This window comes from Physella acuta, unplaced genomic scaffold, assembly GCF_028476545.2.
Source record: "Physella acuta isolate Inbredline_101_S28 unplaced genomic scaffold, ASM2847654v3 ptg000008l, whole genome shotgun sequence".
In the NCBI taxonomy this organism is placed as follows: domain Eukaryota; kingdom Metazoa; phylum Mollusca; class Gastropoda; family Physidae; genus Physella; species Physella acuta.
The window spans coordinates 1,102,654-1,224,549 of record NW_026731528.1 but is presented as its reverse complement, the minus strand read 5'-3'; the positions used below and the strand labels follow the sequence as shown (position 1 = coordinate 1,224,549).

The following is a 121,896-nucleotide window of genomic DNA, read 5'->3' as shown; positions in this document are numbered from 1 at the left end:
GTAATCCTTGCTATACATTACCTGGAATAAAATAACTTCACATTATCTTCCCCTGGTTGCGACAAGCTTTGGTATGCAACCTGTAGATGAGTTCTCGCAGTCTGCGATACATCGCGGTGTCTAACGAGAACCAACTAGACCGCTGTGTGAGTTCTGTCGTTGCTTAGTTACTGTTCGAGGTCATTACGTATGTTGTACAACAGGTAAAAAAAAAACCCCGTTACCTGACTTTTGTATGACCCATCATTGAGTTAATCCATTTGTTTCCTACAAATAGGAGTGATAATTATTATTATTAGCTACGCGAATCCTTTCAACGTTTTGTCATTACGTTTTGTCTTTTGGTTGCCACGCTCAGAAACCTTTTCATAATGGTATTTTGGGTCTATCTCACATCCTCACTACCAGTGTTTCTTTCAGGCGTCTTCACGGCACTGCCCCCCCTCCCCCCCCCCCCCCCCCCCCCCCCCCCGCTGAGCACATCCACCACCCCATTGGGTGGAATGGTAAAATATGCAATTTAATTAAAATTTATATCCTACTTTAACTAGGTATTCAAAATGAAATTTTTATAATGAAATTAAATAAAATTTAACACTTCCACCTGATAGAGACTGTTTTCATCAGAACAGAAACACCAAATTTATTGATGTATGTCCATTTTTTAAAAAGTTATGAATTTTTTAAAACTAAAAAAATGCGTTCGCTTTTTGAACAGTAAAGGGTCTATTTGAGACCCCTACTAACTTCTACAATAACTAAGTTAGAACTCTCAAATTTCTTGCACACACAGCCAGTAATACAAATAGCAAACCCAATTTTTTTCAAGGTAGTCAGACAGATATAAATAGAAAATTTATTCACATAAAAATGAGCCAAAGCACAATTTTACCGAAGTACGAAAAGGGAGACAAAAAGTTAATTTACAGTCATTTTTAAAAAATCATATAAAATAAACTAATTAAGCCACATTAATAATATAAATGTTCTAAGAAAGGAAATTCAAACCATGTTAATATAAAATAAGCAGGTAAAGAATTAATAAAGAAAGTAATTAGCGAGACCAGATTCAGCAAGGTCAGTTTATAAAAATTAGAAATTTCATCCTTTTTCAAAAAATTATAAAAAAATATTTAAGTAAGGTATCTTAATAAATTTTACACCAACTTAAAGCACATGATGTTCTTAATATATAATAAACACAGAGACATAAAATAATCATTCTGCAAAACAATACAAGGCATCCTTCCTTAACGCCCAAAATCAAGAATTTTCAATACCTAACATCTTGCAAAAAGTGTTCTTACTTTTAAGAAAGTAATATAAATTGTGTAGGAAACATGTCAGCATTACTTTGTTATAAAAAACTAAATAACTATACTACTACTTTACTTATATACTATAATAAGAAGAAATTCCATGCATTTTAAAAACTGACGAAGTAAGATAACTAATTAAACTGAAATTCTTTTTAAATTACCCTAATAGAGTTGTGATGTTCATCTAGTTTTGTTACTCTGGTTCCTAATCATGGCTTGTTTAGCATAAATTTACTTGTTACTAGTATATTTATTTCTTCTAGATAGTTATTGATCAAAGTCAACTTCTGGAAATGTCTAGGTCCTAACTTATACAATTATCAGAAATCTTAGAGCAGGTTCAAAAAGACAGGTCAATATCCTGATTGGGAAAATTCTCTATGAGGTTGGGTAGCATTGTAATTAATAGTCAATATCCTGGTTGAGTTTGTCTTCTTCAGGGTTACAGATCAAATTATGGAATCTAGTAAGGGATCCTTCCATTGGTCCAGAGTATAGAAAATGTCTGTGAATAAAAACAATTAATTAGCATTTCAAATATACTGACTTATATAGCAGGCCTGTATATCTTTATACCAACTTAGATATCAATCATGTAACATTACATCATTATAAATAATAAGCAAAGTGCATACAATACTAACATTTGACATATGGTTTCCTTCAAAAGTATTCAGGAGTCCTGTTGTTGCTTTCACAACAATACAAAATTTTTGGTAGGCCAATGAGTTTCCCCTTTCTTTTATGCTAATATCTTGCTCTGTAAATAGAATAATAATAATATTAAAAGTAAGGCTGCTCAATGCTTTTTAGATATTAAATGTAAGCACTATAGATAGTTCTACTACTAGATCTAAATATTAACATGAAAGCAATAGTGAATCTAACTAATCTAAGTAGATCTAGACTAAATCTAGAAACAACTTTGGACTAAACTATTATGGAAGGGGGGCTACATTTTGTTTTAAGTCGTCTTTACAATAAATCTAGAGATAAAAAATGTAAAAGATCGTAATATTCTAAAATTTAATGTAACTACTGCACATATATAGAATAGTTAACTATTAAACTAGGAAAGACAAAAAAAAACAATGCTACAATAAATTGAAAGTATGCTGTTAACCGCTGCGGTAATATAATAGTTGAACCCAACACTACGAGAAAGTAAAAAAAAAACATGGCGGACAATCGGCTTGAAATATCGACAAAATATTGATAGTTTAATCGGCCGATGTTATTAAGTAACATAATTTACTAAAACAAATTAAATTCTATCATCCTTTTAAACATCTTTTTGATTTAATTGTGCATTCCTATTTTATTTCAGTGACCATAAATTAATTACAACTGACTTTTAAAAAAGGCTAGATAATTTTTTGGAAAAATTTTTTTTAAGCGTGGAGCAATTACCGATAAGCGGACACTAATATTCAAATGTATTAAAGCAGCAGTTAATCATAAATAAATAGAATATAGCTAGTAATATAATGTGCATTCAACTTACCTGCACGTGTTTTTAAATCCACTGTAATCAACGAATAAACACAAAATCTTGCTCTGAACCGAGGTCGGGTGTTCCGGAATTCAACAAAATCTTGACTCAAGCCGGCGAAATTTAGATGCGGGTCGTCGCGATTTGTATACATTGGTTTCATTTACTGCGGTCCGACCCCATACACGGAGTGTTCATTAAATCGTAACAGTTTTATGGCAAATTGGATGCCCTTTCGGAATATACAACTTTGGCGGCTGTAAAATTATTTTTTCATTGAAAAAAATCATTTTAAAATTTTAAATTGAACATTTTTAGCATTTAATTATATTATACAGCTGGTAAAGTTATACCATCTTACAGAGCTACCATTCTTCTTTCTAAATCAGTGGTTTCTAATTGCGTATGTGTTATGGGGTCGGACCGCCGCGCGATGCCGCAACGCGACCAAAAATTTTTAAAACCGGCTAAAATTTTTCGGCTCATTTAGAATACCTACTTTAACCATTCTTATAATTGTCTCTCTCCTCTTGGAAGTTTCAAATGCCCCCCCCCCCCCCCTCCGGAGCAAAATGTCCGAAAGAAATCCTGCTCACGGCGACTTCTATACTCCACATTAGACGAATCATGGATGAAAGGAAGAGCTGAACTATTGTTGGTCACCAACGGTTATTTAGACTCAGGCAAGCGTGTCTGCGCTCTCTTTTAATAAGCACCCACCACAAATAAATTTAAGCGATTCCAGAATACAGCTACAAAAATAAAATGACGGTACATGTACACAGTGGCGTAGCGAGGTCGGGTGTCACCCGGTGCGGCACTTAATGATGTCACCCCCCCCCCCCCTAGGCGTAGCGACCCTTCCCTTCAAACTTTCGATTTGCGCCTCTTGAAAGACTATTTAACACTCGAATTAATCACTTAATTAAGTGGAATTATCATTTTTCTCTATATATTTTGCTATTTTTTGCCTTGGTGTCACCCCCCCCCCCCTTAATGGTGTCACCCGATGAAGTGCAGATAGTGAAACATCATCCGACAACATTACTTTATTTACACAGTAATCCCCCTTTCCCTACCGCATATCTATGTTGTGATTACTATTTGCTAGCTGTATAAACCAGGTCAGAACTTTGGTTGTTCAAGTTCAAGGTCACATACCGCCATTTAGTCATGCATGGTTGAGCAATGTTTTAGTCTCTAGGACTTGCGTGTTGTAAAGAGTCAGACGATGTTGATACAAGTGCATTTTGAATTTTACAGCTGTTTACAAGTCAAATTTAAACTTACTGATCAGTCGGAAATGTACAATAATATTGTTGTCAATGTTAAGATACATGCATACACATTCACACCAACAGGTATATATATATTATATATATATATATATATATATATATATATATATATATATATATATATATATATATATATATATATATATATATATATATATATATATATATATATACATATACATCGTCTGACTTTTTTACAACACGTAAGTCCTACTAAAACGTTGCTCAACCATGCATGACTAAATGGCGATACGTGACCTTGACCTACCAAAGTTCTGACCTGGTTATACAGCTGGCAACTATATGTATATGTATATATATACATATATATATATATATTCACACGCGCATATACACGGGTACCCACATACACACGTGTAACAGAACATTAACATTACACGTGTAAATACGAAACGTGTATTGCTGTGGGTAGGGCCCAGTGTAATGTTGTGGGTAAGAGCTCGGTGTAATGTTGATTCAACAGACCAGAAACTGTACCCCCAATTCACTGTGTTACAGTCAACTAAAACCTGTTTAACTTTGGTGTTTGCTAAATATAGAAGTTTTACTGTTTGTACCTTTTGTTATCTAAACGTACCTGTTGTTACCTGTATGTTGTGCTGTTCTTACCTGTATGTTGTGCTGTTGTGACATGTATGTACTTGTTGTGACCTGTATGTTGTACCTATTGTGACCTGTATGTTGTGCTGTTGTTACCTGTATGTTGTGCTGTTGTGACCTGCATGTTGTACCTATTGTGACCTGTATGTTGTGCTGTTGTTACCTGTATGTTGTGCTGTTGTTACCTGCATGTTGTGCTGTTGTGACCTGTATGTTGTGCTGTTGTTACCTGCATGTTGTGCTGTTGTGACCTGTATGTTGTTCTGTTGTGACCTGTATGTTGTGCTGTTGTTACCTGTATGTTGTGCTGTTGTTACCTGTATGTTGTGGTGTTGTTGTCTGTATGTTGTGGTGTTGTTACCTGCATGTTTCACTTCTTGTGACCTGCATGTTGCACCTGTTGTGACTTGCATGTTTCGCTGTTATACCTGTACGTTAGTCTCTTGTTACCTGTATGCTGTGGCTATTGTTACCTATATGTCGTGACTATTGTTACCCGTAACGTCTCATCTCCTACTCATCTAGTCATCGTTCACCTATTTGGATGAGCATCAAGCAATTATGTATAAAAGAACGTGCGTGCTCACGTTGGCATTTTTAGCAGGGTATGTGTTGCAGTCTAAGTGAGTTTTGAATTGATGTATAGGTCGAAGTTGTTTATTGATACATTTAATGTGCAGTACTCCTTCGTTGGCGGTAGGTCGATGTAACAGTACTCATGTTCAAGCTAGATTTTTGTGTTGGCCTAAAACCCATTCGTTAAGTTAGTACGGGCGGGTGTTGTCAATACCATCTGGGCAAATATAGGTTGCGAGGCTAAATCTCCTTGCTGTGATTTTTATCTGCCAAAATTTTTGAATGAAATGTGTATAACTTTTCTTTAAAATTGTGATTGATTGGAGTTGTGTGACAGACAGACAGACAGACAGACAGACAGACAGACAGACAGACAGACAGACAGAGAGACAGACAGACAGAGAGACAGACAGACAGAGAGACAGACAGACAGACAGACACTAACATCAAAACGCCGCCATTCACAATTCTTTTCTCAACTCTTGTGATCTCTCTAGCCGAGGTAAATTTAATGTTAAAAAGAATATACTTGCTAATGGTTTATAATATGAACCATTTATTGTATGTATTGAATTATGTGTCATTTTAGACCAGACAGAAAAGTAGAGTTAATATACTTATCTCAACATATGTAGGGGTTGTATGGTCAGCTCTATCTTCTTAGTAACCCCAAACACGAGCGGACTGAGGAGCCCACCTCTGACTGGAGCCCGGGCCCTGGGCTACTTGTAACATATTCGACCAGTTTGTTGTGAATGGACTAATGTGTATTGAATGAGTTATGTTGTGAATGGACTTAAGTGTATTGAATGAGTTTGAGAGTATGTGTGTAGTTGAATGAAGTTAGTAAAGTTGTAGATGGTTTGAGAGTATGTGTGTAGTGGTATTAATAGAAGATTACGTATGCGTAAAAAAGGAAATAAAGATGTGACGTAAGGGAGAATGTTTTTGGTTGTTAGGAAGATAGTTAGAAGTTAGTCTTGTTCTTGTCGTCGTAATGTGAGGTTGTGTTAGGAAGTCTTCGTTCTGTGTCTGCTGTTGATGTAGCTGTATGGATTAATGTAATAAAATTATAGAAATGGATCAAGCCATCTTGTCTCATCTATATTTGATCTATACCTCGTTCGTCACGTTCGGCGTCGACCCTTGTGTACCGAAACTCACTTCGCAACACAGTTGTTAGGGTTAGGTTTTTACCAGCATGTTGATTGAATTGTTTCCCTTTGTATTTTATACACCACACAAAGGACTCTGATATACAACATTTGTAGATATCCGAGGGGCTCAGCCCGGTGGTAATATGCGACTGAGGGCCACGATATCAACACGTTCAAAGGGCAAACTGCACGATGGATATTCTCCTGAGCCATTGGCGTCGGGTGACACGCAGCGTTCGTACCCACACATGAATTCTATGGCGCCTACATTCGTTTTAAAGAACATCCTACACGAGAGTTATGGTGGACAGCAGTTCATGACTAAACCAGCGACCCTGCAGTTGTGTAACCGTGGCTATCATGAGTGTTATTACCTGCATGATATTGCTGTTGTTACTTTTATGTTGTAGCTATGTTTATTATATTTTGAGGCTATTGTACCCGCATGCTGTAGCTTTAGTTTCCTGCATAGTGTAGCTGCTGCTACCTATATACTGTGTCTGTTGCTACCTGTATTCTGCTGTTACCTGTATGTTGTACCCGTGTTTTCTGTGTCTCTCGGTACATAGGGATACATTAGATCCCACTTATTTAAATAATGATATCGAACGCAAACCCAAAATTCCTTACTGTAATTTATAACGTCTTAAAATTCCGAGTGAAAACTATAATTTAAGATATTGTTTATGTGTTAATGATTGGCCTTTTAATTTTTCCAGTCATTTAAAAACAGCATTGTTTTATTATGAAGCAAAACTTCAAAATCTCATGGGAAATACTGGAATTAATACAGTCTTACAATACATGTAATGAGAAATGCTATGCTCGACTTAATAAAGATTTTCAATAAACGTCATAAGAAATGCTACACTCGACGTAATACAGACTTACAATAAAAGTAATGAGAACACCTACACTCGATTTAATACAGACTTACAATAAATGTAATGAGAAATGCTACACTCAACTTAATACAGACTTACAATAAACGTAATGAGAACACCTACACTCGATTTAATACAGACTTACAATAAATGTAATGAGAACACCTACACTCGATTTAATACAGACTTACAATAAATGTAATGAGAAATGCTACACTCAACTTAATACAGACTTACAATAAACGTAATGAGAACACCTACACTCGATTTAATACAGACTTACAATAAATGTAATGAGAACACCTACACTCGATTTAATACAGACTTACAATAAACGTAATGAGAAATGCTACACTCAACTTAATACAGACTTACAATAAACGTAATGAGAACACCTACACTCGACTTACAATAAACTTCCAAGAATGTACGTTGGTAAGGGGCGGGGAGGCTGATCTACTATCCCAAATGTCAAGTGGCCAGGTATCGCAGCAGGTATTTCTAATCTGCCCTAGTCCTGGTCCTTGATATCTGCTCTTTCCTGTGGCCCAAGAGTTATCTCCAGCCGGTTGCGTACCTTTGTTTGAACTCTCCGCCTCGTTACGCACACTGGGAGATAAGTACATGCAGCATAGGCCTTTGGTCGTATCTCCTAACATGTGTAAGACAATGGCTCTCTCTATTCCATCCCATTAACATTCTACGCAAAGTTGTAAAAAATTAGTTCTTATTTCAATGTTTATATTCCACTTAGGGATCGTGCTATTGTATCATTAACATAAAAAAGATTAACATTTTTGAACAACAACACAACCCCTTATAAATTTATATAACATTTCATTAGACCACAACCCCCTATTATATAAAAATAATTTACATACCAAGCCACTATACGATTTAAATATATCACAATTGTGTTTTATAATAAACTTTGGGAATCACATCATTGTAGAACTCTCCTAAAGTGTGTCTAAAATAAAATAAAAATGTATAGCAACAGTGGCGTAGCGAGGGGGGGGGGGGTGCGGACCGCACCGGGTGACACCCGACCTCGCTACGCCACGGTATAGCAGTTGTCTAGGTACTCAATTAACCATACATAATTGATAGCAGAAATGTATCATTAATGAGAATAACTAATTTTATATTACATTACGGGCGGGGATATGTGTTAAATTCGTGTCTGCTTGTGCCGCAGTAATGAAATCTTTTTAAAAAGAGGCGTCTGGTTACTGGTAGTTAACCAAACACAATCATGACTTGCTGATTTCAACACCAACCCTATTCCTAATACAACCTTTAACTCGAGTCCTACTAAACCCCTAACCGTAATTTCTGACCCTAACCCTAAAACTGATATTGATATACTACTTGCAACATAACCTGCTTTTGTGGAAGAGTTCTTTGTCGAACACAGGTAATATCTATGCTTCACGTAGAGCTACATTGCCCAATCATACATAACACAATACGACAAAATAATAAACAACACTAACCTCTGTTTGTAAAACAATTTGCATTATTCTTTAAGTCAATGAATTCTTTTTGAAAAGTTGCCAGATTTAATTTTTTAGCCAACATTACAACCAAATGTAATTTCTTAGCCTTTCTATTTACGACCAATATAAAACCTCGTATTTTTTAAACTCCACTAATTTCAAGTAAAATTATATCACAATAAAACAGGATTTTTTTCCCTACACATTGATACCAATTTTGTGTCTCTAGCTTAATTAGGAGCTAAGATATGGCCTTTTAAAAATTTGTGGGCGTGGCTAAAACAGCTTAGACCTTCGTCATTCAAGTCAATGTTACATAAGCAAAAAAGTTGGCACCGATGGTTTTTTCATTGCATCATCACGGATTCGCATTTTTCGAAAAATTAAAAAATTATAATTTTATTGCATCATCCGGGATTCGCATTTTTTTAAAAACTAAAAAATTACAATCAAGCTTAAAGTCTAAGTTATACTGGACTGGATGTGATTTGAATGAGTAATTTAATGCCATTCATATATTATTATTGACTTATTACTCCGTGTAAAAAAAATAATGTAGATCTAGGTTTAAAATAAACTAGATCTAGTTATTGTAAATCGATTTATTAATATTTAATACTGTTACTACTATTATTATATAATAGAAATGCATAAGCACATATTACTGCACAAGTTCTTTAATCTAATTGTAATGAACGATATTACTTGGGTAGATGAAGTAGAGTAGACCTACATACACACACTACATGATAAATGGAAGTTGCCTTTACGTTACTTTCTCAGCCCCCCTTCTCCCCCCCCCCCCCCCCCCCCACTTACTTGATATTCAGTGTCTATATCAGGAGGCCATAATAAAATTATAGAACAAAATAAAAGAAAACAGCTGTCAAAGTGTGTACCAGTGTTTATTACTACTAAACTATGCAATGTAAATTATTAGAATGTGAGAAACACAGTATTAAAATACAGTAATCAGATTACCACATGAATTTTAATTTTGTCTAATAAAATAGAAACATTTAGGAGAATGGCAAAGTAAAAAAAACAGATTTTTTTGCAATAATTTAAAAATATGTTTATCAGAGCAAAGAAATAAACTACATAGTGACAACCTAAATTTAGCCCTTGTATAATCTACGACCTTCACAGTACTGTAAAACAGTTACATAATCATAATTAGTGTGAAGAAACAAATCTACAGTACAAGAAATCAGCCTCGTCTCATTACGATCCCTCTTAAGAAGAAAAGTAGTATAGTATTAATTATCCAGGAATAAACATTAAAATATTGGTTTAAAGTATAATTACTAGTAAATCTAACCATTCATTGAATGTATGCTGGAAAAAAAATAGGTGTCGAAAAATTTCTTGGACCACTTTAGTCTCTTTAGTGTTAAAACAATTTTCTAAAGTATCAATTATAATTAATCTTTAGATACAATTAGCACATCTGAGGAAAAAATATATATTTTAAAAAGCGTTAGTACTTGTGTGATAAATTAGTTTGGACCAACATTTTTGAAGCACATTAACTACTGATTCTAGGATTATCTAGCTGATGTCAATTACCCTGAAAAATTAGTTAAGTAATTAATTAAAATGTAATTTTTTTTACACTATGAAAACTAAACTTAATTATAAACGTTAGTATTAGTTTTCAAAATAAATTTACAATTCAGAGCAATCATTTTTTCAGTAACAATTTACTAAAACACTAATGTTTAAAAAATAAAGTTCATTTGTATACTAAAAATGAAAGAAGTACTCTGAAATTCTGATAAGCTATTATTCAGAAAGAAAAACAAGATTCCTACAAAGTCAACAACCAGTGATTCTGCCAGATAACTGAAATCCTCAGAATTATCCTCATCCTCTGCCCAGTAGCTTATGGTGTAAAGAGCTGACTTTTGTTTTGTTTCTGGCACCCTTTTGATAGTCCTTCCACTGTATTGCGACACACCCTGATCACCTAGCTTCCACTTATGAGTCAGCTGGACACCAATCAGATTTCCCGTCAGATACCTCTCCAGCTGTCGCACCAAGAAAGGCTCAGTAGAAGTCAACTGTCAACGCTTCCATGACTTTAAGAAACAGAGTAGATCTACATTTGATTGCCACATTGCATTCTTGTAAATGATCTTTATCAAAGGACCAGAAATTAACTTCCCAATCAGCCTGAGTGCTTGCGGTGCTGCACGAGAACCCCAGGCTTCTTGAGATCTGCAAGCAGTTGAATGTAGACTTAAGTTATGTCCCAGCAGCCACATCATTCTCTTTAAGATGAGCCTTGAATAAAGCTGGATCTCTATGGAAACTGTACCTGAAAAGAGAAGGGCAAATGGAATTAGAATTTAGGAGACCATTTCACAAAATATATACCTAGCACAACATATTGCAAAGTATATAAAATAAATATAAAAATTTGAAATAAATTCAGTCTCCATACTTACTAAATGTACTTCCACCTGAGACATTTGTTGAACATAGAAAGGGCTGTACACAAGTTCCACCAACCTATTCCACTCACAAGCCTCTGTTCTCCTCAGCCGCTTTATCTCAGCCACCAAGTTTATGATTGCATTAGCGATCCCCTTTACACCAAGTTGTAGGCACACAAGTCTAGAATTAAATTAATATTAAATTTAATAAAATTATCAAGTACTAAAATTGTCCTTAATAAAGAGATCTAAGGGCATAGGGCTTTATAAAATTATATTATTGTATAGGACTAGTTATAGATATATACAATACATAGGCCTATATTAATTTAAATATATTTATAGGCCTACTTGATGGAGAATTATACCTGAACTAATCTAAATCTATTCTTAACCATTTAACAATGTTTCACTATGTGACTATTTTTACAAGATCTAGATCTAGACTAGTGCTTGTATGAAATAGAATAGTTTCGGCAAAAATAAAAAATAATAAAAACATTACTGTAACTGAAAACGTGTAAAAATATAGCTAAAAAATTAATGTAGAGTCCTAATCAAACATAATGATTAAATGATTGTGTTCATCTAAATGTACTGAATTAAAATAAATAGGCTAATTACTGTAATGGTATAGGCCTAGGACAGGACTAGTTAATACTTAATGCAGAATTAGATAAACACTTAGGCCAATACCTAATTAATTTAACTTATCTAGATCTAGATTCTAGATCTAGAATCTATATCTAAATGAACTAGCACCTATTTCTTACTAGAATCTCAGTGTTGGCCCTATTAGATTCAATTAGATCTAGAATTAAACTAGAGTCCAGAACTAGCTAGGCCTAAAGCTAGATTCAGTAGATTATTTTCTACTAGATCTATCTAGTAGTATATAGTCTGATCTAGATCTAGTTTTAGTTACTATAGATCAATAGAGCTAGATCTAGTAATCTGGATTTGTTTTTCTAAATCCAAAATCTATTAGGCTATCTCTTAATATCATCTAGATCTAGATCTAGGCCTATTTACTGAGTCTAGATCTAGTTCTAGATCTAGAAATCTAGATCAAAATTTAAGTCTACTTGTGTAAAAATCTAAAAATTAAATTAATGTAGAGTCTAGACCTAATTGTCCTAAGTAATCAACCGTAATAACTTAGTAAATGTAGGCTACTTAATCTAAATTATTAATATTTGGCCTAGTAATAGTAATATATCATAGATATCGGAGAGCCGTTATCAAGTAATGCGATATTTTAATAATGTAAGAATCACAGAAAATTTGGCGCGAAATTAAGGCTCTCTCGCGGACAGTCTTCCTAGGCTTGCGGACCATTGAAATCGTAATTTTAAAATATAGGTTAATTTTACAAGACCCAATTATTATTCTCATCAACATTTAGGCATCTCTTTCTAAATATTAAGTACTTTATTATTTATAGACACTTACCTTATATTTCAGCACATTGCTCCTCTGTAAGATAATAAACGAGATCCAAAAATTAAAATAGGCTTGGAATCTAAATCCTCTTGAGGTTAAAACACAGATGCGCACGGCGACATGCGTAGATCAGGTGTGCTGTGGTAGAGCCTTAAGCGACACGGCCTTAATTAGCAATGGTCAACCGGAAACAAGGAATTTAGGTTCAAGGTACAGCCATGATTACCATGGCAACAAAGGTCACGGCGCAAGCTGCGCAACTCGCTATTACTAATAGTAATATATCATAGATATCGGAGAGCCGTTATCAAGTAATGCGATATTTTAATAATGTAAGAATCACAGAAAATTTGGCGCGAAATTAAGGCTCTCTCGCGGACAGTCTTCCTAGGCTTGCGGACCATTGAAATCGTAATTTTAAAATATAGGTTAATTTTACAAGACCCAATTATTATTCTCATCAACATTTAGGCATCTCTTTCTAAATATTAAGTACTTTATTATTTATAGACACTTACCTTATATTTCAGCACATTGCTCCTCTGTAAGATAATAAACGAGATCCAAAAATTAAAATAGGCTTGGAATCTAAATCCTCTTGAGGTTAAAACAAAGATGCGCACGGCGACATGCGTAGATCAGGTGTGCTGTGGTAGAGCCTTAAGCGACACGGCCTTAATTAGCAATGGTCAACCGGAAACAAGGAATTTAGGTTCAAGGTACAGCCATGATTACCATGGCAACAAAGGTCACGGCGCAAGCTGCGCAACTCGCTATTACTAATAGTAATATATCATAGATATCGGAGAGCCGTTATCAAGTAATGCGATATTTTAATAATGTAAGAATCACAGAAAATTTGGCGCGAAATTAAGGCTCTCTCGCGGACAGTCTTCCTAGGCTTGCGGACCATTGAAATCGTAATTTTAAAATATAGGTTAATTTTACAAGACCCAATTATTATTCTCATCAACATTTAGGCATCTCTTTCTAAATATTAAGTACTTTATTATTTATAGACACTTACCTTATATTTCAGCACATTGCTCCTCTGTAAGATAATAAACGAGATCCAAAAATTAAAATAGGCTTGGAATCTAAATCCTCTTGAGGTTAAAACAAAGATGCGCACGGCGACATGCGTAGATCAGGTGTGCTGTGGTAGAGCCTTAAGCGACACGGCCTTAATTAGCAATGGTCAACCGGAAACAAGGAATTTAGGTTCAAGGTACAGCCATGATTACCATGGCAACAAAGGTCACGGCGCAAGCTGCGCAACTCGCTTTCCAGATTTGTTATGAATGCAACTTGTGAGGTAAATAGCATTCTTGTGACTTCTGATAATGATGGGAAGAAATATGTTTATACCAGCACTGATGTATGAATGGGCGGGTAAGTAATGTTGACCTTGTCTCGTCTATCGCCACACCCACCCAGTTTTTTTTTTAAGTCGTTGAAAAAGTTTGATCATATCAAACTATTTAATTATACCAAAACAATTTACGTAGATTTTTTTTTTTTTTTTTTTTTTTTTAAATTTTAACTTAACACATACAATTACATTTCTTAGATATGTACTTTTCAATTTACAGTAGTAAAAACGAAATGAAAAAGGTAATCTAGCTTTTGTAAATGGCAAACTTGCAATAATTTAACATTATAATGATAGGGGAATCATGCACTGGTTTTTAGGGATTTAATTTTTAAATGTAAAAATTGAATATCGTGATTTAATGCAAACAATATTGGTTGCTAAACCGAAAAGTCTCGAGTTCGAAACAGTTGCTCTTAACAATTGCCGGTGTCCTTATTAATGTCCGTTTGTCCTTATTAAACTGCCCAATTGTCCTTTTTAATGTCCAGTAGTTCTAGTCCACTTATTTGTATCAATAATCGGTGTTCTTATCAATGTCCAACTATCCTACTGAATGCCCAACTGTCCTATTCAATGTCCATTTGACCTTATTAGACTGTCCAACTATCCTACTGAATGCCCAACTGTCCTGTTCAATGTCCATTTGACCTTATTTGACTCCCCAACTGTCCTATTCAATGTCCAGTTGACCTTATAAAACCAATCCATGAGAAAATTTCTTCCAACACAGGTGGAGCCCATCAAAAAAAGCATGACGTCAGATTTTGACTTCCGCCCGCGCATGCGCTCCACCTACACTGTTGCAGTGGGCGGGAAATTGTGTCACAAATTTACAGGGTGAGAAGACATATCTGACATCAGGACAGTTCTTTTTTTAGCAAGTCGAAGTATTTTTAGGAGCGCTGTGGGAGCGAGAGATGGGGGTGGGGGGTGGGGGGGGGGGTGGGAAGGGGTGTTGGGTGTGTGGGGGGGGGGGGGGGGGGAGAGCGAGAGAAAGGGAGGGGGAGGTAAGGAGATGTGGGTTCTACCGTCTTTCCCCGAATATCTATTGTATGAGTGTTTTCTAGGTTTGGTATTTTTGTGCGTTGAGATAAAACTGCACTAATTAGAGGATGCCATTTCTATCTCGAGATCACGAACTGTACCAAAGGCGTAGTGAGGGCGGGGCGGGGGGTGCGGACCGCACCGGACGACACTATTTAGCGGGTGGGGTGACACCAAGGCAAAAAAAAAATGATTAATCAATTGTTTTTAAGAGCAACAAATCCCGACAATGACGTAAACTTGCAAACTAACTATAGAGAAAACAATGTTACATCAAGCTTTATTAATAACCGACTATAGATAAACATCGTTACTATTATCCGTGCAAAGTTTAGACCTATCAAGGGGGGTGGGGGAGGGGATGGACACTAAGGTTCACCTCTAGGTGCCGCGCCGGGTGACACCCGACCTAGCATCGCCACTGAACTGTGCAAATTACACTTGATTACATTTTGTTTACAAAGTGATAGATTCTAATGCATATATATATATATATATATATATATATATATATATATATATATATATATATATATATATATATATATATATATATATATATATATATACACACACATACACCTAGAACAAGACAATTCTAATGCCTTCTTTCGCTGTTTTTAAACGAGATTAATTAACCAATATGTTAGAAATTCCCCCATGGTAAAAATATTTGTGGCCATACATCTTACCAACAATTTATTCACAAAGTGTTTAAAGTAAAAATGTTAAGGAAAACAAAACTTTAAAGCCTTGTGAACATTTTTCGAGTTCGAACAATTTGGTTCTGGGATAGCGATGCAGATCTATATAGGCTAATGTGATGTCGGTAAACTATTTAAATAATTCGCCGAAGAAAATTTCTGGGACTGTAGTCACGGTTTAACCCCCGCCCCACCTTGTAAAGCAATAAATCAGACAGCGGGGATGTTCTGATAACTAATATCCCAGTCCAGTTATCTCAGAGCACGTCGTTAGTGGAACGACGCCACCCCTCATTTGCTGATAATGAATGGCTCATCGCTGGACGGTCCGCTATGCTACACAGGATAAAAATAGTTTTCTGGCGCGGTTTTTTGTAATTCCTAATTACATTGACCGTGTTTTGTATTAGGGACCCGACCACTGTAGCTTACATTAATTATAAAACACGGGGTTCTTTTTACATTTACACTTTTAAAAAATATTAAAATATTTAAAATTAAAATATAAAAAAAAAACTTAAAAAAATAATAATTAATATCACAACAACACTGGGACTATAGTCGTATTACCATTCGAATAGTAACTTTGCCTGCCTGAGCTTTACACAAAACCGCCGTAGATTTGATACCACACACCCTTGCTACATGTTAATATACAGCATCGGACATGAGCAAGTCCTAGTTTGGGCTAGTTTGTTTAATTGAAATTACGTCACCGTATGGAGACGAAAAAAAACAAGTTGTCTCAAGCTTATTTCCAATTCTTGTTTCAAATATCGTTTATTTACCTAAAATAGTAACAAACAAAAATACAGCGAAAAACACATCCAGCCCACATTTTGAGACCACAGAGTCTGCGGGCCCACATTTTGAGACCACAGAGTTTGACCCACCCGACTTTAAAATGGTAGACGTATGACAATGCCAGACATATTTAGACGTTTAAATTTGTGAAGGCTATTTTAAAACTTTCTATCTGCAAATGTGTGGACTGATATCCACTTTGCTATAAAATTATTTTTTTTTTTACGTTTATATGAACAAAACACAACAATGTGAACATGGGCGAAATAAAACTTCACCCTGCTCAAGCGAGACTAGGATCTTTTAAATGTGACGAATTGTTGCACTTACACCGTGACACAAACATCCGGTGTATTGTGAGACCGGTCGTCACATTCCTACCACGACGATCATGCCCGTCTATTGTAATGTCACACCCCCTCCCCCCCTCCACAAAAGTGACGTAAACCTTTGTTTAGCATTGTGTCTTCTGCTTCTATGAAATGGCACAGTGACAGTGCATGAATTCCTCGAATAGTCACCACGCGAACAATTGTTTTAACAATAGACCTCTGCCTTCGCTTTTGCGGACTATCAAATAATTGATAATGTACTTCCGTTTTCTACTGCCTGATACGAAGCAAGGGATTGTGCATATAGTATAGATAAAACACATTTTTTACATTTTTTCCTACTCTACCCCAACTAAAACACACACCTCATAATAATATAAAATACCAGAACTCCCCCCCCCCCGAACGAAATAGAATTTATAGAGAAAATACATACTTTTACTGGTTTTTGCCCCCCCCCCCCCCCCCCATCTCCCAATCGCCTGGAGAATAAAAGTTTTACAGAAAATCAGATCGATAATTTTCAATAGAAACTTGATGCCTTGTATTGCGTTAAAAAAAAAAAGAACGAATATTTAACCCATTTCTTTTTTCAACTTATTTATGTATTTCGGTTGCTCGTACAACATTTAAAAATAATAAATTTTAAACTTTGCTATCGACTAAAAAATCTTTCTGTTAAATTTAGAAAGAAATATTTGAATTTTAAATAGACAGAACTTGAATGAAGCAATCTATATACTACTAAAAGTCAAGTTTGTTTACATGTTTGAATATTTATTTGTTTGCCTGATCGAAAATTGTGATATGTTCGACTCTATCTGGAAAGCTGTAAAATGGTATGCAGGTAGAGAATAATTTTTTAATGCAGACAGACTGTTGATCACAAATTTATTTAAAGACGTTAATTAATTAATTGATTTATTCATATGCAGATTAACCCATTTTTTTAAAAAATATTTGAAAAGCCACTAGACTCGGCGGGACCGTGACGTCACAGGTTTTTGTTTACTCTTTAGTACAATAAAATGGCGGCGTCTATCGAAGAAAATTGTGTTCCCATTCACAAGTTTAACGCGTTCTAAATCTAATTTTCTGTCGGTCATAACTTTAACAATACGTCCGTTTTCTGTATTTATTACGTTCCAACACTTATATCAATGTTCAACTGTCTTTTTCATTTAGTTTTACAATAAATTTCTCTAGATCTAAAGATCAGCTATCGAAGGAAATTTATGAATCTAGCCTAGATCTAGATCTAGATCTAGCCTAGATGTAGGTCACTAGGTTTCTATGTAAATTCTAGATCTAGACTTAATGTAAATTCTACATCTAGAATCTATTTCAGGCCTTAATTATTTTATATAAATCTTTGTTTGGCTTATTTAAGATAAAATTTAATTTGAAAGTTAGTACTACTAGACTTATTTTTAGATCTAGATCTAGAATCTATACGCCGTAAATCAAGTTGCATAAGGAGATACATAGTATAGTATAAAAATTCACTTGTGACGTCACGAGTAAATAGCTAAAATGGTAGCGTAGTCAGCTCTCACGCAGGAGGCACGGGTTCTAGACCAATATGTCAATGAAATTTTTTTTTTCAATTTTTTTTTTTAGATGTGAATGATAACGTTGCCTATCTGAACTTGGCAAGATACAGGGCAGGTGAAGTAGAGTTCATCTGTTTCTTTGTCCTAAGCATATGAAAGGATAGTGTGGTCAGATACATGCTCGGCTGGAATTGTTTTTTAAACGATAAAAACATGTTGTCTGAGACTTGGCAGGACACTGGGCAGGTGAAGTAGAGTTGAGTAGGTCACCTGTGACGTCAGTTTATGAAGGGATAGTCCGAAATCGGTGTTTTCGGTGTTTTTAAAAGATAAAAAACATATATTTGAATGTGTGGTCTGTTTTTTGTGACGATAAGTGACACTGCAGTAGCGTACCGAGGAGGGGGGGGAACGGTAGGGGAGGGGAGGCGGGGGGGTGGGGAGGGGAGGGGAGGGGAGGCGGGGGGTGGGGAGGGGAGGGGAGGCGGGGGGTGGGGGGGGGGGAAGGGGAGGCGGGGGGTGGGGAGGGGGAAGGGGGGGGCATATGTTGGGGCGCCAAAATGGTTTGGAAAAATAAATTGATAGGTTGAGGGGGGTTCAAATCGAAAGTTTGAGTGGGGGGGGGTGCACATCAAAAGTTTGAGGGGGGGGGTTCAAATCGAAAACTTTGTCCCCGGGCGCCGGGAAGGGTCGCTATGCCTCTGAGTGACAGACGTGATGTTTTTTGATGGATGACCCCCGAAACCCACAGTTATCCAACGGATGACGGGTATTCTAGTTCATTTTAAATGCTTACCTCCAGTTTTCGGTCTAAATGAGAGATAACAAATGTTTTATAAGCATCACGGATAACTTAATGGTTGAAAGATCGGAGTGAAGAAATATATTCACAATAATTTAAGCAGAGATGTTATGTTAAATAAATGGCCGTGTTTTAGATAAATTATGTGGAACTGTTAAGCTATATATAGACGAGATAAATACATTATGTAGAGATAGTAAGCTAAATAAGGAGCCGAAGTGTGAAATCTTTTGTAAAAGAAAATCAAAGAAACATAGATGACATTATTGTAAAACTTGTTTGAAATTCGCTGCTATTTTATAATTTTTGAATAAGACAAGGTGTTCTTTCAGTGTCTGCTAGAAGTTGACTTTCAGAAATTTTTCTCCGGGAGGGGGGGGGGGGGCACTTGATATTTTCGGGGAAGGCGGTCTAAATTTTCCGGAGGGGGGTGGGAGACACTCGTAAGAAACTCTGCTAGTGAGACCATCGCTATGTCAAATGGTGAAACCTTCTAAGTAAAACATTGAAAATTTTCTGAGTTAAATAATGAGACTATCCCAATCCCATTCAAACATGAGACCATTTGAGTCCAATAGTGAGACCATGTGAGTCCAATGGTGAGACCATTTAAGACAGTGATACCATCTAAGACAGCGAGACCATCGTTGAGTCAATAATACCATCTGAGTCACATAGTGAGACCTGTCACTAATAGTGAGATCGTCTTGTGTGACAAATAGAGAATTACCTCCATGATTATACACGTCCGACCTGTATGTAATCCCCCCCCCCCCACCCCACACACACCTGTCTGCAGGAGTGAGACTAAATTATGAAAATACATTTGCACTCGTTCCCTTGTAGTTAGCCGCTCACGTAGCCCCGGGCATCGCTCACATAACGGACGATTTACTGAGCCCCGTAATCTCGCAGGCAGGGGTGGGGGTGGGCTGAATTCGATCCCCGGCCTCCAGAAGTTATCAGCTTCTCCCCCGGTACGGCAGAACCCCCTGACGTCACTTATCATTCTTCACGTGGTTCTCGGCAGAAAATGAACAGAATATATTTTGATTCGTTTCCCGGAGGTCGGTTCTACTTTTCACTTAAATTCAATATCATTTATGGTGTGGTGATTTAATATAAAAAAATATGTGAATTATGTTTACCGGACGCTATATAAAGAGAAAAAAGTTGAGTAGAACTACACTATGAGATGAAGACGGAATGTCCACTTCAAGAGAATTGTTTACACAATTTTAGGACGGGCGATTAAAAATAGGATGTCTAAATCATAATGAGGAATGTTCTATTCGTATTTCGTGTACTTTTGCCGCCTCTAATTTTTGTCAACATTTCTATGTCACGTCCATCAGGCCAACAGAGTGTTAGAGATTATTCTACTAATTTCACGTGGGACGCTATACCAATTAGTCAGACTTTGGATAGCAATACTTTACATTTTAATTCAGTTCATGGTACGAGCATTCCGAAAAGCAGAGAAAGTATTAGTAAATTAAACAAATTATTGAAACCTTTTGAGACAAATAATGACAAAGAGAAAGTAGAAAATCATCGTGAGTTAAAAACTAGAAGCAGAATCAGAAGATCGAATAATGAAACAAAACTGTGGATGGGATATAAACTACGCTCACCATCGGCAGTACCGCCGGAATATATGCTGCACCTGTATCAGCTTTTGGAGGGGACCAACTACCAACTTCTGCAGGATACAGTCGTCTTGAGCTTTGTCAACATTCACGATGGCGGTAAGTTTTCTCATCGATAAAGCAACTGTTTGGGTTGATTTTCAAAGTGTCAACTGGTTTGTATAAAAAGCCACGAATTATTTATAATTTAAAAAATACTCTTTACAACCTGACCGTCCTTAAAACAGGTGAAGTAGAGTTCACTTTTTTCTGTGACCTCTGTATTTGACGTGATAGTGCGGCCGCATTTAAATTTTATTTTTCATAACTTGAGTCAGGTACCCAATAAAGCTGGGTGGACTCAGAGACGCCCAACGGACAAGAGACGTTCAGGTTAGCAGTCGAATTATGTTGGGATAATAACAAATATTTTAAGGCAACTATTCTTACTTCTTAAAGTTTTTACTATCAACTGCTTAAAAATTCAGTAGCGCATGTAAATTTAAAGAACAACAACAACAAAAAAAAAAAAAAAAAAAACAACTGACAAACATTTTTGTATAGAACTTTCGCCGTTTAAACATAAAATAATCGTATAAACTTTTTATTTTCCAAAAACAACATTAATGAACGTCAAATATCACATAAAGCCACACTTCAAGTTTCTAAGAGAGAATAGAAAAACTGAAGAAAAAACCACGTGCGCAATACGGATGCGCATTTCAGCTCGGTGAAACTGTCAAGTTGTGTTGAATTCAGCAAGAGATATCTTTGTCCGCAGCCATAAATAAACTGGCCATTAACTTCAGATTTTGTGGAAAATTGGATGACACCACAACTGATATGTCGTCATTTTAGTTTTAGAAAAAAAAATTATCCCTCGCAAAAGATATCCCATGAGCTTAATTTTTTTCCCCATTTTTTAAGCAATAGTTTTTATTACTTCCTCATCCGGTCTTAAAAATATTTTTGAGAAGTTTCCTCAACATGCGAAAATTATTTTTAATTCAATTTCATCTGTGCTTTCTAAATAGCTAAACATTAAGTAGGCATGGTTATTTTTAATTCGTTAAGCTGAAACAGTGTGGGAGTTGGTCAAACTACGGTTTTTAGTTTTTCCAGTTTTTGCTCAGCGTCTAGCAAGTTTTTAAGGGTATCCTTAAAATTCTATTTACTAGCGCCTGTCGCTGTAAGACTCCCTTATCAAAACACATAATTCAGTATACTTAAGTCTATTCGGTAGCACCACAAAGTGAATTTAAATAAAAAAGGTATAGTTTGGACGTAGCATTCGGCTAAAGATTTCTCTAAAAGTTTGTGTAGTTGGTGGCAGCTTGCGTGGTATAGGACTGGACATAGGAGATGTTAGAGAAAATGCGAGACCTTGCGCCAACAATCACTGCTCCTAAAATTCTACCAGAATTCAACTAACTGATGCTGAATAACTCGCTCAATCACTTATTTATTTTTTGGAATTTTTTTTGAAGCAGGTCACAATGTCCATTGCGTGTGGGAGGGGAATTGTGTGATCACAGTTTTTAACTCAAATTAGAACCCTAAACTTTTGCAGATTAGTGTACCCCCAGAGCTTTTGAATATCTAATTTTCATTGTAAAATTGGTCATTAAAATGTGTAGATTACAGAAAAAAACTTTTTTTTTTAGTCATGAAGGATGTCTATTTCAAAACCGCAGCTGAGGAAAAATAGCCTAAATGAAGCATTAATTGTATTTGAACTTAAAAAGTTTCCCTTTCAAACCTGACGGTCTATGAGGCAAGTGAAGTAGAGTTCACTTGTTTCATTTGAACTTAAGAATCCACTAAATAATTTAATTTAAATATATATTTTTTCGCGGTTGTTATTGGCCCTTTTTACGCTTTATTAATATAGATTAGGTCTTGCTTATACTTTTTTTTTTGCTCTTGTGACTTCATTAAAACCCATTTTGTTTTTGTGATTTTATTTTGTAAGAAAAGTGTTTTGAGAACTTCCATTTATGCCCCCCCCCCTCTTTTCAGCGAATCCTAGGAATATTCTTTTACACTAGTTGTTCTTCTAACTACATCAGCACTCGGTCCGTTGCTCTTGCAACTAAATCACAACTCCGTTGTAATTTTTCAACTCCCCCCTACATCATGACGCAACCCGGGGTTCATGAAATAAAATATCGCGAGGTCCACACATTAAGCCGAGTGCACAATAAATTTGCGAGGCATCTAAAAGTAAAACACATTAGCTGTACATCATCAACGGGAGTAGGGTGTCATCTTATCGTCGGCTTGAGCTGTTTAGTGTGCAGGTGGCGCTGGCATACAATTTTAGCCAGCTCGCGGTATGTTGGGCGTATCGCTGAAGTTCAAACGTGCTGTCAAAATGGCTGTCACTGCTTGCGTCAAACGCTCAATATAGATTTGTATTTCAAGCTGCATTTTCAACAATTATGTAAAAAAAATCACTTTATTATGATTTTAGACAAACCGAACTTGTTAAGCGAGTTAATAATTAATGCTAATGGCAGTGCAGGTGTTGATGGAAATCTTGAAGATGAATCCGCTGGGGATTTAGCAAATTGTGGAGAGTTAAAGCACACATTTGCAGCAATGCGAGTAAACTCTTGCAGCCTAGTTATTTGTGGGCAGTTAATATTGTTGGCTATTACAAAAGAGCCGATGACGCTCTGCAACTGTCGAATCATAAATATTGCAACTTCATCAAAAGTTACATACAAAAAAACTTTTTAAATTTCGAAGTCAATAAAAATGTGCTTTTTAAAAATAAAAAATTAATTTAAAAAAAATACACAAAACACCTGCAAGTAAGTATTGTCTTTGAGTACTAACTTCGACGGGTGTTGGGTTGGTCGTAATTGATTAGTTTTAATCATTTGTAATCAAATTAATTGGCCAAAACTTACATTTTTACGTCATAGATTCCTTTGTTTGTTTTTTTGTGAAAAAGGTTTATTAAATTTGAAATTTCCTTATTTTTTCAGGTGAAGATTCTGTCCAAGAGGCACCATACAAACAGAGCCTCGTCTTCAACGTGTCCCTTGACGTTAGTGAGCAGGTCATCCAGTACGCCGAGCTACGTTTGTTTTTCGTTGTAAGGAACAATAACTCGAGCAAGGATCAGGTCACAGCACACGGCCACAATCAAGTCAGCATCTCGGAAGTTCTTGTCGAGGGCAGTCCCAGGGTACAACTAATAACAACGAAAAACATTAGTAACACAAACGCCACTTGGGAAAGTTTTAACATAACCTCAGCTGTTCAGGCGTGGCGTGTGTCTGGTCCCAGAGTTTTGGAAGTGACAATTGACAATGTTAATGCAAGTGACAATAACGTGGCAGAAGTCTTCCTTGAAAACGTTGACGGCAAAGAACCCTTGCTGGTTGTGTTTTCCAAGAAACACAGCAGACGAAAGTCTGCTCACCATTCACTAGAAAAAAGAGATGCGAGCAATGAACAGCGAGGACCTTTAGAAGAGGTTGTGTTTCTCCAGAATCCAAACGTCACAAGCGCCGCCACAAATGCGAGCCTCTACTTCCAAGGTCTGCTGAACGCTGTCGCCTCGATGCAAACATACGACGATGGACTTTCATCGCCGGAGGCCGCGGAAGATGATATCAGCGACAACGAAAATCAACTTTTCCACGATTTGGAAGAGTTTGACGACATGACCACCGATGAGTTCAGTATTTTAAATTTAACATTCCAAAACCAGGAGCTTCTAACAGAGCTCGCGTCTAGAAAAAAGAAACTCCAGAGTCTCCAGAATCTGGCGGATTCTTCGGGGTTCGGCTCAGACCCTTTGATGGCTGATGATGGCAGTGAACGTCCCAGTGACAATGTCAAGGCCAGACAATTTGTCAGTGGCGAGTCCTTCACCTCGAAATTACCAAGTTCAAACGATGACGCGGATGACGAGAATATCGATGAACTGAAAGTTCGAAATGTCAGAAGGGAGACAAAAAAGCGATATAGAAGACATCTGGACAGTTTATTTCAGGGTCTGGACGGGAGGGTCCATCCGCGCTACAGGAGGAGCAAGAAGAAGCGAAACTTTTGCAGACGAGAAGAAATGTTGGTTGATTTTCAAAGCATCAAGTACGACATGGTCATCATATACCCAATCTCCTACCAGGTGGGTCAAAATTTATTTTTAACTACTAGACTAGCCTAAGATTTATTGCCTAATATCATTCACCCAATATCTTTCCAAGTCGATCAGAAATATTTTTAACTACTAGAATAGCTGATTTATTTTCTTGCATCATTTACCCTATATCCTCTCAGGTGGGTCAGAACTATTTTTAACTGCTAGACTAGAAAAGATTTATGTTCTAACATGAACCCATTTTAAACCTCAGATTTATTTTTCGCAGTTATCTTAACGGAATCAGCGTAAAAATAATTTATTCTTAAAGAGGTATAATAAATTAAATCGTTATACACCAAATCGGAACCAGAATTAGCGCATTCCATTTATTATTTTACTATAGCTGTTAACCATTTAATTCATAGACCTATTTATTTATCACCAGCGGGTGTGACCTCGAGTTGTAGCCTTCAACACATCGCGAAAGAATGCAGCGAGCGGGGGTGGTGCTATCTTGTTCTCACGCCTATTAGAACATTATTTTTAAACACCCAACTATACGTTTGTTCGCTTCTTGAAAAAAAAGTAAAAAAAGGTTTTTTTTTTTTTTTTTAAAAAGCAGCACACGTATGATATCAACATAAATATTTTAGATACCCCTAACAGCGTTCGTGATTTTGAAATGTGTCTTCCCTCGTGGGTTGTCGAAGCCTCAATTGGCCAGAGAGTTCTGTTGACTAGCTATTACTTGTATTATCTTAATTTGAATCTTAAACGCCAAGCCGGCAACGGCTGATAAGTCGAGGAAAAAATATTTATGGACATCAAAATAACCATAAGCAATTCTAACCAGTGCAAATTCACCGGATAGGCATTCTTTGAAAAACCATTGAAAAGTGAGTGATGTTATTTAGTGCCATATATATATATATATATCAGTGGCGTAGCGAGGTCGGGTGTCACCCGGTGCGGCACTTAATGGTGTCACCCCCCCAGAGGCATAGAGACCCTTCCCAGGGACAAACTTTCAAATTTTCGATTTGCACCCCCCCCCCTCAAACTTTCGATTTGCACCCCCCCCCTCGAGTTTTCGATTTGCACCCCCCCCCCCCTCAAACTTTCGATTTGCACCCCCCCCTCGAGTTTTTCTCTATATATTTTGCTATTTTTTTGGCTTGGTGTCACCCCCCTAAATGGTGTCACCCGGTGCGGTCCGCACCCCCCGCCCCCCCCCTCGCTACGCCCCTGATATATATATATATATATATATATATATATATATATATATATATATATATATATATATATATATATATATATATATATATATATATATATATATATATATATATATAAGCTATAAATGTCGGTACAAGCATATATTATAGATTAAGGTGGGGGTTGTTCAGACAAACAGTAGTTTATAATTTTAAAACATGAGCAAGAAAAATATGTTCTGATCGAGTGTTCAGAAAGCTGGATTTTAGTGGTATCAATTTTGTTTGATCGTATGACATATTTTTGGTGGGGTGGGGGGGGGGCGAAACATATCGACCACAATTGAAAATAAAAATGTATGTCTATTAGAATGGTTGTTGTCTTAGGAAAAAAAAGCCTCACAATATCAGCCGGCATTCCCACCGTGTTCTTTGGGTTACTGAAGAATTAGCAGACGGCTCTGAAGTTAACTTCTGACATTATGTCATGTTACCATACACGGTAGAGTGGATGTAGTAACAAAGGTAGAGGGGTGGAGTGGCTTGTATCATATTCACAGTATACCTAGTGCAGAAGTTAGAATATCATAGCCTCGTTAACTATTTCCGAAGACACCAAATAATTTGAAATTGAAAGTTGGGCTTTTTTTTGTAACTCATTTTAGATCAATTTATAAGTTTACTTATAAACTTATCGTAATCAATATCTGGATATAAATCTAGATATTTAATTAGTCATTGCAATAACATTTAAATTTAATCGTTACAATGTACACTTTTCAAAAGTTAAATAGGCCTAACGTGTGATAGTGAACAATTAGCTGAGCTGATATTAACGGGGGGCGGGGGGGGGGGGGGTATATAAATTCCATTTCGTTCGGGGAGGGGGGTAGACTTTTTTCTGGGAGGGGGAGGAAGCCGGCCCCCCCCCCCCCCCGCCCCCGAAGAGATGCCTAGAAGAAACACTGGTTCGGACAACACTGAATGACACCTTTATGGGGGGGGGGGGGGGTTGACACCACAAGGTGCCGCACCGGGTGACACCCGACCGACCTAACGACGCCACTGCACCATGTATCGACTTCATACAGTACATTTAACCTCGAATTTAATAAATAAATAAACCGGGAGTGATCTCCCCTAAACTTTCTCTAATATTCTTATATAACTCGGAATATAGACATGATTTTTAATTACTTAAACTTTTAAAAATAGAATAGAATCTCGTAGAAAAAAGAATTGCGCACAAAGCGAACGCCAAAACAAAATGTGCATAATAGTGCGCAATATTATTAGTACTTTTTAAATTTACATGCGTTTTTTGAGAAATCGGAAATAGCGTAAATTAGTAATTCCGGTCAACGGAAATTACTCAAAATTTGATAGAAGGTAGAGAATTAGATCTTTTACTTACATGTTAAATTTCATTTATCTATCTGAAATAGTACTCAAGTTATAGGCTTTTGAAAAATTCAAAGTAGAAAAAGTACCACTTCCGGTTAAAAAGTGTTTTTTTCCAGAGCCTTCCCCCTTAAGAAGTTTTTCCCTTTTAAGCTCTACTGCATTTAAAAAGAATGTTATGCGAGTTTTAAAAAAAATCTATTCTGTTATCAAGTCTTAGAGTGTCTATGCCCAGCCTAGTTGAAAGATTAACCCGTCTAACAAATGGAGCTGTGACAGAAGCAGACGTGGAATTAAACGTTTCAGTGAATAACAAGACCCTACGCAGCTGTGGGGGAACGTATACGATACAACAATCTCAACTCTTGACCTTTCGCTAAGATAAAATGTTTGCTTCGAGCTTTTGTTTTCTGTAAGGCAATCTGTATGAAACGAACGAAACACAACGCATTATAAAGATTTAAAAAAAAAGGTGTAATTTAGCAGCTTAATTTATGGATATTTAAATTTCTGTTTAAAAATTGGAGTTTAGTGAAATTTGATCCTAGTTTTTATTCGAGAACTTATGGATTCTTCTCCAGATAAGCCCCGCCACTAATGCAAAGAGTGCACGCGCGAAAAGTTAAGCCCTGAGACTTTTTGCCAGCTCCAACATTAATGCACACAGCAACTTTAGGGGTTAGGGTTAAAGGTGACGAAATACAGACCTTTTCATGCAAATTATTGACATGTCCCAATTCCACTTACTTCAATAACATTAATATGTCATATCCCCCTTTTTATACTTATTTTAATGTGGCGGGTGTTAACTTTTTTTTGCGGGGTTTATCTTGACAAGATCTTACTGATGGCCTGAAGTATTTGGCACCCATGCCTCTACGACGAGGATAATTGCTTCTAATTTAATAAGAAAAAGGACAGGGGTGCAGGAAGAATTTTGTCAAGAGCGTTGTTTCAAACTTGAGTTTCGGAAAATTGGTTTAAACATATACAATCATCTATCAAGATACCCATAAAATAAATTAAAAAAAAAAAAGATATAAGGGCTAGGAAATGGTTCTGTAGATGTAAGAGTATATATATATATATATATATATATATATATATATATATATATATATATAGATATATAATCTAATGTATAAAGCTCAGTTCTGTATATAATGCATGTTTGTCGTTGGAATTGTATGAATTTAAGTGTTAGAAAATTATCGTGCGCATTTGTCTAAATTTATGAGCTAAAAAATTACTATTGAAAGTGTTGGGAAATAATTTTCATTTTTCAAATTATAGTAATAATTGTCGGCATGTTCATTAAACACAAGTTTTAAAAAAATATCATCTTTTACAAAAATTCTAATTATGTCTTTATTTAGTCCTATAGCACTTACTTCCCTTCGATAAATTAGGAAAACAAAATTACTTCCCTTTATAAAACCATTGCATTAGTCGAAAATAATTTACTTTTTAATTACTTTGTTTTGGTGTTGGGAAAAAAAAAATAATTACATAATTAGCGGGGATTGATCAAGTGCAAATGTTGTAGGTATTTTACGGATAAGCTTGGAGTATTAAAATTGTTCATCAAATTGAAACAGGCGCGTTCGTTTAAGTGAGTGCAAAAGACTATGAATAAGTTGGGGTACTATAGTCGTTCATTAAGCTAAAACAGGTGATTCCGCCCCGGGCGTTTATGTTCGCGTTAGTGTTTTCTTTGTGTTTAGGTGGGTTTGCGTTAGTGGTTGCGTTTTGATTTGGTTCGTTTTTGTTCTTTCTTTTTTCGTTTTTGTTTGTATTTTTTTGTTTGGGTTTGTATTTGTGTTTTTGGTTGGTTTTGCGTTTGGATTTGTTTTGTTTTCGTTTGCTTTTTCGTTGTTTTTTTTTTTTGTTGGTATTGGTGTTTGTGGTTGGGTTTGTTGTTAGGTTTTTGTTTTCGTTTGCTTTTTTGTTTGTTTTTTCTTTGTGTCTGTATTGGTGTTTGTGGTTGGGTTTGTTGTTAGGTTTTTGTTTTCGTTTGTATTTGTAATTATGTTAGCGTTATGTTTGCGTTTTCTTGTTTTGGTTGGTTGTGGTTTGGGTGGGCAATGCCGGGTTTATGATGATTACTAAACACACAGGTAATGGTCTTTAACAGAAAGGTTTTTCACAGAAGCCAGAGCAGGGCCTGGCCGGGACGGCTAGTATATATATATATATATATACTAGGCATACTGCCTAGCTTCGCTTAGGTTTTCAAAAAAGTTGAGAAATTGAATGATTAATTAATAGGTGATTGGCTGTTATGTTAAATGCTTAGGGCCTAAATTTATACAGTGGGGTACTTACTTAATATACATAAATTGATGGAATATTCGCAAACTTATTACTCGCAAGGTCATTAGAACTGAAAGGGCTTTCATAAAAATTATCAATCAAATATTATATTAAATTACTTTTGCAATTAATTTTACAATTTCAATACAATACAAAACTTAATTTATAACAAATTATCTATTTATAACAATGCTATACTTTATGATTTTTGTTTTTTCTTTAAAAAAGTATACAAAATATTTAAAAAATTGTAACATTAAAAAGTTACCTCCCCTGCTCATAGACCAAATGACCAAATCTCGTATAATAAGAATTTCACTCGCAGTCATTTTTAGCCCTCTTCGAGGGCTTTGATGCTGACCAACAGTTTTTCCATACGGCCCATTCATCTATAGAGGTGTATGCAAAAAATTAGCTAGATATACTGAGCTTAAGTACCCTAAAGTCTGCGTTGAAATGACCCTCTGTTTTTCCCATAAAATACAAAGATTATATAGGGAAATACAACTGGTCAGTTTTGACCGCTTTACGAAGTTTTCCCAGATATGCCGAGTTTTTTGTGACACCCCAAGGTGTTCTCCTACCACCTCACAAAATATCAAGGGGGGTCGTCGGAGGAAATTTTTTTTCGTAATAGAGCTCATATAAAGAGAATTTCACTCGCGGTCACTTTTTAGCCCTCGTCGAGGGCTTTGAGTGTAACCGACAGTTTTCCCTAAAGGTCAAGCCATTGACCTAGGAGCATGCAAAAAATTAGCCAGATATACTGAGCTTAAGTACCCTAAAGTCTGCGTTGAAATGACCCTCTGTTTTTCCCATAAAATACAAAGATTATATAGGGAAATACAACTGGTCAGTTTTGACCGCTTTCCGAAGTTTTCCCAGATATGCCGAGTTTTTTGTGACACCCCTAGGTGTTCTTCTACCACCTCACAAAATATCAAGGGGGGTCGTCGGAGGAAATTTTTTTTCGTAATAGAGCTCATATAAAGAGAATTTCACTCGCGGTCACTTTTTAGCCCTCGTCGAGGGCTTTGAGTGTAACCGACAGTTTTCCCTAAAGGACAATCCATTGACCTAGGAGCATGCAAAAAAATTAGTCAGATATACTGAGCTTAAGTACCCTAAAGTCTGCGTTGAAAAGACCCTCTGTTTTTCCCATAAAATACAAAGACTATAGGGAAATACAACTGGTCAGTTTTGACCGCTTTCCGAAGTTTTCCCAGATATGCCGAGTTTTTTGTGACACCCCAAGGTGTTCTCCTACCACCTCACAAAATTTCAAGGGGGGTCGTCGGAGGAATTTTTTTTTCGTAATAGAGCTCATATAAAGAGAATTTCACTCGCGGTCACATTTTAGCCCTTCTCGAGTGCTTTGAGTGTAACCGACAGTTTTCCCTAAAGGTCAAGCCATTTACCTATAAGCATGCCAAAACTGAGCCAGATGTAAAGAGGGTAAGTGCCATAAAATCCGTTTTGAAATGACCCTCTGTTTTCCCCATAAAATACAAAGATTATATAGGGAAATACGACTGGTCAGTTTTGACCCATTTCCCGATTTTTCCCGGACATGGCGAGTTTTTTGTGACACCCCAAGGCGTTCTCCTACCACCTCACAAAATATCAAGGGGGGTCGTCGGAGGAATTTTTTTTTCGTAATAGAGCTCATATAAAGAGAATTTCACTCGCGGTCACTTTTTAGCCCTCGTCGAGTGCTTTGAGTGTAACCGACAGTTTTCCCTAAAGGTCAAGCCATTTACCTATAAGCATGCCAAAACTGAGCCAGATGTAAAGAGGGTAAGTGCCATAAAATCCGTTTTGAAATGACCCTCTGTTTTCCCCATAAAATACAAAGATTATATAGGGAAATACGACTGGTCAGTTTTGACCCATTTCCCGATTTTTCCCGGACATGGCGAGTTTTTTGTGACACCCCAAGGCGTTCTCCTACCACCTCACAAAATATCAAGGGGGGTCGTCGGAGGAATTTTTTTTTCGTAATAGAGCTCATATAAAGAGAATTTCACTCGCGGTCACTTTTTAGCCCTCGTCGAGGGCTTTGAGTGTAACCGACAGATTTCCCTAAAGGTCAAGCCATTTACCTATAAGCATGCCAAAACTGAGCCAGATGTAAAGAGCGTAAGTGCCATAAAATCCGTTTTGAAATGACCCTCTGTTTTCCCCATAAAATACAAAGATTATATAGGGAAATACGACTGGTCAGTTTTGACCCATTTCCCGATTTTTCCCGGACATGGCGAGTTTTTTGTGACACCCCAAGGCGTTCTCCTACCACCTCACAAAATATCAAGGGGGGTCGTCGGAGGAATTTTTTTTTCGTAATAGAGCTCATATAAAGAGAATTTCACTCGCGGTCACTTTTTAGCCCTCGTCGAGGGCTTTGAGTATAACCGACAGATTTCCCTAAAGGTCAAGCCATTTACCTATAAGCATGCCAAAACTGAGCCAGATGTAAAGAGCGTAAGTGCCATAAAATCCGTTTTGAAATGACCCTCTGTTTTCCCCATAAAATACAAAGATTATATAGGGAAATACGACTGGTCAGTTTTGACCCATTTCCCGATTTTTCCCGGACATGGCGAGTTTTTTGTGACAACCCAAGGTGTTCTTCTACCACCTCACAAAATATCAAGGGGGGTCGTCGGAGGAATTTTTTTTTCGTAATAGAGCTCATATAATGAGAATTTCACTCGCGGTCACTTTTTAGCCCTCGTCGAGGGCTTTGAGTGTAACCGACAGTTTTCCCTAAAGGTCAAGCCATTGACCTAGGAGCATGCAAAAAATTAGCCAGATATACTGAGCTTAAGTATCCTAAAGTCTGCGTTGAAATGACCCTCTGTTTTTCCCATAAAATACAAAGATTATATAGGGAAATACAACTGGTCAGTTTTGACCCCTTTACGAAGTTTTCCCAGATATGCCGAGTTTTTTGTGACACCCCAAGGTGTTCTCCTACCACCTCACAAAATTTCAAGGGGGGTCGTCGGAGGAATTTTTTTTTCGTAATAGAGCTCATATAAAGAGAATTTCACTCGCGGTCACTTTTTAGCCCTCGTCGAGGGCTTTGAGTGTAACCGACAGTTTTCCCTAAAGGTCAAGCCATTGACCTAGGAGCATGCAAAAAATTAGCCAGATATACTGAGCTTAAGTACCCTAAAGTCTGCGTTGAAATGACCCTCTGTTTTTCCCATAAAATACAAAGATTATATAGGGAAATACAACTGGTCAGTTTTGACCCCTTTACGAAGTTTTCCCAGATATGCCGAGTTTTTTGTGACACCCCAATGTGTTCTCCTACCACCTCACAAAATTTCAAGGGGGGTCGTCGGAGGAATTTTTTTTTTCGTAATAGAGCTCATATAAAGAGAATTTCACTCGCGGTCACTTTTTAGCCCTCGTCGAGGGCTTTGAGTGTAACCGACAGTTTTCCCTAAAGGTCAAGCCATTGACCTAGGAGCATGCAAAAAATTAGCCAGATATACTGAGCTTAAGTACCCTAAAGTCTGCGTTGAAATGACCCTCTGTTTTTCCTATAAAATACAAAGATTATATAGGGAAATACAACTGGTCAGTTTTGACCCCTTTACGAAGTTTTCCCAGATATGCCGAGTTTTTTGTGACACCCCAAGGTGTTCTCCTACCACCTCACAAAATTTCAAGGGGGGTCGTCGGAGGAATTTTTTTTTCGTAATATAGCCCATATAAGGCGCCGGTCAGTCGAGGTCAGTTTTGACCCCCGCTCCGTAGACTTTTTGCCGAACCGTCACCGGCCCTCGTGTTCTATCCCCATAAGGCACCTTAGTGCCAAATTTGACGCGCCTGCGGCGCCGGGAAGTGCCCTATCGGGCACCCGACCACTTTGCTTTATATATATAGATATCTGACCGTAGCATTCAACGAATGATAGTGAAGTAGTGTATAAACACACTGGAGGAAGTAGTGCAGCTAATCTCGCGTGATCTAGCGCCGCCTACTCGCGTTTCATTCATTCATAGACTAGAGTAAGAGAGTATGCTGACTCTGTATCCCCTCCCCTACAACTTTGGCATGTTTGTAAATAACCTGTTGTGTTTTCACCTTCACATTGATTAAACTCTATTTTTATTTGTTTCTTGTTTTGCTTAAGTGCTCCTTAGAGAATGTAGATTAAATCAGGTTAGAAATGCTCAAAGCAAATATTACCGATAGCCTATACAAAATAGCAAGAAATGTCGATCTCTTTATTTTGTACGGTGTGGCAACCTCTCTCCCCGTTGGATCGTGTCAGTCTGCGAATAGTGAACACTGTTGCAGTAAACTCAAATCAATAATGAATGTTAGTTGATAAATCACCAATTTTACGCACACATTTCTTTTATGGTTTTTGACTGTCATTGTGACCCCCCCCCCCCCCTACCGAAGTCACTAAGGGATTTAACACACAGCAGATTTGGTCTTCAAGGAACATCTACAAAAAATTCCGCTAACGGATCTTTCCCCCTTTGTAGTGCGGCTTCATATAAAAACAGATAGATAGACCTTCAACGCATTCGTGCGGAACACTTGTTTATTTTGGGCTAACCCCCTAACTCCTTGTGTGTGTTAGTATTGTAATTTATATAAGCTAGCTCGGGGTGGGATTTACAATGTCATTCTCTAAATGTTAGTCAGTGATAAATACCTTATCAAATGAACTTTCAATTATGATGGTCTACTTCAGAATTTTAATTATCTCGAAGGGTCGTCCTTTTGCCTAAATAACGTCACCCTTAATCATAGTCACACTAATTAGCGTCACAATGTAGGTAGGGGTCAGGTTCGCACGGGGTGACACCAATTTGATAAACAGTAAAATTTACTGTCAAAACTACCCAGCTAAAATAGTAAAGTGTGAAATCAAAATTGTTGGAGACACCCTCAGTTACCGCACGGGTAACGCCCGACCTAGTCACGCCACTGTTCATACCCATAAATATATATGCTAAGATTTCTTACATTTTAATTATTCCAACCGCTTTCAGCTGTCCTATTTTTAAAAAAAAAATATTTCTCCCACACAAAAGTTTTTTCCTCTTGAGTCAGATCATCGACCTATTGTGTAGACATGCATGTTTCTAAATACTTAACGGAAAATGCACTGTATTATAAATTATAAAAATAGGCCTATTTTTTTTTATATTAAAATAAAAATTCTATCTTTTTTCATCCCGCAGGCATATGAATGCGTTGGGAGGTGTTTCTACCCCATCGGCCAGTACCTGACGCCGACCAAGCACGCCATCATCCAGACACTGATGCACACGACCAACCCCAAATTTGCGCGAGCCTGCTGCGTGCCCACCAAGCTGGAACCGATTTCTGTGCTGTATTCGAAAGGCGATGGGGTCATCGAATACGACTACACCTTTGAGGATATGGTGGTGGCCGAGTGTGGATGTCGTTAAGTTCTATGGAAAGACATTTACTTGTGGAGGGCTTTACTGTAGTGCACGACAGCTAAATACACTCTTATACCATTTTGTTATAGAATAAGAATGTGAAGAGCGTTGTTTCATTTAACTATGTTGTCTAGCAAAAAGGGTTCCCCATCTGAGAAGTTACACATCTTGTGCGAAAATTCAAACTGGTGATAAGTGAACTTGTTTAGAAATGTGACAGCTGTCAGCATACATTTCTAATTGAAAAAGGCAATAGAAACATGTCTATCTGCCGGTCTTTGATGTAAAATAGTTTCTAGCACTAGCAGGCTTCCTTTATATACAACAGGCATGTTTTCTTTGCGTTTATTATGATAGTTAATATTCAGTTGTAAATTAGCTTGTACATTTTACTACATCAATTGCTGTCCTGGTGTTTTGCAATCATAATCCCAAACCAAAATCTTTATGTTGAACCTTTTGTATGATTGTTGAGCAATGCTTGCTTTGAAATAAATTAGCTAAAAAAAAAAAAACTAGGACTAGTTCTATCTTAGTAAAAACCCAACCAGTGTGGAAGAGAAGTTTTTCAGTGGCACTAATTATTCAACCAAAGCTGTTGCAATGTGTTGAGATTAAAGGGCATAACTTATTTCATGAAATGTGTATTTATAACATGTATATGATAGAATGCTTGCAATAAAAACTGTACACACATTCTAGTTTTCCCTTTTAACATTGACTTTAGAAATAAAAAAAAAGAACAGCTCATGAAGGACAATACATACAGGTTTGTTTATTAGCCATTCAAACATACATAATACAGACATGACCAACTTAAGTCCAGAATAATATTTAAAAATAAAAACCCAGAACTAATGAATTCAACTATACTGGAATAAAATACCATCCAGATAGGAATCCCTCTAAATACTGGTAAGAAAAACTTAACTCCCCCTCAGGAACAAACAAAAACCCTGGGTCGTTCATTCTATGTGCACCTTGTATAAAACATGCCCATTATTCATCCTTGTCTTACGGCATAAACACATTCAAGATGATTGAGGCATGCAAACAGACGCTAATCAGATCTTTCCTGAGCTGCACAAATAATATCCTACATTCTATAAAAGATCTTTGCTTAGTTAATCAAATAAGGTTTCCTTGGCAGAAATTGCTTAGATAATCACACAAATTTGGGCGTAGGTCATTCTTTGATACTAAAAATTGCTAGTGTAACGTATAATGCATTATGCTTTTAAATAAAAATGATTATTAAAAATGGGAAAATGGTGCTTATCTCTGCCGGCAGAAAGATTACAAGTAAAAAATAATGTCCTCAAGTTGTCTTGTCAAGTCTCATGGAGAGAACATTCTTGCCAGCGTTAAGCTTCACACAACCTCCCTAACACCACTGTCACTTGTATACAGACCATTTAGGCTTCAAACTCCAATCCCAAGCCAACCTTAAAAAAATAAAGCAAGTGTTGGAAACATTAGATAATTGGATAGATGCACATTGGAAGTTTATGAGGTTAAACAAAATTTATTTACAATACTTAGAAGATAAGCCTACCTTATGGCCTCCTTGGTTAATATTTTTGCCATCTATCAAGGCAGATATAGTCATCTTCACTCCTGCAAGAAATTTGTTAGAATATTAATGTATCATGCTGAATGGTAAAGAATAAATTTGCAATGGCAAAATATATTACATACATCACAATAAGACATGAAAACATTTGAAACGAAACAGTAAAATAAAACTGAACAGAATATTTGAAAAGAAAATGAAAACAAGAAATTTAAAACAAACTAAAATTTACTTATTCCTCCATTGGCTAATTCTGAAAAAGTTAACCAAATTTGTACTATTACAGCTATGGTTAAATATATACGGCTTTAGATTGTTCAAAAAAGTTAAGCAGAACATATTGTAAGTGGCTGCAAACCCTTAATGCATCATTTTCAAGCTACGATGAACTTTATCTTAACATGACAGGAAATTATAAAACTCACCATCTCTCAAAGTCTGTGTGTAGCCAATGCCTACATGACTTGAGTTGTTCACTTTAGCCTACACATGTACAAATAGAATTAATGCATAACAAAACTGGAATGGTTATAAAAAAAAAAAGCAATGTACATTATTGTTTTATAAAATGTTAAGAATTAAAATAAGTAAATTAAGATTGAATAAAAAAAAAAACTTACACTAATAGATGCATCATTGTCCAGCTTGTATTTGCCTCCTACAGCAAATGTGGTGCTACCAGTACCAGCTGCCCATGATAAATTCACTGCAGCTTCCAGATTATCACTCACTTTTTGGTGCACAGAGCCAACAAATTCTTGACCATCATTACTATCAAATAAAAGCAAAAAGTATTAACATGTTTAAGAAAAGACGTGAATCTAGAATTTCTACATCTGCCTAAAAGAAAAGCAGACTAAGCTTCTACCAGGTGAAAATTACATAAACATTGCTAATCAATTCATCCAAACTGGACTATTTAAAAAGAATAACTGCAATTGTACAGTAATTGAAGTAAGAAGGCAAGACTTGCAAAATAAAATAATTGCTGTGGTTTTGCAAAACCATGTCTACATTAAATTGTTGAATGCAAAAAAAGACCAACAAAAACAAAACAAAAAACTTGTCAGTTCAATTAATACATATAAATTGAATAAATGACAGTCACTATTCCGCACATAACTAAGACTAGAAATCTATAAAAAAATTTAATATTTTACACTTGTATTTTTAAACTGTGATGAATTCTATTTCAAACTATGGTCATGTATGAAGAAATTATCCTTATAACTTAAAATTTATGACTACAAAATTAAAACCACTTCACTGAGGATACTAAATTAGCTGTAAAGACTGCAAATTACTAAAGAAAAAAAAAAAAAAAAAAAAAAAAACAAAACAAAAAACCACAACAAAATTACAAACTAAATACACTTCCTTACTTGCCATCCTTCCAGGAGTTGTTGCTGAAAGTTTAATCCATTTTAAAACTAAAATCTTATTTTCCCAAGAGATTGACTCATGAATATACACTGTTAATAATAAATTTAAATGAAGCATACAGCACTATTAACTTGGGCTCTTTTAGGACATTTTAAAATAATTTTAACATGTAACTAGGGTTCCATTTGTACTTACACATGTGTTGTGAATGCAAAGTCGCCACCATTAAATCCAAAACCAAAGTTGCTGCGAGTAAGCTTAGATTTTGAGGTGTCAAAAGACACCTGGTATCCAGCAAGCCAGCCTTCATACCTGATGAGAAAAAATACATCATAATAATGTAAACATAAAAAAATAACAAAAAAAAAAGTTAAGTAGTAAGAAAAGAAAAATAAACTTGCCCTAATACTGCAGCACCATGAATGGTTGGCCCAGCAAAATCCAAGTCCATATCACAGTTCAAGTGTACATAATCCATTTTGTAAGCTGTCTTGATTTTACCACTCTTCTTACTGTGGAGGATTTTAAAATGTACAAGCATTATAACCATTGATAAATTTATTATATAAATTTAAATGTTATATAAATTTAACAAGGAAAAATGTATACCCAGTCTGTGGAGCAAATGATGTATCAAATGTCAACTCTAATCCTTCAGCAATTTGATCTTCAATTTTGATTTCTGTATTCAGCACATTGTCTGTATTCCATTTCTCAGTAAAAGTGATACCTTAAGGTTAAAAAAAACAACCTATTTAACTTGCATTAAAAAGAAACAGGAGCAGAAACCATGTCTTTAACAATATGACTAAAGTATTTTTAACAGTATATGCTAAACTCTTACCATAGTCTGTCCATTTGTATTTTGTTTCAAGACTACCAGACACTTTACCAGTGTCTCTGTTTGAGCTCAAGGAAGCTTTAAACTCAACATTGCTTTGTGTTTTTGTCTTGGCATCCAATTTAAAAAAGCCCCAATCTGAAAGCATAAAAGTTCGATCATTTTATAAGCTAATCTAATCTGCTAATTAAGCAAGAGAAAATGAAAATTAGCCTATACAATGAAAAAAAAAAGATCATGTATTGTATCAAACCAATGAGTTATATATTACAGTACTCACTGAATCCTTTGCTAAAAACATCACGTGCTGCTTTTCCTAAATCAGAGTATGATGGGGGAGCCATTGTTTATTTTCAAAATACTGAACTGAAAATAAAATGCAATCTCTCAATATATAGCCTAACATAAGCAGTGTTAGCATGAAATAAGATTTAATTGCACGTACAGAGTAGTATGACTAGAAAAAAACTACCCATGCCCACCATATGATGAACCACCAATAAAAATGTGTGTATAGTAGAATAATAAAAGGGCAAATAAGAGAAATTATCACACATTAGGCCCCTAATAAACCCGTTTTTAAAAATAGAATTAGCTGATATAGATATACCTATAGACATCTACTTAAATTAGGGCTTAGAGATACTTTAAATCCAAGTTCTAACACTGGCTTTAAAATAGTTTAAAAGTTCAAGTCAATGAGTAGATCTAGAATCTACCTTGCATTCTAACTATACTCCTAATGACTAATGGAGTCGTAATGGACTATGCCAGCCTGATGAAAAACTACACAAAATTATAGGCCTAAGTAAAAAGTGTAATAGGGCCCCAGTCTTAGGTTTAGCCTAAGTAGATCTAATTAGTTACTTAGTATTGAGATGTAGATCTATTATTATATGAAGACAAAATAAGTATGCTTTTATTTTTAACTTTAAAAAAATGACCTCCACCAGTAAGGACATATTTTTCATCTTGTGCACAGGTATAAAAAAGCCTTGAATGTAAGGCCTACATTTAAAAACTGATTAAATAAACATTCTGCAAATATTTTAAAAAAATAAGCAGGGGGCGGGGGCAAAGAGATGACACCAATCTTGTGAAATCACATTGAGGTGCAATTTGTCGCACACTGAGTTATGCCACAAGTACTGGATCTTGCTTGAATAATGAACTGCCGGCTCATTTATTATCTTTGCTCTCTTAAAATATAAGATCGAAATAGCTAAATTTCAACTTAATACATAGATATAGTCCAATGTATATCTAGACCAGATTCTTCTAGCTTAGATCTATCCCAGATCTTTATAAGTTTGATCTCAAGAATCGCTTGCTTGAGTAAGCCGTGGTGGAAAAATACGTCATTTGACCATTTTTCTGGACTAACAAAACGCAAGAAATGATAAGCCGGTTAACGAGTTATATCGCACATGCATACAATAAACATAGAAAGGCACTATTAGGAAAATGAATATAAAATGCATAAAATAACAAAACCTATTACTTAGGTTGAATAACCTTCCTTTCAGGTTAAATAAAATAGTCAAAGTAACTTACATTGCGTGAGCTGCAGGGAGAACAAGGTCACCGATATAAAATGTCGGAACGAGAATTCCGAAAACGTGACGAGAGCTCAATAATTAGTATAAATTATTATTATTTCATAAACAATCATTTATTTCAATATACCAAATATTTGTATATAAACAACGATTGTGTTTTATAACTATCTATTAGAAAACGCAAGATTATTAAATAAAGTTAGTTACAGAAATGTGACGCGATATTTTGTTTAATCGACTTTTACGTGTGTATCTTTATTAATAAGATATCAAGATAAATACTGATGCTTATAAAATTGAGAATGAAAAATATAACAATTTTAATATTTATGTAAGTTCATTTTAGCTGCGAAATAAAAGATCTAGACTTATATTTCTAAATGAGTTCATCTAGATCTGTCATTTATTTTCAAACGTATCGATACTTAGAATCGGTTATAAATCATTTGCTTACAATAAATACCAGTAGAAAGTATAAAATTCACTACTGGAAACTTTAAGAAACACGACTGTAAATAAAGAGTAGCAGTAAGTCACAAAGTGTTACAATTTAAGAATCAAGTCTGCAGTTCAATGAATCTTTTCTGTTTGATAAAGAGCTAGATTAGATCTAGTTCATCTAGAGCTGTATTAAATTATAATTATATAGATCTACCTGTAGTTTAGGCCTAAAAAAAAGAATTTTTTTTTAGAGTAGTAGGCCTACGTAGGTAAAACTCCATGATTTTAGCGTAGATTCTATTTTAATTTTATTCTCTGCTTCTTGTTTACCTCCAGTTGAGCGTATTTTATTATAATAACCGAAACACACCAAAACATTAGGAAAACACGATTTATTTATTTGTATTGTAACAAATAAAAATGAATTAAAAAAAAACAACTAAGAGACTAACTTTGTTTAAGATTTTGATAATTTTAAAATAATTTAGATATCTACTTTTGTCAAAACTTGAACTTGAGAAAAATCCAAATTTAGAATAATGAATGATATGAATGTGCTATGTTCATGTGTCATAATTTTTATTAATTTTCATTGCAATGGGTGAAGTACGTAAATGTAACTCACAATTGCAAGGCGGTTAAGTTTGTATTGTTACAATTATCTCCCAGGCATGATACTTTACTATAAATAAACATTTATGAACTTACAATGACCCCAAAACTGAGGCCAACACAATTTCAAACAGCTATTGCCTGAGCTATGACGTATGCTGATAATTAAAGTCTAGTCAATGTGAACTCACGGTGAGCCCGCGACAGTGTAAGGATTTTTCTACCGCTGATGATCACACGATATTTAATTGGAACAGTTCTAATGCTTTTTAAATGTTTTTTTTTACCTTTTCTAATTAAAAATCACATTCATAAAAAATAAGTAGATCTAGTGTTTTCCTAACGTTTTTGTGTGTTTTGGTTGTGTTTATAATAAAATACGCTCAACTGGGTCGGCGTGGTCGAGTCGGTAGCGCTCATGGTTGCTAAACCGAAAAGTCTCGAGTTCGAACCCTCGGGCAGATGAGGCTTGTTAGCTGGGGACAGCCACTCTTCTAGTAGAGTTATTTAAAAAAAAATATCTTGAATAATTAAAATTATAGCCTATTATTTCATAGTATTTTTAAAATCTCTTTGTTAACATAACATGTTTATGTGATTTTGCAACAAGCAGACTTAATACATTTGGGATGGGGGTCGTCCATAAATGATGTCACACTTGTAGGGGGGAGGGGGTCCGTAATTTTGTGACGGTGTGTGACAAGGAGGAGGGGGGTTCAGACGTCACACTTTTGCATTATAAAAAAATTATGTTAGAAAATGAATTTCATAATGCACTTTAAAAATCATTGGCACCCTTAATTTAATTTATTGCTATTAAAAATGCTGTAGGATTGCTTTTTTGTGTGGTAAATCTGATCTAGATTCTACTACCCAATGAAATGTCCTAAAATTTATAATTTTCCTCTTTAAAAATTCCTGAAATTTTAACAACTTAGGTGCAACTTAGAAAAAATAAATTATTTCATCTCAACTGTTTTTGTTTAAACCCTAATTTAATTAAACATTAGGTATTAAAACAATTCCTCCATGAAATTTCCCTTCAACAGCTTTTATCTAAATTTAAGGTAGCTAAATTTTCTACAACTTTTGATCTTAATTATATGCTAATTTTATTGACCATTTGCAGCCATTTCAGAATGGAAAGTAAGATGGAGTCTGTTGATACCTGGACATGTGAAGATGTTGAGTTTTGGCTTGAAGAGAATGGACTAGATAAATATGCTGAGCTGCTTACAAAAACTCATAAAATTGATGGCCAGGTCCTTATGCATTTAACTGAAAAGGATTTAAGAGAGCCTCCATTACAGATGACAGTGCTAGGGGACATAAAGCGATTAGCATTGTTTATACAGGAGCTCCGCTCATTTTCATCACAGACTTCCCCCGGTGTGTCTAGAAAAAAGGGCTCGGCAAGTATTTTAGAAGGGAAAAGTAAGGAAAAGAAACAGAGTCCAACCAGCCCCCAGCGTCACAGAGTTACCCCAGTTCAGGATAGCACAGAGTCAGAAGATGTTGATAGTTCCAGCTACAGTGTTAGTCTGCAGAGAAAGCAGGCTAAAGATATTCCTCTGGAATTATGGAAAACGCTGCTTAGCTTTGTGTATGTTTTTGGAGTCTTCATGGTCACAGCTTTTGTTATGGTTGTTGTCCATGACCGGGTTCCGGAAATGGACAAGTATCCACCTTTGCCTGACCTGTTCTTAGATAATATGCCTTATGTCCCATGGGCTTTTGATGCTTGTGAGTTGGTAGGCTTAGTCTTGGGCACTATGTGGTTCATACTTCTTGTATTTCATAAGCACAGGTTTGTTATGTTTATTTTTTTACATTAAAAAATACATAAATTTAATAGTAATTATTATATATATATATATATATATATATATATATATATATATATATATATATATATATATATATATATATATTTCAATCTCTATCTCTCTTTAGATATACCTATAAGCATACAAATGTATTTATTTATAAATAGATTAATACTAAAGGAAGGTATTTTTTCTAATAGGTTTGTTTTAATGCGTCGCATGTTCTCCCTGACTGGTACAATATTTCTCCTGCGTTGTGTCTGTATGTTGATCACGTCTCTCTCAGTACCAGGCAAACACCTACAATGTAGTGGCAAGGTAAGGGATTTTGATATTTTAAATAGTTGCATTGCATCTTTTAGGACAGTGGTTCCCAACCTTTTTCGAGTGGCGACCCCCTTTTATAAAAAGTAAGTGACCCGCGACCCCCATAGAATTAAAAAGCCGAAATTAGTATGGAAATTAATAAGCACTAAAATAAGATTTTTCAAGTAGACTTTCATCATGAACTACTCTTGATAACTGTTTTAATAGCATGAGTAAAACTGCATACTATTCACTAAACCTTCGTGGTTAAGTTTTTAATTTAAAAAAAAATTTGTTAACGCCAACCTATGTCATTATAATTATCTTAATTTTGTTTTTAATCGAAGAATAGTGTTGAAAATATATTCTCGAAAAGTCAACCAATTTTACGTTTGTGTATGAATGGTGAATACTACACCAAAATTGTGTCTGCAGTTTTTCATCTTACACGGAATCATTCTGCAAATCAAAGAATTCATCTTGTAATTCATCGGTAATGTTGGCAACATCAAGGGAATAAGAGAATGGGTAATGCGTAAATGCAGATTCTTCTTTTTTCAGTTCAGAGAAATAGCGATGCAGTTCGTTTTCAAGAGATTCAAGGTGCCCAGAAATCACTTCTTTCAAAATTTTAATTATCTCACAATTAGACTCATCTACCACACCGCAGAGTTTCTCAAATTTACAATATTTCCAAGATTTGTTTTCTTTACCTGATTTTGCAGCTTTGATAAAAATGCCCCGAGATTATCATGGAAAGTTATAATATTCATTCATTTTCCCTGAAGCTTCAGGTTAAGCTTATCTTGATGTTCGAACATATCTGCTAGGTATGATACTCTCTCCAACCACTCTATGTCGTTTTAAGTATACCAAAAAGTCTTGTTTCCTTTGCACTCCGAAGAACAATTTGATTTCAGATTTCAATTCAAAAACACAATTTACAACATTTCGTTTGACAGCCAGCGTACTGTAGTGTAGAAGAGCAGAACCTCGTGATCTATATTAATGTTTTTGCACAGTTCTTTGAAGGCTCCAGATTTTATATAATTTACGACTTATACTAGCAATGGACTCTTGATGTCGATTGGTTAGGGCAGTGGTTAGGGAGCTAAATCTTTTCTGTTTTCTGAAAGCCCGATTTTGAGCTAAACATAGATGGCGCACCATCCGTACAAACCCCCACAGCCGTTCTAACCCATTTTAATCATCCAGTTTCAAAAAAGATATTTATTTTCTCCATGTTATCTTCACAAAAAAGCAACTCTTTTATCTTTGCTATCATCCGCATGAATAAAGACACAGACCAGCAACTGCGAACACGAACTCACGTCTGTTGATTTATCAACTTGAAAAGCAAACAATGGTGAAAGCTTAATTTCAATAAAAATGTGTTATTTACATACATTTACGTACATGCAGCGTTTGATGAGATTTTCTCCTATTGTTTTTTTTTTTTTTTGGTTTGCATTTTTTATCGCGACTTCATTTGATGCTTGCACTAATGCTGGTGAAAACTTCCTGTTCGATCAAGTCTCTGGCGTTTGCAACTAGCTTCTTACCGACGAAAGAACTCTATATATTTTTGGTGTGTTCCGAATGACTCGTCTCAAATGACGTTTTAGTTTTGAAGATTTCATAGATTCGTGACTGAGAACAACTTTGTACAATGCGCTTTGTTTCTTCTCTATTACATTTCCAGTGATGTTAATGAAGCCGAATTTTAAAAAATTCTTCTAAATATTTGTTTTGTTTCAAATTACTAAGGTTTAGTCTACCAGTTGGCGACCCCCGAGAAAGACCTTCGCGACCCCCAGGGGGGTCGCGACCCCCAGGTTGGGAACCCGTGTTTTAGGATACTTTTTAAAAAAATGATATATTTGTTACTGTGCAAAAGAATGAGAATTAATTTGAGTTTATCCATCTTTGTTCTAGAGGTATGGAGATATGTATACTAGACTTGAAAGAACATTTGAGATTTGGAAGGGGATGGGGATGTCCCTTCAAGGTGTGAGATCCTGTGGAGACTACATGTTCAGTGGACACACAACTGTTATTACCCTGCTCAATTTTTTCATCACTGAATGTGAGTACATAAATGAGTACATAAATGAGGAGTCCACTTTCAAAACCTGCTAAGTCGACTTTTTACAAAAATTGAGTTATCCTCCTTGGCTCTTTTATTAAGTAAAAACCCAGTTTTTTTAGTTTTGACAATCATGACCTACTAAGTTCGCTAATTTCGCTTGTTAAAAAACGATCCACTTGCAAAACCTCCTAAGCATTTGTTTTCAATTCCTACTAAATAACGAGCCAATGGCAGCAGTTTTTAGCTATAGGATAGAGCCAATCACAATTTAGATTGCTTATAGGCGACTTCCTTCCATGTACATCATTCAATCTTTCAAGATAGCTGAATGTAATGCGAGTTTCATTGTAATTTGTGAAAATGCCACTGAATCCACCATCAAAGCTTAAAAAAAAAAACATTCTAATTCAGAGGTAAGCCATCTTCTAAATTTTTAATGTTATTAATAATATACTCCTTACCACTGTGTAACTGTACTAGAACTAGATCTATTTTTACTTTCTCGTATATACGTAGTATAGAGAAAGTATTGTAATCGTGCAAAAAAAAAAAAAATCGAGATTTTTACAAATCTCGACGTTTTACACCTCACTGATACGGAAAAACATAATTTTGCAATCTTGTCCGTATGTCTGTGTGTGTGTGTGTCTGTCCGTGTGTGTGTCTGTCCGTGTGTAAACACGATAACTTGAGTACCGTTACTGCTAGGTTGATGAAATTTCATATATAAGTATTTTATCAAAATCGTAGATCCGTATCAACTTTTGAGCGATTTCCGATAACCGGAAGTGGTACTTTTCCTACTTTGAATTTTTTAAAAGCCTATAACTTGAGTACTATTTCAGATAGATAAATGAAATTTCACATGTAAGTAAAAGATCTAATTCTCTACCTTCTGTTAAATTTTGAGTAATTTCCGTTGACTGGAAGTAGTAATTTACGCTACTTCCGATTTCTCAAAAAACTAATGTAAATTTTAAAAGTACTAATAATATTGCGCACTATTATGCGCTTTTTTTATTTGCGTTCACTTGGTGTGCAATTAATTTGTCTACGAGATTTTATTCTATTTTAAAAACTTTAAGTATTTAAAATGGATTAAAAATCATGTCTATAGCCCGAGTTTCCATCCCCTGTTATTTTATATAAGAATATTCGAGAAAGTTTAGGGGAGATCACTCCCGGTTTATTTTATTTGTGTTACACTCTACACTGTACTGTAGTCACTACACTACTGATCCTATTGTTACAGCCTGTTTGTTAACAAAATTAAAATATACATTATACATTGTTATTCTACCTTCCCCAGACATTCACAAAAACCAGCTGTGAGAGCTGACTGCAGACATACCAGGAAGGCAGCCTTCAAGTGTGCAGAGCTCACAAGCAGGGACATGGCAACATGCAACTCATTGTTCTACAGCCACACCAAAAAAGCTGACCAGGACAATTTCATTGTGGCCTCAGCCAAAAAACCAAATAGAAAACAAGCAATGAAACATGTAAACGCCAACGGACAACATGTGTGACATCATTTTTTTGTCATGAAGGAGACAAAAACGAGGGTGTGAGTCTGTAAGGACTTTTTCTTTGCTGGTTATTGGACGCTCTCGTGTTGAAAACATTGCTAAAAACATAAAGCTACATGGAGGAGTGTCAAAGGAAAACGTAGTGATGGATCAAAAGTGCATTAAGTATGGCCCCAAAAGAACTGCTGTATGTACTTTTTTAAAAGGGCTTAAAGGCAGGGAAAGCCATTACGGCAGACTTAAGTCCAAAAAAATCTACTTGCCTTCTACAATCACTTCTATAAAGCAGCTATGGAAGATGTTTCTGACAGACACTACAGAAATCCAAGTCACCTATGAATTCTTCAGAAGGATTTTCAAAAGAGACTTTAGAATTGGTTTTGGTTCGCCCACAAAATATGCTCATTCTGTGAACAAGAGAGAAATCAGATAAAGGCAGAGTTGGATCCATAAAAAAAAAAAACAGACATTAATAACTGCCTTACATGTTCACAAGACGAGAGCAAATGCTTTTTATGATCTCCTTTATGAAAAAGAGGGACTAAAGGTACTCTGTTTTGACCATCAGCAAAATCAGGTGTTGCCTTAAGTCCCAGACCAGATAGCTTATTAGAGTAGGCAGTTATATTTTTATAATGTCACTGTAGTTGAAGTAAATGACTTGGGCACCCTGTAGCCAGATAATGTTTTTACTTATGTTTGGAGGGAGGATCAGTTTGCAAAAAATAGCTCATCCTGCTCCAGTGCTGTTTTTCATGCTCTTCAAAAGTCAAACATGAATGGCATTGACTGTGTTCGCCTCGTGTCCGATGCTTGTGGTGGGCAGAATTAAAATAGCGCCCTTATTCAGATGGCATCACACTGGCTAGTAACCCACGCTCCACCTGGGGTAAACACTATGGAGCTGTTGTTCCCAGTCAGAGGACATTCCTTCCTGCCATCTAACAGGGTTTTTGGAGTGTTGGGAAACAAAATTAGAAAGAAAGAAAGGATTTATTCCCCAGTGGAATACCTGGAGATCTACAGAGATCAAGGCACTGTGAGATTGGCAGAGGCGAACTGGGATATACTTGATTTCAAATCCCTATCTGATCAGACCCTGAAGAAACCTCTGTCAATAAAAATTCAGGAAAATAAGTGGTTTATAATTTTTAAAGGAAAAAATTGTGTCATGGCTCAGGCAGAACCAAACTACAGAAATTTTTTAAATAAACCAGTTGCTGTTAATAAAAGAGGAAAATCTTTTGCAGTAAACCCATCTTATGTTGTGCCAGGTGTCAAGGTAAATGCGGCCAAAATTACTGACATTAAAAAACTTAAGTCAGAACATGCTGGAGATGACTGGGAGACAAACCAAAAATTTCATTTCTTGAAATCTGTTGTTGCTGACGCCATTCAAGCTGCCGATGATGACAATGAGGAATGTGACTGTCTTTGCGAGGATGAAGCCTCCAATGTTGTTTAGACTTAATCAAACCCAGAAGGCTCCCCCCACCTTCAGTGCTATGTAACTTCTTATTTTCCCCAATAAAATTATCCCTGTGGATTTTATTCCCAGGGTGTAAACTGTACACTTTTTGTTGCCATAATTTAATTTTAACTGTATGTTTTGTGTTGTCTGTTACCATACATGTTTCCTGCTAGTTTTTTTAAATGATTCAATGACTGCTTTAAGTCTTATCAGTCATAATAATTTTACATTGTTGTTTAATTTGCCATAAACTAAGAAACTCTGATTGGCAGGCTAGACAGCAGAGAAATAAGTTTAGACTTGTTCTTAGAAATATGCAAATATTAGTGGTAAACACTTTACTATGAGGTGGGTAGACATGAATTACTGCCAAGGATTAAACTCTCTTTATTGTCTGTAAGAAATAAGCATTATAGCCACTCTTCTATAAACTTCTTCTTTAACCTGCTAAGTATTTAAACCACTCAAAACCTGCTAAGTACATGAAACGCTTTCAAAACCTGCTAAGTAAAAACTTTGTCCTTCATTATCAAAGGCTGAAATTTTCTTTAATTTTATGTTGTTTGTTCCAAATGACTTACTTAAAGGCATTTTTTTAGCATAGCTAAATCCCGAATCTGTAGCTAAACATTAAGTGATGATTTTAAAAAAGTGTATTTTTCTGAGAATCTTCAGCTACTTAGCAGGTTTTGCAAGTGGACTCCTCAAATTACAATATATAAATATTTTCTAATGTGAAGCACATTATTATGTTTTATATTCTACTAAAACTTACTGCAGTTTGTATTTATTTACGTAAATAATTGAATAAAAAAATGCTTAGAATTTGTACAAAAGTCACACAGAAACTATATATTTAAGTTTTTATAAACACATTTTAATAAAACAACATAATTTTTTAAATTTCTAAAGCACCTTGAGAGAGTATTCCTAGTGGATGTCGTCATACCAACGATTTATTTAGTCTCATATTGATTTGTTAGCCATTGATGATAGTTAATTTATCTAGAGTTAGGTTAAAGCTCTGATAAAACTGTGACACTTGCTATCCCATTTACATCAGTCAAATGCTGAAAAGATTTTTCTTGTTTGTTTTCCCAGATACACCAAGGAAGTTCTACTACATCCACATAGCCTCCTGGTGCCTTAACTTTTTTGGTATTTTCTTCCTGCTGGCAGCACATGAGCATTATTCAATCGATGTTTTCATGGCATTTTACCTGTCCTCTCGCCTCTTCATGTACTATCACACCCTGGCCAACAACAGGGCTCTCATGGCGCCGGATGCCAAGCGCACCAGGATTTGGTTCCCCCTTTTCTCATTCTTCGAGTCCAAGTGTGAGGGGCGCTTGTCAAACCAGTTTGAGCTGCCGTTCAAGTACATCATCCCCTGCTGGCATGTGGTTCAGACCTGGCTCCTGGCTGTTATTCCTTGTGCTAAAAATGGCGCTGCCAGTGGACTAGCTGGCTGCTCGGATAAACTTGCGTCGTACCTGTCCAAGAACCACCAAGAACCAGCTAGCAAGGTGGATTAATTGTAAGATTCTAACTCTTTCTGTGTTGAAAAATTTACTGAATGAATTTACTTCATTAAAGTTGAAGTGAGATATGGAAGTGTAAATCAGGAGTGGGATCATCTTGAGTGTTGGTTTATTCTCTTGTTGGAGTTGGCTGCAAAACATATGATCATTATATATATTTTTAACCAATATATATTAAATTGTTTCTGCATTGCTTAAAGAAGATAAAATTACCTGGGGTGCTTGAAGAATAAAAGTAAAAAAATTAAGTGGCGTATACAGCCACTGAAGAAATAGAAATCTGCCAGTTTTCTGTCACAGAGCATGATATCAAAGTATTAATGTCTAGTCAGCTCTGTTTGAAGAAGTATGTAAGGGCACACTGCTGTATGGTATTGTGTGGATATTAGACAATACTGACCAGTCTTCAAGGTTTCATGTCGAATTGCTTATTGTGAAATGACATGTATAGGTTGAATTTCAACATATCACTTTATAAAAAAAATTATCAATAAATATATATATTTTTTTTTACCTGAAAAGTATTACATTCTATAAATTCAGAAAGTTGTATTATTATATGCAAGATTTAACTATTTTCAAATAACATTTTGTTTCAGTTAAGCTAATACAGTATTGTAGTTTTATTTAAGCAAGAGTTGGGAATAATTGAGTAGTTTGCAAGCATTTGATATCTACAATGTAAAATCAGCTGAAATTTTAAAAATTATGTTATTTGACCAAAATAATTAGTCATTACATGCAGTTGTTATTTGCATAATTTTGTTAATAAATCTCCGATGCTTTCTTGCATAGATGGACTCTACCCTCAGGACTTTCCATAATCATGTACTGTTATTTTTCTATGCATATTTGTACTATTGACTTCTAGCTTATGCAGGTCAGGTCACTGAGCTGAATGCAAACATTCCCATCCTACCGATAAACATTTTTACCATGACATTTTATGTACTTGTTAAGTAAATCACATGACAATAGTGACAGATGTATCAGCACATCTTAAGCTTGTGTATTAAGCTCATATAATGTAAAGCTCATCATTAAGCTCTGGTTTGTGCAGCTTTATGTTTAGGGTATAAAATGCTCTGGTCAGATCATAGTGTGCCTTTAAGAAATTTTTTGTTACTGGAAGACTTTGTGGACACGCATAACCAAGACTATTTGACATGACAATCTGATTCTTTAGAACAAATGGGATACAATGGTTCAGTGACTATATTCTGTGCTATGTATGGCTGCTGATGACCATTGGTTTATATTGTGATATTTGGCCTGGTGTTTGATATATTTAAACCATCCCTGTGTCAAAACAGATATATTTATACATTATGAGAAAAATCCTTGACAAAAGTATGTCCATATTGCAATTGTTAGAGGTCACAGAAATTAATTAGCCAAGGTAAGAGTGACTACAGGTAAAGTAAACCATTTTTGTAGTACATTTTTGTTCAGGGTAAATTTTGAATGAATGAAGTTTTATTTTTACTATAGTAATTGCAGATTTGATAATTTAAAAATGTTTTGAATAATTTTTAACAAATCAAGTGAAATAAAAACATTTTATAAATCATTTTGTGCCTGAATGGAATTATCCTTATTTTTCAATTTCTTGTTGCTTTTGAATTTTTGGATCATTTTTATTCTTATCAGCCATATTGGGTAAGCAGCTTTTTAATTTTTAAAAGCATTTTTTGCTAGGTTATTTAGGTTTTATACATAACAGAAGTTAATTTTTCAAACTAGATGCATTCCAGTTCCTGCAGTTTTCTTATTTGCTTGTCATTTAGTTAATCTTTTTTTCTAAAGAACAAAAGCTTCTAATGTATTATTGTCTTTACTTGAATGAACCCTTCCGTGTAACAAGGGAACAATAAACATTTCTCTTAGTATTCTACTTTTGTTTTGAGACTGCCACTTGTAGCAGTATAAAAATAAAATTGAAGAAGGTGCTAGCTACTTCAAGCTAAAGATTGTCTCCTATATTCATTTATATACTTCATTATTAATTGTTAGCAATTTGGAAATTATATGGTATTTTTATAGGTGTAATTTTTTAAACCTTTTTTTCTGAATTTTACCATTTTTTAGCTGTTTTACACAAGAAAATATTTATCAACAATCAAGGATGATATAAATGTTCATTATTTTCAACTTTCTTCTCTTCCAAACCGAGTTTTCCAGTTAATTTTGTGATTTTGCTTAGCATTGATTTGCACTTGTTTCTTATGGTCATGTTTTCTAAAAATAACACTTAAGTGATCACATTTGTGATTGTTTGCACATTTTGACTCATGACTAACAGTATTTGATTCCTAAATTTTTTACCGAACATATTTACATCTAGTTTATATTCTCAAAACATATGACTGCCTATATTTTTCAAGTTTTTTTTTTTTAAATTTTCTTGAGGATATATAACAGATTTTACTGGCTTGTTACTGTTATAGCATATTGACATTACATTGAATGATAGCTTTTGTTAATTTTTGTGCAAATGACAATCAATGAGTTTGTTAAATGTTTGCACTTTTCATGTTTAAAAACCTATAAACTTTGAAGATAAATTGTTTTATTTGTTAGAAAAAAATTACTCATTTTGCATGAGTTCTATTGTACTTGCTGTGATAAACATGTTAAAACTATACATTCAATGCCAAAAGTCTAGACTTGATTTGGTATATTGCCTGTTGAAAGAACCCTGTGAATGAATTCACTGACTAAGTCACCTTCCACTGAAATAATAACTAAAGTCAGTACCCACCAGAACTCTAATTCAGTCAAAAGTCAGTCACTGTTTGTGCAACATTTTCTGCTAGATTGTATATGTAATTATTGATTTGTGTTTTTGTAACAATTGTATCAGGATTTGTACTAGCAACAGTTATGTTGGTTTGTGTGTCTGCAACAATTGTTTCCAGTTTGTTTGCTAATATTTGTAACATGTGACCATCTGTGTTCCTGCAAAATTTGTGCCATGTTTGTGTGTGTTTGCAACATTTGTGTGCCTGCAACTTTTGTGCCCTATTTGTGCATGAGTGTGTGCAACATTTGTAACCTGCTTGGGTGTGTATGCAATTATTTGTGCCCTGTTTGTGTGCCTACAACATTTGTGCCCAGTTTGTGTGCCTGCAATATTTGTGCCCTGTTTGTGTGCGTGCAACATTTGTGCCCAGTTTGTGTGCCTGCAACATTTGTGCCCAGTTTGTGTGCCTGCAATATTTGTGCCCTGTTTGTGTGCGTGCAACATTTGTGCCCAGTTTGTGTGCCTACAACATTTGTGCCCAGTTTGTGTGCCTGCAATATTTGTGCCCTGTTTGTGTGCGTGCAACATTTGTGCCCAGTTTGTGTGCCTGCAACATTTGTGCCCTGCTTGTATGTTTATGGAGTGTTTGTCTACTGAAATCATTCTACAATGTATCTTGCAATAATTTTATCACCAATTAATGAACTGTCTACAGATTTATTCATCACCTAGTCATGTACCGTACAGAGATACTTTCTATATTGTCAGAACATTCATGTACTGAACAGAGATTCTTTCTATATTGTCAGAACATTCATGTACCAAACAGAGATACTTTGTATATTGCCAGAAAGTTCATGTACCGAACAGAGATTCTTTCTATATTGCCAGAACTTTTGTCAGAAATATATTCAACGTTTTATTGAGAGATGGTCGTTTTATGGAGCAAGTTTTTCTTGGCGTCCTGGTTTTTCTGAAAAAATTGTGTTAGTTTTATTTTGCTCCATTAGCGCTGTATGCCAACAAATTCATGATTGTTTTAAGTCCAAGCAATGCAAATTTTCTGTAAATAAAGATAATTTAACAACAAAGTGTGTTTTCATTTAACTTCTTTGTTTTATGATAGGTTATTTAACAAGAGAGGCAGCACTTTTTATAATTAATAAAATTGACTTTTCTACATAATTGATCCATGACCATTTTCATGTTTAATGATAACGTGTATAAATTTAAAACTTATCCGGACTAGAGTAGTTGCAGCTTCGGTAGGAGATTATACTCATGTGACTGTAATGTTAGATGGGATATTTGACTTGTGTGGTTGTGATGTTAGATGGGATATTTGACTTGTGTGGTTGTGATGTTAGATGTGATATTTGACTTGTGTGGCTGTGATGTTAGATGGGATATTTGACTTGGGTGGTTGTGATGTTAGATGTGATATTTGACTTGTGTGGTTGTGATGTTAGATGTGATATTTGACTTGTGTGGCTGTGATGTTAGATGGGATATTTGACTTGTGTGGTTGTGATGTTAGATGTGATATTTGACTTGTGTGGTTGTGATGTTAGATGGGATATTTGACTTGTGTGGTTGATATTTTACTTGTGTGGTTGTGATGTTAGATGGGATATTTTACTTGTGTGGTTGTGATGTTAGATGGGATATTTGACTTGTGTGGTTGTGATGTTAGATGGGATATTTGACTTGTGTGGTTGTGATGTTAGATGGGATATTTGACTTGTGTGGTTGTGATGTTAGATGGGATATTTTACTTGGGTGGTTGTGATATAAGATATTTTTCTGTGATGATTTATTTTATTTGTTTATAAAAGAATGTTTCATTTTACTTACATTAAATTAAATGATAATGATAAACTAATCAGTACAGTGCCAAAAAGCCTACACTTAATCCATTTTTAAGAAGCCGCCTTCATATCACAGAAAGGTAACCGTTGGAGTTGTATGTCCGATTTATATTTGTAGAGTTACTTCCCATGAGTTTGTAAAATTATTCAAGGGTAAAAAAAAATCTTTCCCATACGGTCACACTTGCCAACTTTCCACTTATCATTTATCCATCATGTACGCTCTTGGCCAATATTTACATTAGCTATCATGATTCCAGCGGCGTAGCTGAGGGAAGGCGCATGACGCGGCCGCCTAGGGCGCCGACCCTAAGAGGGTTAAAACGTAGTTAAAAAAATTAAAACGCTCATCTTAAGTTGGAATATTGAATTATACACGGAGTGGCCTAGCGGACAGCTGACCTGTAGTCTCGAGTTCTAATCCGGGTTCGAGTCAGTAGACCGTCCCTGAGTCCACCCAGCTCTGTTGGATACCTAACTCATGTTAGGGAAAGTAAAAGCGGCCTGGCATAGTGCTGACCGCACTATCCCTTCATATGCCGAGGTCACAGAAACTGGTGAACTTTACTTCACTTGCCCCGTAAATCTTCAGGTTTGAAAGGGAACTTTACAAGCCCCTTAACACTAAGCATGTATTATAGCTACAGTAAACCCTATTCTAATTAAACATCTCTTTAAGCACTTAATTATTTTCAAGTTTTATCGGGATTATTTTTTTCCACTCAAATTTTTTTTTCCGGTACCCCTGTGGCTAAACTACTCATATCTTTTTACCCGTTTTAAAGAAGAAGAGTTTATTTTTTCGGGCCAAAAATGCGCTTCTGTCGGGAAAATTAACGATAAGAATTTTTTTCATGAGTTCTTATTCATAGAAAACGAAAGCACGCACATATCCCTGTGTGTATGGGTATTTAAGGACAGCGTGTACACCCTTTAATTACTCCCCCTGCACTAGCCCTAGAAAGGTCAGAATGAAAACAAAAGCAGATCAGGTGAGCGAACTAAGGTTCCTGGTGGCCGAGAATGAATTGAAAGAAAAAAAAAAAACATCAACGAACAAACAAATTGAGACATTTTTCTAGAGCACATGTTGTGCATAAAAAATCCTGCAGAACAAGGAAGGGGAGACAAATTCATTGTAATGCGATAAACGGCGGGGGTGGGTTGTTTTTCTTTGTAAATCGGGGACGATTTCTGCTGTGGGATTGAATCACTGCATTGTTTCATGGTGGCTAACTACAGCAGGCTATACGGATATGCCAAGTTTTGGCAAACTGTAGTAGGCTATACAGTGTTATGCCACATTGTAGCTGTAACATAATGTAAATATTTTAGTTAATGAAATGTGTGGAGAGGTATTACTGTGGGACCCTTTTTGAAACGAGGGGCTGTCATCTGACATGAGTTTAAAAGCTTGGACAGAGGGAGGGAAGAAGAGGGGGGGGGGGGTGTTACCATTTAACAACGAAGGAGAAGCGTGACAGAAAAAAAATCAGAAATTTTTGTGCAGAAGTTGCTCAAGAATATGTTTTAGCTTATACCCGTGTGTTACATACATCACTATAATTGGTGTCTCTCTAGGACATAGTGTTGGTCCTGATGGTGTAGGACAGGGGTCTCCAAACTACGGCCCGCGGGCCGGATACGACCCGCGAGTTCCTCTCATCCGGCCCTCGGAGATCTTTTTGTCCACCGAAAAAAAATGTTTGTTGTCGGTGGCTGAGTTAAAATGCCACCCCAATGAGATGCCTGGAAGAAACTCTGGCCCTGAACTTATATTTGATAGTTTATGCGGCCCTCGGGCTGAAAAGTTTGGAGATCCCTGGTGTAGGACATAGTGAAAATGTTACGTTGGTCCTGATAATGTAGGACACAGTGACAATGTTAATCCCAGAGCCGGCGTTAGGGGGTGGCAAACGGGGCGGTCGCCCCAGGCCCCGCGCTTGAAGGGGCCCCGCGCTTCAGCAACGCCATTGTTGCCTGAATTAGTCTTTGCTGAATTAAATTAAAAAAAAAAAACAACCAACTAAATGGCCGAAATTGTTGGATGTTAAAACTGAGGCCACTGCTGATGTTAGTGAGTTATCCTCTACATGGACTGGTACGGACCGTTATTCGATACGAAGACATTAGTGTCACACATCGCTGGCACGGTCGACTCGCTATTGTCCTGAGGTGACTGGCGATGGCGGTCGCGAATTAGCCCCCGACCTGACATGGAAGTAAAATCGGGAAAAACGTAAAAAGATACCCTATTGTTTGCGGACCGTTAAAGACATTTTTTTTAGTGAGCAGGCGGGGGTACCTGTAGTAAACAGTCAGTGACCTGATGATGGCTTGCAGAGGAGGAGGGGGGGGGGGGGGAGCGGATGGGGACATGCCCCGGAAATCCAGAGTATTTATCCCTAAAATCATAATTTATACACTGTATGGGCATCTTTTGTAAAACATCTTTTATGCATATTCAACACGATACGTTTGATAGGCATTCATACAGTAATTATGTTCATATTTATTTTAATTATTACCAGGTCATCTTTAAATACATTATACTTGTATTTATTTTTATATTTTTGAAGGGCATATATACAGTAATTATGTCCATTTTCATTTTGGTAAACTTTAACGGTATTCGTAAAGTGATTAAAGCACATGTTTATTTTAATTAACTGTAGGGACAGTGGCGTAGCGAGGTCGGGTGTCACCCGGTGCGGCACTTAATGGTGTCACCCCCCACCCCTTCCCGAGGCGTAGCGACCCTTCCCGGGAAAAAAATTTCAAATTTTCGATTTGCACCCCCCTCCTCAAACTTTTGATTTGCACACCCCTCAAGTTTTCGATTTGCACCCCCCCCCCCCCCCCCCACTCAAACTTTCGATTTGCACCCCCCTCAAGTTTTTCTCTATATATTTTGCTATTTTTGCCTTGGTGTCACCCCTCTAAAAGGTGTCACCCGGTGCGATCCGCAACCCACCCGCCCCCCCCCCCCCTCCCCCCTGTGTAGGGATATTCAGTATAATAGTTAAGGCCACAGTGATTCTTGTTTTAAAATAGTGTAGGCACACTAAACACATTATAAAGTCTATACTGTTTGATACATCGGGCCGAGACTGTTTTATGGTAAAGTTCTCATGATTTCTAAAACGTCTAAATTACCGGCAGTCCGAGCATGCCATCGCGAAACTCATAAATAACATGAAGCTGGCTGTCACATGGTTCACTTTCTAATTATAGACACGGACCTTCTCTTGTGAGAAAGTGGTCTTAACCTGTAATGTAATACGTGGACGCTCTATACACACGCACCTTCTCTTGAATGGCTGCGGTCAGAGATCCAGTAACGTAGTACCCGAACTGATTTTTTTTAGGGTTTGGCATCCCATAGATTTAAATGTACAGTTATCCTTCACGGGCTTCACCTCACCCCACCAACTGTCACCCCCCCCCCAGTGTTCCACCTTACTGAGCGTCCGTGATTACATTTGAGAGTCATTTCCTTTGGATATCTATAGCTGTAAACAGTGTTTTTCACGATTCGAGCTTATTCCGAAATCTATCAATGTTTTGCTATTTTACCCGGCATCCACACACTTTGAATGCCCCTGTTAACACTCGATACATTGAGAAAATATCAATACTATCACCTGCCACTGTGGACCGATTTAACGTTGCTTCAAAGTGCCCAAGGTATTAAGTCAGCCAAACAGTGCCTTCAGTACATTTGGAATATTCGGGATTCCTTTCCCAATACGGCGATCGCCTACAGAATCTTGCTAACAGTTCCATTCACGAAAGGCAAGAAAAGTAGATCTTCGTTTGTGAACGTACTGGTAAGATTTTCATAAATAAACATTAATGTAAAAAAATCAGGTTTGAAGCTGACGTTCATCGTCTCTTTAATGCGTGTATCAAATTTATATCTGTTTTATTTTTTACTTTTCAAACAAAAAGACTTAACAGAAACAAGCAACGTTCCAAAAGCACTTCTAAGTAAACAATTTATTTGTTAATCAGTGTCTTAATGTTAATAAGACATTGATAAACAGCTTAAAAATACCATATATATCGTTATAAATATTAATTCGCGTTGAGAAGAAAAAAAACGCCTCACTGTACATGTTTTATTTAATTATACACCAATGAAAAAAATATAAGGCCCCGCGCGGATGGTTGGCCATAGGCCCCGCGTACCCCTAACGCCGGCTCTGGTTAATCCCCCCCCCCCTCAGGGCCCACTATTTCTTTCGTCAAATACGTCACTTGCACTTGTATTGATTCAAGAAAAGACAATAATAGAAAGAGGAGGTAACGGGAGGAGGATTCTCCCCCTTCCCGAGAATTAGAAACATAATATTTTGTTGATACAAAAAATTTCCCGTAATTATGCTACATATGGCCTTTGTTTTTTCTTAGAACAAAAAGATTTAACGGCAAAGCTTTCTTCTTGGTTTATTTTCAGAGATTTCTATCTCCACAAATTTTTGATCGCCGAGGAGTGGAGAATTTAACTCGAGGTTCACTGTATACTAGGAAGATAAGGTTTAATGTTATACTGGCTTATGAAAGTGGGGTCTACTGTGTACATTAAAGATTAGTTTCAGTGTTATATTGGCCCATGATAGTGGGGTATATTGTTTACAGTATAAGTTAGTTTGTGTTATATTGGCCCATGATAGTGAGTTATATTGTGTACAGTATAAGTTAGTTTGTGTTATATTGGCCCATGTTAGTGAGCTATATTATGTAAAGTAAAAAAAATAGGTTTAGCTATACACTGGCCTAATGGAATGACTATCTATATATATATAATTCTCTTCTTGGAGACGATAGAAAACACCAAGCTGTAAGCGCGCTCCCTACCAACCCCACCCCTACATGGTCTGGTGAGCTGTGGTTCACGCTAAATATTTACAATCGTAGAGCCGGGTTTAGTGAAAGCTATTATGGGCAGATATTTTAGTTTGAAACGATTTTAAACTCAGGGGAGGTAACTAAGAGGAGTTTGCTTTCCCGGGGGGGGGGGGGGATTGGGGAAAGGAGGGGGGGGGGTTATCGTCCTACTGATAGTGTTTTAAAGCAAATATTTTCAGTGACAGCATTGGTGCTGTCGAATTCACAAATTATGAATTACTGAAAAGTAGAAAATAAAACAATTAAATAGCGGCGTATGATACGCCGCGGGTCGGCTTGTATAAACTAATGTTTATATTGTTGGTGACATTTATTTTCACTCCCTGTTGGAGTAAATAGCAACTTCACATTTATGAAGATAATTGTACATCCCAAAATAGAATAGTCTAGACTAAAAGTAAATGGATTGATTAACCATTAAAATTAAAACAGTTACGATGGTTAAACTAAAGCTATGCTACGATTGCTGAAAGTATAATTGTGTAAATAACTATAATGGATGTTACTAAATATAAATATTTGTGAGTCGGGCTAACGAAGTACTTTTAAAAGCGGTTAATCCTGTGATTTTAGCTTTATTATGTTATACTTTATGATAACTGCGATATTTTCTACGATACTTTCTACGATACTTGTCGAATATTGAATGGAATCAACCCTATACTTGACATCTCCCCCCCCCTCCTCCCAGCTTTTTTAGCTAGATGACCCGAACCATCATCTTAAGTCGAATATTGCCTTCATTACCTCGTTGTCAGTTACTTACGTCACTGACCTCCCCACCCCCACCCCTATACACCATAAAAATTAGACTAGTACGTGGGTAGTGGTGTGATTTGTACTTTGAGCCGAGCAACATAATGGAGCAAAAATTAGCTGTTTGTCTTGTATGTTAATCCACGTATGTCACCCAGTGGCGTGCAGACCTATGTAGATGCCCGGGGCAAACTCAACCGGAAGATGCCCCATAAATACTTTTATATATATATATATATATATATATATATATATATATATATATATATATATATATATATATATATATATATATATATATATATAAAGCTTAGTTACAAAAAAAAACAAATAAGTTGTGTTGGACGTTAATATACACAGAAAAGCATGTATTTAAAATATTGTACTTATCTTAATTGAGATGAACACGTTGACTACAGCCAGTTAAATCCAAATGGAATGAATGGTTGGGACTTGGGGGGGGGGGGGGGGGGGGGTTGGAAAGGGGGGAGACAATTGCGGGACGTGTCGTGGTGGGGGGGGGGGGGCTGTGATGCACTACAAAAGAGTCTCGTCCGGTTTTATATTACCACCTGGGACTGCAGGGACAAAAACGTTGTCCGTGTCTACAATTAGGGCGTCAGACACGCCTTTATTAATGGGATGTTTCTCTCTTGGCCTGTTTAGGAATTCCTATAGTGTAACTAATACAGGTGAGAGTGTGCATTGAACTAGAGATGTTTCAGATTTTTTTCTCTAAACCACTTGGTCAAAAATTCAATTATTTAAAGAGATGGGTGATGCTAGATACTCTCAAACTATCTTAACCTTGAATATAACAGAAGTGTACCTTGGTTGGCTAAAGCTGCCAGCCCTAAAAAAAAAAACACTTCTACATCGGACAGTGTTTAAAAATTCACTATGCTATGTCAGACCCTCCCTAGACTTGGACGCGTTTTCACAAATTTAACACCCAGGTAACGCCTGTCTAGTTCAGGTGGGGGGAGGGGGGGGGGGGAGGGAAGAATAATCCACTAGCGGCTTCCATAGCCTAAAAACCCACACCGCATCCCCACATTTCATTACATCAATATGGGCTCAATAACTCTATAGATAGCTCTACTATTAACTGAAATAAAACTGGCTCTGTATGTGCCCCAAATTACTTTAAAGAAAGCTCTACTCAGAGTTAAAACACTTTAACTTTAACACTACTTAAAGCATGCTCCTCCTATTTGTAAAAATCAATATGGGCGCAATTATTCTGAATGATATCATTACAATGTATCGAAAACAAAATGTTGATTCGTATTCTTAAGTATGCTTATATAATGAATGAAAATAAATATATATTAATGACTGCCAGTGGCGTAGCTACCATAAATCTAGAGTAAGCAAAGCATAGGGGCCCAAGGTAAATAGGGGTCATTTTCCTTCTTTTAAAAAGTTTAAACTTTTACATTGGAATTTTGATATTTATTTTATATAAATAATTTAAAAAAAAATGAAATCAAGTTTTTTTTTCTACTGTAGAAATAATTTAATTTCAAAAAGGCCCCAAGTCCTTTCTTAGTGTACAGGCAGTGGCATTCAGTGTGGGGGAGGGCGGGCGACTAACATTAACATTGTTAATTTTTGCATAGGGGCCCGAAAATCCTAGTTACACCACTGAAGGCTGCCCATACAATTTAACAAAAAATAGTTATTACACTACAAATGGCCATATATTTCACCAAAGATGCCCCAAAAATTTATAATAATAATATGGGCATAATTACCATTTGGATGCCCTTAAAATGGATCATAATGAAGAAGTACATTTTTAAAAAAAGCTTAAGATATGCCCCCAATGTTAACAACGATGATTGGTGTAACTACTGTTGCATGTCCTTCGAGTGTAATACATGAATATAAGCTTAATTACTTTCAAGATGCCCCTACAATATATAAAAACAAGATGGGCATACTTACTGTATGGATGCCTTTAAAATGTATTATAAAGTGAAGTGGGCATATTACTAAATGCTCATAAAATATATTATAATGAATATACGAATAATTACTTTAAAGATGCCCCTACAGTGTATAAAAATAAATATGATTTAATTACTCGACGGATGTCCTTGAAAATGAGTATAACGAATACGCGCATATTACTTTAAAGATGCGCTATTACAGTGCATGGGAATAATTTGGTCACAAGTACTCTAAACGATGCCCCTACACTATAGTAAATAAATATCACACGCATTTATTAAGGGAATATCATTGACTTCCATAGGACTACCCTTCACTGATGCCCGCTTTTTCTATATAAGTTTTGGTATACGGACAGTGTAATGTTAAAACGAGTGACAGACGATTGAGTGTTACAATTTTTTTGAGCGAGATCGCAAAACATATGGAAAGTTACGATGACACCATGACACGACATATCGCCACAATTTTTAAATTACCAAAAAAAAAAAAAAAAAAAAAAAAAAAAGGCTAAAATTTTTTTTTTCCACCTCCACTGGATGCCCCCCACTGGTGGATGCCCGGGGTCTGGGCCCCGTCCGCCCCCCCCTCTGCACGCCACTGATGTCACCCAGTCTATCTTCTACAGCTAAATATACAATAACTAGACATTTAATTAGAACATATGGAGACATATGGAGCAGACTTGAGCCTGAAAATAGAGCGAAAGCTGACTCAAAATAGACTGGATATAATTGACTAAAAACTGTTAAATCTTTCTTTACAAAAACGTAACTTACGTCAAGCTGAAATAAGTTAGCTATTATATTTCAGGGATCTGATGTGACAAATACGTCTTCAAATATAGATCTACCTGCAATACTGAGCTCTTTAACAAAAAAATATTTCAAGACAATTTATTTTGAGTAAATGCAGCTTTGTTCGATAGCTAAGGAAATATGATAATTATGGAACTAGAACATATGACACTTGTGTAACTAGGAAATATGAAAATTATGTATGAAGGAAGTATGACAATTTTGTAAGTATGAACATTATTTAACTAGGAAATATGACCAGTTGTGTAACTAGGAATTATGACAATTATGTAAGTAGGAAAATATGACCAATGTGTAAGTAGGAAAATATGACCAATGTGTAAGTAGGAAATATGACCAATATGTGAATAGAAAATATGACCAATATGTAAGTAGGCAATATGACATTTATCTAATTAGGAAAATATAAAATTATCTAACTAGGACAATATTAAAATAGATATTTCTTAACGAAAATGTGCACGCGAGAGGAAAGAAGACACATCACAAAATTGTTTGATGTTGTCGTGCTTGGCTAACAAACAACTCGCCAATTAGAAGTTGAGCTATATAATTAGTTTCAAATTGAGCACATTTCTTTTTGGGGTTTGAAGTTTGCACATATTGCAATTAAAAAAAACAACAACTAGTATGATCAAGCACTAACAAAATGCAATTAAGTGAGTTTTGTTTGTGTTGGTGAAATTGTTAACTAGTTGGTGTATCTGATCTAACACTGTAAAAGGGCAGTGGCGAATTAGGGGGGGTTCTTCTTCTTCGTTCTTAATTATAATGTTGGACGTGATTTCTTCCAACACAATTTAGGATTACGTGTAAACCTGTTATGCGTCATATAGGCCGCCAACTCCAATTTCAGCCTTTTTGGATTTGCTTCCATAGCCTTTGTCCCACCAAGAACAAACTACAAGGCAAGTAATTTTTTGATTTTGGACTTTTCTAACGGGATTCGAGCTCGGAAATTTCGGTGTTTTCAACCGTGAGCTTTATCGATTCGACCACGCAGAATCCTTTATGTTTAGAATTTTAAAATTTTGAGCGGTATAAAATAACAAAATTAACATTCTTAAAAGTTTTCAATAAGCAAGTACAGAATCGTCGATGAATTTCGTTCCTAATTACTCAAAAGTAATTATATGAGCCTACCAACAGATTTACTAAAAGCTAAAACAAGACATGTAATATTCATTGACTAATTTGAAAAATTCGTTCCGTAAAGACGTGTTAAACAATGTTTTCTCATAATTACTTTTGGTTGTAGGAAGTTTTTCTTTAAGTTATCTCTAGGGGAGGAGGAGGGGGGGGGGGGACACGAGTCACCTCAACCCTCTACCCACCCTCCACGGACGAAACAGAAAAAAAATATATACTTTATAATTTATATAGAACAAAATGCTTTTACTAGTATCCGTCTCGCTGCCCGGAAATTTCAAATGTCCTCCAGAAATTTTAAGTTTTCAAGCACATCCCTCCCCCCCCCCCACCCATCTGAAGAAACACTGGTAGCAAGTAGTTAATTGAAAAAAAAGTTGCTGTTTAATTGTTATCTAATATTATAATGTTATGCCGTCGTGAAAGTGTGTTTAAAAATAAAATATGGTTTGGTTTCAAACGGCACGAAAAGATGAATTACAGTGTGGCATTTGCGGAAGTGTCGTATACCACGTCGTTAGTAGGCCTAAAGGAACTCGATACCTGACAATGATTGACGTCATTCTTTAGTTCAGTGACCTCACTTGTTCAGTTGGGGGTGGGGTGGCGAGGGGGGGGGGGGGAGAGGAGGGGTGAAAACGAGCTACTTTGGTCAACACCATACATTTATATGTCGAGCAACACAAATATTTTGTCTATATAAACTGCAGTACAAAACAGCAAAGTTCGACCTGGCTGTTTTGACCAGCTTAGGTGGGCTGCACACAAATTGAGTTAGTTTAGAAGTCTTCCATTGCTACGTTATTGCTAGTTATTGTTACGTCCCTTGTATAATACATTTCATAGTTATGTCCCTTGAGTGTGTAGTGAGTCGGCTGTATGTTTACGTCAGTCAGTTACTGTGAACAAACTTATTACACCTAAGAGATAGAGAGACTGGTAATGTAATTTCTAATCAAGTGTTTGAGTAAACTTGATGACGTGTACTCTTCTAAGTACAACAAGTACGAGTGATGTAACATCCATCGCGTGATGTGGAAGGTCGACCCCTGTGTGTGTTCGATACATATCAAACGATCCACACAGGGTGTAAATCTAAATAAATCATAACTAGCGACGAAATATAACTCGACAACCTCCAACTCTCTCAGTCCCATTGACTCAGATGCTACAATCCAGCACACAGTCTCACTTCTATTCGTTCAAAAAACAAAACAAAACAACAACAAAAAACAACAAGAAGAAAAAACAAAACTACACAATCATCATATAATACACAATACCACTTAGTAAAACACGACATACAAATCCAACATAAAATTATATGTACTCACGCTTGCACATACGCATTTGTGCACGCGCAAACACACACAGACACAAACACTCAGACACACATTAAAAGCAACTAGCCGAGCGCTAGGAAAACAACATTAAAATAATTTAAAACCCCTATTTACCTTACATATAAATACAAACACCCCTAGAAAGTTACAATTAGGAAAACAATATCAAATCCCAAGCATAAACATGCAGAGAGACAGACAGACAGACACAAACATCAACTTAAGGACCTCCTCTTATTGTATGGCACCATTAGCAAGAGTAGCAGACGGTTCCTACAGGAAGTCACTCAACCACCACCAGAGGGCGCGACCAGACACTACGTCATCACGGGTGATTGTTTGGTCCGTTTCTCATCCGCCAGCTCTTCCACTGTCACACGGGGCATGACAATATGTCACATTAGACAAGACAATGTCACATTAGACAAGACAATGTCACACCCGATGTGACAAGAGTCAGTAACTAGTCTCACTGAGTTACAAGTTTCTGCTTGTGTTTGTGAATTCGCGGACAGGTGAACTTGAATTAGTCTATGATGTCTGTGAATTCACGAACAGAAGAACTTAAATTAGTCTATGATGTCTATTTAATCATGGATAGAAGTTGAATTAGTCTATGAATTATGTGAAAACACGAAGACAAAAATTTGAACTAGTTTATGAATTGTGTGAAATCACGAAGATGAGAACAACACAGGGGTTGTGGTTGAGTTGAATGATGGTGTGTATTATCTGCTATAGCCACGCGTCATGCGTCTGTCACGGCGCTGGTCACGTCACTAAACACCACGTGGCTGGTCACGATTTCCACTCAAACGTGACACATAAGACACCTGATAAAGTGACTACTCTAACGTGACGAGATTTTATAAACCAACCTGGTAACGTGACCCTACTAACGTGACAAAATTAAAACGTAAACCATCACGTGACTCGACTTGAACTTGACACCACTGACACGTCACACTCGACTAAAAAGTAAAACGTTTCGTCCTTTGATCGCGCGTGTCGAAATCTCGTGCGTGAGTGAATATTTTTATTCATGTGAGTATGCGTGGGTGAGTATCATGTTTGAGTGTTTCTGTAAGAGTGAGTAGATCCTTGTCGACGTGGACAAAAGCAGGAGATGGGGAGGGGGGGGGGGCGGCGGCTTGGCCAGTGACATTAGGCAATCAATGTAGAAAAAAAACAACAGTAACAACGGGTAAATTGTGTTGACCATAATGGTCTTCTCTCATTGGTTGTTTTAGTCTATGACGTCACGTAGGACTGAAACGCAATTTTAAAACATCACACACTGAGTGAGCATCTATGTTGTTTGAGAGTGTGTGTGTGTGTGTGTGTGTGTGCAGTCACACATGATATGCCAGTGGCTTGTGAGCTTTAATGATATTTTGAAAATAATTACTTAGGGATTAATGACATGTTGGCATAAATGATATTTAAGCTTTTCTTACAACTTATATATATATATATATATATATATATATATATATATATATATATATATATATATATATATATATATATATATCACATCACATCACATAACAAAACATGGAAACAACACAACATTAAAAAGGCTCTCTTTAAATTGAATTGTAACTAGAATGAGAAAATATATTGAAACATTATTGTTACCTCAGCTCTGTTGAAAGTTTAGTTCTACAGGCCAGATATACGAGTGTGATTTCGTGCTAAGCGAAAATTCCTTGGCGTAGTTCGCTAATCGAACTCAGCCCTGTTGTAAGCGCGAAATGTTTGGGACGAAACAATTTTGTTTACAAGCAATCTAAAGCCGGGCAGTTAAAAATCTGAATGGGAAAATGTGTTGGAGAAAGAGGGTAATCTATTCTTAGAACAGCTCAGCTCAGGTTTATGTTCAGCGTCTCGTGACCGGCTAACTAACACACAAACACACACAGCGACAGCAATCTGTTGACACACTGGGCAAACAGCAAGTGACACACACACACATACACACAAACACACTCACCCATGTGTTAATGCGTTGCGGCCTTATTACGTGTAGGATAAAACGCTCGTCTAAGGAAACATGTTAGAAAGAAAAAAAATCTGGGAAATCTGAGGGGGGGGGGGAAGGCAGCGTTGGCCGAGTGTTCACAATGACGTCAATTATCTAGCAGAAATAAGCTCCTAGATAGAAACCTCTAAGATGAAAACAACCTAAATGAAAATGTCCTTGATGGAAACCTACTAGATAGAAAGCTTCCTCTTGAAAGATCAACTCAACTCTAGCGACGCTTCATATTTTTGAAAATGTCTCGATGTTTACGTGTCTAAATCAGGTCACATCTTCTTGATTTCGTAGTTTAAAAGTCTTTCATTCAGCGTTAAAGTTTGGTCTTACATTCTTTGTTTTTATTTTTTTCGTCTTCAATTATGGCCTTCCATCCAATGTCAAAATCTGACCTGACATTCTTGATGTCATAAAATCTCAGGGTTAAAATCTGGTTTCATATTTTTTAAATTTCATATTTAGCTCCCCCAAAAATTGTCCAATCTAGTGTTTCATTCTTGGTTTCATATTTTTTAATCTCACAAACTCTCTCACCCAGTGTTGAATCTGGTTTAATTATTTTATAAATTTCATAATTATGTCACATATTGAAGTACTCCATCCATTGTCCAAAAATCTACATTATTGGTTTCATATTTAGGCTCCTTTCTCATCATCACTCAAGTAAAAAATACGGTCTTAGAGTAATAAGTCTCACATAACATTAGATTCCACACCCCTCCCTCCTTATCTCACCCCCCCCCACACACAGAAGCATACAACACCTTCTAAAAAATATTCCTGTGAATCCATCTAGCCGGGTCATCGAACACAAAAACCACAAGGCTAAAACAACTATTTCCGGGCAACTTCCTACTTTTTTATAAACTTGATTGGTTTCTTTGTACCTCTCTGACGTCACAGGAGTCTCAAATCATCCGCACAAAGAACTTTTCTCGCGAAACGTAACAAGCGCCATTTTTAAAAGACGCCACCGGAAATGACGTACACTGTTTCATCGAGTAACAACTACTGCAGTACTAGTTGTCGAGAAGTCTCCAGAGGCTCTTAATCTTACGTCAGTCCGTCCTGTTCTAGTTTTTTTTATACTTGTTACTCTAAGTCACAGGAGGTTTTTCTTTTCGGTGCCCAGAAAATAAGCATCAGGAAATTGCGCACATAAAAAAAATGCCCAAAACTGGAAATTGCGCACTTTGAAAAAAATCCCTTTTTATTTATTTTTAGAAATAGTTAAATATTTTAAATTAATTTTAAGTAATTTACTTTTAGGGAAAGTTAAAAATGTAGGATACATAATACAACAAGACGAGGACTAACTACAACTAACTACAACTCGCCACCCCAATGGATTTAAATTATTATTAACCAAGCCTTATAAGCTAAACATAACAGTGATTTAAAAAATATTAACTTCTATTTCGTATATTAGTCTCTCCTTTTTATTGCATGTCTAAGCCTATAGTTTCTTCACATCAGTTTGTAACCAATTCACTACGAATGTTGTACATACTACTGCCTGCAGGATTTTCTTGAAGTGCTCAAAGTCGCTCTCAACTCACTCGATTGCTTTCTCAGTTGGATTCAATAGTTTTTTAGTATCAAGGAATACTTTTTAAAATATTTTTTTTCACTCTTGAGCTGTATTTAACAATTTTTTTTAGTGCCTGCCTTGATTTTAAAATATTTTTTTTAGTGTCGGTATTTATTTTTTAACACAACGTGTCAATCGTGTTTTGCCGGCGGGCATATTGGGAGAAATATCGAATAACTGTCCGTTCAACAGTTTGATATCATCTCCGGTCTAGTTTCGCTTTCAAGTACTGCTACTTCCGGTCACGGGATTTAAGGGGTTCGTTAGAGTGGTAGGGTTTTAGAGTGGTAGAGTCTACACACGGCACATCATGTGTTGGTGTTAACATATTCCGATTAGGTGGGCCCTAGATTCGTTTTGGGTCAAGTCAACTTTAGTCAGCTGTGTGGACAACGTGATTTATTGACTCAAGCCAAGTCAACTTTATTGTGTTCGTCTGTTGACCACAATGGCAGCTTCAGTCAGCTGGTGTGGACCACGTGACTTAATCCCGGCAGGACCAACGTCGCGTGCAGCCCTCCGATGGCAGACGTCTAATTATGTTGTATTATGTGCGGACCACTTTTCCCGCCCTATCAAAGGAAGCAGCCCGATGAACAGGGGACAAACAAACGCGCCAAATGACTTGACGCCACGCGCTGGGATATGAATTTTCAACCATCATTTCCGGTTTGGCCGCAGAATGCCGCGTCAGTTCTCGCGCGGCGTTAGAAGGTCGAAAACTAGGTCAAGATACATAAATTGGTCTTTGATTGGACGGTGCTGCTCTTTGAACTCTTTGTTGATTGACAGCTCTGCAACCAATGGCAGTTAACGGATTTCCTCTCGTTTTGAGTCGGTTCTTTTCCGATCTAAATTTAGCTCGGCCGGAAAAAAGACTTTTTTACAGTAAATAATACAACGACCCTCATCTTGGCTTATGTGGGGGATGTGACGTCACCAACCACTTAGCTGTCCTCACGGACACCCCCTCCACCTCCTCCCCACTTCAACTAAACCCTAGTCGGCTTCCACTTTGACTAAGAGCCATCGTTCCTCTAATCCAACGTGGCTTTTTGCGCACAGTTTACAAAAACATAAGTGATCATGTCAGCCGCAAACTTCTAAAAAATATTTGCTTAGCCATTCACATTTTAAAGTATGAAAGAAAATGACCCTTTCGAACCTAGCGGTGCATGGGGCACAGTTCACTTGTTTTTGTGACCTCGGCATTTGAAGGGATAGTGTGGTCAGCACTATACTTAGTCGCCTTTACTTTCCCTGAGGTGAGTCAGGTACCAATTAGAGCTGAGTGGACACTTGAATGCCCTAAGGTAATCGAGTCAGAGATCCGAACCCGACTCTCAGATTAGCAGCCGTGTGCTCTAAAATCCGACCACACCGTCCCATATTTAAAATTATAGATCTCATTTAAATTATCGTAAAAAGTTCGCTTCAGATATTTTCCATAATGTGTACTTACCGCGAGTCAGTAAAAATAGAATCGGTCTACGTAATCATTGTATAGGCTGCTGTACAAAATGTCTGCCATGTTGACCGTCTATACACAAATATCGAGAGACCCCACACCTTCTTTAAAAACGACATCTCAATGCCCCCCACACCACCCCCCCCCACACACAGACAGACAGACTACCCAAGTTCAAATAAAAATTGATATGATTTTCATTTTTATTTAATAAAATGCAATATATAGAGTACGCCTCGTTCTATAAAAAACCCATACTTTTAGTTCATCGTCGTAAAAAAAAAAAGTCAGATCCCCCCCCCCCCCCAACACTAAGTACATCCGTCGGTCTTGATAGATAAACATGTGTTATTTTTAAAATATCTTGTTAGTACATTCACAAATAATGGACAAATAGACAACAGTAAGGTCAGATATCAATATGGAGCTTTTAATTGTTTATAATTTATGATGTTACTAATAGTACATTTTCAACTATTTCACTTATTCTATTTTTACATCACCGCAGCTACTGTTGTCATTGATTCCTGTAAAATGTTCACCGAAATAAAAACTCTCGGTAATGTTTATTTAGCGCCACAAAACTAAGTGGCCGCTAGAGTCCATCGGTCAAAGGTCAGATGAAATAAATGGATTGTGTTGCCCCCACAATTCCCAGTCAGCCTCGAGTTGTCTAGTCAGTCGGCTAGTCACGGAGTTATTGTAGGACAGTAAGCTCCGGACAACGAATGGTGGTCATCAAGCTCCGGACAACGAATGGTGGTCATCAAACTCCGGACAACGAATGGTGGTCATCAAACTCCGGACAACGAATGGTGGTCATCGAACTCCGGACAACGAATGTTGGTCATCAAACTACGGACAACGAATGGTGGTCATCAAACTACGGACAACGAATGGTGGTCATCGAACTCCGGACAACGAATGTTGGTCATCAAACTACGGACAACGAATGGTGGTCATCAAACTACGGACAACGAATGGTGTTCATCGAACTCCGGACAACGAATGGTGGTCATCGAACTCCGGACAACGAATGGTGGTCATCAAACTCCGGACAACGAATGGTGGTCATCGAACTCCAAACACGGAATGGTGGTCATCAAACTCCGAACAACGAATGTTGGTCATCAAACTACGGACAACGAATGGTGGTCATCAAACTAAGGACAACGAATGGTGTTCATCGAACTCCGGACAACGAATGGTGGTCATCGAACTCCGGACAACGAATGGTGGTCATCGAACTCCGGACAACGAATGGTGTTCATCGAACTACGGACAACGAATGGTGGTCATCAAACTACGGTCAACGAATGGTGTTCATCGAACTCCGGACAACGAATGGTGGTCATCAAACTCCGGACAACGAATGGTGGTCATCGAACTCCAAACAACGAATGGTGGTCATCAAACTCCGAACAACGAATGGTGGTCATCAAACTACGGACAACGAATGGTGTTCATCAAACTACGGACAACGAATGGTGGTCATCAAACTACGGACAACGAATGGTGTTCATCGAACTCCGGACAACGAATGGTGGTCATCGAACTCCGGACAACGAATGGTGGTCATCGAACTCCGGACAACGAATGGTGTTCATCGAACTACGGACAACGAATGGTGGTCATCAAACTACGGGCAACGAATGGTGGTCATCGAACTCCGGACAACGAATAGTGTTCATCGAACTCCGGACAACGAATGTTGGTCATCAAACTACGGACAACGAATGGTGGTCATCAAACTACGGACAACGAATGGTGTTCATCGAACTCCGGACAACGAATGGTGGTCATCGAACTCCGGACAACGAATGGTGGTCATCGAACTCCGGACAACGAATGGTGTTCATCGAACTACGGACAACGAATGGTGGTCATCAAACTACGGGCAACGAATGGTGTTCATCGAACTCCGGACAACGAATGGTGGTCATCGAACTCCGGACAACGAATGGTGGTCATCAAACTCCGGACAACGAATGGTGGTCATCAAACTCCGGACAACAAATGGTGGTCATCAAACTCCGGACAACGAATTGTGGTCATCAAACTACGGACAACGAATGGTGGTCATCGAGCTATGGACAACGAAGGTTAGACAAGAACTCCGTACAACGAAGGTTAGACAAGAACTCCGTACAACGAAGGATGGACAATAAAATACATATCATAAATATAGATTTAAGATAATGAACTTCGGATAACAAAGGATGGACGAAATCCGGACAACTACGTGTGAACTGTTGTAAACTTTAGTGCAGCTATTTCTACATCCCACACTTACAGATCAATAACTCTTGTACAATAAAGTTTTATAGAAAAGCATCAAAATTAATGGTCTGAAAGCTTTGGATGAAGCATACACTTAAAGGCCCATTCTCAGCCAGTTGTCCGAATATTTTAACAGAGATGTTCGTTACAAGGAAGAAAACAAGCGAACATTAACCCTAATCATTACCAGCAGTGTGTGGAATTATAAGAAGTGTGATCCATTTGTGCTAATGGTGATGTAAATCTCGACAAAATAACGGGCAACAATCACAAAAATGTCGGCTTCACATTTTCGGAGAGCCAAATATGTTTAACTAAAAACTCGTACACACAAGAATCTTGTGCAAGATTTCTGACATTTAGACATAAGGCCTCACATCAGAGATTATTGTGGATTTTTTAAAATCCATATTTTGTATTGGCAGAGTATCCACATTGTATTGGTAGAGTGTCAATATTCTTCAAGAATATCAAAATTTTGATTAACAAATACAATATTGTATTTACACTATCAATATTCTATTTACTGTTTATCAGTATAATATCAATAGGAACACTGCGAATCTTTTATTGAGTGATCTTACCTTCCCATATTTTATTGATGCATTTCAATATTTTTGTTGACGATTTATTAACATTTTATAAAAAAAGTATAATACTGTGTTTACACTATCAATATTCTGTAACCTGTTTATGAACATGCTATCAAGAGGAACACCACTCATCTTATATTGAGTGATCACCCAGACAAATAATTACAGTCAGCACATTGCAGGATTGGATTTGCGACAAGGAAATCTGTGATAGTTTGCATAAAGTTTCCTAATCCTTTATCGTCTCAGTTGTCAAATGTCACGCTTTCCCCCACTGCACTCCACATACACGTCATAGCCTGCCATAAAAAAAATCAGCTGACAGTTTACAACCAATAAAATTGACGCGCTATTTTTAGACCTGAATCCGAGCCGCCCATGTAATGAAAAATGGCGGCTTTGTCGCGTCCGGGTCCTTAGCAGACGATCAGCAGAGATCAACACCCCCTGACAACTGAGATCGATATCCGGATGATAAAATCAATCAATCGGCGTGAGTCACGTGGCAGAGACCCGTCATGCGCACGTGTAATTAGTTTTAAAACTAATGAGTGCCGGCTAGTAGGATGACACAGGAAAAGGTATCGATTAGTGTATTGATTGGAATTTAAAAATAAAAATTAATTTGAAAGTTCTGTTTTTAGGGTTGTTTTTAAAATCGGGATTTTATTATCTAATTAGGTGGTTTAATGTGTTTACGGTGTTTCTGCTTGTGGTGGGCGGGAGGGGGGGGGGGCAGTAAAAGAGTGGGCGACAGTCGCGTGCGGGGGTGGGGGAGGTGGAGGACGGGGTGTTGACTAGCAAGTGTTGTTTTATGTATGTAGTGTTTGGTGTAAGATGTGTTTGTGTGCTGTGATTTACGTTGTCTAGTTTTTCATCCGATCATGTCAACTTTCAAGAAGCTGTTTTATATTTTGACAAAAAAAATACGTGGTGTTTTAATCCAAAAATATCATACTAATCAAGTTTTAACTTAATTTAAAACTTGAATAGTTTTGGATATTTAAAGACCAAAACGCTACATTAAATCCCACTTATATATCAGACAGTTGCCGGTCAAGTTTTATACAAGAAACCGTTTTACACCGTGCTGGTAGGTCATTCGATTTTAAAAAAAATTATTGAATAAAATAAAACTTCCCACCCACCTCATTGTTTCACAACACTGACATTAATTGAAGTACTCAAGTTTGCTTTTGTTCATAATTTTTAAAACAGCGTCCAAGTTTCTATTCTATTTTAATAAATCAATACCGCACTTCACTGTCATCACCAGCTTAATGATGATAAGCTACTGGACATCACTCGAATAAAACACTTTGTCCGGGGGATATTTTTGAAGTAAACTATACTTAACTTGATTACTTTAAACACATGTTTCGCGGGGTTATATATCCAACTGGCTGTGTAGGACATTGTGAATTATTAATCAGATCTAAAATTGTTTGTCTTACCAGTCTAGGTTTTAAAATACGTGATCCCTGGCTGATTTGATAGATGTTCGTGTGAGACAGATACTAGAGTTGATGGAGGAGGATTGTGGTGATTTATCACTTGAGAGTGTCGTCTCTTACAACAGTTGTGTTGTTACAGTTTTTACCCTATTTCATTAAACGGGCATTAACGTTTTGTCCATGCACTAAACTGCCCCCGTACACAATAATTCCTGTACTCTATAGTTCATGTATCTAATAGTTCATGCACTCAACTGCCCCTGTACCGAAAAGTTACCTAACCAAATAGTTCCTCAACCATATAGTTCCCGTAGCCAATGGTTCATTTCCAATAGCTCACATACAAATAAGTTATTATATCTGTAGCTAATAGTTCCAGTAACCAGTAGTTCCGGTACACACACAGTTTCTGTTCCTTAAAGTTCTTGTAACCACTAGTTCCCTACCCTTGAGCTTCTGTACCAAATAGTTCCTGTGTATAATAGTTCCCGTACCCACTAGTTCCCTTACACAATAGTTCCTGTACCCAATAATTCCCATACCCTAGATCTCCTGTACCAAATAGTTCCTGTATATAATAGTTCCAGTAACCCGTAGTTCCCTTTCACAATAGTTCCTATACCTACTAGTTCCTGTATCTATTAGTTCCTGTATCTATGAGTTCCTGTATCTATTAGTTCCTGTACCTAATAGTTCCTGTACCTAATAGTTCCCATACCCTATATCTTCTGTACTGAGTAATTCCTAAACCTAATATTCCCGTGTCCAAAATATTCTGTACTTAACTTTTATTATTGATACTAAATCGCTTCTTCAAACACCGTGCTTACTTAATCAAAATGTCAAAGGCAATCGCTCACATACATCATTAGATGTCTTTTCAAGTGTCTGGATGAGAGGCAAAAATTAACGGTCGTAAATTGCTTAAAATGGACGGCAGACGCTTTTATGTTCTTTTTGTGAGGGAAAATTTAAATTTGTGAATTCAAAAGCTTGAAAGGGAGATAAATCCTTTGGTCGTAAAAAGGGAGGCGACTACTGTAGCCAGACATGAAGGGAGGCTACTCCAGCTATCCGCCATGGAGGGAGGTTACTCCTGTTATCCGATATGAAGTTAGGCGACTCCTGCTTTCTAGCACGAAGGGAGGCGACTCCATCCCTCTGATACGAAGGGAGACGACTACTGCTATCTGACCGGCTTAGTTTCTCATTCGGGGTGTGTTATCAAATTATGGACAGATTACATCACTTCCGGTTTGCTGTCAAAAAATATCCTTTTGGTTTCTTCAATTTCCTGTCACACAACCTGGATTCATGTATCGAAAATTAGGGCGGGTAACTCAAGCAGGTCATTCTCAAAGGGCGGGTAACTTAAGCAGGTCATTCTCAAAGGGCGAGTAACTTAAGCAGGTCTTTCTTAAAGGGCGAGTAACTCAAGAAGGTCATTCTCAAAGGGCGGGTAACTCAAGAAGGTCATTCTCAAAGGGCGGGTAACTCAAGAAAGTCATTTTCAAAGGGCGGGTAACTCAAGAAGGTCGTTCTCAAAGGGCGGGTAACTCAAACAGGTCATTCTCAAAGGGCGGGTAACTCAAAGGGCGGGTAACTCAAGCAGGTCATTACGAAGGGGTAGATGATCTATGGGTTTTCACACCAAACAAACACATAGACTGTAAACAATAATTTTTTTTTTAAATGTACAAATGATCTTTCACTGTTGTCCATAAATGGAGTCACTGTAGACATTGGTTAAAAAAATCGGTAGACCTCACACTCTTAAAATGACGTCATACATGTCCACCAAAATATTTACCATAAGTCTAACGTTAATTAACTCGTTAATCATCATTTAAAATTTAAACTCTACCAAAATGCATAGTGTATGTACACCAGGTTTCATTTAACGATACCTCAAATAACGATACTTAGCGATACCTTACATATCCACACCCCACAGAACGATACCCTACTTAGCGATACTTAACATAACGATACCTTACATATCCACACCCCACAGAACGATACCTCACATAACGATACCTTGCACTGAAACACCAAACATTTCTGTGTAAACAAATGATTTATTTATGTCAGTACTGACCTGACAAACTCCAACAACAGCCGCAGGCGTTTAAGGAACACGTTTTTTTTTTACTTGTTTGTATACAGTAGAATTGTTGACTATATACGAGTTGGTTCTTTTATAAGGGTGGAATAGTTTGTTATATACGAGAATATACTCAGCAAGTTAATACTTTTATAAGGGTGGAATAGTTTGTTATATACGAGAATATACTCAGCAAGTTAATACTTTTATAAGGGTGGAATAGTTTGTTATATACGAGAATATACACAGCAAGTTAGTACTTTTATAAGGGTGGAATAGTTTGTTATATACGAGAATATACTCAGCAGGTTAGTACTTTTATAAGGGTGGAATAGTTTGTTATATACGAGAATATACTCAGCAAGTTAATACTTTTATAAGGGTGGAATAGTTTGTTATATACGAGAATATACTCAGCAAGTTAATACTTTTATAAGGGTGGAATAGTTTGTTATATACGAGAATATACTCAGCAAGTTAATACTTTTATAAGGGTGGAATAGTTTGTTATATACGAGAATATACACAGCAAGTTAGTACTTTTATAAGGGTGGAATAGTTTGTTATATACGAGAATATACTCAGCAAGTTAATACTTTTATAAGGGTGGAATAGTTTGTTATATACGAGAATATACTCAGCAAGTTAATACTTTTATAAGGGTGGAATAGTTTGTTATATACGAGAATATACTCAGCAGGTTAGTACTTTTATAAGGGTGGAATAGTTTGTTATATACGAGAATATACTCAGCAAGTTAATACTTTTATAAGGGTGGAATAGTTTGTTATATACGAGAATATACTCAGCAAGTTAATACTTTTATAAGGGTGGAATAGTTTGTTATATACGAGAATATACTGTACGGGGTTATACTTTTATAAGGGTGGAATAGTTTGTTATATACGAGAATATACTCAGCAAGTTAATACTTTTATAAGGGTGGAATAGTTTGTTATATACGAGAATATACACAGCAAGTTAGTACTTTTATAAGGGTGGAATAGTTTGTTATATACGAGAATATACTCAGCAAGTTAATACTTTTATAAGGGTGGAATAGTTTGTTATATACGAGAATATACTCAGCAAGTTAATACTTTTATAAGGGTGGAATAGTTTGTTATATACGAGAATATACTGTACGGGGTTATACTTTTATAAGGGTGGAATAGTTTGTTATATACGAGAATATACTCAGCAAGTTAGTACTTTTATAAGGGTGGAATAGTTTGTTATATACGAGAATATACTCAGCAAGTTAGTACTTTTATAAGGGTGGAATAGTTTGTTATATACGAGAATATACTCAGCAAGTTAGTACTTTTATAAGGGTGGAATAGTTTGTTATATACGAGAATATACTCAGCAAGTTAGTACTTTTATAAGGGCGGAATAGTTTGTTATATACGAGAATATACACAGCAAGTTAGTACTTTTATAAGGGTGGAATAGTTTGTTATATACGAGAGGAGGTGGTATTGTGGACTTGGTTGAAACAAACAAGAGCTAAAGACGCTGATTGGATGTTTTATCTGTATTACCAATAACTATTTCAGATTTCCTTTTAATTAGGTAATTCATCTTATCTTATATTCTTTCTTAGGTTTATTTGTCTTAATTTAGTCTTTATTAAAATATTTCAACATATATTTTTTATTGCTGCAAGGTAGGTGTGTCTACAGTGAAATTTGTCTACAGTGAAATTTGTCTACAGTGAAATTTGTCTACAGTGAAATTTGTCTACAGTGAAATTTGTCTACAGTGAAATTTGTCTCATGTGTCTGACCTAAACAATAGCTTAACTAAAAATATTTCTGATTAAATGTTAACCACTCAATAACTACTTATTACATTATCTACTTATTTTACGTAGGCGATTCCATACATTCAGTTTTCTCCAATTAAAATCTGCAAACCACCGTTTTAATATAAAAGAATCTCATATAAAATCACTTTCCCCCAATCCATAGAACTTTTATCTTTGCTCAAAAAAACGCAATTTCTCTCCATTCAATGGATTCAATACACTTCCAACCCGCTAATGCTGTCGGTGCTTCGATAAATTCACGAGCATAAAAAAAAAATGTATTTTTCATATTTAAAATCTGAACGGCGGGTTACCAAGATTAAAAGAAGTGTTTATAAAAGTTTAATTCGATCCGCTAGGGGTACCAGACCTTTAGCCGGGACGAGTAATGGCACTTGTCGAGCGACCCACCGCCAGCATTATTTATTTATCATTCGTTCGTCCTCGGCGGCTGAGTCTCTTTTAGGAGTTGAGATTTGAAAAAATCTGGCCAAGCGAAACATCAGGAGTTAGATTCGATATGTAGATGTGGCCAAATAGGACGGATGACATTTTTATCCGTTTATAGAATGTAAAAAAAATGAATTTAGACTTGGAATTTTTTTTTTATGTTCGTGTCGGGATAGGATTACACAATCGTTTAATTTTTTCGTTTAATTTTTAAAAAAATGATGAGTGGCATGTAATTTAAAATATTGCTAATTGCTCTTGCTACAGACTTAGATCGTATAGCGAATCTGCGCTTTGAGTAGGTGGTTGTTAGTTGTACTTGATAGGACTTTGGAAAACCTTGACATCAACAACACATGTCAACCTTGACATCAACAAGACATGTCAACCTTGACATCAACAAGACATGTCAACCTTGACATCAACAAGACATGTCAACCTTGACATCAACAAGACATGTCAACCTTGAGATCAACAAGACATGTCAACCTTGAGATCAACAAGACATGTCAACCTTGACATCAACAAGACATGTCAACCTTGATGACATCAACAAGACATGTCAACCTTGACATCAACAAGACATGTCAACCTTGATGACATCAACAAGACATGTCAACCTTGACATCAACAAGACATGTCAACCTTGACATCAACAAGACATGTAAACCTTGACATCAACAAGACATGTCAACCTTGACATCAACAAGACATGTAAACCTTGACATCAACAAGACATGTCAACCTTGACATTAACAAGACATGTCAACCTTGATGACATCAACAAGACATGTCAACCTTGACATCAACAAGACATGTCAACCTTGATGACATCAACAAGACATGTCAACCTTGACATCAACAAGACATGTCAACCTTGATGACATCAACCAGACATGTCAACCTTGACATCAACAACACATGTCAACCTTGATGACATCAACCAGACATGTCAACCTTGACATCAACAAGACATGTCAACCTTGATGACATCAACCAGACATGTCAACCTTGACATCAACAAGACATGTCAACCTTGATGACATCAACAAGACATGTCAACATTGACATTAAAAACACATGTCAACTATTACATAAAAACACATGTCAACCTTGACATCAACAAGACATGTCAACCTTGACATCAACAAGACATGTCAACCTTGACATCAACAAGACATGTCAACCTTGATGACATCAACAAGACATGTCAACCTTGATGACATCAACTAGACATGTCAACCTTGACATCAACAAGACATGTCAACCTTGATGACATCAACAAGACATGTCAACCCTGACATCAACAAGATAAGTCAACCTTGATGACATCAACAAGGCATGTCAACCTTGACATCAACAAGACATGTCAACCTTGACATCAACAAGACATGTCAACCTTGATATCAACAAGGTGTGTATATATATCATCATCATCACCACCACCACCACCACCACCATCGGCATCATCATCATGTAGTCATCGGCTTATGAGCGGTTGGTGTGGTCATCACTACGGACAGCCGCCTTGGTTTCCCTAACGTCGGGTACTCATTAAAGCTGAATGGGCCAAAAGACTCGAACCCGAGATTCCAACTCAAGACTACTGGGTTAGCATTCGTAAACTCTACCATCCGACCTCCGCACCCCTACCTCAATTGATAGTATATTCAAAATTGAGATAATTTTGCTTTTATTTTTATTTTTACTATAATCGAGTTCAATCAAAAACTGACAAAATACACCGACTCCCCCCACACCTCTGTCAGGGTTTTGTTTACCAACCGTGACATCAACTGACATGGCAGGGAGTATGGCATGACAGTTGGCAGCTGTCGCTAGAGGAGTGAGTCCTTTAATCTCGAGCTTTTATGACAGTGCCATAAAAAAATTCTACTCACCAACTAGGTCATGTGATCATGATCAGGTCATAAAGTTTTCCTAGTGCCGGCTGGTAGAGAGCCGATTGTTACACGGTGACGTTGGTGTTAGACTAGGGTTCATTGGGAGTTGATGGTTTGACTAGGGTTCATTGGGAGTTGGTGTTAGACAAGGTTCATTGGGAGTTGGTGTTAGACTAGGGTTCATTGGGCGTTGGTGTTAGACTAGGGTTCATTGGGAGTTGATGGTTTGACTAGGGTTCATTGGGCGTTGGTGTTAGACTAGGGTACATTGGGCGTTGGTGTTAGACTAGGGTTCATTGGGCGTTGGTGTTAGACTAGGGTTCATTGGGAGTTGGTGTTAGACTAGGGTTCATTGGGCGTTGGTGTTAGACTAGGGTTCATTGGGAGTTGGTGTTAGACTAGGGTTCATTGGGGGTTGGTGTTAGACTAGGGTTCATTGGGCGTTGGTGTTAGACTAGGGTTCATTGGGCGTTGGTGTTAGACTAGGGTTCATTGGGAGTTGGTGTTAGACTAGGGTTCATTGGGAGTTGGTGTTAGACTAGGGTTCATTGGGAGTTGATGGTTTGACTAGGGTTCATTGGGCGTTGGTGTTAGACTAGGGTTCATTGGGAGTTGGTGTTAGACTAGGGTTCATTGGGCGTTGGTGTTAGACTAGGGTTCATTGGGAGTTGGTGTTAGACTAGGGTTCATTGGGGGTTGGTGTTAGACTAGGGTTCATTGGGAGTTGGTGTTAGACTAGGGTTCATTGGGCGTTGGTGTTAGACTAGGGTTCATTGGGAGTTGGTGTTAGACTAGGGTTCATTGGGAGTTGATGGTTTGACTAGGGTTCATTGGGCGTTGGTGTTAGACTAGGGTTCATTGGGAGTTGGTGTTAGACTAGGGTTCATTGGGCGTTGGTGTTAGACTAGGGTTCATTGGGAGTTGGTGTTAGACTAGGGTTCATTGGGCGTTGGTGTTAGACTAGGGTTCATTGGGAGTTGGTGTTAGACTAGGGTTCATTGGGGGTTGGTGTTAGACTAGGGTTCATTGGGAGTTGGTGTTAGACTAGGGTTCATTGGGCGTTGGTGTTAGACTAGGGTTCATTGGGAGTTGGTGTTAGACTAGGGTTCATTGGGAGTTGGTGTTAGACTAGGGTTCATTGGGAGTTGGTGTTAGACTAGGGTTCATTGGGAGTTGGTGGTTGATAGACTAGGGTTCATTGGGGGTTGGTGTTAGACAAGGGTTCATTTGGCGTTGGTGTTAGACTAGGGTTCATTGGGCGTTGGTGTTAGACTAGGGTTCATTGAGCGTTAGTGGTTATTAGACTAGGGCTCTTAAACTCGGGCTTGGTTGTTAGACTAGGGCCCTATAAGAATGGATATTTTCATTCAATTTTTAGCCGGTATTGTTGTTAGAGTTGGGTTTAGACTAGATGTCAGTCCAGCTTAGATCTACCAGCTGACATTTCAGACACCCCTCGCTCCAGGACCCGCTGTTACCCAGTTACTGCACAAAAATAAATTTACGGAGTTGCATGCCTTTGTTTTCCTGAATTACTCCCCCTTCTTTCATTATGTGACCCCATATAAAAAACAAGCTGCACATTAGCATACGTTTTTATTTGTTAAATATTATCGTATATTATGTGGGAGGGATGCATATTTGAAATGTACATTTATAAACGCGGTCTGGACATAATTTAACATTATATTTATTAATAGGAAAGCCGATTTTCTTTATTGATTGAGGGAAGGGGGGGGGGGGGGTTGGGGGGTAAGCAGGCACTTTACGGGTGTCACATTAGGGAGCAGGAAATGTAAAAGTTTTGGCAACCCTAAACCATCTTCTTGTGTGTATACACACACCTAGTCTATGAGAAGATCATAAGGTTTTTTGTGTGTGAATGTTTTGAAGCAGTAATTAATGTAGATCTGGAATGGTCGTCTTCCGGGTCACCGCCCCCATACAACAGCGAAGAAAAAAACATTTGGTCATTGCCCCTACAACAACGATGGATAAAAATTGTAAACAATTGGCAGTTATCCCAAGGATATCACAGGTCGACTAGTATCCACATATATTTGGTATTATTAAAACACAGTTATTTTTAAAAAATGTGTTAACAGTATGTTTATAATTTTGATTTTAAAAATATTTAAAAATGTTTACTTTAAAATATAAAATGAAATAAGATACGTCTAAATCAAATTTCAATTTCAGACAACAACAAAAAAACGAAATTTCTGAAAGAATTTTTTTCCCACAAAGAGGAAGTTTTGTTTACAAAATTTTGTCAAAAGTCAATCCACCGATGGTCAAAAGCAAGCTAATGGCTACAACATTTAAGGTAAATGACGTTACTCAACTTAGATGTGGCCAGGGCAGAGGTGTAGCGACCCTTCCAGGCGCCCGGAGACAAACTATCGATTTGCACCCACCCCTCTCAAGATTTCGATTTGCACCCCCCTCAAACTTTCGATTTGCACCCACCTCAAGCTTTCAATTTATTTTTCCAACCCAGTTTGGCGTCCCCTAAGGTCGGCGCCCGGGGACATGCCCCCCCCCCTCGCTACGCCACTGGGCAAGGGTCTGAACTTTGTTACGACGTGCATCAGATTCAAGATATGATTCATCCAGATTGAAAATAAACATGTTATTTTCAATTACATATATTAATTGTTGCCTGTAAATTATTTAAAATACAAGGGCGCTAAAGGGCTTGCAAGTCTCGTTCTCTCTTACTTAAAATTCGAGATCTCGTTGGCCTGAGAGAGATACAAATTTTCTAAAAAAAATTAATTGTTGTGAATATGATTCCCATTTATAACAAAAATATGGCGCCTATTTATTTTTCTAGGCCTCGTTTAAAGATTTAAAAATACCAAAAGTAGGCTACCTTAACTACAAGAGTTATTTTAATTTTTTTTTACTAATAATAGAATCAAATTAAATACTGTTATGCCTTGGTTATAAATAATATTATATTAATATAGTAACTACGTTTATGACAACTTTTTACGGATTCAAATAAATAACAACAAGCTGTGCGCTTCTTAAAATAAAACAAAAATCAAATTTAATAGAGGCTATATTTTGCTTTAAGTTAACCTTCATCTTGTAGTCTATCATAACCGTTTAAATAACTTAAAAAAAAGCGAAAGTTACTATTTTTTTTTACCGATTTAATGAAAAGCATTCACATAATGGTTTGCTGAAAATATATGAAAACAGAAAACACTCTAGAAATATTTGTTTGAATTTTCAAAATTTGGTAAGGCGAAATTCCATGGAAATCAATGCTAAATTTATAGGAATTTCACCTTAAAAAACTGAACATTTGAAACAAATATTTCTAGCGGTTTTTCTCTTACAAAAAAAAAACTAGCCAGCGGACTCTGTTAGTACAAGAAGGATCAATGATTATATAACCGATATATATGTTACTTTATGAAATTTTAGAACTCCACAAAAGGTAGATTTTTTCCAAGATGGCCGCCGTTGCAATGGCAACGATATTTTCAGAAGAGTCCATGATGCATGCAAATATTTTCCCTTAAGTACCCTAACTTATACATACAAATAAATAAGAAAGGCTTATTAATTAAAAAGTTTTTTTTCGGAGCCTACCCCCCTTTTAAGGGCAGCGTATGCTCATCGTCAGGTGTCAGTTTTGTGTCATGGACAATTTTGGAATAATAGATCAGTATGAGTATTACAGTGACTCTTCTCCCACGGTCGTTTCTGTTTCTGGCCATGGGTAGCTACAATGTCAACCCTTGACTTCGCAGCTGAGGATGGAGCACAGTAAATACGGCAGTCAAAGAAACAGAGTTGCACACCTTATTTTAGTCGAGTTCTTATGTCATTTTACTTTCTCCATTTAATTACTATATATACAATTGATGTTCATGTCTTTGAAACTGTGTAAAACTAACAAATAAATTATTATTACTATTTTAAATGTTTAAAATAAATTTAAAATAAAAACTGTGGGAGGACTGCTATAGATAGAGACCTTTGAAAGATAAGAATGTTTGACTTGCTGAGTCTCTTTGTACTAAACATATCATTCCGGTAGCTAGAAGATTTAAGCTGACAAGTTTTTTTTTTTAATCACATCCAACTTTATTAATCAGAACATTTCTAAAATGTTCTGTTAATATAAAATGCACAGTTAACAATGGTCTCTTCTCTATAACACTCTGATAACTACTCATACTTTCAACAGTGAAATTCTACCACACATTTTTTAATTATTTTTTTTATTAATTCATGGAATTTGGGTTTTTAAGTAGAGCTGAAAAAAAAATTGGGATTACAATGATACAAATTTTAAGCAATCGGAAAAGTTATGTTATTACAATGAGACACATCAAAGCAAACATTCTTCCCTTTCAAACATCTATATCTATACAGTCCTCAACAGTTTTTTTTTTAATTAATTCAATTGTTTTAAACATTTAAATCAGTAATAATAATATATTTGATAGATTTTACACAGCTTCAAAGACATGAACAATGAACATCAATTGCAATGAACATCAATTGCATATATAATAAATAAAGGGAGAAAATAAAATGGCATAAGAACTAGATTAAAATAAGGTGTGCAAACTAGGTTTCTCTTGACTGCTTAGTTAAGTGTGCTGCGGAGTCAAAAGTTCACATTTAGCCACCCATGGACTGAAATGGAAATGACCGTGGGAGAAGTGTCTCTGTAATACACATACTCATCTATCATTCCAAAGCTTTCCATGACATAAAATTGACTCTTGGCAATGAGGGCACGCTACCTTGAAATATCCGCCAGTCCGGTTGAGTGAAATTTTTTTTTTTAAACCACACAAACATTTTAAAACTATCAAATTTAGGACACGGGGTTATCAAAGATAATCACGAGTTTTCCACCTTTCTGCAAGTAAGTATATAATCCATTCAATGTTTTTCTGTCTAAACTAGAATAAAGAAAACATATTAAAACTGATTTCGATATAAAAATAAGACATAAATCTATAAACAGTTATAATTTTGATTGTTTTACAAAAAAATATACTAGGATTATCTTCATATTTTGCTTCTTTGATATCTCTTATATTTATGTATGGAACACAATTATAGATTGTATCCCTTGGAAACTCTTTGAAGTAACCAACACGATTTGATATTTAATAATGTAAATGATCGATACTTTTTAATGTCTGTCTACACATAAATACAATATACTATCACAATACTACTATATATATATATATATATATATATATATATATATATATATATATTTGTGTGTTTTAGTTTATTGGTCTACTTTCCTCTGAGCACCTTAATGTTGCACCTTTGTGTTACCTTCTTCCCGTCTCCTATAACAATCTATCATATATGTGGATGGTGGGGGTCATAATTCGGACGGAATAAATCTGTCGTTGAGAAGGATGGAGTAAATTTGGGATGGACGGAATAAATTTGGGATGAACGGAGTAAATTTGGGATAACGGAGTAAATTTAGGATATACGGAGTAGATTTGGAATAGACGGGATAAATTTGGGATGGACGGAGTAAATTTCGGATAGACGGAGTAACTTTGGGATATACGGGGTAAATTTGGGATAGACTGGGTAAATTTGGGATAGACGGAGTAAATTTGGGATAGACGGAGTAAATTTGGGAGATACAGGGTAAATTTGGGATAGACGGAGTAAATTTGGGATACACGGTGTAGATTTGGGATGGATAGAGTAAACTTGGGATTGAGGGAGTTAATTGGGGATGGACAAAATAAATCTGTTGTTGAGATGCACCAACACTTTCCTTCACTTGACATGTGGTTTTGTTGAGATGCACCAACACTTTACTTCACTTGACATGTGGTTTTGTTGTGATGCACCAACACTTTCCTTCACTTGACATGTGGTTTTGTTGAGAGGCACCAACACTTTCCTTCACTTGACCTGTGGTTTTGTTGAGATGCACCAACACTTTCCTTCACTTGACATGTGGTTTTGTTGAGATGCACCAACACTTTCCTTCACTTGACCTGTGGTTTTGTTGAGATGCACCAACACTTTCCTTCACTTGACATGTGGTTTTGTTTTGCCCTGAGCTGGTCGTTGACCCCACACTTCCTTCAACTTAACCACGTGATCAGGTTTTTTATCTGCTCAGGATGCAGCAAGTGTTTGAAAGGGCGGGGAAATTTTAGAATTTAAAATGATCTTTGAAAACGTTTATTGTATGATGGAAGTGTTTTGGTAGAAAAATGTAACCAAATTATGACAGGAGTCCGGTTAGTCCTGAGTCAAGATACGTTTGGGTAGTCCTGTAGCAAAACAACAAGTTCAAATCAAAGCCAATCGATGAAACTTATTGACTCAATCAAACAAAACGTTTCATGATCGGCATATCTAAGGGGTACCTGTTCTCACAAAGATCTGCTATTGAAAAAGATCTTTAGCATTTTAAACTTTAAAGAACCGTTTCAATCACAACTTATTTATAAAGATCCTTTCCATTTCAAACTCTTCACAAAGATCTTTTCTACCTCCAACTAGTCCCAAATAATTCTTCTACCACGAACTAGTCACTACGAACTACTTTATACGATCAGAAAAGAGTGATCCCCTCCCCTTCACCCCCTTTATTCGTTACTCCGACGTAAAAGACCGACCGATTCATCAATAACTGAAAACAACCCCGACTAATCGTCTTAAAGTTTTATCTCTCGGCTGATGTTTTTCTTTACTACACATAAAACTTAACACCTTGATTCAATATTGTGTTTTTATGTTTACAAGTTTGATTTGTTTTTTTTCTTGCCACGTTTAATTTGAACTTTTATTCTGATTTTTAAATATATATATATATATATATATATATATATATTTAACCTGTTAAGAGTTTTAAGTGACTGTTTTTGTTTCGTTTAATAACCAGGGTCAGTGATAGAAACTTTTTTATATTCCCTACTTTTGAACGTGAAATGAAAATTTGAACCAACGATCTAACAAAGCCCTATTTAATTGCACACGTAAAATTGTCGTACCCTTTGTACTTTGGTTGTTCAGGATTTCAATGCAGAGCAAATTTAACTCCATTTTCTTATCAAGGTATCAGATGTTGATGTTATTGTTTTCAAAACCGTATATAAAAAATAAAATGTGAATTTTGACTATATATCGCTCAGTTATACGGATGTGGTTATCAGTTTGAAAAGGTTACACGGACAAGATTTATGGTGCATCTTTTTAATAATTAAATCAACTAGTTTGAAAGCCGCCATTTCAGCTAGGTGCGTTACCTTCATCTCAAATGTTGAAAGGGACAGCGGGAGAGTTAAATCGCGTTAATTTAAAATGTGTAACGACGACATCAAAATAAGAGATGACTAAAACAAATAAAACACTAAAAAAACATGGAACCTGACGTTATAGTATACAAGCCTCTGAGTTTAAATGTTATATAGTGGTATTTGTGGTTGGGATGGTCAGTCTCAGGCAGAGGATTAAGCTTAGATTAAGTTCGTATCTTAAGGATTATAGATCTGGTTAAGCTGTAACCATAGATCATGTTTTAAATTTTAGTTTTGAGTTTGAGTTTTGCTTTATATTCAGTTTCTATCTCATGTAAGGATGGAGTTTTTTATAAAATTATTCCATGTATAAGATTATTGATAAAGGCTAATAAAGACGCACACGGATTACGGGATTATAATTCTTAATACACATGTAATCTCTAGATATACCAACTCCTTTGACTAATGACTTTCCTATGTTTTGTTTAAAGCTGTTAAAAATAAAATAAAAATAACTTCTTACAAAAGTCCAAAACTAAAGCTAGCGGAATTCTAAACAAAAGTAATTTAAAAGACGAAACATAATTCTTAAACTGGGTCAATATTTTCTACTCTACAAATAGCCGTCTTAAAAAATATTAACGATCGTTTGCCTGTAAACTACATTCGATGATCTCTTGGTGCAGTAAGTTATACAAAAGTTCTACAGCCTGTTGTTTTTTCTCATCAACGGGCAAAAACTACTAGTTTGTAATAATAACGATCCGCTGAAAGAAAAGGAAGCAGTTCTAATTACTCTGATGATAAAAACATTCGCAACGATTCTCTAATTTGCATTTCATCATTAGACAGAGATAGCAATTAAAATAATTAGCTTTATCCTTACGCCCATGCTCGTGAGGGGTAGCTAATTAATTTAGAACAGAAGTTGTAACTGGGCAAAGGATCAGTATACCATTCGTTACGGTTACGTAATATTCACTATAAGAATTGGGACTGGATTTTTAAAAATCTCGTCTGATTTATAAGGGAGGGGGGATATGTTTTTAAAATCAGTTTGTATGAGGGAGGGTAGGGTATTTTAAAATTTCGTCTTTTTTTTAACGATGGGGCGAAATTTTGAGTCAATAAATACGTTGAAACAAAAACGTGTGTTAGGTTTATTTGAATGTATTAAGTTTTAGAGACGACAGTTTTCAGTCGTACAGTTGAACGAGTTAATTAAGGAAAGTAACTCTGTTTTTTACTGTACTCCACAGAGTTTCTGTACCTTGTAAACGTTAGTGCAGAAACGACCGGTTAAAAAAACAACCCACGAACAGATTTTTTTTTCACTCTTGTTTTTATGTCAGTGTTTTGTCTCGCTGTTTTTGGCTGGTGTTGCTAGTATTGATTGACTAAAGGATTAGATGTAGTGATACGTTTAGCTCATATAACAACCGATACTATTTCAACTCCAAAAATCTAATTTCGCCAAGAAACAAGCTCATATTTCAAACTAAATGAAGTTGTTTTGAATGCGTACTTTGGCTACCGCGGTTCTCTTATATGATATTCCGATGATAGTCTAACGAATTGTGAAAGAACGTAAATCCATCTCAGCCTGGTATTAGCATGTCTATTCATCTTGGTAAACAGACGACATTGGCGATCGTCCTTGACCTCAATGACGTCACGGCTGTTACTATTTTTCAACAGGTGATCTATAAACATCAAAGCAGCCGCTAAAGGCCGCGGACCCACCAGTGAATCCCCTTCGATTATAGAAAAACTTTAAACTCTGTCCCCCCCCCCAGCTAACACCCCCACCTCACACCCCTGGTCGTTAGCTCTAGTTAATACCGTCAGCGGGTCGAGCCTCCCCCCCCCCCCCCCCACGGTCCTTAACGTATTGGTATCGAAGCTTTGGTTCGATCCGGGTGCCATTAAGGTGAACCCCACGTCCTCTCAGAGCAAATTACGTTGGTGTGTGTGTGTGAATGAGTGTATGCGTGTGTGTGACAGTGAGTAGAGAATTTATGTATGTGTGTGTCTGTGAGCTTATAAAGTGTTATTTAAATGAGATATGTGTAAGCTTAGGTATGTGTGTTTATGTATGAGAGTATAGGTGTGGTTGTTTATGTGTATATGCTAGAGAGTGAGCGTGTGCTTGGTAACATGTGAATGTGTGTAAATGTGTGTGTTTGAGTGTGAGTGGGAGGGGGTGTAGTGGCGTCTGGCACCACATCAAAGCTACCGAGGCCGAAAATTGTTTGAAACAATCTTTACAGAAGCACCGAGCGCTCGCAGTAATGGAGCTTCCTATTGTGTCTATTGTAATGCCAGGGGTGAGGGGGGGGGGGGTGGGGGGTGGTTAATGATGGCGAGGTGTAGCTATGGGTAAGCCAGCAGCTCCAGAAATAACTTTGGGTAACCCCGTTTAAGCGTACTTTAATGTTTGGTTTTGTTTACAGGAGAGTAAAACGGGAGTAGGCTCCCCTAAACTTTATCGTATAAATAATTGTATACAAAGGTAAGGACTAGGACACTACTTATGAAATCAGGCAATAGAAATGGTAGGTAAGCTTCTGATTAAACTACCCGTTTTTCGAAAAACCACATACAGGTGAAAGGTTTTTAAATTATGCTTCTATACGAGCATTTATATACAATTGTATAATTTGGAAGATTTTTGAGAAACCAGAAATAGTATCAGTTATGGTTACCAGAAACCGCTTAGAAGCGTATGGAAACCTACATATAGTATGCAGAACAGTTCGTTCAAATAACTGAATCGGTACTCAATGTATCATGTTTGGCACATACACAAATACAAATAGACATATAGACAAGATTGCAAAAGGTTTTTTTTTCGACTATGAATGGTATGAAACATCGGGGTTTGTCAAAATCTTGATTTCGGTGTTTTATACGACTATAATACTCCTGTATATATTCCGTTTACATGAAAGTAAAAATCAAAGCAGCTACCTTATAACAACAATAAGTAGATAATGCGGGAATGTTGAAGTGTGGTACTGCAAACATATGTTTCCACGTCAACTTGGGTCTAACCACAGAAATATAGCTGTAGCCACAGCAATATAACTGTAGCCACAGAAATATAATTGCAGCCAGAGAAATTTAGCAGCAGCCAGAGAAACTTCGCTGCAGCCAGAGAAGTTTAGCAGCAGCCAGAGAAATTTAACTGCGGCCACATAAATTTAGCTGTATACCTCCACAAAAAAAGTAGTTGCAGCAAAATCAACTCTGATGTATCAATAAAGTTGCCTTAAAAACAGGTTTTAAAAAATCCATAGAGCTGGGTTTATCATAGATCATTCAACACATCAAAATTTTTTTTTGTAGGGTGGACACAGCCTCGTATGAACGTGCTAGAACAACAAAAATAAGCTGTCCTGTTACAACCTAATCCTCCTAATTTTGGCCATCACGCTTGTCAAGTTTTTAGAAACAAACTTGTTAGAATTGTGGGGTGACCCCAGCCAATAACAAAACAAACATGTGAAGACACTTTATCTAATGGCCCCGTAGATTTGACATCTTTGTACAGTGTATCTAAACTTCAGCACCAATGTCAAGGTATCTATAAACAGTATAATGTACTTTATATAAAGTACTCATAGAGTAGAACAAGAGGCAAAAGCCGCTGGGCTTACGTGGGCGCACACATAGAGAGCCGCCAAAAGTCGAGTCCGGTTTTGAGTTGTGGCTGCAGTCTTTTGCTCCCCAGGGGCCACAAAGGAATGAGAAGAAGAGTACTTAAAAGTACGTATAAATAACCCATAAAGCCCCTCTTAAGTACGCAGAGAGAACATACAAGCTGCCCATAAAGTACTCATACAGTATTGAACCATCTAGTTTATAGTGATCAGTTCATATCTAAAATCAAAGCTATAATAAGAACGTGTGTGGGGGAGGAGGGGAGGCGAAACGGTTGAGGAGGGGAGGGGATGGACTTCAATCGTCAGAAAAATAAAACTGACGTCACAGACATAAAACTGTGACTAACACCTAACATAAAATTGTTGTAAAACTAAAAAAAAAACAATCTGTGGTTTCCTTAAAAATCGGGTTTCGTTACATATCTGTGTTTTTCGTATCAAAAATAAAAATCTTGATTTAAATTTAATTAGACCTATCCCCAAGATTAGTTTGATACGAGTTTTATAGTTCTGTTTAATCTGATCCTCTGATTTCATGTTGTGATTAGCTTCAGTTTAACAAATGAAATATCGTCTGTTGGTGCGTCTGTGTACCTTGTGATGGCGTACAAGTGTGGTTGTTGATATAGCACAGTTGTTAGGGTCAGGGTTAGACGTCTGGTTACCATGATGTAACGGGAAGGTGAATCTATATATATAATTCTTTCTTGGAGACCATAGAAAACACCAAGCTGTAAGCGCGCCTCCTAGCAGCCCCCTCTCTTCCTCTCTAGGCATATCGCAACCACCCCCACCCCCACATGGTCTGGTGAGCTGTGGTTCACGCTAAATGTTTACAATCATAGAGCCGGGTTTAGTGACGGCTATTAGGGGCAGATAATTTAGTTTGAAACGATTTTAAACTTAGGGGTGATAGCTAAAAGGAGGCTGCTTTCACGAGGGGGGAGGGGTGTAGGGGGAAAAGAGGGTTTTAGTGTTTTAAAGCAAATATTTTCAGTGGCAGCATTCAAATTATGAATTACTGAAAAGTAGAAAATAAAACAACTAAATAGCGGCGTATGATTCACCGCGGGTCGGCTCGTAAGGTAAATTTACCTTTTCAGACAAGACGATCCACGGTGTTGATGAAGTAGAGTTCACCTGTTTCTGTAACCTCGGCATATGACGGGATAGTGTGGTCAGCACTATGCCCAGCCATCTTTGTTTCCCTAACGCGAGTTAGTTACCCATCCGAGCTGGTAACTCAGGGATGTTCTACTGACTCGAATCCGGGGTCTGAACTCGGGACTTTCGATTAGCAGTTGCACATTTTACCATCCAACCACACCGCCCTATTGGGAAGTTGTGGTCAAATGTAGTGTACGAAATAGTTAACATGGTTGTCTCAATTTCGGGCCCCGGGATTAAGGCTGTGGTAAGTCTGAAGATATCAACTTCTGATGAGAAACTAACTGTCTAGCCTGATGCTACCCAGCTCTGATGGGAAACTTACTGTCTAGCCTGATGCTACCCAGCTCTGATGGGAAACTTACTGTCTAGCCTGATGCTACCCAGCTCTGATGAGAAACTTACTGTCTAGCCTGATGCTACCCAGCTCTGATGAGAAACTTACTGTCTAGCCTGATGCTACCCAGCTCTGATGGGAAACTTACTGTCTAGCCTGATGCTACCCAGCTCTGATGAGAAACGTACTGTCTAGCCTGATGCTACCCAGCTCTGATGAGAAACTTACTGTCTAGCCTGATGCTACCCAGCTCTGATGAGAAACTTACTGTCTAGCCTGATGCTACCCAGCTCTGATGAGAAACTTACTGTCTAGCCTGATGCTACCCAGCTCTGATGGGAAACTTACTGTCTAGCCTGATGCTACCCAGCTCTGATGGGAAACTTACTGTCTAGCCTGATGCTACCCAGCTCTGATGGGAAACTTACTGTCTAGCCTGATGCTACCCAGCTCTGATGGGAAACTTACTGTCTAGCCTGATGATACCCAGCTCTGATGGGAAACTTACTGTCTAGCCTGATGCTACCCAGCTCTGATGGGAAACTTACTGTCTAGCCTGATGCTACCCAGCTCTGATGGGAAACTTACTGTCTAGCCTGATGCTACCCAGCTCTGATGGGAAACTTACTGTCTAGCCTGATGCTACCCAGCTCTGATGGGAAACTTACTGTCTAGCCTGATGCTACCCAGCTCTGATGGGAAACTTACTGTCTAGCCTGATGCTACCCAGCTCTGATGGGAAACTTACTGTCTAGCCTGATGCTACCCAGCTCTGATGGGAAACTTACTGTCTAGCCTGATGCTACCCAGCTCTGATGAGAAACTTACTGTCTAGCCTGATGCTACCCAGCTCTGATGAGAAACTTACTGTCTAGCCTGATGCTACCCAGCTCTGATGGGAAACTTACTGTCTAGCCTGATGCTACCCAGCTCTGATGGGAAACTTACTGTCTAGCCTGATGCTACCCAGCTCTGATGAGAAACTTACTGTCTAGCCTGATGCTACCCAGCTCTGATGAGAAACTTACTGTCTAGCCTGATGCTACCCAGCTCTGATGGGAAACTTACTGTCTAGCCTGATGCTACCCAGCTCTGATGGGAAACTTACTGTCTAGCCTGATGCTACCCAGCTCTGATGGGAAACTTACTGTCTAGCCTGATGCTACCCAGCTCTGATGGGAAACTTACTGTCTAGCCTGATGCTACCCAGCTCTGATGGGAAACTTACTGTCTAGCCTGATGCTACCCAGCTCTGATGGGAAACTTACTGTCTAGCCTGATGCTACCCAGCTCTGATGGGAAACTTACTGTCTAGCCTGATGCTACCCAGCTCTGATGGGAAACTTACTGTCTAGCCTGATGCTACCCAGCTCTGATGGGAAACTTACTGTCTAGCCTGATGCTACCCAGCTCTGATGGGAAACTTACTGTCTAGCCTGATGCTACCCAGCTCTGATGAGAAACTTACTGTCTAGCCTGATGCTACCCAGCTCTGATGGGAAACTTACTGTCTAGCCTGATGCTACCCAGCTCTGATGGGAAACTTACTGTCTAGCCTGATGCTACCCAGCTCTGATGGGAAACTTACTGTCTAGCCTGATGCTACCCAGCTCTGATGGGAAACTTACTGTCTAGCCTGATGCTACCCAGCTCTGATGGGAAACTTACTGTCTAGCCTGATGCTACCCAGCTCTGATGGGAAACTTACTGTCTAGCCTGATGCTACCCAGCTCTGATGGGAAACTTACTGTCTAGCCTGATGCTACCCAGCTCTGATGGGAAACTTACTGTCTAGCCTGATGCTACCCAGCTCTGATGGGAAACTTACTGTCTAGCCTGATGCTACCCAGCTCTGATGGGAAACTTACTGTCTAGCCTGATGCTACCCAGCTCTGATGGGAAACTTACTGTCTAGCCTGATGCTACCCAGCTCTGATGGGAAACTTACTGTCTAGCCTGATGCTACCCAGCTCTGATGAGAAACTTACTGTCTAGCCTGATGCTACCCAGCTCTGATGAGAAACTTACTGTCTAGCCTGATGCTACCCAGCTCTGATGGGAAACTTACTGTCTAGCCTGATGCTACCCAGCTCTGATGGGAAACTTACTGTCTAGCCTGATGCTACCCAGCTCTGATGAGAAACTTACTGTCTAGCCTGATGCTACCCAGCTCTGATGAGAAACTTACTGTCTAGCCTGATGCTACCCAGCTCTGATGGGAAACTTACTGTCTAGCCTGATGCTACCCAGCTCTGATGGGAAACTTACTGTCTAGCCTGATGCTACCCAGCTCTGATGGGAAACTTACTGTCTAGCCTGATGCTACCCAGCTCTGATGGGAAACTTACTGTCTAGCCTGATGCTACCCAGCTCTGATGGGAAACTTACTGTCTAGCCTGATGCTACCCAGCTCTGATGGGAAACTTACTGTCTAGCCTGATGCTACCCAGCTCTGATGGGAAACTTACTGTCTAGCCTGATGCTACCCAGCTCTGATGGGAAACTTACTGTCTAGCCTGATGCTACCCAGCTCTGATGGGAAACTTACTGTCTAGCCTGATGCTACCCAGCTCTGATGGGAAACTTACTGTCTAGCCTGATGCTACCCAGCTCTGATGAGAAACTTACTGTCTAGCCTGATGCTACCCAGCTCTGATGGGAAACTTACTGTCTAGCCTGATGCTACCCAGCTCTGATGGGAAACTTACTGTCTAGCCTGATGCTACCCAGCTCTGATGAGAAACTTACTGTCTAGCCTGATGCTACCCAGCTCTGATGAGAAACTTACTGTCTAGCCTGATGCTACCCAGCTCTGATGGGAAACTTACTGTCTAGCCTGATGCTACCCAGCTCTGATGAGAAACTTACTGTCTAGCCTGATGCTACCCAGCTCTGATGAGAAACTTACTGTCTAGCCTGATGCTACCCAGCTCTGATGAGAAACTTACTGTCTAGCCTGATGCTACCCAGCTCTGATGGGAAACTTACTGTCTAGCCTGATGCTACCCAGCTCTGATGGGAAACTTACTGTCTAGCCTGATGCTACCCAGCTCTGATGGGAAACTTACTGTCTAGCCTGATGCTACCCAGCTCTGATGGGAAACTTACTGTCTAGCCTGATGCTACCCAGCTCTGATGGGAAACTTACTGTCTAGCCTGATGCTACCCAGCTCTGATGGGAAACTTACTGTCTAGCCTGATGCTACCCAGCTCTGATGGGAAACTTACTGTCTAGCCTGATGCTACCCAGCTCTGATGGGAAACTTACTGTCTAGCCTGATGCTACCCAGCTCTGATGGGAAACTTACTGTCTAGCCTGATGCTACCCAGCTCTGATGAGAAACTTACTGTCTAGCCTGATGCTACCCAGCTCTGATGGGAAACTTACTGTCTAGCCTGATGCTACCCAGCTCTGATGGGAAACTTACTGTCTAGCCTGATGCTACCCAGCTCTGATGAGAAACTTACTGTCTAGCCTGATGCTACCCAGCTCTGATGAGAAACTTACTGTCTAGCCTGATGCTACCCAGCTCTGATGGGAAACTTACTGTCTAGCCTGATGCTACCCAGCTCTGATGAGAAACTTACTGTCTAGCCTGATGCTACCCAGCTCTGATGAGAAACTTACTGTCTAGCCTGATGCTACCCAGCTCTGATGAGAAACTTACTGTCTAGCCTGATGCTACCCAGCTCTGATGGGAAACTTACTGTCTAGCCTGATGCTACCCAGCTCTGATGGGAAACTTACTGTCTAGCCTGATGCTACCCAGCTCTGATGGGAAACTTACTGTCTAGCCTGATGCTACCCAGCTCTGATGGGAAACTTACTGTCTAGCCTGATGCTACCCAGCTCTGATGGGAAACTTACTGTCTAGCCTGATGCTACCCAGCTCTGATGGGAAACTTACTGTCTAACCTGATGCTAACCAGCTCTGATGGGAAACTTACTGTCTAGCCTGATGCTACCCAGCTCTGATGGGAAACTTACTGTCTAGCCTGATGCTACCCAGCTCTGATGGGAAACTTACTGTCTAGCCTGATGCTACCCAGCTCTGATGGGAAACTTACTGTCTAGCCTGATGCTACCCAGCTCTGATGGGAAACTTACTGTCTAGCCTGATGCTACCCAGCTCTGATGAGAAACTTACTGTCTAGCCTGATGCTACCCAGCTCTGATGGGAAACTTACTGTCTAGCCTGATGCTACCCAGCTCTGATGGGAAACTTACTGTCTAGCCTGATGCTACCCAGCTCTGATGAGAAACTTACTGTCTAGCCTGATGCTACCCAGCTCTGATGAGAAACTTACTGTCTAGCCTGATGCTACCCAGCTCTGATGGGAAACTTACTGTCTAGCCTGATGCTACCCAGCTCTGATGAGAAACTTACTGTCTAGCCTGATGCTACCCAGCTCTGATGAGAAACTTACTGTCTAGCCTGATGCTACCCAGCTCTGATGAGAAACTTACTGTCTAGCCTGATGCTACCCAGCTCTGATGAGAAACTTACTGTCTAGCCTGATGCTACCCAGCTCTGATGGGAAACTTACTGTCTAGCCTGATGCTACCCAGCTCTGATGGGAAACTTACTGTCTAGCCTGATGCTACCCAGCTCTGATGGGAAACTTACTGTCTAGCCTGATGCTACCCAGCTCTGATGGGAAACTTACTGTCTAGCCTGATGCTACCCAGCTCTGATGGGAAACTTACTGTCTAGCCTGATGCTACCCAGCTCTGATGGGAAACTTACTGTCTAGCCTGATGCTACCCAGCTCTGATGGGAAACTTACTGTCTAGCCTGATGCTACCCAGCTCTGATGGGAAACTTACTGTCTAGCCTGATGCTACCCAGCTCTGATGGGAAACTTACTGTCTAGCCTGATGCTACCCAGCTCTGATGAGAAACTTACTGTCTAGCCTGATGCTACCCAGCTCTGATGGGAAACTTACTGTCTAGCCTGATGCTACCGAGCTCTGATGGGAAACTTACTGTCTAGCCTGATGCTACCCAGCTCTGATGGGAAACTTACTGTCTAGCCTGATGCTACCCAGCTCTGATGGGAAACTTACTGTCTAGCCTGATGCTACCCAGCTCTGATGGGAAACTTACTGTCTAGCCTGATGCTACCCAGCTCTGATGAGAAACTTACTGTCTAGCCTGATGCTACCCAGCTCTGATGGGAAACTTACTGTCTAGCCTGATGCTACCCAGCTCTGATGGGAAACTTACTGTCTAGCCTGATGCTACCCAGCTCTGATGGGAAACTTACTGTCTAGCCTGATGCTACCCAGCTCTGATGGGAAACTTACTCTGTCTAGCGTTCGTCACTGATGCCTCCTGCTATCGAGGAGTGAGAAAGTTACAGCATGTTTCACAGACCAACAGGGTTAACATAGGCAGATGCTACTCTGCTGCCAGAGTAAGACATAGCCATAGTAGACATAACTCTAGTGACGCATTGGAGACTGACTACAATTTTAGAACCTCTCATGATGACGTGTAATTAGAAATACACCCCAAGTGACGTAATAAAAAAGTTTGGTCTAGACACAACTGTATTGTGGGGGGGGGGGGGGGGGGGGGAGGAGGGCGGGGAGAGGTAAAACTGATTAATTCAAGAGAAATAAAATTGTCGCCGTCTTCAATGGCTGCATTTCCAACCAGTTGAGCAAGTCTGCGAATTAAATCTCATAAATATTCAATTTAATGACAGCTCAGGTGCACACTTGATTAGCACCTAATTACCATAGAATTAGTTCGCAATCGATATCCAGAATATTTGATTATCTGTACGTATGGCTGGAAGAATTTGCATATTTAATTACAATAAACATGGCAGGATGATTAAATTTGTTAAGTCTCAATTCTCGTGTGGGGAGGTGAATGTTATCTTAGTAGGCACCGCAAGAGTTGAAAAGGTGGGTGGTGGGGGTGGGGTGTGGTGACGAGGGAGGGCGGGGGGCGGAGCACATTGGTGACACCAAGGTGATACACTGGTAATCTGCATTTGTCACCAAACCCACGATGTTTGGTCACGTAAGTGTAATGAGTTTAATGAGTAGACTGTTGCATACATTTGCAGAAACAGGAACTAAACGTGACGGGAAGTCAGTACACTCGACTACATAAATAGGCGTGTTGTTTCCAGAGTTCATGAAATGTTTGGTCGTTAGAATAAAAGAACTGACAGCTGCTATAAAATATCGTGAACCGATGGGAACCAATTGATAGAGAGATATGTAAGTATTAGGGAACTGGTCGCTCAAGACGGTAGAGGTCATGTGAATATTACTGACTTTTTAATGACTTTATAAATCATGGAAATAAATGTATTGCATGTAATGTGTTTTCTGGAAGTGACCATCGTAGATCACGTGATTAAATTCCTTAGTATATGCATGCAGAATAAACAAAGTCTCGCATTGATGTCTCAAATTTGATGTCTCAGACTAGAAGCCTTAGAAAGGAAGTGTCGAATTCTCTAGTTTTAATAAGTGTATTTTTTTGGACGTCTTGTATTGGACGGATAACATCGGAGGGCTCATCTTGGACGGCTCAAATAGGACGGACGGCTCACATTAGACGACTAATATTGGAGGCTCATACTGAACGGCTCATATTAGGATGGAAGAAATCATTTTACCCTAGACATACAGTTTCTAGCCTACACGCGAAGCCAGCGTGTTTTTGTACAAAATCAACTGGAGTCAAATGTCCTGTCTAAGTTCAATAATACACGATTTTGTCGTCACCAGTGTATCATGGACAAAGGATGCACATTTTAGCAACATACAAAACAGCATCAGTTGTGAGAGGTGTATCTAGATATAAAAGATACGTCTGTCGAATGTAACTGTATACATTTCTCTTAAAAAATACAAGACTTTACACAAATGAAACAGAAATTTGGAATCAATAATGTACAAGTTTTACATCAAATATGTGACGTTTGAATGGTTTATGTAATACAAAAACATTTTGATTCAAAACTGTGTTACGGTCATGGAATAATTGATGTGTGTGTGGGTGGAAGTTGATTGGCAGCTATTACATTACGAGTTGATTTCCTTATCTTACATAACTTATATCTCAGGTTGACATGCCGAACTCGACATGACATGTCTAACTCGACATGACATGTCTAACTCGACATGACATGTCTAACTCGACATGACATGTCTAACTCGACATGACATGTCTAACTCGACATGACATGTCTAACTCGACATGACATGTCTAACTCGACATGACATGTCTAACTCGACATGACATGTCTAACTCGACATGACATGTCTAACTCGACATGACATGTCTAACTCGACATGACATGTCTAACTCGACATGACATGTCTAACTCGACATGACATGTCTAACTCGACATGACATGTCTAACTCGACATGACATGTCTAACTCGACATGACATGTCTAACTCGACATGACATGTCTAACTCGACATGACATGTCTAACTCGACATGACATGTCTAACTCGACATGACATGTCTAACTCGACATGACATGTCTAACTCGACATGACATGTCTAACTCGACATGACATGTCTAACTCGACATGACATGTCTAACTCGACATGACATGTCTAACTCGACATGACATGTCTAACTCGACATGACATGTCTAACTCGACATGACATGTCTAACTCGACATGACATGTCTAACTCGACATGACATGTCTAACTCGACATGACATGTCTAACTCGACATCCCTAACTCGACATCCCTAACTCGACATCCCTAACTCGACATCCCTAACTCGACATCCCTAACTCGACATCCCTAACTCGACATCCCTAACTCGACATCCCTAACTCGACATCCCTAACTCGACATCCCTAACTCGACATCCCTAACTCGACATCCCTAACTCGACATCCCTAACTCGACATCCCTAACTCGACATCCCTAACTCGACATCCCTAACTCGACATCCCTAACTCGACATCCCTAACTCGACATCCCTAACTCGACATCCCTAACTCGACATCCCTAACTCGACATCCCTAACTCGACATCCCTAACTCGACATCCCTAACTCGACATCTCTAACTCGATATCTCTAACTTGACATCCACCATCAAATCACCATCCCCATCTAATGAAGCGCTATCTGTATTGATTGTACAGGACTGTACCTATTCAAGAATTCTCAAACACCGCTAGTACATCGTAAAATCAGCTTTAAGTAAAAACAACTTGAGGCAATAACTTTTTGCGTTCCCAGTCTCCGGGCAATTTTTCTAGAACCCAGCATCCATAGAAAAATCCATACCATTTTTTCTAGAAGCCTACATCCATAGAAAAATCCATACCATTTTTTATCACAATTTGTATCATTTGGAATTCAAATAGAATTTTTTTTACCTACATGTAAATGGTTCACTTCCGACTGTGTTGATTGACTTGTGTGTGTGCTAGATTCAACTGGTTGGAAGATTTCTTTACTGCACATGTAGATATTTCTTTACTGCAGATGTAGATATTTCTTTACTTCAGATGTAGATATTTCTTTACTGCAGATGTAGATGTTTCTTTACTGCAGATGTAGATGTTTCTTTACTTCAGATGTAGATATTTCTTTACCGCAGATGTAGATATTTCTTTACCGCAGATGTAGATATTTCTTTACTTCAGATATTTCTTTATTGCAGATATTTCTTTACTTCAGATATTTCTTTACTGCAGATATTTCTTTACTGCAGATATTTCTTCACTGCAGATATTTCTTTACTGCAGATATTTCTTTACTGCAGATATTTCTTTACTGCAGATATTTCTTTACTGCAGATATTTCTTTACTGCAGATGTAGATATTTCTTTACTTCAGATGTAGATATTTCTTTACTGCAGATGTAGATATTTCTTTACTGCAGATGTAGATATTTCTTTACTTCAGATGTAGATATTTCTTTACTTCAGATGTAGATATTTCTTTACCGCAGATGTAGATATTTCTTTACCGCAGATGTAGATATTTCTTTACTTCAGATGTAGATATTTCTTTACTGCAGATGTAGATATATCTTTACCGCAGATGTAGATATTTCTTTACCTCAGATGTAGATATTTCTTTACTGCAGATGTAGATATTTCTTTACTGCAGATGTAGATATTTCTTTACTGCAGATGCAGATATTTCTTTACTGCTGATGTAGATATTTCTTTACTGCTGATGTAGATATTTCTTTACTGCTGATGTAGATATTTCTTTACTGCTGTTGTAGATATTTCTTTACTGCTGATGTAGATATTTCTTTACTGCTGATGTAGATATTTCTTTACTGCAGATGTAGATATTTCTTTACTGCAGATGTAGGTAACTTTAAGAAATCTGACACTTTACGGCAGCCAAGTTTTATTTTTTTAAATTATGAATTAAGTTCTAAAAGTTGGACAATGTCAGATGTTAAAGAAAATAAAACAACGAATAAATGAACTGATTTTTTGACAAAGGTTTTCTAGAGAGTATAGACATTAATAAAACAAACATCTTGATTATAACACACTTCAATGTCATTGAAATGAAATTGATTTTTATTCTCTGATGAAGGCAAATGAAATGGTCAATAAATATACAGAAGATTTTTTTGTCGACCAAAACTTTCACTTTTGTTGTTAAAGTAAATATATTTTCCATTTTTCAAGGGAAGTTGTTTGTTTTTATAAATATTTTATTGTCTACTTTTAGGCCTGTATTCAGCAAATATAAAAATAGCAAGTCGACATTTAATTTTGGTAATAAAATACTTAAAAAAAACTTTTTAAAAAACCACGTTTTTCTTGTGGACTAAAAAGTAGAAAATAACTATTTACATACATTTGATGACAAAAAACGTGGGTACGTTCACCATCAAATTTCCCGACCCATCTGCCCGACCCACGTTTTTTGTCATCAAATGTATGTAAATAGTTATTTTCTACTTTTTAGTCCACAAGAAAAACGTGGTTTTTTAAAAAGTTTTTTTTAAGTATTTTATTTTCTCCTTTTTAGTCCGTTGCTACACATGAAAAACGTGGTTTTTAAAAAAGTTTTTTATATAGTTTATTTTCTACTTTATCTAATGACTTGATTAAGTATGAATTGACTAAGTGTTTATAAATACACGGACTAAAAAAATCTTCAGCGACCAGGATTCGAACCTGGGTTGTCGCGGCCACAACGAGAAGTACTAACCACTATACGATCACGGCCAGCGCGCTCACATCGATTGGGGCCGAAGTAACTGTGTCAATAAGCCTCCAGTCTTGTCGGTATCTTTAGAAGTCATGTCCTCAATTTTATGGTCCTTGGGGCGTAATTAAATTAAGCTAATTACGGTCTCTAATTGCTAGTTTTTATGATTGCATCTGAAATTGTTAGGCGAAAGTAACCTGCATGCCAAATTTCAGATCTATAGAGCAATCAGAAGTGGGCTAATTTTCGATGTCAATTTTAACAACAAACAAACAAACGCGAAGCTGAGTTAATAAAAACGTGTTAAAAACGTCGAGTACAAATTGTTCTCACTAGCCAGTCTTTCTTTGATCAAGCTGGGGTCGCTATGTGTGAAGGTTATTTATTTTGTTATTGCCAATGTCATTGACGTTTTCGATAATGTAAAATGGTGCGTTGTGTATGCGGGGGGGGGGGGGGGAGAGTCTTATTATTTAATTTCCTCTCATAACAACCTGTAGTTATATACCGTTCTACTATTCCATTTTGCCTTTTTATTAAAAATTAGATTTAAATTTAAATATTCTTGCGTTGTCATCGGAAATGCACTTGAATGCAATGTTAGCGCCTTATATGGTTCACAATGGAAATGCAATTTTGAAAACAAATTAACAAAAACTCCCACACAAGGGAAACGCTAGGCATAAAATGTAGCAATGAGCAAGACTAACGAAGAAAGTAAACAGTAACTCAATGGTCTTTAAAAAATCTGGCCATTGTCTCACCTCCGCTTTGGGCATATCACGCTGTGTTAAGTAGGAAAACGAATGGGATTTGAAAGTGGGGAATAGCATGTATGCAAATTCTCCACCCCCGTGGTATAGATGTGTGAATCCCCTGGGTCGGGGATATATTGTTGAATGCTAAGTCCGTGGGTCGAAGATATGCAAAGTCTACCAAACGGGCGACAATGGTTTGGCTAGACTAGGGACACTGAATACACGTCCGAATATTCATTTTTCTTCTTAACACTTGGATATCTACTGAAATGTTGGCCACAGAAACGTAGCAGACGATTTGGGACTATCAGACGTGGGCATGCGTGCCATCCGCTCGTGGTTTAACCCTATAGGGCCGCTGTGGGGGAGGGGGGGGTAGGATCGACTTTTCGTTATTACACTGAATTCATTGAGACAAAACAAGTTAACATATTAAGTTTATTCAAGTCCAACATATAGCATACAGCTTGACCAAACGTTATCAGACGTGTCAATGCATAGTACAGACAAAAGTCTGTAAGGAGTTAAAATATTAACAAACAAATATTCACATTTTACAAAACGTGATCATACATTTCGACAATGCAAAGCACAGACTAAAGTCTGTAAGCACAAATTATGACCGTTGTAGACAGAAAATAAAAGAAGAAACAATGCTGCTATAGTATAGCCTCTTTTTTTTCCGGAAGGTAATTTAGGGACGCCAACATGAAAGGGTTAACGAAATATTGTATAGAGAAAGTGTGTGGGTGAGATTAGAGAGTTGTTGTAGAGAGTAGTGACGGTGGTGATTAGAGAGTTGTTGTAGTGACGGTGGTGATTAGAGAGTTGTAGAGAGTAGTGACGGTGGTGATTAGAGAGTTGTTGTAGAGAGTAGTGGCGGTGGTGATTAGAGAGTTGTAGAGAGTAGTGACGGTGGTGATTAGAGAGTTGTTGTAGAGAGTAGTGACGGTGGTGATTATAGAGTTGTTGTAGTGACGGTGGTGATTAGAGAGTTGTTGTAGAGAGTAGTGACGGTGGTGATTAGAGAGTTGTTGTAGAGAGTAGTGACGGTGGTGATTAGAGAGTTGTTGTAGAGAGTAGTGACGGTGGTGATTAGAGAGTTGTTGTAGTGACGGTGGTGGTTAGAGAGTTGTTGTAGTGACGGTGGTGATTAGAGAGTTGTTGTAGAGAGTAGTGACGGTGGTGATTAGAGAGTTGTTGTAGAGAGTAGTGACGGTGGTGATTAGAGAGTTGTTGTAGAGACGGTGGTGGTTAGAGAGTTGTTGTAGAGACGGTGGTGGTTAGAGAGTTGTTGTAGAGAGTAGTGACGGTGGTGATTAGAGAGTTGTTGTAGAGACGGTGGTGGTTAGAGAGTTGTTGTAGTGACGGTGGTGATTAGAGAGTTGTTGTAGAGAGTAGTGACGGTGGTGATTAGAGAGTTGTTGTAGAGACGGTGGTGGTTAGAGAGTTGTTGTAGTGACGGTGGTGATTAGAGAGTTGTTGTAGAGAGTAGTGACGGTGGTGATTAGAGAGTTGTTGTAGTGACGGTGGTGGTTAGAGAGTTGTTGTAGTGACGGTGGTGATTAGAGAGTTGTTGTAGAGAGTAGTGACGGTGGTGATTAGAGAGTTGTTGTAGAGAGTAGTGACGGTGGTGGTTAGAGAGTTGTTGTAGTGACGGTGGTGATTAGAGAGTTGTTGTAGAGAGTAGTGACGGTGGTGATTAGAGAGTTGTTGTAGAGAGTAGTGACGGTGGTGATTAGAGAGTTGTTGTAGTGACGGTGGTGATTAGAGAGTTGTTGTAGAGAGTAGTGACGGTGGTGATTAGAGAGTTGTTGTAGAGAGTAGTGACGGTGGTGATTAGAGAGTTGTTGTAGTGACGGTGGTGGTTAGAGAGTTGTTGTAGTGACGGTGGTGATTAGAGAGTTGTTGTAGAGAGTAGTGACGGTGGTGATTAGAGAGTTGTTGTAGAGAGTAGTGACGGTGGTGATTAGAGAGTTGTTGTAGAGAGTAGTGACGGTGGTGATTAGAGAGTTGTTGTAGAGAGTAGTGACGGTGGTGATTAGAGAGTTGTTGTAGAGAGTAGTGACGGTGGTGATTAGAGAGTTGTTGTAGAGACGGTGGTGATTAGAGAGTTGTTGTAGAGAGTAGTGACGGTGGTGATTAGAGAGTTGTTGTAGAGAGTAGTGACGGTGGTGTAGAGAGTTGTTGTAGAGAGTAGTGACGGTGGTGATTAGAGAGTTGTTGTAGAGACGGTGGTGATTAGAGAGTTGTTGTAGAGAGTAGTGACGGTGGTGTAGAGAGTTGTTGTAGTGACGGTGGTGATTAGAGAGTTGTTGTAGAGACGGTGGTGATTAGAGAGTTGTTGTAGAGAGTAGTGACGGTGGTGATTAGAGAGTCCTGACTTTAGTTCTTGGTGGATCGTAGAGGTAAACTGTGCGTGACTTTAGGATGGTACATGGCAATTACTGAGACAGTTGACCGACAGATTTGACTGAGAAATTTAACAACAGATGTGACTAAGATGTGATTGAAAGATGCGACTTCAAGAAGATGTGACTTTAAGGTGACTTTTAAAATCTGTATTCAAGAAGATGTGACTTTAAAACGTAACTTGAAGATGTGACAGCATGATATGACTGAGCTGGGAGATGTAAAAGTGCAATTTGACTTGAAACTTAAACTCAGAGATTTGACTTGCACAAGCCTCTGGGAGTTTGAATGACTTGACTTTGAGAGTATGACTTTGAGATGTAAATCAGCTGTATGGAATCCTTTGCTCACCACTGACTGAAGGTTAAACTGTATCCGTTTCTTCTTGAAGCTGCCCAAAAATCGATAAGGTAGCTTGGTGCAAAGTTATTTGAACTTAGTGTCACGTCAGCTTTGACATCTGTACAATTAGATCTTTTTCTAATCGTTCGGGGTAAGTTGCTGTATGTGTGTGTAATCTTCAACTGTTATGTTGATGTGTGCAACTTCACTTGTTTCACAGTGAAGCGGACTGATTTCTTTCTTTTTCTGCCTCATGATGGCTACAGCGCTAGTCTACAGGTTTTGAGACCGTAATCCGCCTCTGAGTCCCGTCGACGCCTTTGAGTCATCATGACGCCACTGTCTCCTCACAACGTCACTGAGTTAATTAAGACGCACTGAGTCCTTAAGACGTCCCCGAGTCCACCAAACAGCCTGATTCCAGTCTGAGAAAGTGCATAGCGCTGACCACACCCTTTTAAATTCAAATAAGTATTTCCGATCTTCTTGGTCTGTCCTATTGACCGTTCACTAAGGAAAGGTATAGAATTTTCTTTTACGTTTTAAGTAAATTAAGTTGCTGTGCTCTACACGTATCAGCCCATTGAAGAAACGACGTAGTGGTTGGAACTACAGAAAGCAATTTTTAAAAGTGCAAAGAGATTTGAGGAGTTTTCGAGATTTAGACTGACCCTTGTGCTAAAAATAAAAGTACCTTGGGATTTTCTTTTTTTCAGACTCAACAGCGGCTTCATTAGAATAAATGTAGTCTGGTCCTGTCTGTTCCCCATCCTACCAGTCCCCCATCCTACCAGTCCCCCATCCTACCAGTCCCCCATCCTACCAGTCCCCCATCCCCCCAGTCCCCCATCCCACCAGTCCCCCATCCTACCAGTCACCCATCCTACCAGTCACCCATCCTACCAGTCACCTATCCTACCAGTCACCCATCCTGTTGAACCATGATTGACCCCAGCCAAAGAAATGCCAGTAGGGCAGTGGTCAAGCAGTGATCAATAGGAATTAGTCGTCTAACAATTCTGTAGCTCTGTAAGCTGGTTGTTGTCTAACTAAGGATATCATAGGCAATGGGAAGCTGATGTAGGATAATAGTTGGCATTTACAACTATAGGTCAAGGCTTAGGATTAGGATTTAGATTTTATGATTGCTGTTTAGGGTTTTATAGTTAGGTTGTATGATTACTGGGCAGGATTTATAGTTTGATTTTATGATTGCTGGTTAGGATTTATTGTTATATTTTAGGATAGTTGTTTGGGATTTATGGTTGAAATATAGTATTACGGTTTATGGCTAGGAGTTACTATTAAGGATCACTATAAGAGGTTTTTAAGCAGCTTGTTCTGTTATAAGCGACTCAATAGCTGGCATTTAGATTTAGAAATCAGTGTTTAGGGTTTGGATTTGTGTTTAGGTTTAGGTTTAGATATTATCATAAGGGTTGATAAGAATGGTTAATGGTTAAGATTAAGAAAGTAAAACTATATTTTATTAACATGATTATCAGGGTTCTGCTATGAATATTTGAATTCGTTGTTTATAGGCCTACTTAGTATAAAGGTACGAATTAAGATTAGGGTTTATAATTATTTCATATGAGTTTTCATCATGATTTATTAATGTGACATAAAATTCAATTTAAGGATTTTAATTTGGTGACTAGAATGCAAATTTTGTCGCCCATTGTTCCACGAGTTTCAAAGTCATCGATTTTTATTTCGATACAATATCAATCGGCCGATTGATCAATCGTGTTTCATTAGATAGTCGGCTAACTCGCGTCAATACATTCATTGATATGTAATGGATCAGGTTAAACCTTGGTCCACTTCACTCATACACTCACACACACTCATACACACTCATACACACTCATACACACTCATACACACTCATACACACTCATACACACTCATACACACTCATACACACTCATACACACTCATACACACTCATACACACTCATACACACACTTAGACACACAAGCACAACACAGACACAAGCACACACACATACTCAAACACACACACACAAGCACACACTTATACACTCACACACAGACGTATATACACAACCCCCCCACACACACACTCACAAACACCCACTCACAACCACTATCTCGCTCACACACACTCACACACACACATCTATACACCCACACTCGTTAACCCCGACTGGAAGAATTCAAATTAGTAGTCAACAGTAACGGCTAAAATATTCTATTTTACTTATCGATTTTTGCACTGAATTATTCATATCTCAAAGGTCTACACCCGCCCCCAATGAATTCAGTCACCCCCCCCACCTCACTCCCAATTAAACTTAACAGCACCATCTCCAAAATCATGAATAAAACTACACCTCTCCTCACTTTCTTAATAAAACACCCACCTCCCCCAATAAAATCATACTCCCATAATCGCCCACTCTTCTAAGTAAAAACACACCCTAAATTCTCCTCCTCCCCCCCACCTTAATAATAAAAATCCCACCACCAACCCCCTTCACAACTCAATAAAAACCAGAGAAATATGTAACCACATGGACTAAAAGTCAAATAAATCACACACATACACAAGCACATTCTCACACACGCACACCTATTCTCCTGACGGTTAAAATGACGCGCTCACCCTGGGACTATGATCGTACATACATCAGAGCTCACAGTTTTAGCATATGGTGGGGGGGGGGAGGGTAAGGAGACGCTCTCAACCTAGGACTATGATCGTACATACATCAGAGCTCACAGTTTTAGCATATGGTGGGGGGGGGGAGGGTAAGGAGACGCTCTCACCCTAGGACTATGATCGTACATACATCAGAGCTCACAGTTTTAGCATACGGTGGGGGGGGGGGGGGTAAGGAGACGCTCTCACCCTAGGACTATGATCGTACATACATCACATCTCACAGTTTTAGCATATGGTGGGGGGGGGGGGGTAAGGAGACGCTCTCACCCTAGGACTATGATCGTACATACGTCACAGCTCACAGTTTTAGCATATGGTGGGGGGGGGAGGGTAGGGAGACGCTCTCACCCTGGGACTATGATCGTACATACATCAGAGCTCACAGTTTTAGCATACGGTGGGGGGGGGGGGAGGGTAAGGAGACGCTCTCACCCTGGGACTATGATCGTACATACATCAGAGCTCACAGTTTTAGCATACGGTGGGGGGGGGGGGTAAGGAGACGCTCTCACCCTAGGACTATGATCGTACATACATCACAGCTCACAGTTTTAGCATACGGTGGGGGGGGGGGAGGGTAGGGAGACGCTCTCACCCTGGGACTATGATCGTACATACATCAGAGCTAACAGTTTTAGCATACGGTGGGGGGGGGGGGGAGGGTAAGGAGACGCTCTCACCCTGGGACTATGATCGTACATACATCAGAGCTCACAGTTTTAGCATACGGTGGGGGGGGGTAAGGAGACGCTCTCACCCTAGGACTATGATCGTACATACATCAGAGCTCACAGTTTTAGCATATGGTGGGGGGGGGGAGGGTAAGGAGACGCTCTCACCCTAGGACTATGATCGTACATACATCAGAGCTCACAGTTTTAGCAAATGGTGGGGGGGGGGGAGGGTAAGGAGACGCACTCACCCTGGGACTATGATCGTACATACATCAGAGCTAACAGTTTTAGCATACGGTGGGGGGGGGGGAGGGTAAGGAGACGCTCTCACCCTGGGACTATGATCGTACATACATCAGAGCTAACAGTTTTAGCATACGGTGGGGGGGGGAGGGTAAGGAGACGCTCTCACCCTGGGACTATGATCGTACATACATCAGCTCACAGTTTTAGCATATGGTGGGGGGGGGGGGGAGGGTAAGGAGACGCTCTCACCCTGGGACTATGATCGTACATACATCAGAGCTCACAGTTTTAGCATATGGTGGGGGGGGGAGGGGGGGGGGGGAAGGGTAAGGAGACGTTCTCACCCTGGGACTATGATCGTACATACATCAGAGCTCACAGTTTTAGCATATGGTGGGGGGGGGGGAGGGTAAGGAGACGCTCTCACCCTGGGACTATGATCGTACATACATCAGAGCTCACAGGTTTAGCATATGGTGGGGGGAGGGTAAGGAGACGCTCTCAGCCTGGGACTATGATCGTACATACATCAGAGCTAACAGGTTTAGCATATGGTGGGGGGAGGGGGGGGGTAAGGAGACGCTCTCAGCCTGGGACTATGATCGTACATACATCAGAGCTCACAGTTTTAGCATATGGTAGGGGGGGGGGGTGAAGAGACAGTGCCAGAACGGGCATGCTACTCTGGTCTGGCTATGTCATTACGTCACCCTGATGGATGGGGCTAGTTGTTCTATAACAAGATTCAAGGGGGATAATAACTGCAGCCAGCAGATAGTTAAATGAAGGGGAGGTAATCATTGGGTAGAATTGGCAGGTGAAAGAATGCGCTATAACAAACATGCCCTGGGGTAGGGGATGATGCATTGGGTTATGCTGGGTACTGGAGATAAGCTGGATGAAACATGTGAGTCTTGTGTGATTTTGTTAACAGAGGTTGATTTGAGGAAGTTGATCTGTCAGATAAATAACGTGGGAAGACATGAAGTGGCTAAAGTACAGGGTAATGTGTGAAATAATATGGTTGATGTGTGGGATGTTGTGGTTATGTGTTGGATGGTGTGGTTATGTGTGGGAATAGTGGGATGATGTGGCTTTAATGTCGAATAATATGACTCTAAATATGAATTATTTAGCGTAATGATGTTAAGTGTAGAATTGTTATTTGATATGTGCATTAATGTGAGGAAATAACAACATACCAAGATACTTGGTGAAAAAAAGACTAAATATTCAGGAGAAAAGAGCTACAGCTGTCCAAAAAGATACCCACAGTAGCCTTCCGTGTGTCGCATGTACAACACACCTGCACCCCCACACCTGCACCCCCACACCTGCACCCCCACACCTGCACCCCCACACCTGCACCCCCACACCTGCACCCCCACACCTGCACCCCCACACCTGCACCCCCACACCTGCACCCCCACACCTGCACCCCCACACCTGCACCCCCACACCTGCACCCCCACACCTGCACCCCCACACCTGCACCCCCACACCTGCACCCCCACACCTGCACCCCACACCTGCACCCCACACCTGCACCCCACACCTGCACCCCACACCTGCACCCCACACCTGCACCCCCACACCTGCACCCCCACACCTGCACCCCCACACCTGCACCCCCACACCTGCACCCCCACACCTGCACCCCACACCTGCACCCCACACCTGCACCCCACACCTGCACCCCACACCTGCACCCCACACCTGCACCCCACACCTGCACCCCACACCTGCACCCCACACCTGCACCCCACACCTGCACCCCACACCTGCACCCCACACCTGCACCCCACACCTGCACCACACACCTGCACCACACACCTGCACCACACACCTGCACCACACACCTGCACCACACACCTGCACCACACACCTGCACCACACACCTGCACCCCACACCTGCACCCCACACCTGCACCCCACACCTGCACCCCACACCTGCACCCCACACCTGCACCCCCACACCTGCACCCCCACACCTGCACCCCCACACCTGCACCCCCACACCTGCACCCCACACCTGCACCCCACACCTGCACCCCACACCTGCACCCCACACCTGCACCCCACACCTGCACCCCACACCTGCACCCCACACCTGCACCCCACACCTGCACCCCACACCTGCACCCCACACCTGCACCCCACACCTGCACCCCACACCTGCACCCCCACACCTGCACCCCCACACCTGCACCCCCACACCTGCACCCCCACACCTGCACCCCCACACCTGCACCACACACCTGCACCACACACCTGCACCACACACCTGCACCACACACCTGCACCCCCACACCTGCACCCCCACACCTGCACCCCCACACCTGCACCACACACCTGCACCACACACCTGCACCACACACCTGCACCACACACCTGCACCACACACCTGCACCACACACCTGCACCACACACCTGCACCACACACCTGCACCACACACCTGCACCACACACCTGCACCACACACCTGCACCACACACCTGCACACCTGCACCCCCACACCTGCACCACACACCTGCACCCCCACACCTGCACCACACACCTGCACCACACACCTGCACCACACACCTGCACCACACACCTGCACCACACACCTGCACCACACACCTGCACCACACACCTGCACCACACACCTGCACCACACACCTGCACCACACACCTGCACCACACACCTGCACCACACACCTGCACCACACACCTGCACCACACACCTGCACCACACACCTGCACCACACACCTGCACCACACACCTGCACCACACACCTGCACCACACACCTGCACCACACACCTGCACCACACACCTGCACCACACACCTGCACCACACACCTGCACCACACACCTGCACCACACACCTGCACCACACACCTGCACCACACACCTGCACCACACACCTGCACCACACACCTGCACCACACACCTGCACCACACATTTGTACCACGCATTTGTACCACGCATTTGTACCACATATCTGTACCACACCACACATATGTACCACACCACACACACCATATACCTTAACTATACAACACACATAACTATGACCCTTGCACTGATGTACGCTAGCCCTATAAAGTGCAACCTCGACATGATGAATACAAGACCTGTGGTGGAATCGGATCTTTGGTGTCAGCCAACAAAGTTAGCTCAAAGGGAGAGAAATCATTTGAAAATGTCACGTGACTTGGGAGAATTATCGGGGAAATGCGTTTAAAGTTTGTTTTTTTTTATGTCTTTTAAAGTTTGTTTTTTTTTATGTCTGTGTCTGTCTGGAGATGTAAACCACAGGTCGAGAGACAGACGAGACATAAGGTCGTCCACAAAAGACTGATATGTGTAGATATGTGTATAGATGTATATAAAAGACAATGACCATTAACTGGCCACAAAACGGTCATTAGACATTCATTAAATGGTCATTAGACATTCACTAAATGGTCATTAGACATTCACTAAATGGTCACTAAATGGTCATTAGACATTCACTAAATGATCACTAAATGGTCATTAGACATTCACTAAATGGTCACTAAATGGTCATTAGACATTCACTAAATGGTCATTAGACATTCACTAAATGGTCATTAGACATTCACTAAATGGTCACTAAATGGTCATAAGACATTCACTAAATGGTCATTAGACATTCACTAAATGATCACTAAATGGTCATTAGACATTCACTAAATGATCACTGAATGGTCATTAGACATTCACTAAATGGTCACGGAATTTTCATTAGACATTCATTAAATGTTCACGGAATGGTCATTAGATGGTCACTAAATAGAGAAAACTCCAAAATGAACTGCTGCATTGAAGTTTGTTCTTAGTTGGACAAACAATGGAAGCAAATCAAAAAAGAAAAGCAAGCTGAAATCGGAGTCAATGGGCCGTGTGGCGCAACAAGTTCACGTGTTATGCTTAATTGTGTTGGAGGAAATATTTTTCAACATTAAATTAAGAACGAAGAAGAAGAATTACTAACTGGTCGCTAACTGTTTACAAGCTGACCCCTAGCTGACCCTCACTGACCATTAGCTATAAATGTTTTTGCTTAGAATCTAAGATCCGACGGCTAATTAAGATTAAACAGATAATGAAACAGATTTAGACACAGATGATGAAACAAATGTAGACACAGATGATGAAACAGATGTAAACAGATGATGAAACAGATGTAGACATAGATGATGAAACAGATGTAGACATAGATGATGAAACAGATGTAAACAGATGATGAAACAGATGTAGAGACAGATGATGAAACATTTAGACACAGATGAGGAAACAGATAATGAAACAAAAATGCAGATTCAGATGATGAAACTGATGATGAAACGGATAATGAAACACACAGATGATGAAACAAACAGATGTAGACACAGATGACGAAACAGATAATGAAACACACAGATGTAGATGGCAGGAAATAAAAGCGGCCCTCGGCAACACCTTGAGTTTTTGCCGTTATGCAAAGCACGCAATTCCAGGGTCTAAAAATAGACTTGGACGACTATCCTAAGGTTCGGAAACAGATTACAGCTCTTAAAGATGGCCGCCGGCTATTGACGGACTGTCCAGGGTCATGAAGGAGAATCAACCCAATTAGCCTAATTAAGAGATCGATTATAAGTTCGATAAACAACCTAGTTATTAAGACGTTACAAAAACCATTCAAGTATTATTTAAATATGACAATTAGAAACAAATTAAATAAATCACTATTTTTTAATGGATATTTTAAAAAACATTTAAATGAGACGCAAACATGGATGAAGTTATACAAAGCTTGCATTTCTATACCTGCCAAGTCGGTCAAATCTCTTTTCAGGGGAGAGGATGGGGGTGGAGGAAAACAAATTGTTTGGGTTGTCGTCCCTTTAAAGTTTTATTTCAAATGTCATGAGCTCTTGTTGGCATTTGAGATGTCATTGACGCAGGCTGGCATCAAGTCAACAGCTCTTAATGTCCTGCACTGTTTTTTCATTTGCTCCGGATTGCTGAAAAGAAGTTTAAAAAGATTCTGGACTAAACTCCCCGCCATTATTATCGTGGAGTTTTCAAACGTTACAACATTATGAATGGTCATCGGCTTTTAATTATTTATGTCATATTATTTCGTTGTTTACTCGGGTTTTTATTTTTAGTTGCGGGAATTCGTCAGGAGTGTTTACTTGTTAAATTCAATGATGTTTTGCTCGCAGTCTATGTGTGAACGTAAAAAAAAAATTAAAATGGACGGACAAAATAAAATTGTGTACATAATTGACGGAGAGAACAAACATATATTTAATAAACAGACGCAAACATTTTTGCTGCTGCCTGATAAAGCACCATAGAACAAATTAAAAAAACTCAGCTAATGGACGGTAATGGAACATAATTTTAGACGGAAGATTTTTTAAAAATATTTTTATTTCAGTGAACATACAACGGTAACCGAGTTTCTTGGGCTTTTCTTACCACCACACCCCTCCCTTCACATAAGAGATAAAATACTATATTTAGTAATGAACAAATGGTCCTTGTCCATTAGCCATACCCACAGGTTAGTACTGCTTAACCTTAAACCTAGCACCCTAAACCTACACCCAACCTTAAATTAAAACCTATCAGTGTAGTTAGATTAAACTGTTAATTACAAGGGATTAAAAGTCGTTGTACTATTTCATTTTGTTTTACTTTACGAAAGCATCAGTATGTGTGGGGTGGTGTGGTAAAGGGACGAGGTGTGTGTGTGTGGGGGGGGGGAATATATAATTATCAATAAGTTGTAAACTTATTCTAGATGAAATTAGATCATAGAGTTTTTCTCCACCATATCTTGTGACATTCCATTTTCACACATATATTTCCGCTCTAATTGCTCCGGAAAATTGTTATTGTCCAGATTTTTACAAATATTGATTCACTCTGTCTGGTATTTTTTCAAATGCTAAATCAGTTGTCAAAAATTTACATTGTATTGTCAAAAGTATTCATTGTCAAAAGTATTCATCGTCAAAAGTATTCATCGTCAAAAGTATCCATCGTCAAAAGTATCCATCGTCAAAAGTATCCATTGTCTGAAGTATCCATTGTCTAAAGTATCCATTGTCTAAAGTATCCATTGTCTAAAGTATCCATTGTCTAAGGTATCCATTGTCTAAAGTATCCATTGTCTAAAGTATCCATTGTCTAAAGTATCCATTGTCAAAAGTATCCATTGTCAAACATATACATTGTCAAAAGTATACATTTTCAAAAGTATACATTATATTGATTGCCTGACTGTTTGGTCGTCAAAAATCGACAACAACGTTTATGTAGCTGTAGTGTATGATTGCAGAACGCCGCACGGAATGTTTGATTGACTCCACGGAATGTTTAATTAATATAACCACCCATCAACGACGCACCGAAACCTAACGAGGCACAAAAAATTAATGACGCACAAAAAGTTATGACGTATGAACAAATACTCAATTGATGAACCGCGGCTCACACAAACTTCTCACCCATAAAAAAGTTTCGTTTTGCCATAAGGCTTTCATTTTTTTTTTAATCCATCTCATTATTTCTGCCCCCCGTAACCATCGTAACATCGTCACTCCAGTATTTCACGTAAAAATTTTTACTTGCCAAGTACATTGCTTGGTTAGCGCAACTAATCCAACGCACTAAATGCCAGTTTATTTTAAATATTTTATGTTTTGCACTTTTATTTCCAGTCAAGCTGCATGAATCAATAAAAATCGATCGGATTTCTATTAATCCAAATATAATTATGACCTTACACTTTTCATTTTCTGGCTTAAAAGACTACACCATTACTGTTAGACAATGTATTTGTAGTTCAACAAGCCAGCAGAGGGAGGATTAGGGAACAGTTGAAAAAAGTGGCAATAGACCGTTTAGAGTCGAACGTTTTGACAGAGGTCCTATGGTCCTCAAGGAATGAAAAGGAAAGATGATATTGATGATAATGATAATGATGATAGGAACTTGTTCATAATAAATGTTTTTGTAGTGAGAGCTGTTATCTACCACTGACACCACCTTTTTACTCGACCCCCCCCCCCCATCTCCCCATCGTCACAATAGGTCTGCACCACTAAAATGAGGTAACACCTCAGATCCCCTCCCCTCCCCACCACTAATTATAAATTACCTTTTTTGAACAGGAAGTTCTTCCTAAAATAAGAACTGAGATGATCCACGATTAGGCGCACTGATCACATGTTATCACCAGTGACAAAAATAGTCTGTTCTAAATGGGAAATAACTGCTAAATTTAGTTTCAAACATTTCTTTTTTAGAGAGACACTTTCTTAACCCCTCCTCCCCCTTCCTCGTCACACAAGGTAACGAAAATCCTCCCCTCCCCCATGGTGACGTCATTTAGGGACCATTTTTAGGTAACGGATACTTTTTTTTTAATATGACAAAAAGCTTTGTTATTAAAAACGAATGCATTTCTTTTAAACTAACGGATTGTTTTATTTCAGTATCGGATATTTTTTGAAGTGACAGTGACGGGTACTTTTTGAAATGACGGGTACTTTTTGAAATAACGGGTACTTTTTGAAATAACGGGTACTTTTTGAAATAACGGGTACTTTTTGAAATAACGGGTACTTTTTGAAATAACAGGTACTTTTTGAAATAACGGGTACTTTTTGAAATGAAGGGTACTTTTTGAAATGACGGGTACTTTTTGAAATGACGGGTACTTTTTGAAATGACGGGTACTTTTTGAAATGACGGGTACTTTTTGAAATGACGGGTACTTTTTGAAATGACGGGTACTTTTTGAAATGACGGGTACTTTTTGAAATGACGGGTACTTTTTGAAGTGACGGGTACTTTTTGAAATGACGGGTACTTTTTGAAGTGGCGGGTACTTTTTGAAGTGACGGGTACTTTTGAAGACTTTTTGAAGTGGCGGGTACTTTTTTATGTGACGGGTACTTTTGTCAGCCCGTAGAACTAATCTAGTTTCCCCCGTATAACTTTGTATATTATCACACACACACATATACACACACACACACACACGCACACACGCACGCACGGACACACGCACACACACAAAACAGATAATTTTATATGCTCCTTGATTTGCCGCACACACATACACATACAATTTTAGAGGGATATTTTAAAGTTTTGGGCTAAAGGTTAGGTTTTTAAAGGTAGGGTTAGGTTAGGACTGCTTTATTATAAATAATAATAACAATATCAAAATATTAAAATAATAATAAGATTTTACTATGTGTAATTCTATCAAACCAATTACGACAGGGACCGCGTTGTTAAGCTCATGGTTGCTAAACTGAAAAGTCCCGAGTTCAACTCTCGGTACAGATGAGGTCCGATAGCTGAGGACAGCGATTCATCTGGGAGAGAAAATTTAAAAATCAAACAACTGCTGTCTTGCAGCTTGTTCTTAACTGGACAACAACTATGAAAGCAAATCCAGAAACAAAAAAAAAGTAGGCTGAAAAATGAGACAACGTAATAGCAATACTTAATTGTTTTGGATGAAATCCCGTCCAACATTACAAGACAAGAACAAGGAAAAAGAAAAGCAAGAAAATCAGGACACGATGTATGGGCAGGGGTCGGCAACCTGCGTCTCCCGAGCCGCATGCGGCTCTTTTGATGTCAAGTTGCGGCTCTTCAGCTCCATGCACAAATATTAATAATTATTTTTTTTGTTTTTGTTTTTAAAACTCATAAAAATATTAGTCTGCAACACTCGGTAATAAACGATATAACAATAGTTATAAACAATAAACATTCACTATTATATTAGAATATTTAGTTACTCCCTATCCTATTACATTGTCCGAATTGAAACATTCAATTTCATAGTGGATATCACAAAGAAACTAAACCAGCTAAGTGTAAAACTGAAACCCCAGCCTATGTCTTGCTTGAAGAAATGGTTTGTTTCGAAAAAAAAATATTTTTGTTGTTGAAGACATTGTGAGCGGTAAATTACTTAATTACGAAAAATCTGAAAAAAATATCGTTATGAAACCAATGATACTATTCAATCACTTCAGCAGTACTAAAAACAATGCATGATGTTTTCACTGAGAGATTTGTGAAATTCAAAATAAATTTTAGTATACTGACGTTCAATGTAGATCCTCTCAACACAAGTTCAATATGAGATTATTTCATATAATCAAAGCTGTGTATTTTAAATTTTATATATTTTAAATTTTATATATATATATATTGTTACGACCCCAAGTGATCTTTACCTGGGTTTGGTCCCATCGAGGAGGGCCAGGTAATTAAAATGAAATGCTTAGGCATGTTAATGCACTGACCAGTGCTGGTCGTGAGAATCTTTGGGCCGTGATGGCCACACCGGATTAGATTCCACGCGTGTAGGCGTGGCAGACTTGGTGTCTTGGGGACTCGGCTGGTAACGACCAACGGGCCGTGATTTAAGGCTGGGAAAGCTTTTCTGGACGGACGGAGCCGAGGGGACGGTCATGTCCTGACCTGACCTGACCTGGGGGTCAGGCCTTAATTAAAATCGTTCCCACGGTGTAGAACGGGGGACGAGTACTTTAGGAGGGTAGACCGGAGAACGGGGAACACTCACACTGGGGACAGACACACGGAGACGGACGGACGTCTCGGATAGCTAGGCTTAGAGGAGACAGACCTGGGTCGTCTCTGTGAGCTAGTGGAAAGCCACGACATGTTTTAGACTTAGGCTAGGCTAGACGGTTAGGGACAAGTAGGGTAGTCGTACTAAGTACTTTAGTTGTTGTAGTTACTTGTGTATATTTCTGATTGTTGTCCTTCGGTGGCGGGTTAATGTTAAGTGTTGTGATTTGTGGCGAATAAATAGAGATTACTGAAGTTGGCTTTTATTTATTTTTATTTTTCTTCTTCTTGTTTACGATCCCCTGACTAGTTCGAAAGGATTAGAGAAGGGGGTACGTAACAATTGGTGGCTAGAGTCCGGGATAGTACAGACAACGAGTTGAATAGTTTCTTTTGATGCCATTTTCAGTTGGGGGCCCACGAGCTAGTGTTTGATTTTAAGTTTTATGAGTAGTGAGAGTAAAGTTGTTCACGGAATCAGGAGAGTTTTCCAAACATTGAGTAAGTAGCGAGCTTATCACCTTTGTATTGACACTGAGTTTATTTTGCTTGATTTTTATGTTGGTCCAGTAGAGCTGGAATTTTTATTTTTATTCAGTATAGCTGGAGGGATTAATGCCCAGTATACTTGAATGTTTTTTGTTTGGTCCAGTGGAACTGGAGTGTTCG

At 38.1% G+C, this 121,896-nt stretch overlaps 3 protein-coding genes and 2 long non-coding RNA genes across 10 annotated transcripts; 2 read left to right on the top strand and 3 right to left on the bottom strand.

The window, feature by feature from the left end:
• Positions 1–838: 838 nt before the first annotated feature.
• LOC131956427 (uncharacterized) lies at positions 839–3,264 on the bottom strand. The gene is made up of 3 exons (XR_009388965.1): positions 2,824–3,264; positions 1,964–2,079; positions 839–1,824 (listed from the first exon to the last, which is right to left on the bottom strand). It is a non-coding gene; the product is annotated as an uncharacterized LOC131956427 (long non-coding RNA).
• Positions 3,265–10,481: 7,217 nt separating this feature from the next.
• LOC131956482 (uncharacterized) lies at positions 10,482–12,939 on the bottom strand. Its single transcript, XR_009388969.1, has 3 exons — positions 12,737–12,939; positions 11,297–11,465; positions 10,482–11,166 (listed from the first exon to the last, which is right to left on the bottom strand). It is a non-coding gene; the product is annotated as an uncharacterized LOC131956482 (long non-coding RNA).
• A 7,413-nt stretch (positions 12,940–20,352) lies between these two features.
• Positions 20,353–36,164, top strand: LOC131955885 (dorsalin-1). Its single transcript, XM_059320223.1, has 3 exons — positions 20,353–21,089; positions 23,963–25,113; positions 35,213–36,164. Exons 1-3 carry the CDS (start codon positions 20,618–20,620, stop codon positions 35,441–35,443), a joined length of 1,854 nt encoding a protein of 617 aa, XP_059176206.1. The 5' UTR covers positions 20,353–20,617; the 3' UTR covers positions 35,444–36,164.
• A 28-nt stretch (positions 36,165–36,192) lies between these two features.
• Positions 36,193–40,898, bottom strand: LOC131956053 (voltage-dependent anion-selective channel protein 2). 6 transcript variants are annotated; one of them, XM_059320451.1, is made up of 12 exons: positions 40,789–40,898; positions 39,515–39,600; positions 39,238–39,372; positions 39,003–39,123; positions 38,795–38,905; positions 38,589–38,705; positions 38,393–38,416; positions 37,631–37,781; positions 37,436–37,493; positions 37,243–37,263; positions 36,993–37,054; positions 36,193–36,882 (listed from the first exon to the last, which is right to left on the bottom strand). In XM_059320451.1, the coding sequence occupies exons 2-12, from the start codon at positions 39,576–39,578 to the stop codon at positions 36,853–36,855; spliced, it is 894 nt and encodes a 297-aa protein (XP_059176434.1). In that variant the 5' UTR covers positions 39,579–39,600; positions 40,789–40,898; the 3' UTR covers positions 36,193–36,852. The 6 variants fall into 6 exon arrangements, with proteins under 6 accessions (XP_059176434.1, XP_059176521.1, XP_059176585.1 ...); XM_059320538.1 differs by having other exon boundaries at positions 40,736–40,795; XM_059320602.1 differs by lacking the exon at positions 40,789–40,898 and adding an exon at positions 40,729–40,747.
• Positions 40,899–41,291: 393 nt separating this feature from the next.
• LOC131955967 (sphingomyelin synthase-related protein 1) lies at positions 41,292–53,835 on the top strand. The gene is made up of 5 exons (XM_059320330.1): positions 41,292–41,321; positions 42,976–43,653; positions 43,873–43,990; positions 45,914–46,064; positions 50,169–53,835. The coding sequence occupies exons 2-5, from the start codon at positions 42,986–42,988 to the stop codon at positions 50,600–50,602; spliced, it is 1,371 nt and encodes a 456-aa protein (XP_059176313.1). The 5' UTR covers positions 41,292–41,321; positions 42,976–42,985; the 3' UTR covers positions 50,603–53,835.
• The last annotated feature ends 68,061 nt before the right edge of the window (positions 53,836–121,896 follow it).

What these genes read in the sequence shown, in the direction of transcription:
- LOC131955885 (XM_059320223.1), top strand. Translation starts at nt 20,618, where the DNA reads ATGAGGAATGTTCTATTCGTATTTCGTGTACTTTTGCCGCCTCTAATT. An exon ending in TGTCAACATTCACGATGGCG is followed by an intron (nt 21,090 to 23,962) that starts GTAAGTTTTCTC and finishes TTATTTTTTCAG; the next exon opens with GTGAAGATTCTGTCCAAGAG. An exon ending in TATACCCAATCTCCTACCAG is followed by an intron (nt 25,114 to 35,212) that starts GTGGGTCAAAAT and finishes TTCATCCCGCAG; the next exon opens with GCATATGAATGCGTTGGGAG.
- LOC131956053 (XM_059320451.1), bottom strand. Translation starts at nt 39,578, where the DNA reads ATGGCTCCCCCATCATACTCTGATTTAGGAAAAGCAGCACGTGATGTT. An exon ending in ATACAAATGGACAGACTATG is followed by an intron (nt 39,124 to 39,237) that starts GTAAGAGTTTAG and finishes TTTAACCTTAAG; the next exon opens with GTATCACTTTTACTGAGAAA. An exon ending in ACAATGATGCATCTATTAGT is followed by an intron (nt 37,494 to 37,630) that starts GTAAGTTTTTTT and finishes GTACATGTGTAG; the next exon opens with GCTAAAGTGAACAACTCAAG.
- LOC131955967 (XM_059320330.1), top strand. Translation starts at nt 42,986, where the DNA reads ATGGAAAGTAAGATGGAGTCTGTTGATACCTGGACATGTGAAGATGTT. An exon ending in CTTGTATTTCATAAGCACAG is followed by an intron (nt 43,654 to 43,872) that starts GTTTGTTATGTT and finishes TTTTTCTAATAG; the next exon opens with GTTTGTTTTAATGCGTCGCA. An exon ending in CAATTTTTTCATCACTGAAT is followed by an intron (nt 46,065 to 50,168) that starts GTGAGTACATAA and finishes TTGTTTTCCCAG; the next exon opens with ATACACCAAGGAAGTTCTAC.